Source organism: Oreochromis aureus, linkage group 11 (assembly GCF_013358895.1).
Source record: "Oreochromis aureus strain Israel breed Guangdong linkage group 11, ZZ_aureus, whole genome shotgun sequence".
Classification (NCBI taxonomy): domain Eukaryota; kingdom Metazoa; phylum Chordata; class Actinopteri; order Cichliformes; family Cichlidae; genus Oreochromis; species Oreochromis aureus.
The window spans coordinates 4,530,393-4,674,571 of record NC_052952.1 but is presented as its reverse complement, the minus strand read 5'-3'; the positions used below and the strand labels follow the sequence as shown (position 1 = coordinate 4,674,571).

The 144,179-nt window shown below is 40.8% G+C and overlaps 5 protein-coding genes and 1 long non-coding RNA gene across 7 annotated transcripts in view; 3 read left to right on the top strand and 3 right to left on the bottom strand.

Moving 5' to 3' along the window:
• LOC116312141 (dolichyl-diphosphooligosaccharide--protein glycosyltransferase subunit STT3B-like) overlaps positions 1-33,736 on the bottom strand; it is a 76,824-nt gene extending 43,088 nt beyond the window's left edge. The window contains exon 1 of the mRNA XM_031729500.2: positions 32,954-33,736. Coding sequence (XP_031585360.1) covers positions 32,954-33,234 — 281 coding nt within the window. The 5' untranslated portion in view covers positions 33,235-33,736. The remainder of the gene's footprint in view (positions 1-32,953) is intronic.
• A 2,390-nt stretch (positions 33,737-36,126) lies between these two features.
• On the top strand, positions 36,127-55,105 carry LOC116312135 (acidic amino acid decarboxylase GADL1-like). Its single transcript, XM_039619829.1, has 15 exons — positions 36,127-36,248; positions 46,945-47,135; positions 47,227-47,353; positions 48,443-48,533; positions 48,643-48,752; positions 49,382-49,497; positions 49,846-49,925; positions 50,877-50,931; positions 51,026-51,142; positions 51,237-51,301; positions 51,407-51,488; positions 53,304-53,503; positions 54,290-54,341; positions 54,464-54,553; positions 54,662-55,105. Exons 1-15 carry the CDS (start codon positions 36,230-36,232, stop codon positions 54,833-54,835), a joined length of 1,569 nt encoding a protein of 522 aa, XP_039475763.1. The 5' UTR covers positions 36,127-36,229; the 3' UTR covers positions 54,836-55,105.
• A 2,322-nt stretch (positions 55,106-57,427) lies between these two features.
• On the bottom strand, positions 57,428-66,461 carry LOC116312140 (acidic amino acid decarboxylase GADL1-like). Of its 2 annotated transcripts, XM_031729498.2 has the most exons (15): positions 66,327-66,461; positions 64,711-64,889; positions 63,240-63,366; positions 62,423-62,513; positions 62,195-62,304; positions 61,962-62,077; positions 61,470-61,549; positions 61,281-61,335; positions 61,071-61,187; positions 60,916-60,980; positions 60,483-60,564; positions 60,035-60,234; positions 59,729-59,780; positions 57,985-58,074; positions 57,428-57,785 (listed from the first exon to the last, which is right to left on the bottom strand). In XM_031729498.2, exons 1-15 carry the CDS (start codon positions 66,343-66,345, stop codon positions 57,612-57,614), a joined length of 1,557 nt encoding a protein of 518 aa, XP_031585358.1. In that variant the 5' UTR covers positions 66,346-66,461; the 3' UTR covers positions 57,428-57,611. The 2 variants fall into 2 exon arrangements, with proteins under 2 accessions (XP_031585358.1, XP_031585359.1); XM_031729499.2 differs by lacking the exons at positions 63,240-63,366; positions 64,711-64,889; positions 66,327-66,461 and having other exon boundaries at positions 62,396-62,513.
• An 11,244-nt stretch (positions 66,462-77,705) lies between these two features.
• On the top strand, positions 77,706-80,511 carry LOC116312134 (potassium voltage-gated channel subfamily G member 2-like). The gene is made up of 2 exons (XM_031729491.1): positions 77,706-78,434; positions 79,633-80,511. The coding sequence occupies exons 1-2, from the start codon at positions 77,706-77,708 to the stop codon at positions 80,509-80,511; spliced, it is 1,608 nt and encodes a 535-aa protein (XP_031585351.1).
• A 5,130-nt stretch (positions 80,512-85,641) lies between these two features.
• Positions 85,642-129,961, bottom strand: tgfbr2b (transforming growth factor beta receptor 2b). The gene is made up of 10 exons (XM_031729497.2): positions 129,677-129,961; positions 118,825-118,966; positions 118,514-118,704; positions 102,933-103,249; positions 102,608-102,856; positions 102,401-102,514; positions 98,039-98,176; positions 95,761-95,902; positions 88,286-88,413; positions 85,642-86,740 (listed from the first exon to the last, which is right to left on the bottom strand). Exons 1-10 carry the CDS (start codon positions 129,759-129,761, stop codon positions 86,480-86,482), a joined length of 1,767 nt encoding a protein of 588 aa, XP_031585357.1. The 5' UTR covers positions 129,762-129,961; the 3' UTR covers positions 85,642-86,479.
• Positions 120,630-129,263, top strand: LOC120442698. The gene is made up of 3 exons (XR_005614875.1): positions 120,630-120,866; positions 127,223-127,349; positions 127,728-129,263. It is a non-coding gene; the product is annotated as an uncharacterized LOC120442698 (long non-coding RNA).
• Positions 129,962-144,179: the final 14,218 nt, after the last annotated feature.

Below are 144,179 nucleotides of genomic sequence, written 5' to 3'. Positions count from 1 at the left end.
TTCGCAATACATATCGTTATCGTTTTATCACCCAGCTCTAGTCCCCAGTATACCTTTTTTGCTTTCTTCTGACCACTACTCATGCTAGGGCCTTCATTTGGGTTGGAATTTTCTCCAGTACCCAGGTCAGACTGACTACTTTTTCTTTTCAAATATTTATCTAGTGATTTCATTCTCCACTTTTTCCAGAAAAGATATTTTAAAAGATTCAATATATTTTTCCTTGAAAACTTGTTAATAATAAAGCCAACCTCAAAACTCTTTAGACTAACAGGGAGACAGTGATGTGTAACAGTAAATGCACTGGATTTGACATAAAAAGCTTTAAAGCCCACAACAGCAGGTGATTTGCTAAACTAACAATGACTAAATTAATAAACTGTTGCAGTCACTGCTCACACAACACGTGCAGGAATGCAAAAGAACCACCAACAGCAGCTTCAGCAGTGAATGAAAACTGAGTAACACCCATCACCAGGTTATCTGCACAGAGCTTCATATCAACCCAAAATATTGACACTTTTCCAAGAGCAAGTCTGGACTCCTGCAAGTTAACTAGTAGAACGTGGACTCAGCAGGAGCCCAAAGCTCAGGTTGTGAGGATTCTCCCTGAAAGGGAGAGGCAGCCACAGTTTCAAAACACTGCTGGAGGCTCAGGTCAGAAGGGCAGCGGGAGAAACCATATCAAGCTCCGTACCATGCTGATGGGTACTCAGCACATGCACTGACATGAGTGGGCAGAGGGTCAGAGGCCCCTGCAGTAAAATAGGAAGTATAAGAGTGCATTCTCTCCACCTATCAAGCCCGTGCTCGTGTTTGTGTATGAGGTCAGACTTCTGTGAATGGTTGATGAGATGGGAGCAGCCAACATGAAAGAAATGGAGCTCTGTTCACTTGCCTCTCCATCTGTTCATAAACTGCAAACAATCCTTTAAATCAGTCTCATCATCGACAAACTCCACTGGCCCCATTTTAAGTAAAACCTAATTTCACAGTCCATGAAGACAAGACACGAGTGTGTGTGGGTGTGTGTGCTGGGGGTTTCTTATTCTCTTTTTAAACTGTTGCATTGTTCTGAGTCTTGGTGGAGATGTGATCTACCAGGGGAGTGGGAGAGGAGGGGACGGAGGGAGAAGATGAGAAGGAACAGGAAACAGGAAGATGGGACATTAGTTCAAATGAATGTAGAGAGGAGCAGGAGGAGTGCGGAGGAAAGATCCGAGCCAGGCAAGAGGCTACCATTTTCAAATTTTAAATATGCTCTGAATGAACAATTGATAATTCATTCATTATTGATTAATGTGGCAATTATTTTTTCATTTATTTTTGTGATGAAAATAACAAAAAGAGGCCATCAGGATTTCCCACAGCTCAGCATTATAATGAATATAAATTAGTGACCAAAAATGCTGGTAATTAGTTTTCTATTAGCCAAGTCATTCATCAGCACGTTTAAGCCTTAAGAGAGTTAGCATCGTGCAACTTCTCTCATGTGCAGCAGTATTCCAGCCCCTGGAAAAACAGACTTTGAGGCGTTACACTGGCAGGCAGGGATTTATGGTCCCACATGTGCCTGTCCACATACACGATTCCAGTCAGCAGAAGTGAGAGGGGGGTTTTCACCCACCCCAAATGCACTCCAGTGGAGTCCTCCAAGATCCTGAATGATGCATGAAAAGCACAGACAGTGGGTGCAGTGGACACTTCACTTCAGCTTTTTGCATGTTAGAACTGTGCTCTCCTCCGCGGCTGGCTAACAGACCAAAAACGGCACAAGCAAGGAATGGCCCACACACCAGTTGTAGTACATACTTTGTACACTGCCTCCATCTGACAACAGACCTCACTGCAGGCAGACGGGTAGTTCCTGGAGTGGAGAGGACAGCGAACGCCACTTCTGCTCAGAATAAATACTTCACTTTTTTGTTTATAAAGACCAAAACAAACAAACAAACAAACCAACCATAATTTAAAGTGAAGTTTAAGTTGGGCTAATAAAGGTGGATTTGAGCAGAAACACACATTGTGCTTGGCTCTTTATTTCAACAGTTGTACATGGGAGGAACTAATTTTATACAATCACTGTAGTGAACCACTGGATATCCATATTGCACAGGAAGAACAGCCACCATCCTGATAAAACTGATAATTGTCCTTTATTATCTCCTTTAATGTGTTTTGTCATGACTGGCAGCAGCGCACTGGGTCCTGTGGGTTGCACCATCTGATTGGGTGTTTGGTCCGAAACAATGTTCAGGTGGGTGGTTACACCCTCAGAGTTTCTGAGTACTGGAAGGCAATCAGTGCTACCAGCTTCACCCATCACCAGCGTCAATAAACCAGTGTGTGCTGAAAGAAACACTGGAAAGCTGAAAACACACAGAGCTCTTTCTCTAACAGTCTGACCTGCAAGACACAGATGAGTGTGGATAGTACAGTATGCACTTTTGATTTTCACCTTTTCTTCTGAATGCACCTGTAATGTGGACTACAATAACTAAAAGCCCCCGCCCCCCCCAAAAAACCCCACTAGCAAGTAAGACAACTGGAGAAGAAGAAAAAAAAAAAAAAAAGGATCATTGATCACTTATTGTGTTTGGTTGGTTGAGCAGGCATGGAGTGTGGAAGTCAGAGGCTAAGAGGAAAAACAAATATGGTGGTTTGAACGCCAAGAGAGGAGAGGGACCTTGCACAAAAGCATAATCAGATCATGTCTCATCAGGTTCCTGAAAATCCTATATTATGGTAAGCGGGGGACAAGCAAGAAGACACAATGAGGATATGAGAATAACTCCACCTGAGCATTATTGGCCAATTAAAAAACAAAAAACACCACAAAAGGTCAGCACAGGTACGAATCGGAGATTACCAAAATCACCCACAAGTTTTCCCTTAATTTAAATAAATCAAGTAAATCAAATGAAACAAATTCCAAACTAAAGCAACCAGATGCTGAGCTTGTAGCGAGGATGCTGCAGACAAGAAAAGAAATCAGAGTGAAAATTACCGTAGGAAATGGTGACCCTCATTCATTGTCTAAATCACCTTCAACAGGCGTGGGGAGGCGGCAGCTGGGGCTCTTTATCATATGGCCAGAAATGAAGCCAGAATTTTACCCCTGGGCCAGCTCTAATAAAAACTTGCTTTAGTTATCAGCCAGGAAAGTACGATCATCGGTTATCTGGTAGCTCGAGCCAAATACTACAGGTTCAAGCTGAGGAGGTGCTTTAGGGCTACAGCCACACTAATGAGTTTTCATAATAATAACAACAATAGCTTATTTTCAAGGCTAACAGCAGAAATCAAGAGCCCACAGCCCACCAAATTTTTCCACCACTGGAAGTACATTAACTTATGACCGCCTGAGGCTGGGTTTATGAATCCTCCTGGTGTCAAAACAGGGATCTTTCACATGTAAGGCAAATACATTGACCCCTAAACCAGAGAAACATTGTGTATGCTGATGAAATTGCATTTATTTCAAAACTGCATATATCATGAGAATTGGCACCGTTATAGAGGCCTTGAAACAGACTTGAGACAAGAAGTTTTTGTTTTATTGTGAATCCCATACCATGGCCTCTTATTATTCTATTATGCTGCTTTTTTCTTCTCCTTTCTTCTTTTTGTTTGCGATGTTTATTTACTTATTTGTAAACAAAAAAAAATACATGTACAATGTCAAAAATTTAATATAAATATTTGGGGGTACCTGAGAATACACCGCAAACAGATCCAAACAAAAATAAAAAGAAACCCAAATTCAAGTGTTAGGGCTACAAGCTGTGCTAAGGATGGAGCATAGACACATGACTCTGTGTTATCACTCTTTACACGAACCCATTCTTGGTATATGACTACCACTGGTTTATTCATCTTTGGTAACTAACTACAGGTGTTTTACCTCATCATCACTGGTCTTTCCTTTCTAACAGCATTTTCTAAACTATGCCACCAAACCTGTGCTTCCTGCACATGTAAATGACTAAGTGAGAAGTGTTTTCAGCCATTCTTATGTTCAGATACTATCTATAATAATGAAAATATATTTGAATGCCATCTGGGAAAACCCCTCAACACTAGCAGAGAGGCAGAGCTTGTTACTGCAGGTTTAACTTTAGCTGCAACCGTTTTAATTTAAATGACTTCTGTTATTGCCACTGTGTTCATATTCTCCATTTTGTGACTGAAATCAAGCACACCTCAAAAAAAAAAAAATCTGACTCAGAAAAGCCATTTGAGTCAGTAGCCTATTTCATGGTCTAATTCTCTGCACTTGGAGTCCATTTCAGAAAGTGATGAGAAAAAAAGAAAGCTTTTTAAAAAGGACTGCGGTCACTGTTCCCTTCATCTCATCATGTAGTCTGATTCCTTACATCAATCTCTACTGATCGTCTGCGTCACAGCTGTCACTTCCTGGAGAAAATCACAGAATCTAGTTTAATGCGGATCTTCCACCTTAATCAAGAGACCTCGGTTTGCATCTGTCCAATAAACCAGAGGAGCTACACTATGAACACGCTCAGGATATCGTTTACACTTAACCAACTGTTAGCATTACGATACGCCGTCACACAAAGGTGGTTATTAGTTAGGTAGGTAAACCCAGGGTTTCCAACTTTACCCACAAGTGCGTTTACATGAAGTTTGCGTTACACTACATAACCGTCCCAAAACAAATGAGAGCATGCAGAAATATCTGGAGATTATCTAGTAGCCCTAGCTAGATTATTTACCCACATATCATCCACAAAAAAATTATTTATATATTTATAATTTTTGGAGATTCTGAAAATTAAAAATCTAAAAGCAAGAAAACAAATGTTATTTCAAACCAGGAAATTGGCTTACTTTTCACTTTTACGCTGTGTAAGGATTCAGAAAGGCTGTTTTAGGAACACTTGGATATCACTACACTAGGGCTTAAACAAGGGCATTTCCTGTAGCCAACCGGGAGAAAGCCAGAAATAAAACTGCTCATAATGATCTTGATCTTTTGATGCTCATCAGGGAAAGAAAGACTTTAGATGCCCCCTTAAAAATAGGGATGGGTATCGTTTAGGTTTTATCCGATACCGGTGCCAAACCGGTACTTTTGAAACGGTGCCGGTGCTTAAACGGTGCTCAAACCGGTGCTTAAAGAATGGAGAACACAAAAGTGGTCCAAAAACCTCTCATGTTCAGCTGTTTTTTTTTGTAAAAAGATAACAATGTTAGCCTTTTCTGCAGCTATAGGGCATATATGGTATCACTCTTGGCTGGAAGCAGTGCTTAAACAATGGAAAAAACACAAACTTTGTCCAAAAACCTCTCATGTTTAACTGTTTCCCACTTTTTCTTTGGTCATTTTAGCCTTTTTGGCCAGGGTGAAGGGAGTATCTGCCATCAAACAAGAAGACAGCCGCATGTAACTACTACGGTGTTTGCTAGGTCACTTTACATGCATTAATGTAATAATGTGGTTAGCGTACTCAACGTTAATTACAGACGAACAACATGAAGCTACTCACGCAGAGAACGGCTGCTGCTGCCATCATCATCCGTCATCATTTCTGCTACACTGACAGGGCTAGGGACCAGGACTCTACTCTTCGGGTTTTTGGGGGATGTTGCTAACTCCGGGTCCAATAACAGGCACCACACCCGCAGTAGATGTGCACGGTGTGAGGTCTCGTAGCACGCTATCAAACACGGCGCATTTCTCGGCTTTAAAAAACAAAAAAAAAAAAACGCTATGTGTCGCCAGGTGTTTCATCAGATTTGAGGTGTTACCTCCTTTGACAGTATCACAGTATCAGCTTAAAGCACTTGTTGCAGGCTGCTGAGTTTGCATCTTTTGCTGCGAAGTACAGCCAGACTTTTGATCGCTTTGCCTTGGGCATTTTTAATCTGTAGCTCTGCTCTAAAAGAACGTACGTACCTGGCCCCGCCTACTATCCTCGGAAACGTAAAATGATTGGCTAGAATTGGCTCAGGAAAAAAAGGCACCGAAATAAAGTACCGAAATGTGCGCTGCTTTTCGGTCTGGTTACTACCGTTTATGTCAGAACCGGTCCCATCATGGCACCGGACACCGGTACCCATCCCTACTTAAAAACTAAATGATCTTATTGTTTGCACACCCTGCTTCACGGAATGTTATCGTTACGATTTTCCAGAGAAATGACGGATGACTTGATCAGTAGGCAGTGACTGAATATAACATGAAGTTCCCTCACTCAGCCACTAATCTTGCTTCCTAGTCCGAGCTCAGGGTCCCGGATGAGTTTGATCACAAAACAGCTTCCTTTAACTTGGACTGAAATTGTCAGGTTTTGCCCTTTAAAAAAATAATCATAACCTAGCAGTCACAGCTCTGACATGCATAAGAAAATTAAATAAATAAAATAATCCCCAGTTCATTCATTTAGCATTTCACAGCCACTGGTTCAACCTGGTCTAAACATTCTTAGAACAGAACAAAAATTAAACAAATGCTCAACACATCTTCAACATAGGCCTCCTCTACAATACAACCTACAGCTCATGGCACAGTTACTTACAGGGTTGAAAATGGGTCATTCTTTCAGTCTCGTTAATTATTCTTTTTAATTGGTCATTTCTATTTTTTCCCTTTATCTTCATCATTTTGAATCATGTGTAAAATTGGGCTATCGTTAATGTATGATTTGGGCTGGAGGAAGATTCATCGCCAGTTCACTTTAATTAGGATGTGTGCATCTTGAACTCGTATGACACGAAAGAAAACAGCCGAGATAACTAAGGCATCGTCGGTAACACCGATGAAAACAAAGGAGGACTTCCTGTACACAGAAGAGTGGATTAGTAAAACGGTTTCGCTCTCTCAGTACTACCATTATCACTTAAATACAAACAGTCTAAAAGCTAAAATAAATAAATAAAAGCTTAATCCAGCGCTTTATAAATGTTGCAGCGTTTTCACCAGTGGATTACAGCCTGGCAGCCTGCCCAGTTTAATTTAACACCTCCCCGTGTCTAACCATCAGGAGACTGATTCTGTTTTTCAAAATTACATTTTAAGCTACAGCCATTTAGTTAGCTAACGTACCTTATTGACCAAGCTTTTTTTTATTTATCAAAAAGAAAGGACCACTTATGTTCACTGATTACAGTGAGTGTCGATCTCTCAACGCCAGGCAGAAAAATTAAGCTAAAGGTTATTCAGGGTTCTCTGCCCCTGTTTTGTCAAATAAACACAGTGGTTTCAACAAAACTGGTCTGTGAGCATATTTCATAAATCCAGTGGGAGTTTTTCATGTGAGGAAAAAGAACATTTCTATAGAACAGTTTGAGAAGGAGGCCCAATGTGTAAAGGTTTTGGACCCAGATTGCTTTGGGTGCACAGTGAAGCTGAACTAGTCTTCATTTCCAGAAAGAAAAGTATCCTAAATCCTATGAAAGAGAGGACGGCACAATGTGTGATCTGCTAAGCAGACTAACAAAGCTGTGGCTTCCTTTCCATGTCTTTATTCTCCTCAATGTGCAGTTGCTCATCTTCAAGGACTTCAGCATGTGCGGCTGACTATAACTTTAAAGAGCTGAGGAGAAAATATTTTTCATAGGAATCCGTAAGACTGGGATTAACAGCCGAGTAATACTTCTTCAAAAACAGGTGATATGACACAAAATGACACCAAGTTTAAGTTAACAGGCCCTTGAAGAAAGTAAGTTGGCGAGGGCAACACATTAGCCTCCCAGAAGAGCATTCTTTGCTGATTGATTTCACTTTGAGACCCAACAACACCCTAAAATGACCTCTCTCCTGGACAGGGAGTCTATCAAATATGTATAAAGGAAATGTGCATTTCTGGAGTTTTGGAGCAGGCTGTAGAGCCTGCTGCAGTAGCAGCGAGGAGGTGGGTGTTCAAACTGACCTGTGCAACTTGTACTGTGTTTGAAACATGAATTCAGTACATATGAACACAAATGCAAATCCACTATGGCAAAATTTCTATAATTATGATGAAAGCCGAGTTCACAGGTTAGTTGGAGCTCTTGTTTTCAGCGGTGCTGGTTGGTCAGCGTGAAGCACAAAAAGCCCAACGCCATCGTTCAGCCCATTGCAGTCCTGATGATTATTTAATGAGGAGTTGCTTTGCCTTTCCAACCAGCTGCTCAGCACTTCAGGAACAGATCGGAGGAGATGAAACAGAGCAGCGCACTCTCTTTCACTGCACGCAGGGAGCAGTTATTCACACCGTCATAAGACGATCAGCCACACCCTACAAATCAGCCAGTGCACATCTACCAGCTCACCTCAGTTTGTCTTTTCTCAGAGTCTATAAACCAGTGATTCCAGGACTCACTGCTAGCACAGGTTGGGACTTTCACACATGCACTGCAGCTCAGAAGTTTTCAGGAAATCGCCGGTCAGAGGTGCATATGGGGATGCAAATACCTGTACTTGTCAGCTCCCTGCTAAAAATTCAGATGTGCAAATAATACAGCTAATATTCTTTACGTTTACTACTGGAAAGTAAAGCAGGTAGCTCCCTCATGTGCAAAAGGATCTGATGTGGCCATTTCGTGCTTGTGAGCCGTGTACGGAAAATATCCCCTCCAGACTGTCCAAAGTTCTTATGTGGAAATAGCTTTAGCAAAGGTAATGGTCATCCCCTCAGGAGCCTGTGAAATTATTCATGAAATTATCCACTTCTGAAATGCAAGTCAGGGACTATGAAGAGACTGAGGGCATAAAGCCGAAAGTAGTACTACTGCTCATTTACAATACTATATCAGTGTAATGGTGCTTAGGGCATATGGAGTTATTCTGAGCCAGGGTTTGAACATATTCACGGGCTAGAGTCCAGCTACAACATCATGAGTTGCTTTTTAAAGCATTTCAAGCTCCTTTTTATTGCTATTAGCGCTGACTAAAGTAGCTTTATGTGATTCACAGTTCAAAATAATCTTTAAGCATTTCATACTGAACCTATGAATGAACTCAAAAGTTTCACAGAGTCTGAAACAAGACTACAAGCAAACAGCAGCTAAGAAACTATCAGGGATAAATACCATTATCCCTTGCTTGTCATATCCAGTTTTAAAACATTTATGATATCATAAAATTATGTTAATGAATACATTTTAACCTATTTTATGTTTGTCTAATTTGTCGTTCATGTATCTTGATCGATAAGGAAAAATTTATGCAATCTTTCACTCCAATAAGCCAACACTGCTTCCAGTCCAGAGGACACATTAATTACTCATTGGCTAAGCTACATACACTGATCGTCAGGGACATCAAACTCATGGAGTTTTTGGAGGGACCGATTCTGGCCCCTCTGGGCCTTATGGTTTGACACTCCTGGCATAGATGGGTACAATCACACCAGTAGTTTCCTTATCAATACCTTAAAGAAACAAGCATCTAATAATTCCAGTCTAAGCATTACGCTACCGCCAGCATAAAACTTAATCAGTCATATTCAGTGGTCCATTTGTCCTCTAGAGCACAGAGACGTCTGTGAGTATTGTCCACAGTGCCAAGTTCTGCAAAGTTCACCAGCTTTATTCACTTCATTAAAGAGTCAAAACAGAGTTCTGCTGCTGACTAAAGTCTCCAGCTGGTATAGTACATGCGACCACGGCTGGCAGGAGACAAACTGACCAGCCACTGTGAAAATTGACCTCCATTTAGCTGGTGGCTCGGTGCCATTACTCACGTAGCATGTCAGGGAAAGTTATTAAGTGTTTAGTACCCAGTGTGGATGCACAAGCTGCATGGGGAGAGGATGGCGGGGGAAGAGCTGACATTTCACGAAATTCAATTTAGGATTCCCTGGTGTAAATATGTATTGGTTTTACATACAAAGATTCAAGTCTACTGCAAGGAAATCTGGTTGTAAAGCCACTTTCTGAGCAGTCATTCCCCAACTTATACACAGCCACATTTCCCTACAAATGTCAGGCATTACCTTTACAAATCCAAGTTGGATACCAAAATCATGCTGGCTATTTTGCGACGCATAAAACGTGATGCATGTCAAGATCGTTCCTGTCAAATCTGCTCCTCTGGCAGCAAACAGGCTTTAAAGTGTTTGAAGTGTCTGCTGTGGTCTTTCATATTCTGCACTGTGTGATGAATTCATTTCCTTTCATATCAGTGCAGCCTTGGCCTGAGGCCTGCACTTTTGTGACTGCTGCGCGTCAGCCTCTCTGCAATACCGCCATAAAAATCATGAAGCGCATTAGGAACACGGAGAAGACGGTACAGCAGGTCGTCGTGTGTGCTAATGCATCCTATAAAATCAGCGGTTGCGGCTGTGCTTGTATTTGACTGCATTCGCCCAAAGGATCCAAACCAGCATGAACCTGTATGAGAAAACATATTTGAACTGATGCACAGGACGGTTGGCTAGTCTTGGTCTGTTGTGTACTATATTACTGATGCAGGGAACCCACACTGAGACCAGAAGTCTCTCAAACCAGACTCGACACTTTCATTGGTCGCTGTGTGTATCATATCATTTTCTTCCCCATCTACATTCTGCATTTCACCAATCCTCTACAGGGGTTGGCCTTCCTGTTGTTGCAGTGTATTGTTTGGTCTCATTAGATATTCTAGTCAATCCCAGGGCTGCTTCATTATGGGGAAAAACTAATCCCATGATTATGTTGCTCAATAAATAGTTTATTACCTTACATACTGAATGCACTTTATTTTTAAAAATAATTATTCACTAGAGTAGTATTTATAAGGGATTTCAGCAAGTGAGTGAGTAGTAAGTGTTTTTGACTGTAAGCCTGTCGACCTGCAGCGGTCTCTAAGGTCAGTAGGGTATTGAGGCCACTGAAACATACTGGCTTGACGTGAATGGTGAGTTTAAAGATAAAAAAAGTTCGGCACATCAGTGAAAGTCTGGTGGAAAAATCATGTGACTAATCTTTCTTTTTCTTTTTTCTTCTTTTTTTTTTATAAATAATATGCCTTTTGTTTAAGTTTGCTGAGCCCAAAGAAATCCCAGAGCATAAGCACACTGCTCACCCACTCATTCCCTTGGCCTAAATTCTGACTCTCCTACACTCTGCCTTCATTCAGACTGAGGTCAAATTCCTAATAATAAATGGCACAGAGCTGTAGCAGTGGAAGCGGCTGCTGTGTGAATACTCATTTTAATAGCAGCCGGTGATAATAATACAAGGTTGCTATGTGACAGGCTTGCCATCACAGTAATCAAAGTGCAAGCAAAGCATAACGATTCCCATTATGGATCACAATAGAACATTCAGCCCAGTGTGGCCCCACAGGTCTGACCGAGGAGAAGTGATGCAAAAACATTTAAAGTAACTGAAGCGATTGCAGTTTGTCATTGTGAGGCCTGGAACGTTGTTTCCTAAATTAGAGGTCACAGGCCTATCTATGGTGGGTGGCTGCCCACATGATGAAGGAGGCAATATGTTTCCCTGAGTCTGGTTTCTGGGGCAAGGCTGTCCTATTTGTCATTTGGCTCTCAGGCTCAAAAAGAAATTCGCAGCCAGCTCCTGACAAAGCTTCTCCCTCAACATGGGCTCGCTTTTTACAAGAGTTAAAAAGCTGCTAAATTGCTGGAGGAAAGATAGGAGCTCAGAATTTATTTTTTCTTCTAGACTACAGTCAAGTAGTGTCGCCAAAGACTGAGCTAAAGTCATTCAAATATGAATTTCCGCATTTCTTTATATGTGCTATCAGTGCAATCATGCTGTGAAGTCAGCATGCGTCAGGATGCACCTATGGGGCCATATGGGCACACATGATCCAACATGCTATGGAATTTGTTTACACGATTTCCCCTGATTAGGGCTGGGCAATTAATAGAAAATTAATAAAAACTGACAGATCCTCCAATCAACATAATCTACCTGTGGCTTTAGTAAAAGGCAACACTGAACAAAAAGATGTCAAGCAAGGAGAAACAGCTTCCAACGCCACTTACAGTTTTGGTAAAATGAGGTATCCCAGCTATAAAAGCTGAGCTTATTTACAGCACAACCCGACAGTGAGCTCAGAGGGAAAGAACTAGTCTAGACCTAGTCTAGCTTTGTAAGATACACAGTTCAAAATAATCCTCGTTTTACAATGAGCTTTGCTGCAGCCCCGCAGTTCAACTTCTGAAATGAAAAGAGCCATTTTAGCTGCCGTCTCAGGCCCCACGAGCACACTTTCGTCTGATCGGTTGCCCTTTGGTAGCCTTCTGCAAACAGAAATCCAAATCCACGTATTTGAATATGCTGATAGCATGAACATGCCCAGCAACACAGTCTGCTACAAGAGGGAAACAATTTTGTCATTAGATGGAGTTAGCATTTCATAAAGCCTGAACGTTTGGCTATCAGGTTATTACTTGTACAAATACTGATCTCATTATTGGAAACTTCTGTGTGGCATGTGCGTATGTGCGTGTGTGTGTGTGTGTGTGTGTGTGTGTGTGTGTGTGTGTGTGTGTGTGTGTGTGTGTGAGAGTGAGAGAGGAGAGGGGGGGGGGGGGGAAGCCCATAGGAGGTTCCCTTTAAAAAGATTGTGTGATATTAAGGTTTGTACAGAGCTGATCTCTGTGGGTTTAAAGGTCTGTTTATGATTGCTGGATTTCTGAACTCTGAACATCACAGCTGTGGGTGTTTTCTATCAGGACATCACTATCATGCTTCTACATCAAAGAAAACATAAGACAGGCTGTATTCAAATATCGTTGCTATGGTTACCAACAGTCCTATTGCACTTTCTGAGAACAGTGGTCAAAGTGTTGATTTGGTTATTCAAGTTTAACAGCCACCTGTCTGGCAGCCACAGACAAGCAGTCAATAACTGACTTGGACTGAAAAATCTTGCAGAGAATCTGCCACACTATACTTTCCAACTAAAACCCCTAATGGAAAAACTATGTCCCTAACACTGCTTTAAGATTACATGAGGTGAATTTGCTGCACCCATCCCGGCATATTGCAGGTCACTCTCCCATAGTCACACAGCAACATCCAATCAGCAATACAGACTGGATGCTGCACAACCTTTATATGGAAACCCTTTAATCTGTTCCCAAGAAAATATGAGCAAAATGAGAAAACCACTGCTATCTTCATCACCAAGATCCCCTATTATCACTGTGCTATTCACATCACTGCCAGGCTTACATGTAAGAACCCGTCGCTCTGCTGGGAGTCAAAGAGAAACGCCGTGACGAGAGATGGAGAGAAAGTGCGAGAGTGAAGCAGACAGCACAGGGACAGGGCTGGCTGCATTAAACAGACATGCCCAGCTAGAATATCTTTGACCTGGTGAAGGCATAGCACCACAATGAAGAAGCAAGGCTAGCTCGAGCTATTAAAGAGAGAGAGAGAAGACAGGAATGGAAGCAGGAAAAATTCTTCAGGTTTACTGTTGTCTTTTGTAGTGAATTGTAAAGCTATTTAACATGTTGCACAAGCTCCTTTGTCTTTCTTGTCAGCTATAAAACCGGGACAAAGAATTTGTAATCCTGATAAATATTTATCAGTGACAGCCACAGAGACTGTTTGTTGTCACATTAAAAGATTAATCAGCTGTGAAAAGAAGGCAACACCGTTCTGATCATTTCTAGCTTTGTTGTTACATTTAATTTGGGTAACAACATTTCTCTGATGCAAAGTTAGCACTGTAGACACTCCCTTTAATATGCCGCTCATGTGGATCTAAGATGAGGAACGATGGGGCGGAATATCAAAGAAGCACAGCAGAGGAACTCATGTGCAGTTCTCCTCTGCAGGCCTGACCGCAGCTTTTTCACCTTTCCCTGCACTGCAAGCCATTGCACCTTTCAAACTATAAGCTTTTAGGTCATGCTGTGAAAATTAGTTGTTATGAGAAAAATATGTGTGCAATGCTTTAACAATTAAATACAGAACTACAGCAAATAGGTACCATAATAGGTTTATTATTATGGAACATTACCCAACACTGAGCCATCATTAAATCAGCTGCAACACGAGTACCTAGCATCCCTAGCAGAAGTCACTGCTGCTAACTTGATCCAATCATTACATTTATGCACATTTGAATAGCTGGAATCCTGCTAGCTTTCCACATGATAACAATTATATTTGTCAACTGTAATCATCAACTGTAACTGCTGTTATTTACTGCATTGATTTATCACATTAATTATATAGTTATTGGACTTTTAAAAGGTGTTTTTTTGTAGAAAATTTCCCTGAACTTTAAATAGAATTTAAATGAAAAACAAAAGAAAAACAGGTAGACATGGAGTGGGACAGAGGATTGTCCAATAGGCAGTTGGCCCCAGAATAATAGTGTTTGACTGTCAAGCCCATCTTACAAGGGCAATCACAAGGGGCATTTCAGGTGCAACAAAAAGAGCCATGCAGAATTCACACATATTTCATCATTGGACAATGAGGATGAGTGTCCACATGGAGGTTCATGTCCCTTCCTGTTTTTCGTGACTCGTCCACGCAGAATTTACATTACAGTGGACCAATCATGCATGCGCCCTGGTAACAGTCTTCAAAAAGACTTTCAAGTAGTATAAGAGGAATGACTACTCGGCCGTCGGGTCTCCAGTTGTCTTTGTTCACAACAAAGTATAATCCAGGCTTCAGAGCCTAAGGTATGAAACATCATTGCCTGCAGGCACACACATGGACCCACCATGGACTCCACAGACATACTGTCACTCCTACTGTATTCCAAGGGCCAGATATCCTGAATGTGGCAAAATATAATAGCACACTCTCCAAACACACTCATAAGTGTGATTAGTGCGATTAGTTTCCAGGTGATTTCAAAAGTTATGTTTTCTAAATACAGGAGCAGTCAGTGAAATTCAGACATGCTGTTGTACCGTGCATTAAATATCGGCACAATTAGCAGTAAACTGCATGTAGCAAATGTTAGTGCATCAGTTTGCCCACTTTATTTAAATATTCTCCTCCCTATAGTTTGCGCTTTGAGAAAGTAAATCGCAAACACACACATGCAACAGCATTAGAGACAAAAATCTCACAGTTCCCACCTCTGAAACGCAATCTTGTCACTGTGCTCTCTTTGTAAATACAGACGGTGCTTTCTTTTGGCCAAAGCCCAGTTTGCACTGGTGGAGCATGTTAGTAAGTCCACTGTGCTGAGTCCAGCTCAAGGATGCATGTGTAGTTGGTGTGTTGTAGCCAGTGTTGGGACTAACGCGTTATTAAGTAACGCGTTACAGTAACTACGTTATTATTGTGGTAACGAGCACGGTAACTAGTTATTATGCCAAAATCAGGAACGCGTTAGTCGTTACTGGGATTTAGATAGGCTCGTTATTCATTACTTCGTGTGGTGGCTATGGCGGAGCTTCCACAGATTCAGTAACATTAGCAAGTGGTGGCGGCCAGCAGGTGGATGAGGGAAGGGGAGGCAGGAGGAGGAGAGACCCGAGGCCGCCGGTCCGAGTGTCAGGTGAACTGAACTTCAGGTAAGAAGTTATGACTGCAGTCTATCTGGGTCAGATATAAACCAAGTTTAGGTGTAGTTTATTTTCGTTATGCTGACTTTTTTGAACTGGGTACTAGCTAGCATGACAGAGTTTCTATACAGCTGGGTGGGTGCTATGATGTTACTGATGTTCAACTTTATTTTATTCATAAGGTTAATTATTAGAGTTGCCAACCATCCCGTAAAAAACGACATCGTCTCGTATTCAGAGAAAATATTACGCATTTCGTGTTGAGGTGAAAAGGAACGCGATTTGTCCCGTACTAAAGATAGAATGAAAAAGACACAAAGCTGGAGCTGCACAGCTGCCTCTTCTCTCATTCTCTCCCCCTCCCTCTCCTGTTTCTACTCATGAAACTGATCAATGATCAGCTGATCGGCTTTTCTCTCTTGCTTGTTTATCTCCCACTTTGCGCCAGATAGAAGAAAACAGCGGAGGTCGCGTTAAACAACAGCAGCACGTTTAAGCTTGATAAGCTGTTGTTAGAATTTATTTAATATTACTTTCTAGTATCAGCTGATGTTTGCTGGAGCCACAGCTGTGAAAGCTGCTGGTCATGATATCGGTTTGGATATGTGGCGAGAGGGAAACATGCAGATGAAACCTGGAGATGTCCTTACTGAATCATCAGAGCTGGACAGGTGATGGAGAAACAGGTTTACCTTTTAGGTGACATGAATGAGTTGAAGGGAAGTTATCAACTGTTTCTGACAAATAACACCAGGATCCTTTTTTTTTTAATGTAGCCGATAGCTGGTAACTGTGCAGGGGCGGCTCTAGCAAAGTTTTGCCAGGGGGGCCAGGTAGGGCGTTAACAGGGAAAGGGGGGCGCAAAGAAATACTTTTCTTTCTTATTCTCATTTAAAATATCTAGCTTTTAAAAAAATAATTATCTGAATCTTACAACAAACGATTGATAGATTGATACATATATACCATCAAAACAGTGTACATCACTGTCACAGTAGCGTTTGTTTTCATTCAAAGGCTTTATGATTTTTCCTATAATGGCGGGACGGTCTCTAGTCAAAATGCCCGGGCCGATTTTTTTGTCCCAGTCCAGCCCTGTATGCAGCTCATCTGCAGTCTGGTGTTACCTACATCTTCCTATTCAGAAGGCAGAATTTTCAATTTCTGAGTACAATCGAAAGCACCACGACTGCAGTTTTCGTGTTGGATGTAAAAAGCGCACATGACGCTGTGATGTAGGCTAGAATCATGGCGGGGGTCAACGACGGTCCAGGCGTGGGATTTCTCTCGTGGAAATATGCACATTATCTTTTCCTTTCTATTGGTAGGTGGCACAGTGCACTTGTGGCAAGTAAGCAAGCTAGAAGACTGGTACTCTTGCTGGGTATCCGTTACAGAAGCAACACATTAACAAGAGAATTCTGAGTAAAACCAAAGTTACTTTCCCTAGTAACTAGTTACTTTGAAAGTAACGAGTAACTTGAAGTAACTGAGTTACTTTTGATAGAAGTAACTAGTAATGTAACTAAGTTACTAATTTAAAGTAACTTACCCAACCACTGGTTGTAGCAGGCACAGACTGAGGTGCAGAGGAAGATGTTCACTAGCCAATACTGAAATTTACAGTCGGACCCAAGCAGAGACTCCCAGAAACAGAAACTACAGCACCAGCTGAACCAACCAGTGCCTCGGAAGGGTGAAACAGCCTCCAAGACAAAGGCAGCTGCAGGCACAGGTTAATAACACTGGCTCACCTGTGGAAACCTTTTACAAATGTAGCCCTTTCTAAACAGATCTCATTGTCCAAAGGGTTTGTTTCTGTCACCTTTGCTGAAGCTGCACAAAACAGTGAATGAGTCTGAGCTTGTTCGGAGGGCTGAAAGCTTGTTGTAAAGAAAAGCGGTGTATTTCATTTATAACACAGAACAAGTTTTATCCCGATTATCCTGTTTTAATAATCCTTGGAAGGCAAAAATTGGCACTGAATTACAATTCAATTAATCACCCAGCTCTAGCGTTACTTATTACTTTATGCAAGTGTGAAACTAGAGGAAGTTAAGTATCTCTCAGACAGCATGCCATTTAATTCAAAGCGTCACTAAATCAGAAGCTGACAGCAGGTCTAAATAAGTGGGGTTCCACTGCTGAACCTTTGACAAAAGCCACTATGTCATACTGCCTGCACTGCAAAAGGCTTACTCGTACAACACACACACACACACACACACACACACACACACACACACACACACACACACACACACACACACACACACACACACACACACACACACACACACACACACACACACACACACACACACACACACACACACACACACACACACACACACACACTCTTTCTCCCCTGCAGACAGAACTGCAGTCTTACAGTGGAACGTGTTTATCCGAGTCAGTGGATTTTTCTTTTCATGCTCTGAATCTAATGGATAGGACTCTTTGTGTGTAATTTACACAAAATATCAAATACAAAGAAAACCATTTTAGTTTAATCCATTATAATCCAACAGCCTACAGAAAGACAGGGCTCCTGTCTTAGTTTGTTTTGCCTACACACTGTAAAGATAAGAGAAATCCTAAAGTCATCAACAGTATGCATGACTGGAATGAGCTCTTAATGACCATATTGGAAAATAAAAACACATACAGCAGCTGCATTAAAAAGAAGAGCTGGCGATCGAGATTCAGATAAAGTTTACAACCTTAAATTACTGATAGAGAGGTAAAAGTTTAACTAGGAGTTTGCATCATGCTAGTCTCCACAGATGCAATGTGCCAGATAGCAGACCCTCAGCTAGATGTGAAACACAGACACACGTTTCTCTCGTGATGGGGCGTTGGCTCTTTGGCAGGATACAGACAGACTGTGTCGAGCACGTCGGTCTGCCTTCAAGTTATTCATGGGATTAAAATTAATTAGCAACAGCTGATATGAGCTGCCGCCAGCCACGTTCATCATTTTAACGAGGGAAAGTGTCGGACAGCGCCGCTGGGAAAGAAGAAAGCTGCTCGCTTACTAGTGACAAAGCAAATCCTCTTTTTGCTGAGAGTCAAGATGCCAAATTCTATTTTTTCACATTTCATCTGCACTCACACGTAGACTAAAGAGTTTCAGTGTAATGCCAACTGTGCTAAAGGACAGCGAGTTACAACATTTTTAGGCCTGAAGTGCACAAAACAAACAAAAGCTCAGGCAAAGATTTGATTTTATCAGAAACTACCAAACTCAGGACGTGTCAACTGTGATGTACTAATGATGAACGCTCAACTGATCCATGTCATATTCAAACATCGAGTATAGACAGAGCAGGGACTCCTTCAGAGGCACAGAGGAAGAAATCATCAGGAGGAAAGGCCTCCAGCCAGACTGCATCTATTTACTCATCAAATGAAGCATGGCAAATCTCACTACTTATGCACACAAGATCCAACAGCAGTCATTTGGTCCCCAACAGATAGCGAAAGGGCTCAGATGGTTACAGATGACTTTCCTCAATGTAATGGGACAATCTGCAAGCGCAGCACATTCACTCCAAACTGATGCTGCTGGAAATACTTGGAGCTAAATCAGTCAGACGTAGAGTGTGATTCAGTGGCTGCCTGTGTGGAGCCGGCACTGAGCTCGTCAGCTTCTCTTCACTGATTGAACAAGAGGCAGAAGAAAGATGATACACGAGAGGATGTTTGAGCAAACGGGAAAGGATGACTGGCTAAGAGAGAGACAAGGAGACAGCTGCATGTCAGAAAGAGTGATGCTTCTTATATCCTTTAAAAAAAATTAAATAAACCTGGTTTAAAGGTATCCCAAGTGAGACATCTGACTAAACAAAGGAGGAAGCAGCTGCTGAGTTAAGAGCTAATGCCAAAAGGATTCTGACTGGCTGACATGGTGGCAATTGGCCTGTGACTCACTGGCTGTACCAGCTCCTAATAATAAATGGGCACACAGACACTAAAGAAAGTTTTATCCAAAGGTTTCCAGATGGAAACTAACCAGAAATGTGTTCAGTTCAGAAAATGTCTGCACATCACTACTGTAAGTTTCCTAAAATTGAAAGTTTGCACCTGAAAGGGGCAACCACTGATAAATATTCCCAAAACTGCAAATTTTCTTAATATGTACTAATAAACTTGTGTCACCACGCATATTGCTGACACAAATGAGTAAAAACACTCTTTTTGTAGGAGCTGTAGTTTACCCACTGCAGGGAAATGGAAATTTAAAAGCAAACATGGGTCTACGGGGTATAAACCTTTACACAACATTAGCGTCACGACACCAGTAAATGCTGCAGGAAAAGGTTTGCAATATTGGAGCTCACCCCAGGTGTCATTTTTTTTCTTGTATGTTGCAGGGCTGATTGGATGTGGGTGGGTGTGTGTGCCTATGGCCTGCGGCAGATCGGGTCTTTACAGAGATCCAAGAAGCAGGAGCCAGCTTTCTACATGAAGACATCGCACTCATCAAAAGCAGCAAGAAACGCAATCATTTCGTTTTTGGCGGTATCGGTGATGTGTGGGAAAGTCCAGCTTCAAAACTGGTTCTGTTAAACAGACCCCTGAAGGTGAAACAATGCTGTGTTCATTTAACTCTTTAGAAAAGCTTCTTCAGTATCTCTGACAAACATTTAAGCAATGAGCAATCACAGCAAAGAAACAATATAAAATGTCAGATTGAATATTTTTCAGTGTCCTCTATTCTGATGGCATGTGGTGCTGTTCTCTGTGTGCACTACCTCTTTAAGGATCCTTAACCTTTACTGTGCTTTGATGTTTTGGTAGATATAAAAGTAATTCAGAACACAGTGTGGAGGAAGCTTAAACGCTGATTCAGTCCGACATGAGCCGCTTCTAGAAAGTTATAAAATGACCATCATGATGACCTGCTGACCTTGACCTTTTGAATATAAACTATTATCACTTCCTCTTTAATACACTCAAGTGAAATCACGTCATGCTTGGTGCAGGAATAGTATGGACAAAATCTTTGGGTTTTTTGGGGGGGGTTAGGTCAAAGTGACCTTTCTAATCGGTTGAGCATCAAGTTCAGGTTTACATTTATGCAGGACAAAATGAAATATCCTGAAGACATAACCAAGATATCACATCCCAAACAAAGTTCTCCCACACTGCCTGTAGACCTGTCACAGAGTTGCATGCACTCAAAGCAAAGACACAACACATGTGAGGGTGGTGGAAGTGGGTGATATCACAGAGGGATGGTAGCATGCTAGAGAGTTTAGCAGCAAACAACTAAAATGTTTAACACTTAAATGAAATCTGGTTTAGAATAAAAATGTACTCATTAAGGCAGAACGCTTGTTTCAGAGCACCCACAGGTAGCAGCAACACACTGAACAGTTTCTCCTTCAACACAAATCCCTCCAAAACACCGCAAAGGGCAAGTGAAAATTAAGCATCTGCCACTCATTTTAATAATTTACAAAGATCTGTGCATCTAGTCAGTTTCCATAATATGATTTCAAAAGACTGCATATACTAGTGTGTTACCAGTGTGGAGGCACACAGCCAGATACAGCAGTTTAAAGGATCGCATTCACAGCAAAAATCTTACTCAAAATAAACAGCACGGCCCTTCACTTTAATTCATAGCAATTATTAAAAACCAAACAGAAGAAAGCAGTTTGTAACAGTGGGTGTCATTTCTAATTACATATGTTTCTCCAGTATCCATCACATTCTGGTGAACTGACAGATCACACACTCTCAACTTCATATTCTCTTCTTCACCACAAGACAGTAGTGCCAATATGGAGACATCAAAACAAATTTACCAGAACGAAATGCAACCATGTGCTGCCTCAGACAGAATCAGAGAAACGTCAAATCAAGGACGTTCTCTGTAGAATGGCTCTCTGATGAACAAATACTGCTTACTCACATCCATAAACCATCCACATGGAAAACTGCATGAATCCTACAGATTCAATCATTAAACTTTCAATATTAATAATAGTAATAGCAGCAGCTAACTCCAACTAATTATCTGTATGCTTCACTATATGGAACAATCTGAAATGTGGGGTAATGATGTAAGATTGGTCTGACAAATCACATACGCAGTACACAGCCATCTGCGGCGGTGACCTGTTTTGAATAAAAGGGCAGCTAAAACAGGCTTCTTTAAAGTTTAGTGAGAAATTCAAAGCAACCTAGTGTGACAGTCTGTGAACCCACAAGACTGCTGCTGGACTGCTGTTACTGTGCAGTGTGTGGGAGCATGGAGGTGTACTAAGCAATCAGGATGGCACTGTTACAGAGACCATAATACATCGTGTGACATCAGCTGTGCTGGTTGACAGTGACCAAGAGGCAAAATAAATAAATAAATCAGTGTGACTGCATCAGCTATGAGCCAAATTACTCCCTTACACACACTTTCACAATCAGTGCACACCTATCAGACATTTACAGTTATTATTTAGGACTGCTAAAGTTTGAAGCCTCACAAGGAAAAATTTAAAATGCCAAAATGAAAGCACATCAAAGACCAACATAACCAATGTGGGTCAAACGTTCTGAACCCTTCCCATAATCGAACTCAAGAAGCCTGCATCACAACTCTAATTAGCAATGCAGACTTTGTGCACTCTTTCAAGTGTCGAGGATAAAGCTGATAACACTGACTACATGATGAGTGCCATTTTTTTCTGCAGGCTTTAGAAAGCTGCCTTCAAGCTATAGAGCACAGCTGTTTTCACAGCCTGAGAAGGATGTCTTCATTAATGAACTTGTGTTTTCCACACAGTGAGATTCTGGTGTTGGTGCACACAAAAAGAGGCTCACCCACACATTCTGAAAATAATACCATCTACAAAAACAAGTGAACCCACTGTGACAAATGAGTGACAGACAAAGGTTCCACTCCAGGGACAGTGGAGTTGGGAGTCCATCCCAGCACTGGAAGTCACGAGAACAATGGACTGATTCTGATTCTTATATAGCGCTTTTCTACTCTCCCAGAGTAATAAAAGCGCTCTATACAACATGTCACATTGACCCATTCACACACGCACTTTCTTCTATACTTAGTGCTTCTAGCTACATTCAGACACATTCATACTCCGATGGATGCATCGGAGAGCAACCTGGGGTTAGTATCTTGCCCAAAGATACTTGGCATGCAGACTGGAGGAGCCAGGGATCGAACCAACTGGTGGCCCCAACTGACAGCAACTAGTCAGCGGTGCAGTGGGATAATATAAGTAGAGTCCATATGTCTGTACATATAGAAAGTCAGTGAAGGAGCCCTCCATGGGAGAGGATCAAAGGATCCATGGCTGTTTTGTGTGGAAAATGGATAGTGTGCAACACCACCACTCAGAAGACAGGACCACTTTCTCGAACAAGCACGTCAGTTACACCAGGAGGGAACCTTTTTATAAACACTGAAGCTTCACAGGCACTGTCACACACACGCCATCATTCTGAATCAGTTTTAATATACAACCTAAAACAAACACTCATTTGGCCTCTTTCTGCATTCCACAAGTCACATGACTTTGTGTCCTGCAGTGACCCCTTCACTTTAAAATCCAGGACCTTTAATACACAGCGTGGCAAACAGTTTGTCTGTGCCATTACCTGTTCTACTTTTCAAGCTCATGAGGCTTGCAAGCACTATGACAATAGTTCACAGAGTGGCAAATACTGCCTGACTCTGTCAGATGCCAGCATGAACAGACCAATCCACCTCCACACACACAGAGAGACAGACAGGTCCCGGAGAGACAAAGAGAAGCCAATTAGCTGCTGACGAGGGAAAACACAGCCAAGCAGGAGGAGAGCATGGAGCTCAAAGAGGTGAGGCCTGCGGGGTGAATGAAAACAAGTTAACTGACATTCAGCAGTGTGTGTGTTTGTCACAGAGATATAGAGCTGGAGGTCAAACAACGACAGCTCCATCCACAGTGGAGGCAGAGCGAATCTAACTCTGTTAGAGCATGGGGGAGGCATCCTGGGGAAGATGTCAACTTTAAAAAAAAGAAGTGGAAATGGAAGTCACAGGGCTTCACCTGTCTGATAGAAATACAAGTGCACCATTTGTAGGGTCTCCGGCTTTGTTCGTTACCTTTACACAGGCTGTTTTGTTTGTAGAGCAATGTCTGTCTGACAATGAAAGATGTGTCACAGTAACAAAAGCAAAAGAGGTGGAATTAGAAATCATTATCGATCAGTCTCTCAAGTTTTCACTGGACTGAATCCCACCTGCCATAGGCCAAGAGGCGGGGTGCACCCTGGACAGGTCAACAGTTAGTCACAGGTCTAACATAGAGAAACAATCACTCACACTCACATTTGCATTAATGGAGAATTTAGAACACCAGTTAACCTAACCCCACTGACTGCATGACTTTGGACTGTGGGAGGATGCCAGAGAACCCAGAGAGATAGTGGATTGAAACCCATGACCTTCTTGCTGTTGGGCAACAGTGCTAACCACTGTGCTGTCTCACAATATCATCTTGCTAAATAAAATATTTCAACAAAGCAAAAGAGAACTCTTCCAGGTTTCCTGTCTTTGTCCTTGTGGCAGCAGGGCTAAATCAGTCTGTTAGAAAAAGACGAGACGCTTCCTGTCTAGTTTATTTACGGTTTATTCAGAGAACTAATCCTTCAAATGTGTTCAGTGTTGTTCTTTTTTTAAAATATATCAATTGGGCCCATATCTGATGAGTGCTTCTTTAGTGTTGGGCTGTTTAAGAATGGACCACAGGGTCAGAACTGGTTAGGTTAGCACACTTTAAGCTGTAGGCAGATCTGAGCTCCAGCTCACAAAACCAAACCATGGTGACATTACACAAACGTGAAACACCAGAACGACAACAAGCAGTCCAAAAAAAAAAAAAAAAACAACAACAAAAAAAAAACAATAAACATTGTGATGGGGACATGTGCCAAAAACATGAGGGTTTATTGCGCAGCCGTTTCATCACTGCTGTCACTCTGCTTACACAGAACTGGTATTATGGGACAAAGAAATCTAGCTCTCGGGTGCATATTATATCCCCCACTGAAGTGCCACAGCACATCACAGTGCTACTTGTAAATGTTCGCATGCCCCCATACACAGACACACACACAAATTTCACAGAGAAGAAAAAGTAGCGCACACGATCATAGATCAAAAAGCACTGGTGGAACAGAAGCTGTCATCCTACGGTGTTAATACATCGGTTTCACAGCTCCAGCAGCAGCCAGAACTCACTGCAGTCACTCCAATGTTCACACACAGATACTCGGCCTGATAATCTGTGCTACCAGCATCAACTTCCTCTGACTGTAATCTCCCAGTAAAACACTCTGTCAACTTTAATGCATTTTCACACTAACTGCTCTTTCACATTAACGGCTCCATGTAACGGCCTAAAAATCAGGGGCCAGCAACAAAAGCAGGGCTCGCAAAATCGCTAGCCCGACGTCCCGGGGCTAGCGAATTTTCCAGTCGGGCTACCAAAATCTATCTCAGCCCTGCCCGTCGGGCTATCGTAGGAAGGAAAAATATATGTCAATGCTTTTGCATTCTTTCGGAAATGTAGCTGGGTAATTATGTCATTGGCATCGGTGAGCCACTGTCATTATGTGACATATTGAAATCGCGTTTGAATTTGCGCTTGTTTTTTGCTTTCACTTTGCGATCGCGCGAACTGTGTATAGAGAGCGGCAGTACTGATTGGTGAGTGACGATTAATTGCGCACCAATTCCTTTGACGTCTTATCACTCATTAGCTTACTATTCAAACCTGACAAGTGAAATCTCCCACAGCAAGCTTAAACATGTGAGAGGTTGATTGCGCAGAGAGTCGCTGACCGTTATGTGAGTGCGTGTGCAAAAGCAGCAGGATATATATTTTAGTTCTGCTGAGCCAAATAAGACAGGTCAGGGTGAAGAAGTGACAGCCAAAGAAAAGCCTACCACAAAACGGAAAAGTTATGACAAATCAGACTGAGGGAAAAAGAAAGTGCAGCTTTATGGTTTCATGGACAAAAGAATTTCTGTGGCTGGAATATGACAAGCTAAATAACCAGGGGTGCACATAAGTGGTCCGCAGGTGCGCATTCGCTGTCAAAATAAGAGACGCGCACCAGATAAGAAGTTGCAACGCGCGCCTCCAGATTTTCTGGAGGAGGACAGACATTTGTTTAAAACTCTTAAAGATGTCGAAGAAGCAAACTCCTTTAAGCAATTACTTTGGTGTTCCTCCACCTCCAAAGAAATGTCAGAAGGAGTCCGAACCACAAAAGAAGCGCGTATTCTCGGAAAAGTGGTTGCAGGAGGTGAGCTGGCTTCAAAGAAATGATGAACGCACAGAGATGTGGTGCAGAATATGCCGTGAAAATCCCTCTCTAGCGGACAAAAACAGTGCCTTTTATATGTACGCAAACGCACGTTGCAACTTCTTATCTGGTGCGCGTCTTATTTTGACAGCAAATGCGCACCTGCGGACCACTTATGTGCACCCCTGTAAATAACAATGTTCTGCCGGGTGTGTTGTTGGTTTTCCCTCGATTTCTGAGTCGACAAGCGCCTTTGTTACTGGGACCAGTAATTTTAAGAAAGACCCCCATTAGAACCCATGAGAAATGCAAGAAATGCATTATTGCTCAGTCTGCAATATCTTTCCCAGAACAAACACCAATTGCAAAGAACATACTAAAAATAAACCTGAAAAATCTGTTTAGAATAGCGTACTATGTTGCAAAGAGTGAACTACCATTGCAAAGACTGCTAAATTTTGCCAAACTTCAAAAAAAATGGCCTAGATCTTGGTTCCACTTATCTCTTACCCGTGACTTCAGTGGAAATTTCAAATTCAGGATCTGACAGACTGAGTCATGTTCTACACAGTTCTTACAAGTTCACAGAAATTTCTGTTCAATTAGAACCAAGTATTTGAGTTGATGATTGTAATTTTTATACAATGTTGTAATTTGTGTTTCAACAATTTTTTGATTAATGTTTTGTTTCCGTTACAATATTATACATTAAAGTATAATATTGTAACGGAAACAAAACAGGAAACAAAACATCAATCAAAAAATTGCTCTCTTTTTTATTCGGGCTACTTAAATTTATTTTGAGCTACCACAAACTGAAGAGTCCCTGCCCGAAGGGCTACCAGGGATTTTGAAATTTTGCGAGCCCTGAAAAGCATTCCCTGTCATCTTATTAAATAAATAAATGTACATTTGTAAAGTGGGGGTGGCCATAAAGTCAAGTTCACACTAGTGCTCAACCTTTTCCCACCTCCCCTTTGAACGATAGCTTAAAATGACTCATCCCCACTCTGACTGTTGCGTAATGAAACAGCAGAATTAGTATTATGTAAGCTGAATAAAGGAAATCTTTCATGTGTACGCACCGGTCAGAATTTCCTGGTGGAAAACAAATTACTGGGACATCAAAAGGTCCAAAATGTTATTAATGACACTCCTCCGTTGTTCGTCCCCTCCTGATGCCGTTTGCCAGCTCATCTGTGCGCTGTGATGGAGCTGTGACACTGCAGCTGAATCAGGGCACAGTGGCAGCTGGTTTTATCATGCACACTGAAAGCTGGTGATGTTGAAAGAAATTCTGATGTCTTGAATAGACTAGAGTCTCCTTGAGTTCAATTTATTAGCACAAAAGTGCTAACAAAGAACCACTGACAAGTCACTGTTCCCGGTCATCTTGCTACGCTGTTCCACAGCAGCACCCAGTCCTTGCCCTGAGACCTCTAGTCGTGGGCGATACCTTACAGTGAGGAAAACTACTCCGTCACAGTCAATATTTACAACAGAAATAATAAGGTGTGAAGAGGGTATAGACACCGACACTGTAATGTTGATTAAACATACGCTAACCAACAGAAAAGGGCCAGCATGAGGGAGGAAAAAACAAGCAGCCAACAGGTCTGCGCTTTGACAGAACCACATAATATCTTTACATGAGCTATGGGTTATATGCGGGTTTGATCCACAGTCAGTATGTTACAGCAGAGGGGTCACTTATTATTATTAGACAGATGCAGGATGGAGAAAAGAGCAGAGCTGCTTGGGACCAAAGCAGGAGCTGTATCAGCTTGGAAAAGACTCATTTAGCTTCATTTCTGGTCATGCTCCTGAGCAGGTGTGCCACAGGCAGCTCCTCCACACACAGCGAAAGGGAACCAGGTGAAGCAAAGATAATGTGTCACTCAAGGTTAACAGGTGTTTTACCTGGAGACAGAAGAAAACCCCAAATGGAGTTTGTAGAAATAGTCATCTTTGTTTAAAAACAGCAGCAACACAAAGTGACGCTAACCGAGAGTCCTGCCTGGACTCTATAACCTTGTGCCAAATATTTCATTTTTGTTAAAGCTGAAAAGGGGATGTTTTTGTTCCCTTTCTTCTATATATACTTATATTTTATGTACTTTATTTATCCCACAGGTGAAATTCAAAGCATCAGCCATCCTTACCTATACAAACTTTGTGAAACTAACAGAATCACACAAAAAATTGAAAGGTGATGAGATGAAATACTGACTCAGCTTTTTGCCCATGATGGATAATCTACTGGGGTTTATCTACCGGGAAAGGGTCAAGTGATCAGGGAATCAAGTAAGAAGTAGTAATAAGTGATGACACCAGATCAGGAAGCAGATGTGTCTTGCTCATCGCTCCTTAGTGTCAGTGTTTCTACAGATACAGACTAAAATGCAATCCAAGAAGATTCAAATTAAAACTGGCTCAGCATTATTTCCAAACGTCTCTTTTAGAGCTTCTGGATAATACTGGGTGTGTGAACATGAAGGGATTTTTGTCGTGTTGTTTTGAATATATACATTTATTTAAAACATATGAAAATAAAGAGAGAACACAGACTCTTTGCATGGCTCCTCTCAGAGTACTCTGGCTTCCTCCTTCAGTCCAAAGACATGCGTTTTAGCTTAACTGATAATTCCAAACTGTCTGTAGGTGTGAATGTGAACGGTTGTGTGGCTCTTTGCGTCAGCTCTGTCGCAGACCGATGACCTGTCCAGGATCAGCAGCATTACTGGATCCTTTCTAACATGCTATAACAGAAAGAGCAGCTCCTGCTTCCTGAGCAGTGTCTGTGATGACATGGAGTGCTGCTCCATCCTCATTAATGGCATTAAATATGCATTCCCACAATAGATTACCTTTAACAAAGTTGTTGGGGGTTTTTTGTTGTTTTTTTTTTAAATTGCACTTATTGTTGCCCTGTGGTGAATCAGGTCATTATAGTGAACTCGAATTCAAAGTACAGCAGCAAACCTATCCCTGACACATTCTGACAGCCATGACTGTGGCTAAATTGATATTTCCTTCATAATGTTGTTTTTCATTACTGCTGTTCCAGTTTCCATCAAAATAGGATTTTAATATTCCATTTCCATCAGCATCATTTCCGTGCAATGCTAAACACTGAGAATGAGAATGACTGGAAGTAGTAGCGTGATGCCTGTAATGAGCTCAACTCTGTGGTAGGCATCATATTACTCTGGTAATGCAGCAACAGGCACAGCCCCAGCATCTACAGCTCATCATTATCAGCTTCATAAAAGGTCATATATATTGCATGGCAGTTTCACAGTATTGATTTACATTCAACAATGTGTGTCAGACCCAAGTGAAAAAACAAAACAAACACACAAAACAAATTAAATCGCAGGTGATAATTTTGAAATCAGTTCAGCAGTAAATAAAATATGACACTGGGTGTGTGGATTAAAGTCCACACTGCACAAGGTCGCTGTCCCCTCGAGGTCCGGTGTGTGAGCCAGGTAGCCTGTCCGGGCCTTCATCTCGCTGCCTGTTACCATCAGCCAGTAGGAAAGAACATTTGCTCCCCTGCCCAAAGAAAGCACTAGCGCTTGGCAGAGTCAGTGCCACTAAGGAATCAGGTGTCAGTTGGATCAACTCAGTCTGGCAACACAGCTGACCAGAGGCACAAACTGTCATGACCTTAGTGACCGAACTGAATGCACCACTAAAGGCGCCTCACAGGAGACCACGGGGCTGCTCTCGTGAATCATCAGCCAAAGCCCAGACATAGCTTTGCAGTGCTTTGCTGACTGGGACACAATTTTTGTTTTACACAGTGACTTTACTGTCACCAAAACTTGGGAAATGAAAACAGGAAAAGGAAATAAACAACTGTAACTTGAGGCATTTGACCTGAGTGGCAGTGGGGATGAAATAATTTCGCAGAAATGAGTGAGAAAAGCAGCCAGTGTCAATGAAGCTAACTGGGCTAAGTGCAGAATCTGCATTCCGATTCAGTTTCAATGAGGCACTTTTCATTTCCCCTCCTCTGCCTGCCCTGTTTTCCATTCTAAACCTTCAAAAGCGCCTCTCCCCGTCAGGAACGTGCAGAAGAGGGGTTAGATCTTTTAAGACAGGCATACAGCAGCGCCACAGCCTGGGTCTAATACCTGTTCATTACACAACATAAAACCTCTTGCTCCCATTCACAAAGCGTCTGGTAATGTGGCCCCAACGATAGCCCACTCTGCAGTTTCCCTGTTATCTAGGACAAAAATACATTGACTAACATTAACCACCACCTCCTCCTGCCAGTCGAAGCCACTGAGGTGAAATCCCGCTGTCAATTAGCTTCCAACATGAAAGTATCTTTTTCCTCAAACTGCACATCCCAGCATTTAAAAGATCTGTGCAAAAGGTGCAACTTCCCTTGGGTGAGAAGTGAAAAACAGCACAAGTTTGGGACAAGTTTGGGTATAATCATATTCACTGTTCTCAACATGTAGCTTCAACTTGAAAAGCAGATCTTCAGACAAATATATCTGGACTTCAAGTACCAGAGAACCACAAGGCCCTGATGAATGAAAACTAAAGCAAAACACTTCTCGAAATCGACTGTGATGCAGTCGGTGAGATCATTTCTCCAGCGATGACTCTCACTCCTGTTGGTCTTGAACTAAAACATCCACTTGTAATTTTAGTTATGCGTCACATCCTGTCAGTATGCACACACAGGCTCTCCCACTAAGAGCACATAATGTTTTTTGTAAGTTACTTACAGCATTTGTGTTTGTTACTTACAGCCGATTTCACCTTCTGTCAGTTAAAATGCCAAAAAAAAACAAAAAACAAAAAAAACAACCATCTGAAACAGTCACAGTTTTCATTTTATTCTGGGATTATCCACTTCAAGGGTTAGGAAACAAGATTATACATTTGAATAGACATGCTTCAGTGCTTTCAGTACTGAACAATTTCAGTATTCAGTTTCACTACGAACTACAGTCAGTCAAAAATACGATGAGGTTAAACACTGACCCTCAGTTACCCAAAGAGAGGCATTGAAATAGCCATGACAACGACAACATTTCAAAAAATAAAACTGGATGACTTTGATAGGACGACCTATGAATGGTTTTGATGCCTGCACCAATATCAGATCGTCGCCACAGGAGAACCGGACACCAAGTGACACCAATTCCCTTAAATTGCCCACAAGCTTTAATACAGAGAGATGGCGCTTTAGGAAAAAGGATGACTGGTGGATCAGACACGCTCTCCTTGCCAGACCTTGCTGCTGTGAGGGAGGTCCAACTCACAAGCAAACAACTTTTAGTGCATCAGACAAATACATAAGTACTAATGAAGCTGGTTTTTCTTCTTTCTGATGCTGCACTGTGCATAATAACGCAGTCCAAACTCAAAGCAGAACTAACCACATACGGGCTAGCTACCTAATGTCAGCCACAACTCCCTTTGCTGTCAAATCTAATAGCTCGATCTAGAACTTCTGAGGGGAACGGACTATTAGCCAGCCACATCAAAGGGATGCATCAGAGAGAGGGGGCGCGAGGGAGGGAGGTGGAGAACAAACAGGGTCACAGAAGATTGATACCCCTCCATTCTTGTTTCAAAGATAAGCTCATGAATGGCAAACAACCTTGCAGTGAGGTCGCGGGGCTGTACAAGACAGACGTGTCATCAGACAACAATCGCACACTGCTGTAAATCCCAGCAGTGTGCTGGATTTACACGCTCCTGTTCTCCTGAATGCTGGGCAACCTCAAGGTTTTTTCTATCACACAACGTGCACATACAGAGAGGATTCAAACTTTCGCTCTGTTACTTCCTTTATTCAATCACACACCAGGGATTCCCCTTCAGTGCATGAGGTGAGGCAGATTTTGCCACCTGCCTGTTTTATTGTAATCACTATTCACAATTTAAAAAAACTAACAAAAAAACCAAAACACAGGTGCATGCACACCCCCTCAGCCATCCAAACATGTAGTTTACTTAAGGCTGCTGGTCTAATAGCAAAGGGAGAGTGATAGAACAATAAAGCAGTGCATGAATAAATTTCACTCCATGTCACGCCATGTTACACTTTCAGACAGTGACACACAAGAAACTGAGGGATTCTCACCCAGCCAAAGCTTTCAAGCCTCCTCTTTTATTCAGCAGACAGACATGGAGCTGGCAGTTTAATCCACGCTCCTGGTCTCAGAATAATCATTAAATGCTTTCAGTGATGCAACGCGGGCTTGGACCAGGCAATCATCCCTCAGAGTACAAATAAAATACATTTGACAAAAAAAAAAAAAACTCTCTGGTACAGCAAAGTCTTAACTGTGGACTCGGTATCCCAGCTGTCAGCTGCACTAAATGTCTCAGAGTGTAAGGAAGCCCTTTTCGCACCACAGCAGCTTGTACCCCGACCCCACCTGAAAATGAAACTTTAGAAAAGGTACTGGTATGGAAAACCAAAGGTGCCCTACAGAGGGAGGGAGTTTCAGAAGGAGAAACAATGGTTTTCACTGAAAATCGCAACAATATTTTTTAGAAAGAAAGAAAATTGGGTACACTTTGCTCACTGGAACCCTTTTACTGTAATATGCATGAGGCACATTCTTGGCACACCAACTATATTAGCCTCCATAACCTGTGCCGGTGCTTATCAGCGGGTAAACAGGACAAATCTGTGTCAGAAGGACCAGAGCCACTTCGCCCCATTCATGGCCGCTTCTTTCCGGGTTCACCCCACGTCAGATGAAGCTGTCACTATTGTCCTCGGTCACTCCTCTGACCCCCCCTCTCCCCACAGCCTGCTCCGATTTTGCACTTTTACTATGAACTACAATATCAAAGCAAACGTCACATGACACTAAAAGCCTGACCAAAGTCATTCAGGCTCACCTTATTCCCCCCCCCCCAAACAGCAGGACAGTGAGGGGGGGGAAGCCGTATAATTTTAAAGCACTGCGTCGGCACAATGGAGCTCTGTCCAAGATGACCGTCTAATAACTAAGCACAATAAGAAGCTGCTTTTTATAAACTGTGCAGGGCGTCATTTTATCATTTTTATTTTATTTTCATGAAGGATCGTTACGAAATCTGTCACAGTTAACCTGCAATGTTCTCACAGAAACTTCTTGACAGAACAGTCTAATCTCGGCGAACCGCCTAAACCAGCCAGGGCTGCGGAGAAACTAACTTACCAGGGGTCAAACTCGTGGATGATGCTCTCGAAACGAATGACAGCGAAGAGCCTGGAGCTGAACCCAGCCAGCCAAGCCAGGAAAAGGATGGTGAACGACAGCAGGGACTGCCACCCGGCCGGCTGCGACAGGCCGCCGGACAGCCCGCCTCCTCCTCCCGCTCCGGCACTGTTGCCTCTCTCCGCCACCGCCGTGCTGCTGCGGCCGTTCCCAGAGTACGCCACCCCGGAGTTCAGCGAGGATTTGTGTTTGTTTTCGGAAACCGGGTGATGCTCCGCCATATTCTACGTCAGTCCCGTCGTGCCAAGCAAGCGAAGCGAGCTATCTGGTCTCGCACAGGAAAGAACCCCCCCTTTCTTCCTTTTCTCTGCCACGCTCCACTTCCAAACCCACTCGCACCACCTTCCCTGCGGTCCCCGGACCCCCCAAAGTACCGGCTGTATCTCCAAACTTTCTAACCTTACTTCCCACCGACCGCGAAATCAGTTCAATAATCCCAGGGAGTTACATAGCAGCGCGGTTTTGCAGCACACTGGAAATGACACACACACGCGGCTCGAGCAGTTCTTCCTTCCTTCCTTGGAGCTGGATGAAAGGGGGCGGGAGCAGCGCGTGGAACAGGAAGCGCTGTCAGCCTCTCACAACGAGACAGGTACAGCTGAGGAGGACGCGGTTCTAAAAGAAACCCAATCCACAACCAAGCGCATTTGACAGACGGCCAAAACGACCAATGACAAAAGAGCAACCTGACCGGTGAAGACGCTCCAGCGTGAGAAGTGAAGTGAAAGATGGTATTGGAGGGGGGGGGGGTGACAGACAGCGGGAAAAGCCTATGGCACGCGTCAGGCTTTCTCTGGAGCCAATGAAATAAATGACTCTCACGAAAAACAGTGAAGAAACTGACAGAACAAGGACCAATGTGCCACAAGAAGGGCTCTGTGCCAACTTTCTGTGTGGCACAAGCCGGCCTACTCATTCACACCGGAAGTAATGAGTTGTTTCTAATGAAGACATCAAGATGAAAGACAGTTGTGTCAGATCAACGAGTACATGCCGCCGTGAACAACCCGACTTTCTCTGCTACCCCTATGTGATAAGATCTCAGTTGCAAATACTGGGTATATTAATGTTTAAGTGAAGTGACAGAGACCTCCTATCGCCATAAGCTTATGATTTGACTCCAGAAAGAGAATAAAAGCAATTTTAAATTTCAAAACATTTTAAAAATAACCAACATGAATATAAAAGTAATTAAAAATTTTACACATTCAAAGAATAATGTTGTCCTTTTAATTAAACAAAGTCAGCATGTGTCCATTCCTGATGGAGTGGCTGCTCAAGAACAAAACAGTAAATTATCAAAAACAGAAGATCAGCATATGCCTGCTGTAGATCTAAAGAACACTTGGAGCCGGTTCATACTATGTGACACCGATAAATGGGGTGACTTTAGCAAACCTTAGGTTATGGAGAAAAACGTGTGTGTAGGGCAGAGGTGTCGAACTCCAGTCCTTGAGGGCCGGTGTCCTGAAACTTTTACATGTGTCCCTGCTGCAACACACCTGAATAAAATTAGTAGATCATTAGCAAGACTTCATCACATGCTCAGGTGTCAACCCCTAACCTTACTCAAGTAAATTTAAATAAATGTAAGTTTTTGGAAAAATATAATTCTAAAAGTACTTTGATTGCACCATGTTCATTCATTAATGAGCTGCTGTAACATGAATCAAATGGCTGAATTGCCACCTCAGCATGCAGTCAAGTTCTATAGTCTTGCTAATGACCTATAGGGTCATAAGCTACCTATGGGGTGGGGTGTATGTTCGGAGGTTAATTAACATCCACTTAGATGAAACTAGGAGACTCACAATAGGCCCATTGAATGCAAAAAGCATATGCATGTGTGTCAAGAGCATGTGTTTTCATAAACTACCTTGGATATTAGTCAAGAGCATGTTTTTCATAAAAAATACATTTGGATCTGGATGAGGGGAAAAATGAATGAGACTGGTGTGGGGTGGGGGAATTGCTCATAAATAAAAAAAATTTTTAAATGAATAAAAATCAAGGTTAGTGTTTAAAATCAACACTTTGACAGTTTTAGGGTGATACTGAGAAAGTTTAAAACCATACTGTATGGGACTGAACTTCTTTCTCCACATTTATTTGTGGATTCTATTTGCCTTTATTTTGTTTATTCAAATTCTGTTGCCCAAAAATCCAAGAGAGAGATTAAAAATATTTCCTCCTTGTTATAAGCATACAGGACTGTGACTGACTGTGCTTTTCTGTGTTTATAATTCCAATGGTTTTGAAATACAGCCCAAAACCATAACAGAACCTCCACCATGTTTCACAGATGGCTGTAGACACTCACTCACTGTCTCTTCTCCATACATATCAACATTGATTTGAACCAAAAGTATTACATTTGGATTCATCACTCCATCAGATCTGTTGCCACTGTTTTTCAGTCCAGTTCTTGTGTTATTTGGTGCATCTCAGCCTTTTCTCTTTGTTTCCCAGCCATTGAAGAATGGCTTCACGACAGCCATTCTTCATTCATGTTACAAATGAATGAATATGAGTAACCAGTCACAGTGGTATTATATTATTCTACAGGAGAGGCTCAATACTCAGTTCTGTTCACATTTCTCCTCCAGTCTTGTCTCTGCTCTGAAACAAGCCATGTGTCTTGGTGGAGCAGTGAGCCAACAGATCTACAATAGCTGTTTCTCTACCAGGAAACATCTTCACGTGCCTATAAAACAAAGCTGGATCCCTGCAGCAGTTTGGGGAATCTGAGACCATTAAATGTGAGTCTTGGATACAAGTTGACAGATAGAGAGATTGTTTTAAAACCAATCCTCACAAAAAGAAAAGCAGAGCAATACTCCTTTGATGAAAGAGCAGTGCTGCTTTGAGAAGACTTCGAGCTTGATAATTTATTTACTGAGACAAAGGGAATCTTCCTGAACAAAAAGGCATGTTCGGACCCTGTAATGAGTTTCACCTTCACATTTAACAGAGTCAGCCTTCTCAAGAAGAATTACGGAAGAGAGAATAAAGCCTTAACCCTGAGAGCAGCATGTCTCCCTGTGACAGTCTAGCCATTGTTTCAAGGTTCCTCCACAAATTAACCCTGAGCGGATCTGAACATTTGTGTTTTATTGTATCTTTTATATTCGGGTATCTGAAATGTAAATTAGTGATAATTCTGTTAGTTTTTTTTATAATGTAGGGACTTTATTTCATTTGGAGTGCTGTGAAAGGATGGTACAACATATGAGGGGTGAGCGTTCATTTCAGTTTTATTTAAACTCATCTTGCTTTAATACAGCTGATCAAGAAGTGTTTGTGTTGAACAGTTATCAACATATTTGCTCAGTCGGGTTCTCAACAGCGTTGCTTTTCTCACAAGAGACATTTCCTGTAGATTTTCTGATCCCTGGCTGCTGAGGCTGTCAATTGGACCATGAAACATCTCCCCTCTTGGTTGAGAGATACTGGCTAGATATGGTTGGGCTAATCTCAGTGCATGGCTGGGGCTCCAGAACCACTACTGGACTTGAAGAAAGCATTTGGATGTCCTTGGGACAAACACCGTGCTTTGGGCTGTTACGAGTCATTCGTCCTCTGCACAACTGCAATGGGAGCTTGGTCTGCATTGATGGCAATAACTCGGACTCATTCCTGTAGATGCTGGACTTCAGGACTGCCCTTTGTCACTGATTGCGTTCATAATTTTTGTGGGCAGAATTTCCAGATGAAGCCAGTATAGGTGGAAGGCCTCCACCTGAGAGCAGAATTGATCTTTTATAATAAAGTCTCTCACAGAAATGACTTCCCTTTTTTTTAATCAGTTTCACATGCAAATAGCGCGCATGCAAATAAGCTGTAGAAGAGACGAGCTAAAAATGTTAATATTGACTTGTACCTTCTATGAGCTCATTCTACTGCACAGGATTTGTGAGATTAAAATTGTGCTTTGGAGAATTTAAAATGGAGACGTCTGCAGAATTCAATACAATGCATTAACATGAGTGAAATGTACAGGAGAAATGTAATAGAAGAAGAAGTTCTAGCCCAGCGACTGTAAAGGCCGTGTGGACTGAGAGTGCAACCCATTGTGTCTTCAATGTGTATAATGCCCTCCATAATGTTTGGGACAAAGACACAAGCTTTGTAGTTTGGCCTCTGTACACCACCACAGTGGACTGTAAATCAAACAATCAATATGCGAGTGCAGACTTGCAGCTTTAATTCAAGGGCTTGACAAAAATGTTTTGCATGCAATGGTTTAAGAATTACAGCCACTTTTCTACACCGTCTCTCATTTCCAGAGGTTTAAAATTACTGAGAGACTGGCAATTTCATGGCCAGATGAGGACTGCTCTCTTGATGTTTAATGACAAATGAAGTGGACATTCTATCTAACATTGATTTAAAGTGTTACATTTATATTTGATAACTTTTCACTGTAATTAGATTGGAATTTTAAAGGTGAAACCTATCAGAACGAAAACTGTAGAAGTGGCCAAATTCACAATGTGGTACATTCTTTAAAAGAATGAATGCACCGACCAGCAGAACCAAAAGGCCCAAAAGACAAAAGAAGACAATTAATGTGGATGTTGTATGAACTTCATACCATCTAACATAGTCAAGAACACTGTTGAGGAAGCAGGTATATCACTGTGAAAGTCTAGAATCAAGAGATGCCTTTCTCAATGTTAATACAGATGGTTTATAACAAGGTGCAAACCCCTGGTTACACTCAAGCCTAGGAGTTAGACTATGCCAGAAAAAAGAGCTGCACAGGTGCATAAAAAAGTCTTTGAACCAAGATTAACCTGTGCCAGAGTGATGGGAAGAGAACGATATGGAGAAGGAGAGACACAAGTCATGATCCAAAGCATGCACAAAATCTGTCTAACCTGGTGGAGGTAGTGTTATGGCATGGGCACCTGTGTCTGCCAGTGGAACCAGGTCACTGGTGTTTATTGATGATGTGGCTGCTGATAGAATTAGCAGGAGGAATTGTGAAGCATTAGCCAAATGCTGCAAAACTGATCAGACTGGGCTTTACCAGTATATACCAATTTATATTAGTCTTTACCACTGATGCTGAACTTCTTAAAATTGAGGACCGCAATTCTTCATGCTACATTTTTGTAAAACCTCTTGAATTAAAGCTGGAAGTCTGCACTTTGATCGCATATTGAGTGTTTGATTAATAGTTCATTATGGTGGTGAACAGGGGGCAAGACTACAAAACTCGTGTCTTTGTCAGAGAATTCATGGATGGGTAGCTTTGCTTAAATCCTCCAGTTTCGAGAGAATGGGACTCATGAAGTGACATAATTTAGCAGGAAGTGCAAAGTCAATTCTAATGAGTCAGGATTGATTCCTGTGAAACTGGGTGGATTAATAATGCTTCTGATAAGAATCTTTTGATTGCTTTGTTAGATGCAGTGTGGTGTTAATGTGAGAACATTTGTTCAACTTTTTGACAGACAAAGGTTTTACTGCTCTGTCAAAACACTGTAAGAAACCATAAGATTTGAGATAGCATGTGACAATCAGCATATTCCTGTAAACACCAATGCACAATCTGTCACACGAACATGTGTCCATTCCTGATGGAGTGGCTGCTCAAGAACAAAACAGTAAATTATCAAAAACAGAAGATCAGCATATGCCTGCTGTAGATCTAAAGAACACTTGGAGCTGGTTCATACTATGTGACACCGATAAATGGGGTGACTTTAGCAAACCTTAGGTTATGGAGAAAAACGTGTGTGTAGGGCAGAGGTGTCGAACTCCAGTCCTTGAGGGCCGGTGTCCTGAAACTTTTACATGTGTCCCTGCTGCAACACACCTGAATAAAATTAGTAGATCATTAGCAAGACTTCATCACATGCTCAGGTGTCAACCCCTAACCTTACTCAAGTAAATTTAAATAAATGTAAGTTTTTGGAAAAATATAATTCTAAAAGTACTTTGATTGCACCATGTTCATTCATTAATGAGCTGCTGTAACATGAATCAAATGGCTGAATTGCCACCTCAGCATGCAGTCAAGTTCTATGGTCTTGCTAATGACCTATAGGGTCATAAGCTACCTATGGGGTAGGGTGTATGTTCGGAGGTTAATTAACATCCACTTAGATGAAGCTGGGAGACTCACAATAGGCCCATTGAATTAAAGCATGTGCATGTGTGTCAAGAGCATGTTTTTCATAAACTACCTTGGATATTAGTCTCAAAAATACATTTGGATCTGGATGAGGGGGAAAAATGAATGAGACTGGTGTGGGGTGGGGGAATTGCTCATAAATAAAAATTTTTTTAAATGAATAAAAATCAAGGTTAGTGTTTAAAATCAACACTTTGACAGTTTTAGGGTGATACTGAGAAAGTTTAAAACCATACTGTATGGGACTGAACTTCTTTCTCCACATTTATTTGTGGATTCTATTTGCCTTTATTTTGTTTATTCAAATTCTGTTGCCCAAAAATCCAAGAGAGAGATTAAAAATATTTCCTCCTTGTTTTAAGCATACAGGACTGTGACTGACTGTGCTTTTCTGTGTTTATAATTCCAATGGTTTTGAAATACAGCCCAAAACCATAACAGAACCTCCACCATGTTTCACAGATGGCTGTAGACACTCACTCACTGTCTCTTCTCCATACATATCAACATTGATTTGAACCAAAAGTATTACATTTGGATTCATCACTCCATCAGATCTGTTGCCACTGTTTTTCAGTCCAGTTCTTGTGTTATTTGGTGCATCTCAGCCTTTTCTCTTTGTTTCCCAGCTATTGAAGAATGGCTTCACGACAGCCATTCTTCATTCATGTTACAAATGAATGAATATGAGTAACCAGTCACAGTGGTATTATATTATTCTACAGGAGAGGCTCAATACTCAGTTCTGTTCACATTTCTCCTCCAGTCTTGTCTCTGCTCTGAAACAAGCCATGTGTCTTGGTGGAGCAGTGAGCCAACAGATCTACAATAGCTGTTTCTCTACCAGGAAACATCTTCACGTGCCTATAAAACAAAGCTGGATCCCTGCAGCAAAACTCGTGTCTTTGTCTGAAACATTATGGAACTTTTTGTGATTGGGAATATAATGCATGTGAAAAAATACCAAAGATACATCAGTTTCATAAACTGATGTAAGTTTCATAAACTTATAGGCAAGAGTTGGCCTTTACCCTCAGCATTTGTTCATGAAATTGTGTCTTGCTTCCACTATCTCCAAGTTTTGCATTTCACTATAACCATAATATAGCCAGGTCCTAAAATATTATCTAACCTATTAGAGCTTGCAGGAACACTTTGAATAGTCTCTCATATGAAACGAGTGATCACATGCTTAAATGAGCATGCCATTATTCATTGTACTAATCCCACATTACATGTTTTAACAGCTATTAGGGTAATTAATGAAGTGATTGAGAGTGACCTTTACAACTAATGAGCCAGATTCATTCATTTGCCTCATTTGGGCGCTGTGCAGTTGCACTCAGCAGAATCTGTGAAAATCTTACTATCGAAACACAGGAAGCAGTTTGTGGTGAGCTGCTTTCCTCCTTTCTAGTTCAGTTTCAGGCACTAAAGATGTACACTTAAGTGAAGGTGTGATCAGGCTTTTATGGTTTCAGTTGCATGATATCACAAACTATTGACAAACTGGCAGAAACTCAACTCAGAATAAAAACAGGATTCTACATGAATATAAAGCAGAGGAAATACTGTTTGGCTATGGTGATGTCCTGTTTCTTATTAAGCTGGGATGCAAGATTAATTATAGTGAACATGAATCATTAACTAAATTATTCACCATGCAAAATGGTATTATTTTGTTTTCTTTGAAACATGACACGAACAGGTGGTTTAAAAAACAAAGTTAATTTTTATTAATGATTTATCCTAATTTTTTTATTTTGTGTGTAGATAAGTCACGTGAACTCAGTAAACTTTACTGAAGCAAGAGCTCTACTAAATTTGAATCGTACTTTATACCCTGCTCAAAAAAATGAATAGAAAACTTTCTAATCAGAGTTCAGCATCAGGTCAGTTAAACCTGTGGGATATTGATGGGGTCAGTGAAGTAGCAAAAGGGGCTCTTAATCAGTTTTAGCTGCTTTGGTGTTAATTAAATTAACAACAGGTCCACTAGAGGAGCAACAACGAGACAAGCCCCAAAATAGCAATGCTTTTTGCATTTGGCTATGGTCAGTGTCACTACTGGCAGCATGAGGTGATACCTGGATTCTACAGAGCTCACACAGGCAGTCCAATTCCTGAATAAATAAGTGCCATTGCCAACGACAGAAGTCATTATGAATTGACTTTATAAATGAAAGTTAGGAGAACTTGTTTAAAGTATTTACATTATCTGTTAAGAGAAAATGAGCTTAGTTTATTTAGATTTGCTGCTGTGGGCTCATTGGGCTCATTGTTGTGTTATATGACCCAGTTCTGGGCAAGGTTTAGCTGCCAGACAGATGGCCTCACATTTGACTTTGATATACAGAGGAGCTTATGACAGTGGGTGCACAGGTCACGTGACTGCAAAACAAGCCAAAATCAGCACTCCACTAGCTGCGGAAGTGCTGATAACATTAAAAGAGAAATTAAGTATAACCAGAACTATACTCCTCAGTATGGGGCAAAAGATAATTCAATATGATGAGGAAACATAAATCAAGAAAAATACACTACCTGTTACACTAGCACTAGGGGGTGGGGATAGGGGGTATTGATATGCTTTACAGGGTTAATACAGTGAAGCTATATAGTGCAGTACCAAATTTAGCCACTTGATGGGAATCTAAGTCTGATTTGTGCCTTTAGGATTCTCCAGACAAGATCATTCCTGAAAAACTTTCATGGTAAGAGTAAAGCTGTACCATAAAACAGCAATTAAAAAATAGACAGGTACAAAAAGAGCTTTAAGAATAAAATCTCATTCAGATCTTTTTTAGCGTTCAGATCTAAATGTTAAAACAGAAGAACTGTAAGACCAAGTGCAGATTAAAAATTTGATTTAAAAGGAGAACTCTGTTTATTTAGCATCTGGCTATATTGGTGATTTGTTGGTGACCTCGTGCTTATTAAAAGATGCTGCTACAAAATTTAGATGCTGTTTCCTCCAAAATGTTATCACATCTATATTTAAATTAAGATCAGGAAACAACGGAAAAAACAAAAAACAATCCGTACCAATCAGGTGATCAGAGAGGCTGATTGCTACAGTGAGAGTCAGCAGCTTAGCCATAAAAGCAGTGGTGAGGCAAGGAAGGTTTTGTGATTTAGAGAATATTATTATAAGATTTTGTATGTGTGTAGGCTGGTGTGTTATTTGTATTGTATTTGTGGATCATTTATGGACAGTAGGAATATTATATCCCTTAAACTTTTCTACCAACACTGTCCACCACTAATCTAATATAAGCAGCATATTTGTTTTGTAGAGTAAAATTATCCAGCTGATTGTCCTGGCTATCTCACTTTAGATCAGAATATTCTTGCTGGTATTAGCATATAGTAGTTGTACACTTAGCAAACATTAGGAGTTAGACTAAACCATGTTTACCTGCTTGTGCTGCAGCAGGGTTTAAACTGTAACCACTAACTTTATACAGATGATGCATAAACTTTTTTTTGACTTTGTCATGTTTGGACAATTATTGGCCTACAGGAAGAGCATTAGTCTTTGGTTCTAGACTACCAATAGTTTGCTATTTTGTTTGTTTTGGTTTGTTTTTTGAAAGACCCAGGTTCTCAATGTTCTGTGCATGAACACACATGTGGTGATGCAGTGCCTGGTCACGTTTTTGAGGAATTACCATTAAGAAGCAATCATAAAAAACAAATAAATAAACAAAAACTAATCTATGTCATGGAAGGAATGCAGTCTAAATATACATTTTCTTTCTATGAGCAGGACAGGAGAACACAAAGAAAGATGTAAGCTACCAGAGAGGTGAAGAAAATGGGTATTTCAGACTGACAAAGACTTCACACAGTTCAAATGTGTCACTCTCCTGAACAGACCCACTGACACAGCCTAACTGTCTCCAACTGTGGTGTGGAGCCAGTGCAGGTGAGGTGCCGACAAGTAGGTGGGTGAAAAATAGGCTGCAAAACCAGTGACAGACAGTGTTTCCTGATGCTATTGCGACTACTTTTGTTCAGTTACATTTAACTTGGATCCTTTTTTAAAAAAACTGTTTGTTATAATTTCATACTGTGAAATTTCATTTCACTCCCAAGAGCCTAAAATTGTTGCTGTAATCTGGCAAAAATCTATCAGCATATCAAGATCCTAACAACACCTCTGTTCACTGCTGTCTTGCCTGTCAGCATCCAGATAAGTAAGAAGTCATTTAAAATCATATTAACGTGCATCATAGCAGAATTGTTGATTCTCACTGTAGCAGTCAGCCTCTCTGATCATCTGATTGGTGCTTTTTTTCTTTGTTGTTTCCCTGATCTTAATTTCAATCTAGATGTGACCACATTTTGGAGGAAGCAGCATCTAAATTTTGCAACAACTTTCATTATTTCATAAGCTTTTAACAAACCACCATTTTAGCCACATTCTAAATAAACAGAGTTTTAGAAACTAGCAGATGTCTTTCTTTAAGTCAAGTTTCTAATCTACAGTTCTTCTGTTTCCACATTTCAATCTGGATGCTAAAAAAGAGAAATTTCCATATGATATGACGTTTTTATGGAAAATGTGTGTTTGTGTATGAGTGTCATTTTTTAAAGTAAGGTAATGGTCAGATACTCTGCTAGACCTCAATCTAAGATGTGTAAATGTGGAAGCCTCCTTTCTGTCCACCACATGATGCCTGGGCACTGTACAGTGATGGTCCCACCCACTCACAGCAGCTGGAAAAAATGCAAATGTTGCTTATGCAATAAAAAGACACTGAAAAAAGAGAATTCATGGATGGGTAGCTTTGCTTAAATCCTCCAGTTTCGAGAGAATGGGACTCATGAAGTGACATAATTTAGCAGGAAGTGCAAAGTCAATTCTAATGAGTCAGGATTGATTCCTGTGAAACTGGGTGGATTAATAATGCTTCTGATAAGAATCTTTTGATTGCTTTGTTAGATGCAGTGTGGTGTTAATGTGAGAACGTTTGTTCAACTTTTTGACAGACAAAGGTTTTACTGCTCTGTCAAAACACTGTAAGAAACCATAAGATTTGAGATAGCATGTGACAATCAGCATATTCCTGTAAACACCAATGCACAATCTGTCACACGATTTATGGTTAAGAAGTGAATTACAGACATGGTTTAAACAAATGATTTGCATTTTAGTTACACTTTCATTACATAACGCTGTCTTTTGTGTGGACATTTGAAGGAATTGCTTTTAATTGTCCTGGATTCTGCACAGTGGATTTTTCCACAACATGACAATCTCCATATACATTCTGTTCTTCGAGAGGTGAGTCATGTAACCCGAGGCTGCTGAAAAGACAATTACAAAACAGAAATTTGACTCCAGTGCACAAACTGTACAAACTGACTCAGCTCAAGTCACAATATTACCTCAACACCCCAACCAGTGTAATCATCTGATAGAGCTAACTGGTGAACAATAAAAAAAAAGAAGTAAAAATAAACTAAAAATGGCCCAGTGCAGTAGAGTAAATCCTTTGATTACATATATGACCTACATTGTGCTTAAATAGGCTAAATGCATGTCAAAAATCTATCTCCTATCTCCTATCTCAGTCATCCAGTTGAGCTTGAAAAGAAGAAAGAGGCTTCTCCAGTTCTAGAATAGCTGGAATAGAGTCCCTGCTTTATACTCTGCTTTATCAACGTGGACTTAAAAAGCAGTGGGTACTAGAGCACTTTTAGAAACCGTGGCCGACCCCAGTGGATCCTGGTCAGGTGCTCCGACAGGATAATGCCCCTAACCTCGGGACTGTGGAGCATTATTAACAAAAATAAAAGCATAAAAAGTGAAAATGGCTGGAAAATTTTAAGGACACCTTCTGCGGATGTTGCAGGTTTCGCAATCTTCCTCGAGCACTTGGAGAAAACGAATTAGTGGAATTTTCCTCTCTGAACACAAACCTGTGGAGTCTTAATGGAAACTTACGGGAAGAAATCATCAGACATGGCACAACCTATGGGCGCAGTGTTGTTTAGAGACATGCGTCAGTAGGTGGCAGTGAACGATATAAATACGAGACACGATGCAGTAATTACACAGCATCACAGTACACCTGTATGAGAGCAACATGGAAGGACACCGCAAAGGTAAGACTTTAGGAAGTCATTCTTTATTTAGATGGAGAGCTTAATTTCCCAACCAGGAAGAGTGTTAAATCACCAAACACTCTAATAATAATAATGATCATGATGATAATAACAATGCTTGCAGTATTATTAACTGAACTATTGGTTCCCTACAGTGTTGAACTGTGCGACTGTGATTTTGTACAGAAATTTCATACTGTATAAAACTCATAGCAGGGTTAATGGGGTGTGGTGGCTTTGTGTTGGTGGTGAGAATCCAGCTATTTGGTTCAAATAGGTGTGCAAAAGGCAATCATGCTTAACTAATGTCTTCCTTAATGAAATTTCATGTCAAGCATCATGTTGCTACAGGCAGCTTCTGAAATGTGCTCCGTAGTGTTGGACTCTTTGAGTACTCTGAGGCCAGCTATTACAGTTGTGGGTCTTTGTTGGCATTACAGATTGTAAAAAGTAGTATCAAAATACAAGTAAAAAAGCCAGTGCTTGATGTCTCTGCTTTCTGTCTCTGATAGTTAACCCTTTAACGCCTGAACTATGAAATAAGTGCCAGGAAATTTACTTTTTTTGATACTGAACTATTTATTCTGACAAATGAGAGAAAAAAAGGAAATATATGAGTTTTTATTTGTATCATATTCACTATAGCCAATATAGTTAAGAGATATTATGCCAATTACTAATCTCACTTTAAAGTGCGATAATGTTCTGATCAGTTTTGGCTTTTAGTTTCGTCTTTGTCGTGTTCTAGAGAGGCTGCTTTGCTTTGTCTCCTACTGGTGTCAGGGAAACAGTGTTGTTGGGAAACAGCGCTTTTGGGAGACTGTTTAGGGTGTGTTTGAAAGCAGTTGGTCAGTCTCAGCACCAGCTGACGTAGGTGACTGTTTTCTGGGACCCTTTTTGGGCTTTGGAGGACTGGGGTGTGGTTTAAGAACTGGATTTAAAACTTGACTAAAAATGTGAACACTTAACTCTGGTTGACCGGCAATTGTTGGTGTTTTTGTGTGTTTATGTAAAGTCTATCGGCAGCGTTTCTGCTTGGTGTTTACCCCAACAGTCATAGCTGTGATGACTGGGTGGACCCCATACTTCACTACCCTGCAGAGCAATGAGCACTGAACTCTAACTGGAATTTAGAAATGTAAAAATAAAAGTGTTCTGTTAACTGGATTTAGAGCTTTTATAATCTTTCCTTTAGTGTATTCACCATGTTGATGTTATAGTTATACTACTATGGTTATACCAAGGTGTCATATTGTTTTGATGTGGGTTGATACCTGGCTGCTCTTTTCTGTGTTTGAAAGATAAAACACTTTTACCCGAATTTCTCTCAGTACTATAACTAAGTCGGTGTTGAAGGTGAAGTGCAGAAGTGAAATCAGCTTTAAGAGAGAAATAATCTTACAGGAAAGTGGATTACAGAAGAAAGTCTGTGTCAACTGAACGAGGAAGTGTTCCATACTAAGAATCAAAAAATGGGAAATTGGAAGAAAAAGATGAATTGCTGAATTGTTACCAAACAATCTTTTACTTCAGCCAGCATTGAGCAAAGCTTCTTTACACGGAAGGCTGTCATGTTTGTACATAATTTGCATCGGCTGAGCTTTTCAAAATGTATCTAATTTTTGATAAAGCCATTGATGTCAGAACTCAGATTATTTCATTTGTCTTTATTCAGAAGAGAAAACCAGTGACGTCCAAAGCCTGGCAGATCCAGGTCATCCGGTGAAATGTTCTCCAGTCATCATTGACAATGTTCCTCTGAATGGACCCACTCTGAATGTACTCGTGTCAGAGAACTTCATTCACCAGTCCATGTCCATCATTGTGGAAGATGCAATAAAAAAGGCCACAGATGTCAGAGAAAAGGTAAACAATGAATGTATGGATATGTAACTATACGACAACAAATTCTGCTCTGTTTGACTTTGACAGTGACATGTTTGTTCCTGCTGATCAGGTTTGTGAGTGGCGCTCTCCTGAGCAGCTGAAAGAGCTGCTGGACCTCGAGCTGAGAGATGGGGCAGAGTCAGAGTCTGAGATCCTGCAGCGCTTCAAAGATGCCATCAGATACAGCGTCAAGACCAGTGAGTGTTTGAAATGTAATGAACTGAGATCCGAACACGAAGACAACACTTTAGGAAAGTGGCTTCCTGAGCTATTATGGTGTCTCTGTAGCAGTGATGTGGAGGGACATTTAATGAACCCAGGCTACCAGATGTAGATACCAAATACCCTGCAGACAATCATCAGAATTATGGGTAGATCAGGAGACAATGGCCCCTGGGCATAAACGGGCACAAACAACACGTTCTCACTCCCAAAGCGTAATATTTGATGCTAGGTGACAAATCGTCAACATATTACGCCTCCGGGCACCCAACAAGTCCCTAAGTGACAAGATCGGAAAAATGAGGAAACGTGAGAACCGTTTGAAATCAATCTACACATGTTCGTTCATTTTACTTAAATCGCTTTGGAAAACACTTTTCCACATCATTAAAGTGCTGGTTAAGGTTAGGGAGAAGGTTATGGTTATGGTTAGGGATAAGGATAGAGTTAGGGCTGGAATACATGGCTGGTAGGTGTATTACTGGGGGACCATAATTCTACTGGATTTCATCCATAACCCGGCGCGTAGCATAAGAACACGGAAGGTCACCTTTCGCCTTCCTCAGGAACGCCGCGGGACGTGACAAATCGTCAGGATGTTACGCCTCGTTTAGTGATCCCTCATGTCTCCTTAATGTAATTTAGCCCCTCTTTAATTGTTGACACCTATTTTCTTTCTTTTATATTTCTGACATCAGTCTGCTGGAGTTTTTAATGTCTCTCTGTTGCTGTTTTCTATTGGCTGAGGTTTTGTATTTCACAGGATTTCTTTGTAGTTTCTTTGCTTGTCTTTGTTGTAATACAGCTTTTTGTTTAGTCTCTTTACAACCCCTTTTTAGTAATTTTGTTATTTTTTTGACTCCCTTTGTTTCTCTTTATATTGTAATTCCATTTTTGAGTCCGTTGGATCTCGACTTAAAAAAGATGCAGTTGTGTTGAACTCTTGAAGATGTCAATTCTGGATGAAGAAATGACACTTTGATGCATTTTTACTTACTTCAGGATGTTTGATTAGCCCTCATCTGATTCTTACCTGGCCTGATTCAACTTTTAATATTTTTTAGCTCATCCTCGTTTCTTCAACCAGCTGTATGCTGGGATGGATCCCTACTCTATGGTGGCAAGCTTCATTATTGAGGCCCTCAAGCCCAGTCTGTGAGTTACAGCACTTATTTACAGCAAAATACTTTGTAGAGAAATCCTGCAGAATCATTCACTATTCAGTACTGTTGTAATATTTGGTAAATGTTTGGTTTTTAATCAGGTACACATACGAGGTGGCTCCAGTCTTCACGCTGGTGGAGGAGGCTGTGTTGAAGAAGATGATGGAGCTGATTGGCTGGAAGGATGGCGGAGATGGAATCTTCAATGCAGGTACAATCGCTGACAGATAATAGCAGCAGGTGTACCAGAGTTGGAGAAAGAAGAAAATAGTACAACGTCAACATATCAAGTCATGAAACTGATAAAAAAAAAATGAGACTGTGACATCCCCTCTTCTTTTAATGACACCTTGCACATTTTTTAGAAGATGGCCAGTTATTGTAGTGATGAAAACCAAATGCTTATACTATACTGGCTGATATAGGAATTTAGCTGCTCAACAGCTTAAAACCTGCTTTGACATATTTTTATGTGATAATGCATCCAGTGAGAGGTGACAGGTTGGTTTCTTGCAGAAAAGCCAGTTTTGCACGTTCTTGTAATGAGTCATTCAGTTGTGTTATCTTACGATTCTTTGAGAAATAAGGATAATCTTGGTGGTAGTATATGTCTCTCTGATTACACTACCTCAAAAATTGTTAAGGTTGCCCATGCCGTGCACACAAAAGCTTCCACACTGTCACAGATTCTGTGTTTTTAACTGTGTGTGCCACATTTCAGTAAAATAGTCTTCAGTTTGTGCATCATTGCACTTTGTCACAACCTTTTTGGACACACAGTTGAATGTCAATATCTATTTCTTTAAAAAATAAACATCTCCTATCTTGCTTTCCTTCCAGGAGGTTCAATGTCCAACATGTACGCTGTGAACTTAGCCAGGTACCGTTGCTGCCCTGACATAAAGGAGAACGGCCTCTCTGCTGCTCCACACTTGGTCATGTTCACGTCACAGGAGGTACGTTTTCTAAAATGTCATCACAGAAAAATTATTTCTCTGATTTTTTTTTTGGGCCACATTTTCTTACTTCCTAAAAGAAAATTCTTAATATAACTTTTCTCAGAAGAAGCTCTTCTCTGTCTTTTGTCTAACCCTCTTAATAAGCAGAACATTATTTTCTGGCCTCTTTAACACAAACGGCATGAATGTTTTACTTGCTTGATTAAGCAGACAAATCTTGTATCTCTTGAGGGGATGCTCGCCTTGTAAATATACCAGATTCTTTGAACAGCGGGTCACGTGGTGAAATTAGATCTGCTTTGTACGATCGTAATTGTTGCGTAATTCTTCCTTTATCTCTTTCAGTGTCATTACTCCATTTCCAAAGCAGCAGCTTTGCTGGGGATTGGCACAAAGAATGTTTATGCGATACCATCTGATGAGAGGTAAAGAGCCACTCGCACACTCCTGTCTGTTTACACCTACAGAGGGACCTGACATTGCACGGTCCAGAGTTGGTGTGGGAATACCTCATTGTGTTTCAGTGAAAATGACACTTCCTGTGTTAGTCAGAACATAATCTGCTGGAGTAAAAATGAATTAGGCTATGTTCACACTGCAGGTCTTAATGCTCAATTCCGATTTTTTGATCAAATCCGATTTTTTTGTCTGCTTGTTCACACTACAAATAAAATGTGTCAGCAAACGCGCTCTAGTGTGAACCCTCAAAGCGGCCCGCATGCGCAAAAGGAGACGTCACACACAACGCGCTCTGTTTAGACCCAGACCAAACAGTATTGTTTGACTGATGGCCCTTAATATAAAGACTTGTTTCGGACTTTATGTTTCCCAATTTTGCTTTAAGTTATAAGGTTATTTTGTTATTTACATATGGCCTAATAATTACCCTTATTGCTGTTTTAGAGAGGAGCGGTGCTTCAAAGGATAGTTGCAGATTTCTGTCAGAATCTGCAGATTATACAGTACAAATAAAATGTTCACGTTTCTCCAATGTTGTCTTCCCAACAGTTTCACTAACATCTACACGGGATGGCCAGGAAGCGTTCACGATGGTCTTCTCGGGCGCTTCTCTGGCGCTGATAATTGGCGTCTGTCTTGTGTCAGTGACGTAAAAAAAAAGGATTTAATGCGACATGACCATTCAAACAGCAGTCGCTTTGTAAAACATCAGATAGGTATCGGATTCAGTACCACATACGAATGTGACCCAGATCAGATTTGAAAATATCGGATTTGTGCTGTTCACAATGTCATACCATGATCGGATATGGGTCACATAGGGTCAGAAAAGTCGGATTTGATGCGCTTTCGCCTGCAGTGTGAATGTAGCCTTAGTGACGCTGACTGAATGATGAGTTGCTGTGTGTGTTTTTCAGAGGGAAGATGATTCCTTCTGCTCTGGAGGAGCAAATATTATCTGCCAAAAGTGAGGTGAGCGAGCAGTCGCTGGCTGTTGTGATGGGCTTTTATTAAAGTTACAGGATTATTGAACAAAATGTTCCTGTGTGTGTGTGGGTGTGTTCAGGGTGCAGTTCCCTTCATGGTAAACGCCACTGCCGGAACCACAGTGCTCGGAGCATTTGATCCCATCGACGAAATTGCCGACATCTGTGAGAAGCACAACCTGTGGCTGCATGTGGATGTGAGCCCTATGATTAATTAATCGATTTATTTATTTCCTGTAACCATGTCTGACAATCAGCTCTTCTTATTATAATATTCTCTTTTTTCCTCAGGCATGTTGGGGAGGAGCAGCTCTCGTGTCCAGCAAGCATAAACACCTGTTAAAGGGCATCCACAGGTAAACAGGGAGCTGTATGGATGAAAGCATCGTTGCTTCTTATTAAAGTGAAATGCTGATCGTTTCCCGTTGTAAACTCTCCTCCTGCTTTGTGCTTTTGATCAGAGCCGACTCTGTTGCCTGGAACCCTCATAAGATGCTGATGGCATGTCTGCAGTGCTCGGCTTTCATGGTCAGAGACAAAACGGTAAGCATATATAATCCTCATCAACAGACTCCTCATCTGTGGTCCAGAAAACTGCACATGTGACTGTGACTTCTTACATTTTTGGCCTTTTTGCAGCTTCACATATTTAGGATAAATCTTTGACAGGAAAAAAGTTATAAATTATAACAAGCTTGACACTACTTGTGTGTTACCTACACAAGTTATAAAGAAAACTTTAATTAAAGTTATAGTCAAACACAAAAGGTCAGCTGAATGTTAGGTTTGGCTCCCACTCACTTCTCTCAAGGCCTGAAAGACAGACTCAGGGCTGTTGGGTAATTCTGCAAACTCATCCAGTGAGGTTCATCTGTTGGCTCTTGTGCTCTTTCTGTTAACAGAAATTCAAACTAGAAATGTAGAGTTTATCCATTCTAGACAATAACTGTGCAGCTCTGTCATGATGTCCGGACCCATCAGTGAGTCAGTGCAGTTACTAATACTGTGCTACACGAGTACATGCATACTTTGGTTCTTTTTGTTGTTTTTTTCCTGCATGCAGTATGACACTGCAGGGAGTCAGTAGTACATATTGCATGATTCAGAGGTAGCAAAAGTAGACATAATCTTCACCTAAATAGAAATACAGATAATTGTGTTACATCAGCTTTTTACTTTGTTAAAGTTGATTTACTGATTCAGGCTCTGAAATATACTCAAAGCATAAAATTGAATATGAGCTGTTCTACAAGCTATTTTTGTTTAAAGCTAATTGAACCTCTACGGGCCAAAATAATAGAATAATACAAATAATATAAATACAAGGGAATATGTTATATAGAACACAAGCAAAGAAAATTAAAGGGAAGAGAAAAAAATAGCTTTATTTGCTGTTTCTTAGTTTGTAGATGGCTGACTGAACAGAAAAGCGAATGTAGCGTGGAGACAACAAGATGAGTTGTAGTGGTACAGGGGAAAGAACCACTTAAAAATAAGTCACAATCATTTCTATTGTGTACAATGCACACGTAAAACAATTTAAGCTCGTAAACCAAAACAACAACAAACTATTTTTACATAACCCATACACCCTATATACATACATATATGTTGGTTGTTTTTTTTTAAACTGAGTAATGTTTGGACATTGTGGAATTATATCTATGTGACAAATACCTTAATGAATACTTTAATACGTTAATCTATATATGTGAGGATAAAGGTGAGGTCTGTTTTATGTCAGTCCATCAGTGGTTGTTGAAATTCTGTAGACTTTAGTGTAACTCGGCAAACATGACTGGAATATGAATGTACGTCAGAGAAATATGACCAGCCACGTGCGCTTAATTAACAAGTTGAGGCTAGGACAGATCACCAGTCTAACTGTCTATATAAACAGTGGAGCATTAGACAGCTATGTGCTTCAGCGCGGTCATTCAGCAGAGCTCTGAGCCTGGGGTGGACCTGCCAGTACAGTCCACTGCAGACCAGTTCTCTTGTAGTTCTATACATAACATATACATTTATACATAATTCTAAATGCTCACATAAAGGCCTAGTTGCATTATGCTGTCAACATGTGCAGGCTTACACTTTTTCCACACTGATTAAGAATCACTGAGGGAAAACTCAGTAAAAGGAAACTTTAAACAGTAAAAGGAAACATTCAGTATGCAGTCCTAAATACCCATCATTATTTAGCCTTGTGCAGACTACAAGTCTTGGTTTCCTTTTTTTTTTCTTGTGCTGACATAAATAAAAAAAAAGTTCTCCGACTGATATACCAGGGTCTCTTACCTCCTGTTAAAATATAAAATGTACTCTATATAACTCATCTGTATCCTTGTGCTTCCTCAGAGTCTCCTGCAGCGCTGCCACTCTGCACGGGCCTCTTATCTCTTCCAGCAGGACAAGTTCTACGATGTCAGCTACGACACGGGGGACAAGTCAGTGCAGTGCAGCAGGAAACCAGACGCTTTCAAAATCTGGCTCATGTGGAAGGCTTTGGGAAGCAGAGAGCTGGAGCAGAGGGTGGACAGAGCTCTTGCCATGGCAAGGTCAGTCTGAGGAACCATGGGCTGCAGATAAAAATCACAGTGACTGCATAGCAATATTTACTAAATCAGCTGGTCACAGAAATATGCACCAAAAATTTATGTAGTGGTCTTTTACGCTACAGAAGTATCGCTCGTTCATGTAATACAGGCTTTGCAGGATAAATGACAAAAGAACAGACCCAGCAGTGCTTCATGCATAGAGACTGAGGAAGAGCCTGCAGTGAACTTTGTGCTCTAACTTTAACTGACAATATGAAACGATGTGCACCAGTGTGGTGACCAAGCTGGTGCACAGTGCACTCTAGTGGCCATTTTTGTTAATGACCTCAGTAATAAGCAAAAATGTGGAATGGCATTATTATCATTTATATGTTTAATTTCAATAAAATAAAAATAATAAAAATGCAAACTATACAGTAACATTTTAATAAATTAATTAATAATTAATGAAAAATATTACTGTTTTTAAAATTATTGGCACACTATGTAATCCCTAGGCTATATAGTACATTCTCAATGCATTTTATAGATTTAGTTGCTTTAATAATTAAAAAATATGTAGTTAATTATCGATATGAATGACTAATGATTGAATTAAAAAAACCCAGTTACATTAATATTAACCTCAATTCTGAAAATATTGTGATAAATGCAAAGGCTTTCCCTATGACAGCAGGGACAGGCTCCACCCCTAAGACTAAGTATTATTGTGGCTTGTATGTTTAGTGGTGGAAATGACGATATAAATCTGTGCTGCAATCTGAAGCTAAATCTTCTTCATCGCAGGTATCTGGCACAAGAGATCAAGCAAAGAGAAGGATTCCGTTTGTTGATGGAAGTAAGTTCATTTACACTAAACCACTAAATTTCACGTCATTATGAACTGAAAAGAAGCATTTCATTCATGTTTTTATTTATTTATAGAAGTGCATACATCTCAAGTTTGTATTTTCTCTACAGCCTGAATATGCAAATATTTGCTTCTGGTACATTCCACCCAGCTTGCGAAACCTTCCAGATGGCCCTGAGCTCTGGGGAAAGCTCCACAAAGTAAGTTGTTAACCACCTGAAAGTGATATTCTAAAATGTGACGGTGACCAAATCCTCCGCAGTGTGTTTTGTGCCAGTCACTGCAGTGTTCCCTCCCTCCTCCTGCAGGTGGCACCTGTGATCAAAGAGCGCATGATGAAGAAGGGCAGCATGATGGTAGGCTACCAGCCCCACGGAGAAAAGGCCAACTTCTTCAGGATGATCATCATCAGTCCTCAGGTCAGCAGGCAGGACATGGACTTTGTCCTGGATGAGATCCATAATCTGGGAAAGGACTTGTGATGACTCTCTAGCTTTGCACATCAGAGGCAGGCTTGTTGAGAACAGGGCCAGTTTTACCACCACCATTATGCAGCCCCCTCCACCTTTCAGTTTTCACTTCCTTTTGTTGTTTACAAAAATGTATTTAATCTATTTAAATGTAAGTAAGGCAGAGAAGTGATGTAATGACAGGGGCAGAGATGTATGTTTGTTTACCCGCTACCTGATTTCCTCTTGATTTATTTTTGTTATAGTTTTTATATCTCATAGTGAAATGCTGTTTGTCTTAGATTTTTATTAAAGTCCTAAAAGTGATTTCACTCATCAACTTGTGAATGACTCGTTAATCCGCTAGCTTACACTGAGAGTGCTCACACAATCCATCAAAGATGTGTTAATGTTTTACCAGAACACAGCTGGTCAGCAGAGGCCCCACACGATCACTGTGGCTTAACAGCCACAGCATGCATTCATGTTTATCTCACTAAGTGAGCTTATCTTTGTAGATGCTAGTGACCTGAAATCCTTTGTTACTCTGCAGAAGCTCATAATGGAAGCATCAGCTGGCAGCAGGGTGTTTAAGTCAACATCAGTGAAATACCCCAGCGAACTTGAAATAAAATATCTTAGCTGATGGCTTCTTTTCACAAATATATGAATCTTTATGCAGAGCCCAGAATGAAAGAAAGAGACTCTCTCTCGCTATATATATATATATATATATATATATATATATATATATATATATATATATATATATATATATATATATATAGGAGGATGATATTTTGTCCCACTGTATACTTCAGTGTATATTGTGGGTTTACAATAAAACTCAACTTGACAAAGGTGGTGTTCAGACCAGGAACCTTCTTGCTGTGAGATGACCTTGTTAACCACTGCGCTAACAAATTTTGCCCAATCAAGCCTAAATTTCCGAAAAAAATGTAGAATCTATAAATTTATGACATGCTGGTGGCGGTGTGTGAAAAAATATCCAGAATCAAAGGCAACCAAAGCCACAAAAACCACAGACAATAGGATAATTATCAAAAGAAAAATTCAGTCTCTGTGGTAATGTGCCACTAACAACTGGTCAAGTATCACATCCATGCCTTTTCCAGACTCTTACAGTAAATGCATCACACACAGTGATGCAACCAGATTCTTACTCTGGATGGCATTACCTTGGCCTCCAGTAACACTGCGAAGAACCTTGGAGTCATTTCTGACCAGGACATGTCCTTCAATGCACATATTAAACAAATATGTAAGACTGCGTTCTTCCATTTGCGTAATATCTCTAAAATTAGAAATATCCTGTCTCAGAGTGACGCTGAAAAACTAGTTCATGCATTTATTACTTCCAGGCTGGACTACTGTAATTCATTATTATCAGGATGTCCTAAAAACTCCCTGAAAAGCCTTCAGTTGATCCAAAATACTGCAGCAAGAGTCCTGACAGGGACTAGAAAGAGAGCAGATTTCTCCTGTTTTGGCTTCCCTTCATTGGCTTCCTGTTAAATCCAGAATTGAATTCAAAATCCTGCTCCTCACATACAAGATCTTAAATAATCAGGCCCCATCTTATCTTAATGACCTTGTAGTACCATATCACCCTATTAGAGCACTTCGCTCTCGCACTGCAGGCTTACTTGCTGTTCCTAGAGTATTTAAAAGTTGAATGGGAGGGAGAGCCTTCAGTTTTCAGGCCCCTCTTCTGTGGAACCAGCTTCCAGTTTGGATTCGGGAGACAGACACTATCTCTACTTTCAAGATTTAAACAAAATTTTCCTTTTTGCTAAAGCATATAGTGAGGGTTGGATCAGGTGACCCTGAATCCTCCCTTAGTTATGCTGCAATAGGTGCGGGCTGCCAGGGGATTCCCATGATGCATTGAATATTTCTTCTTCAGTCACTGTTCTCACTCACTAAGTGTTAACAGACCTCTCTGCATTGAATCATGCTTGTTATTAATCTCTGTCTCTCTTCCACAGCATGTCTTTATCCTGTTTTCCTTCTCTCACCCCAACCGGTCACAGCAGATGACCCCGCCCCTCCCTGAGCCTGGTTCTGACGGAGGTTTCTTCCTGTTAAAAGGGAGTTTTTCCTTCCCACTGTCGCCAAAGTGCTTCCTCATAGGGGGTCATATGATTGTTGTTTTATTGTATTATTGTAGGGTCTACCTTACAATATAAAGCACCTTGAGGCGACTGTTGTTGTGATTTGATGCTGTCTAAATAAAATTGAACTGAATTAAAATCACATAAACTTTTCACCTTCTAAGAAATATCTGTTTTTCCTCATTTGATCCTACTAGATATTTGTGTGAATAATTGCAACATAAGTTGATCTTGTTTTATGACCAAAGCTGTGCTTTGTGGGTTTACAGTGACTCTGATGTTTCATGCTAAATTTGAAGAAATTTCCCTTAGTGTATCTTTGGCACCATGTCATGTTCACAAGAATGGGAAGGAAAACCTGAAGACAGGTTTGGCTGTTACTGGCCTGCATAACAAGGCATAACATTAATTATTCAGGGAGATAAAACACATGGGCATTATTGAAAGACAAATATATATTTAGACAAAACAAAACAAACCACAAATGATATACAGCGTGTGAAATTCTGACATTTATTTTAGTTGTCTGGTTGTTATTTACAGATTAAATATTTACAGATAATCAGACATCTTTGTAAGTTATTAAGTTACATCACTCTCTGATAGTGCTGTGAGAATTCCCTGACATATCCATCTGTGCCAGAGGAAGGCTCTTTGCATACACTGATCATTAATCACAAGTCCTTTCCCAGGTTGTGGATCTCATCCAGGACAAAGTCCAGGTCCTGCCTGCTGACCTGGGGACTGATCACAACCATCCTGAAGAAGTTGGCTTTTTCTCCAAGGGGCTGGTAGCCCACCATCATGCTGCCCTTCTTCATCATTCGCTGTTTCACCACTGGGGCCACCTAGAGGTGCAGGGTAGAAACTGCAGTGACTTTTTACTCCATACTTATGTCCAAAAGCCTGCAGCAGTCTGTAAGAGGGTCACACTTTTCCTGTTTATCACAACAGAATTCATGCATTTACCAAACTAAAACTAATTAATCTCTTCATGTCAGCATTAGAATACATTAAAATAACCCTCTGCAGTGATGAACTCCTTACAGTGTGGAGCTTCTTCCAGAGCTCAGGACTCTCAGGAAGGTTCCTCATGCTTGGGGGAAGGTACCAGAAGCAAACGTTTGCATATTCAGGCTGCAGAGAAAAACAGTTCAAACTAGAAAGTGCATTTTCTGAAGAAACTGCAGTGTGAATGCTTGAATCTGAATGTATGCACTGAAATGAATTAATTGCTGAATATTAAGCCAAAAATGTTGAATGAGCTGGAAAATACAGAGTTTTTAACCTGAAAACAAAAGTGCAGTACTTTTGAAACCTGATGTTCACACAGAAGAAGCTGGAAAATAGCTGAAAATGTTTTAAATGTAAATTAGAAAAACCTAAGTAATGAGAAAAGAAAATTAGAGTCAGAAAATATCTGAATGAATATCAAAAGTTCATATTCTTTGAATCACTGAATGACTAGAATGTGATCCCTCCACTTGGATCCACACAGTTTAAAAAGTTTAAATCTCTGAGCTTTGAAAGACACTGTGCTGTAAAGAGAACAACGATGGCTTCGTTTTGAGGGTAAAATGATTGCTGTAGACCAAACACTGTGGACACAGCAGCAGTTGAAAGAGAAGTGTTTAAGATGATTCTTGGCACAGTGAGAGACAGAGCTCGTTAGGCAGGCAGGTGTGAGCCTGGTTGCTATAGTGACTGCACCCAATGGCTCCATACACACGCACAGACATGCACCTCACTTTTGCTGCTTAAAATGAACAGAAAAGTCAGGTCGAAACAAATCGCTCCCAAATGAAAAGTACAGGTCCTATTGACGAAATTCTTTCACAGTGAGCGGCAGCAATGTCCAGTCTACCTAATTCTCAGTTTTCATGCCTGTGGAGTTTATTATATGGACGTGGTGACAGTGGAAAGACACCATGCTCTTCTGATTTTCAAACGAACCTTCTGAGCCATTTTAACATTAGAGTCTATGGAGGAGTTGGAGGGAGGAGGCTCTGCATTGGTGACATTTATGAAAGAACCATAACACCTAGGACAATAGTAAACACATTGGATGAAAGAGGTCAGCGATGGCTACGTTTTGAGGGTAAAATCATACCTGTAGAGCAAACGCCGCAGACACAGCAGCAGTTTTAAAAAAGATTTTAAGATTAATTTTTTTGCTCCTCTCACTCTAGCAGTTGAGCTGTCTCACTCTAGCCCCAACATTCCGTCCCATACACACCCATTATAAACTCTGAAACGGGTGAAAAAACATCATGAAACTTAAACTGGAACTAAAGAAAAAGTATAATAGATATTGAAAAGATAAATACAAGTTGAATAGTTGAATGTCTTGTCTTCGTTTTAAAGTTTGAATGGTGGCTCCACGTCAACGTATGTGGAAGTAGATACAGTTTAAAGAGGAGTAAGTTGAAGGAGAATTTGAAGGGTGTCCCCATTGAAATACATGGGAAATTTTTGTTGAAAAAAGTTGAATAATTTTAAAAATATAAATGTTATAAATGAGAAAAATAGAAGCAGTCATGTCCAAAAGAAGAGGAATCTAACAGTGTTTGAATGGTTTTTCTAAGTTGAACGGTTTTGAAGGAGATAGAGTACAAAAAACGTACGGAATAGATAAAATAGAATAAAGATTAGAAGAACAATACTGTGAATGCTTTTACAAGCATTCACACTAATAATACTGCCTTAAAGATGAAAATAAAGCGAGTGAAATGGCTCAAGGTTAGCTTTAGGTGTTTAGTTTCAAATCATGCATGAATATGCAAGGACGTACTTCCAGCACAAGACGGAATCCTTCTCTTTTCTTGATCTCCTCTGCAAGATACCTAAAAACACATCACGTCAGGTTTCAGTGTTCAGTTTAAAAAAGAGACAGAAACCAAAATGTCTTCTTGATTCATCAGAAATGTTAATATTACAATGAAACGTGGTTGCACTGCTTAACCTGACTTCTAGATTAAGGAAACTGGGAAAAAATGTACTTGTTATCAGCAGTCATGTCTGTGAGATAGTAAACGTAAAAGTTAAATATAACTTTACTGTGAAGGACGACTGATAATTTCTATTTGCCCACACTGACCTTGCCATGGCGAGGGCTCTGTCCACCCTCTGCTCCAGCTCTCTGCTTCCCAAAGCCTTCCACATGAGCCAGAACTTGAAGGCGTCCGGCTTCCTGCTGCACTGCACTGACTTGTCCCCCGTGTCGTAGCTGACATCGTAGAACTTGTCCTGCTGGAAGAGATAGGAGGCCCGAGCAGAGTGGCAGTGCTGCAGGAGACTCTGAGGGAGCACAGTGAGAAAGACTTAACATGAAAAAAGAAATTTAATCTTTCGTGATTATACTGAAATGATAACACAGGATAGAGGATGTGAAGGGCATCTGTCCCAGCTGAAGACCTGACTCACATTCTGTTGATGTGGCACATCATTGTGGATCATTGTGACATTGCTGTCACTCTTGCTGGTTTTACTGATGGTATTTGTTTTTTCATTCAGCAAATATGACTTATCAATCTTATCAGACTCACCGTTTTGTCTCTGACCAGGAAAGCAGAGCACTGCAGAGAGGCCATCAGCATCTTGTGAGGGTTCCAAGCAACAGAGTCAACTCTTCATCAAACAAATGAAAGATGACAGAGCGAGGTTACATTCCACCTTACCTAGGCTGCAGTTCTGCAAGTTTACGTTCATCTTTGAAGCTTAAATTTACCAGTAACAGAAAAGTTGGTTTGTAGATAAATAGTAAGTCTTGATCTTTTAATAAAGAATGAAAATCACAAGATAAAATTATAGGGACTAAAATAGAAATCTGCACAATTAAACATTAATTTTTGCTTACTTGTAGAAATTAAAATGTGGTTCTACAAGAGGGTTCCATACAGAGAGTTGCAGTTGTGTGTCATGCTGTAAAAAAACAGCTACTACATTGTTTGTTTAGGGAGATTTGTACGTAGTGTTTACCTGTGGATGCCCTTTAACAAGTGTTTATGCTTCTTAGACATGATAGCTGCTCCTCCCCAACATGCCTGAGCACAGACAGACAGAAGAGGAAAGTACTGATGAGCAACGCTGAGCGACAGGAGGGATTAAATGACTCGATTAAATAACGAGCTCACATCCACATGTAGCCACAAGTTGTGCTTCTCACAGATGTCGGCAATTTCGTCGATGGGATCGAACGCTCCGAGCACCGTGGTTCCTGCTGTGGCGTTTACCATGAAGGGAACTGCACCCTGAGTACAAAGAATGAGATATTATCTTTTGGCTCATTTACCATTTCAAGACTCTTTGTATCAAAGCTCAGAAAAATAAGATGGTTGACTAACCTCACTTTTTGCCAACATTATTTTCTCCTCGAGGGCTGAGGGAATCATCCTTCCTCTGAAAAAGACACAAAATTCCGATCGAAGACATGAGACAACCTGAATTCAGTCACTACGACTCCGTCTCTCTGCGTCCATAGATGATCAGGAGTTTTAAAGAAAAAAGGGAAGTGTGTGAAACCAACAGTGCACCTCTCATCAGTTGGGACAGTATAAACATTCTTCGTGCCGATCCCCATTAAAGCTGCTCCTTTGGAAATGGAATAATGACACTGAAAGATATTAAGCAAGAGTTTGTCAGTAAATATGCATGCCTGTACTGGTTGGCTCTGTTGCTCTGGCTGGCTTCCACAACCACAGCAAATACTTCCAGATCACTCATGGGTCTTAATTTAATGTCTCACAATGAATCCCTCTTTAATCTTTAATCAAGCAAGTAAACCATTTGCTTCAGTTATTATTTGTGTGAAACAGGCAACACTTTGCAAAAGAGAAAGAAAAACTCCCTTTTAACAGGAAGAAACCACAGAAACAACCAGGTTCAGGGAGGGGTGGCCATCTATGTGAACGGTTGGGTATATTTTCACTTTTTTGTAGTGAATGCAGGCAGTGACATCTTTCCAGGAAAACCAGCTAATAACTCCAAATCACTCTAGGCTTACCCTAATTCTTATCCACACTTACCTCCTGGGACGTTAATATGACCAGTCGAGGAGCAGAAAACATGCCAACCTCTTTAAAATCTGGGCAGTAGCGGTACCTGGCCAAGTTCACAGCATACATGTTGGACAATGAGCCACCTGAAAGGAAATTATCCCAAGATGACTTTACTTGTTAAAATAAAGATCTTTCTTAATTTCAAACATCCCATTTATTGATGTCCAGTTGGACACACAAGTACAACTGGACTTGGATACCTGGGTTAAAGATTCCATCACCTCCTTCTTCCCAGCCAATCACCTTGATCATCTTCCTGAGCACAGCATCCTCCATCAAGGTAAACACTGGAGCCACCTCATATGTGTACCTGACAGATATCACATACGTGTGTGATTTAATGTGTAGTATAATTCCTGAGAGAACAGTGGACAGCATAAATATTTCCATGTGTGACTTACAGGTTTACAGTAAGTTGTATGACTCACAGATTGGTTTTGACTGCTTCAGCAATGAAGCTTGCCACCATAGAGTAGGGCTCCATCCCTGCGTACAGCTGATTGAAGAAACGGGGATGACCTACAGAGATGGGACAGAAATACAGTGCAAAGCTAGGATCATATGCTAACTATTAGTTTGACTTTCCTTTTAATTTGATAACATTTGTGCTGAATCATACACCTCATACTGGTGCAATGCAAATTTGCGTCACTGTCACTCAGTATGCAAGCAAATCGATGAACAATTATGTATCTGGCTGCCAGGAGACTTACTTAGAGGCTCTTCCGATCTTGAAATTTGGGAAGTCAGTCAAATTCGTCAGATCTTAACACTTTCTCCTCTTAAATTTTAAATCCAAGAGCATTGCATATAGACAGCTTACATCAAATCTGTCTGTAGAGCCCAGATATTCCTTTTGTCTAAAGTTACTGACTGATTGTGTTTTTTCATGTCCTGTAAACTGGGGCATTGAACAGATTGCTAGAGCTTGATTGTGCACTAATGCTTATTATCACTCAATCAGACATATACTGCATGGCATATGGCTTGTGGGAAACAGAAGAAGCACCCAATGTGAAGCTGTCATAATTAGAAATCCGTATGACAAATTGTAAAGGCAAGAAAATGTTTAGTTTAAATTTATGTTCAGTTTAAGTTTACAATAAGAGTTTTAGTTTGTTTCATTTTGGTTTGGGCACATCATGTTAGTTGTTTTTCCTCCAAAGCAGGTGCTTAAAAATGCACATAACATAAATACACACCGTTATATACTGTAGGCAGTCGCTGAAAGTTATGAACACTCACTGGTCTTGACACTATATCTGATGGCATCTCTGCATCTCTGCAAGATCTCAGATTCCGCCTCTCCTCCGTCTCTCAGCTCGAGGTCCAGCAGCTTCTTCAGCTGCTCGGGGGAGTGCCACTCACAAACCTGGAAAACAGGCACAGAGGTGTCATTGTCAAGGTCAACCAATAACAATACTTGAAGCATATTTTACACTATCCACCACCTAAAGAGACAAAACTAAAAAAAGGCAAGTTAAAATAGTTAGCAAATTAAATATAAATTAAATATAAATATATATATAAATATAATTTGATTACTTTAGACAGAAACAAATAATATAATTATAACTTTAAGATTCAGTTCCATTGTTACTGTGTTTTTAAATGCTGCTGATTTTTAAATGCAACCACTAACCAGTGCTTTTCCTTATTGTTGGTCATTTACATACTGTTACAATGATGGATGTTTATATTAAATATAACTACAGTGTCAGCTCACAGCTTTGTTCTGTATGACAGGTCGATGTCTTTAATATGTGAGAACACCAACCTGCTGCTCAAATGATTTGTTAGGGAGGGGCAGCCAATCACAGGTAAGTTGGTCTATAATATAAGTGGTTTAACAGGTAAACAAAAACAAGCTAAAACAGCTCAAACTTAAGGGCTGTGCCAAAGCACAGTGTAAGATAAAATAATCAAGGTAACGCTTTATAATCCCCTGTAATTAAATGGAATTTGAATGAATATTATTTGAAATTAAAATGTAATTATACTTTCATACAAATTCAAAAATACTTAAATGTAGGTACACTATAATAAACATGTCATGTTTCTACACGAAACAAAGAATATTTAAACTGTAAGTAAATGTATGTAGTCTTTAAATAGTCATAAGTAATTTTAGGTGGTGCATGTGTAATTTTAAGTCTTGCATAACTTCAGGCGTGTTACAGCAAGTGTAACAAAATATTATAATTATTTTAAGTACTGCCCAGCTAATTTCTTGGTAAATTTTTGGAAAAACATCATGCATTAAAAGTACGCTGCACTTTCCTGTAAACTCCTTTTGAAATTCAAATGTTTGCTGTGAGGCAACAGTGCTAATCACCACGCCACCATGCTGCCATCCATCCATGTAAATTTAGAATAGAATAGAATAGAATAATCCTTTAATTGTCCCACAAGGGGAAATTTGGTTGTAACAGCAGCCAAAAAGACACATATACAAACAAACAGTACACAGGACACAGAACAGAAACATACACAATTTTTCTTACATATTTTACTTTTACTATTTTACTTACACTATAACTGTTTCCTGTAAAAAACAAACTTGTTATCTCCTTATTCTAGAGTGCCAACTTTTAAATATTTATAGGTAAATATAATTGCACTGTACTTTCAAAGAAAACATGTTGGAATTCCATTTTTTAAATCCATTTTAAATACCCTGGATTTCAAATAATAAATAAATACAACAATGCGTTACCTTCTCTTGGACATTCGTGGCCTTCTTCACTGCCTCGTCCACAATGATTTCCATCGCTTGTCTGATGAAGGACTCTGCTACTTGTTCATCTGCAGTGGAGCTGTTCACATCAAAGCTGCCAGCTGGAGAACATTTTTCAGGTTCTGCCACAAGGGCCTGGCTTTCACAGGACTTCACCCCTTACAAGAAAAAAGAAAAAAAGAAAAAAAGGGCCTTACTCTGTCTCATAAGTACAACATTTTTTTGTCCCCTTGTTGCATAAAATAAAAGAAAGGAACAACACATGTCACTTCATTACCTAGTCCTGCTTCTAGTTTCTTAATTTTCCCACTGATTTCAACGATTCCTCGATTCACTTCAAATTCTTTTTGAGGCATTAAGATCATGAATGAAAGAAACACGCTGTGATGGCAGCTTTATACATCTGTGATTTTGCACAAATGTTACTTCCAGTTTAATGCTGCAGAATTATCACCAAAATAAGTCTAAATAAGCTTTTCATTTGCATCTGGAGTCATTTATATTTGGCAGGTTCCCTCTGCTCTGCCCTTCTGAATGCACATGTGGGGAACCAAAAATGCAGAGAGAGCACAGAAAACATGAAAAGAAGGAACAGTGGAGGGAGGTGGGTTTGCAAAGCAGCATGTCGAGGCAGCAGCGACTCCGTGCAGGTTGGAGCAACATAAATAGCACACACCATATCTAATTTGCCAATAGGATGCACAGAACGTATCAGCTGAGTCATCAGATGATGTGGGCTGGCACTGAGATGAGCTGATAGGCTGATTGCAGCCCTCCCTGACTCTGCGGACTGTTTGAACTAACCCTGTGCTCAAGCGTCACCTGCCACTTAACTGTACTCTATGTTACTTTTTCCCTGTGTAAGTGTAACTTTAAGATCTCACTGTCTGCTATGCCCTCTCATGTCTTGTCATATCTTTCTTACACTTTTCTGGCGTGATTGTCCAAGTTGTCACCTGACCTCTGAGCTGACTGACCTCTGGCCTTGTCAGTTATGGCAACAGTCCAAATTGTATGACGAAATGAACTTAGTCACCTTCAAAACAAACTGCTGCTTATCTTTCGAACTTCATTCCAATAATTCAATTAAAGACAAATGTTACTTTTCGTTTTGAAAAGAACCATTTCAAATTCAGTTTTTTTCTTTTTAGCGTTGTCTCAAGGCTGGGCTATTTCCAGCAGATACAGAGCAGTGCAGAGAGATAACATATAGAACATTTAAAGGTCTTTAAAGCGATAAGTTTAGATGTGTGGAAGGCTTTCTGAGGAACTGAGTTAAAGAATTCAAAATCTTTTTTTACTTTTTAAAATATTTTTCCTTCCCTCTGATGAGGTTATCAAGCTCAAAACATCATTTTTAGTTGTTATTCTTGCAGGAATACGGATTGATTTATACTGTGCATGAATAAAATATAAAGAATAAAAATAAAAAATGACTTTAAACATATCAGAGCATTATTTATGAAAGAATATCATTCATTGCGCCTAAAAAGATGCAGCATGTGGTACTTTGTGCTAAGTGAAGTGCATATAACATAAGTGTTATAAGTGATCTTTTGCAAACTAAACTAAAAGTTCCACTGAAAAAGTCTTACCATTAATGTGCCTCTCCATATTTGATGCAATTTCCCAGCTGTGATGCTGCCTTATTTTGTGCCTCTACTTTATTGCACATTACCACTAAGCCGTCCTATTTATACACAGAAGGACGGACTCTCCTGATGTCATGGAATTTCCCAGATCTGGGTTTGGATGCACAGCAATCAGTAACATCTGCACCACTACACAAAGTTACCAGCTAATACCACTGATAGTTATGCTGACTTGTGTTTTTACTGTACCTTACTGTACTTTGATTGGAGGTTAAAAAAGAAACCCTGCACAATGCAGCTGTACAGTTATGGCCGTGAAACACAGAAATAGACGTGCAAAAGTGCATCAAAGAGAAGTGCAATTGATCTCAAGGTTGTGCAACAAACGTTTAGGTAGCTGCATGAAGCTGTGCACCACCAAACTGCTGGACTGAACATTGTCCTTTTACCCCTGTTGTGGAAAATTACTGAAACTGCCCTTACTGTGGAAAATTACAGAATCTCTCAATTCTGGTCACGTGGTATATTTTATCGATAGCTAAAAGAAAAAAAAATATAGTATAGGGAGTATCCAGGTAATGTCTTACAACCACCTCATCACATACTGATGGTGCACAAGGTGCCACATTTTGACTCTCTGGCTTTTACTTTAATTTTTCCACTCACAGGAAGGTCCACGAGAGTTCCTTACATTTCCTTGAGTATTTGAATAAAGAACCAGCTGCACACAAAAAATACACCACTAGCGTCATCACTGTTACTGGACATGTAACCATGGAAGAAACACTGCACGGGTAAACCTGAGGACATAATTAAATGCATGAGCTTCAGCAATTAGCAACAGCAAAAGAAGCAAAATGAAGTGCACAAAAAGTCCCAGACAAGACATGAGAAGGAGTATTTTTTGTGTGTGTTGGAAAAGGACTCCAAGTGGTAAATCTTTAACTAAAAATATAATGAAAACAGATTTCTGGCCAAGGTGGCGTGTGCATTACAAGGGTGCTCAGAAGTGGCAGAAACAGTGATGATTATAACTAGGATGATAATGACAGTTACAGAATGCATTTGCTTCAGCTGGGTTGACAAATGAAGCCAAAAACTGCACTTCCTCAAGCTGCCACTTGAGGATTGCTCCAATGAGTCAGTCCCTGTGGACTTGCACGATGGCCAACTTTACAGCATTAAACAGCACGTTTACAGCATGGTAACGTATCCCGTATGGATAACCTCTCCTTCATAGAAACTGTATGGTGGGTGAAAAGAAATCATCACAGAGTTATACTGATAAGGCTTTCAGTTAAGGGTGCGGCTCCTTTGATTGACAGGCGTTCCAGCACAGGCAGTTGTAATCTATAGTGTTTCACTCCTTCTAAATCAAGTCACTGATGTGGACGTCTCCACCATGTTTGTGGCGTTGGCGCCTTTTGGATCATTTTTAATGGGAGCTTTGGTGAGCAGCATTCTAGTATTTTATTAGTCTGTTACTTAGCATTATATCCTGCTGGGCATACATGGAGTTGGATCCATGCATAGCAAAAGTCCAGCAGCAGTTTTTTCCCTTAACCTCTCACCTTTATCAGACAGCTGATTCGAAAAAAAAAATCATTAAAGAATGATAAAGTTCATACAGTTTGTAACCCTTACCCAGTATTGAACCTACATGCAACGTGGAGCACTGGAGCAATAAAGCCCTGCAGCTTTAGTACAGCACTGTAACAGGTTTATGCTGCTGCAGACCCACAACCATCCTGAATCCTCTGCTACTGATTTATTTCCTTCCTAGAGAGAAGGAGGGGCTTCTGAGAAACTGGAGCCTTCATCTTAGAGATAAGATAAGAAACAAGTGGCATCAATATCCCTTAAAGGAATCCAGAGACAAGGTTTTGAATTGATTTATCATTAACTGCTAATTATAGTCCTGGGAGCCCATGCAAAAAATGTAAAATGCATTTTAGTTTTTTTTTTCCAAACACATTGATCCTGTTAAAAAGCGTCCACAGTTGTTTTGCTACTTTGTTGACTGCAGTCTCATCTATTTTTCAGCTTTTTTTGTTTTGCACTGGTCTTCGTCTTCATTATGCATATCCTCTTGTGGTTTCACATGTTATGATTCCTCTGAACATTTTAGTGAAAAAGCAAGGAAAAACAGATGAAAACTTTGCACTATTTACTTTAAGGTCCTTGTGACCTTCTTTTTTGTAGTTATACATCTCTTCACAGTTGATTGTCTGTCTTGGAAATTTTCTTTTTGGGCCTTTTTGGATGTTTTCCATCATCTTTTTCTCTTTCTGTGTCTCCTTGCACCCCTTTGCGCTTCTTCTTCATATCTTTATTAAAGTTGCTTCACATTTGTTTCTGTTTTCTTTGTATCAAAAGTGTCTTATGGGTATCTTGTATGTATGCACATTATGTTTATTGCTACTTTCTGTTATTACTTGCACATCATGAAGGTGTTAATGCTTCCTTGCTTTTACTTAGAATTATGACTGCAGCTTATATGTGTAATGATATAATTTTATAATTTTTATCTACATTTTTTATGGTACATAAGAATTGAAAAGGTAACTAAATCTGTTACTGTCATTCACTGACAGCCAACAAGCCAGTAAGCAATAAATCAGTAACAGCACCTCCACAAGATTTAAGGCAGAGTCATAAAAAGAAACCAACTCATGATTCTTCCTCGTGGGAAGTGTGTTGTTTCTCCAACAGATCACCCCCCCAAAATTGACAGTGCATTTCTTTTAAGGAAGGTTTTGCTGCACAAAAAAGAAATTATTAGCTAAAGACAGAAGAACACTTAACCTCATGTAAATACAATATGAGTAGACAAGCCTGTGCCATTGCAGCTAGACAGGTAATGGGGCCAGCTCACCGAGACAGACTCATGAACTAGCCACTGTGAAACCACTCTGTAGACTACCACTTTTACACAGACCCAAGTAAGCTAGGGGCTAACAGCATCCAACACAAAGTTCATATTTAAACGTTGCCATTTTTTTGTCTAGAAGCTAGTGTTAATAATTATTTTAGTTGTTTAGTTCAGCTTACTCCTACAGGATTATCCTGTCAGCTCCCTCTGCTGTGCAGTGGGATAAATAGGAATTTGAACTTGTCTCCTTTAATTGACTCTGGTGGAATGCATTTTAAGGTTTTAGTGTTTGATCACTGCCATGTTGGTATTTAGAGCCACAGGTGACAAGCTTTGAGTAAGAGGGTGGAGCGCTAGGTTTCAATGGCAATCTTGGATAACGAGGTGTATCCACAGATCTGGGTGCATCACAAAAGCACAGCTACTTGATAATTATGCTAAGAAATAGACAGATAAAAGGGTAGAATTTTATTCACTTAACCTGGAGCACAAATCTCTTGAAAAGTTGCTATTTTTTATTAAACCTTTCTGTCTGTTACATAATCCATTTGAAAATGTGCTGAAATGCACCATCATCATAAGTGTCACAAAATAATATAGTTAAAGCCTAAAAGACAACTGCTGGCTACAGCTGGCATCCACCTGTCAATCAGTGTGGTTATGTTCCTAAAATTAAGCCATGATGAAGCTTAAATAAGTGATTAAATTTCACCCACTGTACATTTGTTTAAAGAGGAAAATGGCTATTTCTGTATGAGGCTGCAAATACTCTTGGTTCTGCTTAGTTCTGTTGGACATTTAAAGTTTTGGAATCCATGAACATGTCCTCTTTCAGCCTCAAGTGGATTCTAGAAGTAATGCATTTCTGAAGCAGAGGATGCAGCTTGGATAAACTGTAGCTGCAGGTTTGACTGTTGCAGTGGGATGAAACTTTCTCTGAAATTGTCGCTTGTGGATCAGCAAGATTTCAATCCATTACGGTGTAGAGTGTTACCAATGGTGTTCTTACTGATTGTGGCCCCAGATACCTTCATGTTAATAACAAGCTCCTCCTATTTTGAGCTGATCCACCACCTTTCTTGTGACTATTTGCACCTCATAGCTGTAGCGATAGGTCAGGTTGGTGGGTTGGTGGTTCGATCCCTGTCTGCTTCAGTCTGTTTTCCAAACATCCTTGGGCAAGATACTAACCCTAAGTTGCTCTCCAGTGGATCAATTGAAATATGAATGTATGTGATAGAAAGCTGTTTGAGTGCTCCAGAAGTGTAGTAAAGTGCTATATGAGAATCAGTGCTTTCATCATTTATCCATGAGGCAAGACCTTACATGGAGTTCTAGACAGAGGGCGACTGATACTTCTTCCATTTCTAAATAACTGCCTCAACAGTTGTTACCTTCTCGACGGTCAGCTTCTTGCTGACTGTCTTGTAGCTCATTTCAGCCTCGTGTAGTCTGCAGTCTTGTCCCTGACATACCACCTTAGGACACAGCCAATCTGCTTGATCCCCTTAGCCAGAAATCTGGCTAAGGGATCAAATACTCCATTCATAACTTTAGTTTTTTTGTGGAATTTTGGTTTATCTCCCTCCATTAAAGTTAATCCACCATAAAAATCCGAGAGTGTTCATTTCTTTGTAACTAAGCAGACTTACAAATTCAACAGTGGATCAAATACTTATTTCTCCAACTGTATGTATCTGTAAATGATGAGTTCTGTTGTGCATACTCATGCCATACACAGATGTATACAGCATGAACTCGAACTGCACAATCTGACTACAGTTGGTATAATGATGACACTTAATGCATGTTTGGCTCTTTATTCTTTTTATATCCTCTTGATATATCTCATTAATCCCACTTCCTGTAGATGAGTCAGCATTTCGACATTTAAGCCCAAAGCTTAGAGATGCAGTGTGACAGAAGTTAATGGATGATGTTTGGATCAGACTCAAAGAGTCCTGATTATGTTCAGACTGATTACAGGGTCATGCATTAGTCACCCAAAGGGTGGACCACTGAGAGGAGAGAGAGAGGGAGGAAAAGATAAACAGATGGATCATCTGGGATGGCTTTGTTCATTCTGGGTTTGAGCTTCTCTTACACTTGAGACGTGTAAGAATTAATGACAGATTTCCCTGCTGGAACTGGACATTGTTGTTTCAGAGTCAGGAGCAATATTTGGAATATTTAGAGGCATTTTGAGTGGATTGGTATCACGCAACACGGATTTAAGGTGAGTTACGTATCCTTTCATGACTAAAGTGGCGGATTTACCAGAAAACAAATTGTGCTTTTGCTAAGAGATGTTGGTTAAGCAAATTGTAGTCATGTGAGAAAACCCCCCCAAATGTTTCAAAGATATTTAAGTAGTGAAAATAATTGCAAGCACAGAGCCAAAGAGAGGTCAATAGTGGCCATGCTACACATTCTTAGAACTGGTTATGCCCAGTAAAAGCTATTTTCTATCAGATTTTCTAAAAAATAATTTATTTACTGCCATTTAAACAACAAAACCACCTATTTGAATGACTGTTATCGTATGAGCTATAACAAAAACTGTCCACATAATGAAATTTGAAATTAGTGCACTGTAAAAAAAAAAAATTGTAATATAAAAGTATTTTACAGTTTTGTACTGTTTTTCTAGAATATCATTAAATTTAAATAAATAGACTGTGATTCTACATTTCAAATGTAAAATAACGTAAAATCACTGTAAATGTAATAAAACATAATTTTCTTGTTTTTTAAATATATTTGTCAGTACATGTGCATATTTAGAGATTGTTAAAATACATTCACAAATGTATCATAATTTCACAAATATTTGTCCGTTATTTGAAAGATTGAACTGTTAAATTCAAATGTAATGCTATGGAAAAATATAGAAAATGATTCTTATAAACTTTTTTTTACATCAAATAATGTTATTTAGGGCGATCGTGGCTCAAGAGTTGGCAGTTCAGATAATCAGAAGGTTGCCGGTTCGAGCCCCGGCTCGGACAGTCTTGGTCGTTGTGTCCTTGGGCAAGACACTTCACCTACTGGTGATGGCCAGAGGGTGATGGTGTGATATGGCAGCCTCGCTTCTGTCAGTCTATCCCAGGGCAGCTGTGGCTACAACTGTAGCTTGCCTCCACCGGTGTGTGAATGTGAGAGTGAATGAATAGTGGAATTGTAAAGTGCTTTGAGGGTCTCGAAAAGCGCTATATAAATGCAATCCATTATTATTTAAACCAACTGTTAACTGTATATTTCTGTACATTTAAGTATTATTATTCATATTGCCGCATTCATCGACCTTGTTTATAGGTAATTTCATTGTTTAATCACATTAAAATGTTCCTAATTTGATGTTTAAAAGCACTTGAAAAAGGCAAAATCCCATGTAAAATTAGGGCAACAAACTGTATTGTCATTACTGAAAATAACCTTATTTTTATGAGAAAGTTATTTTCTGTTATTTTCTGTTATTATTTTGGCGCTCCAGCTGCCGGAATATTACTGTTTTTTTAGGATTTTTTTTTTTTACAGTGTGTATGATCCTTGTAGTAGATTTCTATATGGGAGTCACACCTTCTTGGACTGTTTTCAAGATGTAAAGTTTAAGTGAGTAATGGTCTCAGTCCGGCCACTCCTATGAAAAAAACAAAAACAAATGTCTGACTTTGCTACTGAATGTCTGTCACCATTATTGTGTGTCTGATGTAAGAATGAATGATTACCAGCTACATCAAAAATATCAAACTCAAACTCAAAAAGAGAAAAGAAAATAACAGAAATAAAAATATTTCAAATCAGGATGCATTTATGTTTGGCCAAGATCAAAACAATGAGCTAAAACTGTGACTGTGAAATGGTGACCACAGTTGGGTTAAAGTGTGGTTTAGTGATTCACAAAAAGGAAGGAAAATAGATGAATCAATATCACTTCCTATTGCAAAATGGGAAGCGGATTTATCAGTTAACTTAGACCAAAACTTCTGGTCTCAGATTTGCTCAAAAACCTTTCATCTAATTAGAAACCCCAGTCTTCATTTAATTCAATACAAAATACTACATAGAGTGCACTATACAGGTCATCGGATGTTCAAGATGGGCTTTACATCTACCAACAACTGCTCACACTGCCAAACCAATTCACCGGACAATTATATCCACGCTCTTTGGTTCTGTCCACCAGTTCAGAACGAGATATGTGAAGACTTATCAAAGTGTCTGAAATGTAACATTCCAACCGCCTTTAGTGTGTTTGTTGGGCAGCTTAGATAATGTCACTACGGAAAGAATATAGCCCATATGGTTTTCACTGCACTATGCATAGCCAAGAAAACAGTCCTCATGAACTGGAAAAATAAAAATAATCTTAATTTTAACCAATATAGAAATTATCTATTAGATTACATTAGTCTTGATACAGCCTCTGCCACCACATCAGATCAATTTCTCTGGGCTCCTTTGATCAGCTCCATCACCTAGTGGGGGTGGGGGTCATAGTTTGGTCCCGCCTTCACTGTTGTGATAGGTGTGGGGTAGGGACAGGCTTAGGGCATCGGGGGTTCCCAGGAGCATCTTCCTTGGGGGCTCAACCCGGGGTAGCGGTCATGGCCAATTAAGGGCTCTGTTGGCTCTTGGGTGACGGTTTCCTCGTGGCTGCGTGCAGCAGGGCTAGGGAGGGTCTGTGCTGACGGACGTGGGTTACTGACCTGGTAGCCTGGCTGCCCCTGGGTGGGTCCGGGATGGGCGTGAGGTTCTGGGGCGTTCCGTCTCTGGGCTGGGGCCCTGGCCGGGCCTCAGGGGCCTGGGTCCTGGTTGGTGTGTTGCGGGGTTGTGGGCGGGTGGGTGTATGGGGCCCGGTCCTGGCGAGGGTGCCGCGGTGCATCGAGCCACCTGGGGGCTCTTCAACTGGTGGGGAGGTTGTCACATCTTGCAGGAGCTTTCCTCTCTTGGGAACTCTCTCTGCAGGAGGGGAGATACAGGAGAGGTGGAGGAAGATCTCAGCCTGGGCGTCTATTGTCTTGTGTAATCTGGAAGATGAGTGGATGAGGGGTGGGTGTAGTTTTCTCTGTGGTGGGGTCGGGTGGACTGTCCCGGGCTCTGTAGGCGGCGCTGCTGCACTGGGCCCCGGTCCGGATGGGCCTGGGCCCCCCCTTTCCCTGGCGGGTTGCAGAGTATGGGGTGCCTACTGGGGTCAGCGGGAGCTGGCCCCAGGAGGGGTCACTGCCCCTCCCTTCCTTCCCTCCCCATCTCCAGCTGCCTCCCTCTTCTCGCTCCACCACAGTCACCCACACATGCAGGGCCTTGGGGTAGGGGTGTGTCACCAGGGTGCAGGGAGGCATCCCCCCTCTGTCCCCTTCTGGCTGCCTCTGCCTCAATTTTATCCCACAACTTAGACATTCACATTACTCACACTCTCATTACACACATATAGGATCTTGGGGTGGGCACGCCACACAGAACCCAAATTACCATCAGGGTGTACACCTCACCCCTGGCGTCGTTGCCCACCTCTCAATTTTAAATACGCGTAGACATTGAGGGCTAGCAGGAGGGGCTATGCGCTACCTGCTGCTCTGGCAGGTAGCTCCATGCCCTCCTGGGTTTTAAATGCACCTTAGAACACACATACATTTTTTACATATGAGCGGGTGGAGGAGGTTTGGAGTCTTCACACACCCCGTTCTCTGCGGCCTGCTGGACCGGGGGCTAGGAGGAGGAGTTGGCCGTCCGACTGGGGTCTGGAATGGGGCCTCCCTGCTGCTGCGGAGTCGGGCGGTCTGCTTCTCCCCACTGCAGGAAAAGGTAACACCACCTGGGTCTGGGTGCAGTTTCCCCTCCAGGGGCAAGGGTACCCAGACCCGGTTCTTTACGCTTGGGAGAGTGATTGTGTGTACAGCGTCTCTTTATGTCTGTCTCCGCGTTGGTTGAGTGTGGAATAATTGCCTATGAGAGCATGAGGGTGGGAATGGATGTTTGTATCTGTGTGTGCCTGTATGGCAGGTTGGGTATCAGACGCCACCTCTCTGGGGACATCAGGCCCTCCAAGGTTTGAGGCCTATCTCCCCCACCACTTCCCCTGCCGGTGGTGGGCGCCTCAGACATCGGTGCGTTGGTGGTTCTCTGTGTCCGGGGTGGGCGCCCAGGTACACACCGCTCACTCCTTGGTGGCTGCTTATCGGGGCCTGGAGCCTGGGGCTCGCTCGGGCCACTCGGAGGCGGGTGCCCTCGGCCTCTCGGCCCAGGGGCTCGGTCACTCAGGCACAGCTGGCTGCCGGCGGAGCTCACGGGCACGTCACTGCAACCCCCTGGCTTCTGCTCGCGGCTGCTGAGTGACCCCTCATCTGGGACTCTCCTCAGCTCCTGGGATAATAACGCAGCTGCCCCTTTGTTGGTCTTCCTTGGTCTCTTGTGTTCTGGGGGCCTCTGGATGTCTAGAGTTTGATCTCCTCCATACCTGCGTCATGCCCTGGAGGACGGGGCAGTGGCCCCCACACCCTCTAGCAGATCATTACATGAAGGAATAAAAAAAAAAAACAATCAAACAAACAAACAAAAAAAAAAAAAAAGTCCATGCTCACAGGTGTACACACAGGTAATCACACAAAATAACTTACCTCAAAGCACACTGTGCGCGCTGTCGATCTTACGTGCTGCACAATAATGTCTAACATTTAGTATTTACTGTCATATTCCCATAGATCATTGTGATGTTGTTTATTTCTCGTTTTGTTTGCTTGCTTTCTCTTTCTTTCTCAACAGGTGATCAGATGATCGATATATGTATTTTTTTGTCTGCTTATTCTGTTGGTTTTGGTTTGTTGCCCTTTCCCCGTCCCTCTTCCCGCTGTTTTCTTTCCCTCTTTCTTTCTCCCTTTCTTTCCCCAGTTAAGTCTGTCCCGTATTCAGCAAGTGAAAATAAAATAAACAATAAAGGTGAATCAAATGGACCATTACGGCAAGGCTGGGATGGTCAATTTTAAATAAAGCATCTTTCTTCGCCTTTAGACAACAATTCTGATGGCAAAAGAACCAAGCGGGACAGGTTAAAAAAAACAAACAAACAAATAAAAAAACAAACAAACAAAAAAAACAAAAAGGAAGGAAAGCAAAGCTTATATTTATAGCACTTTTCACAGATATAAAAGCCTTGTGCAACAATTTATACCCAAAGATAACCATGTAAAAACAGAATTAAAAAAAAACAACCCCTGAACAAAAAAAGAGCAGATTAACCTGATTAACCTGAAAAGGTTTGGACTGTTTTCCCAACAACTGTACAGATTCAGTTAAATGGAGCTAAACTGTTCCAAAGCCTTGGAGCCACAGACTGAAAAGCTTCCCTGTCTCCCCTGGTCTTCAGTCTTATGAGGGACAGCTAACAGATTTTGAGCTTGTGAGCGAAGACAGCAAACAGCATTGTGTTAACAAGAGGTTGAGTCATATAATCTGGAGCTTGTCTTAAATAAATCTAAAATAAACTGGGAGTCAATAAGAAGAATAAAATGTGAGCTTGCCTGCTAGAGTCTGTTAAGAGTCTGACTGTAGCATTTTGCATTGCTTGGAGACATGGCTGAGATTTATCTGCTATAATAGGTGCAATAACAAAAAAGCATTAATATTTCAGAGGAGTAGAGTATAGATCACAATTTAAAAGAAACAGAAACGTGAAACCTCACCGGTTCGGGATAAACAGTCAACTAGGGTGGATAGGCTATGCAGCTGGTGAGGCTTAAAAGGCACATACAGTTGAATGTCATCATCACAGAAATGCTAAAAAACGCCAGAAAAATATTAAATGATACCTGCTAAAGGAAGCATGTAAAATGAGAATAACAGTGGACCCAGGGTTGAACCTTGTGGAGGTTAAACAAGCAGACTAAGAGAAGATTTACACACAAACAAAATATCCTTGAGCAGGGTTGGGGGAACTCCAGGTCTCAAAGGCCGGTGTCCTACAGGTTTTAGATGTGTCCTTGATCCATCACAGCTGATTTAAATGGCTAAATTACCTCCTCAACATGTCTTGAAGTTCTCCAGGGGCCTGGTAATGAACTAGTCATTTGATTTAGGTGTGTTGACCCAGAGTGACATCTAAAACCTGCAGGACACTGGCCCTCGAGGCCTGAAGTTCCCAACACCTGATCTAGAAGAAAAGGAGGACAATGAATCTACTGATTATTCAAAGATACAAGCCGAAATCTCGAATAGTAATCAATAGTATCAAAGACAGGTATGAGTGCAGAACAATTTCCTACATCAGGTGCCATTAGAAGATCATTGTAGACCTCTAAAAGAGCAGTTTCAGTGGATTCCAGTTTTTTAAAACCAGATTCAAAAGAGTCAGAAAAAAGGGGATTTGCATTGGAGTGTATGATGTGTAATATACATCAAATATAACAGGGTAGGCCACTCATCTATCACCATGTATTAATTTTTTAATCTAATCGACCTTTCAGGCTTTACCATAACTACAGTCCAGCTCTTCAGCCAAATACCCACGCACCACCATGGCTATCATCGGTGCTGGCTTTGATGACCATTCCTTTAGCAGTGATGAGAGTTACAACCACCTCTTCATAGACACAGAGAACACTGTAGTCAAAGGCTTGTACTTCCAGCGGGGTCAGCTGCTCCCTGGATGTGATGCCTCTTGGTTTGTGGATCCTTCCTTGCGGGCCCTCATCAATGTGGGGGGTATCCGGTATGCTTTTCCCTGGAGTACTTTGGAAGATTTCCCCCAGAGTCGCCTGAGTCACCTGCGCTCCTGCATCACCCTGAGAGAGATAGCAGAGTTTTGTGATGACTACGACTCCTTGCGGCATGAATTCTTCTTCGATCGAGACCCTTTAGCCTTTCAGGTGATCTTCAACTTCCTGGGCCGTGGGAAGCTCCGCGTGCTGCAGGATGTCTGCAATATAGCTCTGCATACTGAGCTGCTGTACTGGGGGATCGATGTAGGACAGATGGCGCCCTGCTGCTACCACCGCATGATGTGCTCTGTGGATGAGGTGGTGCAGCACCAGCGCAAGGAGGAAGAGTGGAGGGAGAGGAGAAGAGCGATGAGAGCGAATGCAGAGCAGGGAAGCCTCTTCCACAAGCTGGGTGAAGCAGTGGAGAACCCTCACTCTGGTTTTGCGGGCAAAGTGTTTGCTTTCATGTCTGTTATGATGGTTGTGGTCACTGTAGTCAGCCTGTGCATCAGCACCATGCCAGACCAGCAGCAGCAAGAATCTATGGTATGTACCAACCAAATCAATGGTGTGCACAACCTGGCTCAAACACATTCTGTTTTTAGTTATGACTAAAAAAAATGATATGTTTGAATGTGTTTGAGGCAAATGAACCCTCTGGGTGCATGAAAAATATAAGCAATGAAATTAAACCTCAATCTTCTACTTTGAAATATAACTGTTATAAAATACAATAATATTAGTATTTAAATCAATGGAATTGGAAATATTTGTATTGGATATCCAAATCAGATCAGAATCCAGATCAGAACAGATGGTGCTCAGGAACATCGAGACAAGTTTTTTTTACTATTTAAAGGGAAAATTATTTTAAGGGAAAATGTCTTAATGTGGAGGCAGCTGTGGCTCAGGACATAGTGTGGATTGTCTACAAATTGGGATGTTGGTGGTTCACTCTGTCTTCCCCAGCCAGCATGTCAAAGTATCCGAGAGCAAGAAACTGAACCTATCGCCCCAGTGCATCCATCAGACCGTGATGGTGCTTATGATTGGGTGAATGAGGCTTAGAGTAAAAAGTACTGTGATTGGTCAGTCAGAGTAGAAAAGTGCTATTTAACCACCAGTCAATTTAATGTGACTTTAAAATTTGGAACAACCATTAGAGAGATGGTAAATAAATTCAATTAGACCTCTTTGATCAGTCAGGGTTAGGGGCTTAATGTACTTACTGTACTTTCGTTATGTTTCTAAGTTGAACCATGTGTGGAACTTTAGATTTGCTCCTAAGAATTAGATTCTGTAGTTTCTTACAGTATTTATAAGATTTTTGTTTTATCCTTGTTTAGTTGCTCATGTATTTATTTGTTGCTAGAAGGTAGTCAAAAAATGAGTTGATAGCTGCAATCTGCCACATGCATGGCACCACAAAATTGCTCGGCCCACAGTTGGAACCAGTGACATCAGCAATTTTGTGGCAATTTTTTTTTACAGATGGAAATTACCTTGACCAACACTATGTAATAGTTAGCTGTCAAACCTGTCAAAATGAGGTCTGGTTTTCAAAGGGAAAACTGGCTACATATTAGCACAACTATCATCATAACCTTGGTGGAAGAAAGGTACTAAACTAGTGTTTTGCACCGATGTTGGTTATCAGTTTTCAAGATAATTATTAAATTGTGTACTTTAACATTTAGATCAATTAAACTTACCCATGGTCTTTTGTCTTTTGTTACTCTTGCAGGGTGAATGCTCTCAAAAGTGCCAAAACATGTTCTTGGTAGAGTCGGTTTGCGTGGCTTGGTTCACCTTGGAGTTTCTGGTGCGATTTTTCCATGCACAGAGCAAGCTGGAGTTCATTCAGGGACCACTCAACATCACTGATGTAGCTGCCATCTTGCCCTACTATATTTCCCTGTTTCTGGAGTTTAAGGACGAAACAGCGCATAATATTGTTGCTGGTGCAGGGAAGAGCACTCTAGATAAACTGGGTCTAATCCTGCGTGTGATGAGGGCCCTACGTATTATGTATGTGATGAAGCTGGCCCGTCACTCTATGGGTCTGCAGACTCTGGGGCTGACCATGCAGAGGAGCGTGACTGACTTTGGCCTGCTGCTGCTCTTCATCTGCGTCGCCGTGGCCCTCTTTTCTCCACTGGTCCACCTTGCTGAAAGTGAGCTGGCTCCAAATGCTGCTAGAACCCCCCAGCTAAAGTTCAGCAGCATCCCAGCATCATACTGGTGGTCTATCATCTCCGTGACCACCGTTGGGTATGGAGACATGGTGCCACACAGCATCCCCGGCCAAGTGGGGGCGCTTATCATCATCTTAGCAGGGATCCTCATCCTGTCTTTCCCTTCCACATCTATCTTCCACACCTTTAATCGCACTTACAATGAGCTTAAAGAGGAGCACAAGAGGCTGTGGAAGGAAGAGAGGAGTGCTGAGCTTGCCACTGAGGCTGAAGAAAGCATGAAAGAAAGAGAAACATGGCCTGATAATTGGCCTGAAACAGATTTTCTGCCTGGTCTAGATGATCATTATTACCTCTTCATGAAAGACATTCAGGTGGTGAATAAGAACTCAAGCCATCAACCACTTTTTGCTCCTGCTACATTTTGATTATATGAAAATACATTCCTGCTTGGAAACGACTTGGTGTACTCTCAGAAACGTTGTAGGAGGTAGAAAATATGAATATGGAAATTATTTTTGTGATGATTGTGATGGCAAACTGGAAACTGCACTTAGAACAGAAACAGCTGCATTATACTGATAACAAAACTTCCGCTCTCAGGAAGCATCTGCACAGACAGATGCGAACACAAAGCTAGCCAAGAACCGAAACTAATGTTAAGGCAGTGATGAGCAGTCAGGGTTGTAGCAATGTAGCCTTTATTTTTTCCTCTTCAAGTTCCTACAGTAGTGTTCATATGTAAATGGTACAGAAAAATTATATGTGTCCTAAGTAGGACAAAGATTTGTGTTGGTGTGTGGGACTGTAGTCTAAGGTTTATATTATCAGTGTGTAATACATTACTTTTTGAGTAATCATCCCAACATTGTTCACCTACCTTTGTTATGGCCCCATGTCTGCTTAGTTTTGCAAATGTAGTGTATAATTGATTTATGAGTTTATGAGTACTGTGAACATTTGCTTTAATATACCTTACCTAAACTTATTTATATGTGCTGCGAAACATGTCATGGTCCAGGGAAGTGTTATGCTCCTGCACCTTAGCCTTGCCCGTCTTGGGTGCAGTCTGCCCTGCCTCACCTGCAAGCCACTGGCAGCAGTCAGTGGTCCTGCATTTAAGGCCAGTGTGGACGTCCACTCATTGCCAGATTGTCTACTCTTGGTGATAAATCTACTTCCATGTATGAGTTCAATTTTGATTTTTCCAAATGTTAACATACTGCCTCCCTGTGCTACAGTCTCCATGCCTAAGGACGCATTTTCCTACATTTCAACAACTCCTCAGATTACTGTCCCTCTGGCCATTCCTGCAACATCGATGGCTGCTGAAACACTCACCTGCTCACTTGCTCTCAGAGCTTCCCCGTCTCACTCACCTGCCTGCATCTCTACTCCAGCAAACACCTGCCGAAGGAATTCCTTTCCTGGATGCTTCTCTGTTTGGACACCTCAACCTCTGGACCCTCCCCTTCCCCCTCCAAACTCCACATCTCTCCTGAACAAAGTGAAGTGCACACTTGTCATTTCCACTCTCACTTCTTTCAGTGTCTTTGTGAAACTTAATTTACATCTCCCTCTGTTTCAGTAAACATCTCACCAGTGGCTCTAGTCCCTCTCCTGCCGCTGTGATTAAGGCTTTGGAAGAAAAGATTCAATAAACCTCGCATTCCTGTGAAACTTCCCATCTGTTCAGTCTGTGTTTGGGTGTGCCTTTTTACTTTGGCCTTTTGGCCTTCTGACAAAACAATCCACAAATCATTAGTTACTTGGTCAAAAAGGTGATAGCCATACATTTGATAGTGGAAAGTAGAGGCAGACACCTCCTTTAACAATAGTTACTGACAAAATGCTGATGCAGCACTTTTTGTTAGCACTGTATTAATGCTTTAATGCTATTAACCAGAAACCACTTTTTGTCCAACAGAGGGCAGACATGTTCACTAAACAAGCCGTGAAGAAAACTAAAGCATCTCAAGGAAGAAAGGACTTGCTCTGCTGCAGACTGCAGTACAATAATAACATAGTAATTGTTTCAGTGATTATATCCTGAGGGAAGAAATAAATCTGTAATGTGGATGTGCCCACATTAGTTTATAATTTTAATATAAGGTGGACTCTTGAAGCTGTTATCACTAAAGTCTGTGCCACGCAGGTGCATCACGCCTGGAAATGATCTGAAGGCGACTGATCCGGTCTGGTGATTTGAGCACAACAGGAAGGCATAGTTGGGCTTCTGGGAAACGCACAAAACCCTGGATTACTACAGAAGCCTGTAAAAGAATGGAAAAGAATTAATTCTGGATGCAGAATGTTTGCCTCTGATGAGAGACGGGGATGCCAAGAGTTCACCAACAAAGAGTGGCATGAGGTTTAAGATGGAAAGAACAGGAGTGAGCCAGGGAGAAAGAGGGGAGACAGAGCGGGAGGAGAGAATGAAGGCCAGTTGGATTTAAAAGTTTGGCCAACCTTGAACAAATAAAACTGTACCTCTGTTTTTTTTTCTTTCTCTCAGAAAAGTTTGGCCATGCTTTTACTTACAAAGTGTCAGAGCTTCATTACATTAGTAGCCATTCATTGACTTTTTCAAAGGACTCTTTATCATTGGGAATGGTTCTGGAGGAGCGGGCTAGTCATAGTACTTCCAGGTCAACATTTGCACCGACTGAAATATCAGTAAGAAATTTCATTAAAAAAATCATGATCATAAAATTTCAGATCAAACTGCATGTCTGCAACGTGGAAAAGCATGGCAACCTAACCTGACTGCAGAGGAGCTGCAGGAAGGTGTTACTGACACTTGAATAGTTCAGTGAGCTCCAATGAGCAGCAATTTTGCACAAACAGAAGCCTTCTCATCACCAAAAGTGGTCACAAGGACCCCCTTTTTTAATTAGAAAGGCCTAAAATCTGGTAGGTTTTCAAAAGGTAAAGAGACCTGTAAGACAGATTAATTTCCTTTTTTATGCAAATTATAATTTTAAAATATTTTATTTTTCCAGGTGCACCCGAATGCTTATAGGCATGTACATGTGTGTTTCTTTGTACACTTGTCGCTTCAGTATGATTCTGTTTATGTAGCAATATATTAGGGGCAAAAAGAAAACTGTAAATGACTTCATTTGGGGGGATTTAGAAGATTTAAATGTAAGGTTGGGGTGAAGTTTGGGCTAGGTCCTTTGGAGGGACAGAAACATGTATGCACGTGTGTTTATATGACTACTTGTGATGTGGTACCCTCTGTTCTCTGGTTCATGGGAATCGCAAGCCTGTTATTACTTTTTTTCCTGATATAAAATCACCAGAGGAATGTCTGCACCACACTCACACACTTTGTGTCTGACATCCCACTAAAACCATTTCCACACTGACCCCAAAAGCCTCTTGCACTAAAAAGAGCTTGTCTGCTCAACTGACCCTCAACTCCAGGCTGCTTGGAAGCTGCCGACTGCTCTCAGTCACTGTAACTGTGTATTTAAAAGTAAAGGAGGGCTTGTACTACAAAAAACAAAGTTCCAGTAACAGCAACAGCAGCTGTGCTCCAAATCAGAGTATGCTATTTAAAATAATCACAAAATAGATCTTGAGCTACAGCTCTGAGGCTTGAATTCAAGTCAAATGTAAAAAAAAAAAAGAGAACCTGAACCATTACTTACTCTAACCAATGTTTTATAATAAAAATGGATCAAATGAGTAGTTTAAATGTAAATGAAAGGAAAGAGAAATGATCACACAGCTCTTTAGTTTGAATTAACTCTGCAGAACTTGATAGCATCTTTCAGTTTATTCATTTTGTGTTCTGGCAAGTACATTTTGCTGTTTTTCCATCCAAAATTCTTTGATTCTTTCACCTGTTTTCAGAGAAAGCCTCTAATAAGCAAACATACAGACATAGTTAGATTCTACTAGATGGATCTAGTGAAGCATTTAGAAGTTAAAGAGTCAAATAAGAGGTGGTGAAGATCAAAACTAGAGCTAAAAGTGGATTAACACTGGGCCTACTCTGCATTTCTGTGTGAAAACTGCTTTTCTCTCAGCTCCTGACAAGGTGTCTTTTGGGTGTTAGTTCCACCAATAGTGGACATTTTGAATTTTACCCTACAATAATACAGTACATACAGAGAAAAACCCAACAATCATATGACCCCCTATGAGCAAGCACTTTGTTGACAGTGGGAAGGAAAAACTCGCTTTTAACAGGAAGAAACCTCCGGCAGAACCAGGCTCAGGGAGGGGCGGGGCCATCTGCTGCGACCGGTTGGGGTGAGAGAAGGAAGACAGGATAAAAGACATGCTGTGGAAGAGAGACAGAGATTAATAACAGATATGATTCAGTGCAGAGAGGTCTGTTAACATATAGTGAGTGAAGAAGAAATACTCAATGCATCATGGGAATCCCCCAGCAGCCTACACCTATTGCAGCAAATGTTTGCTTTGTATCAAATGAGAAGTGAGCAGTCCTTGCCTTTCAAAACAGCCTCCCTTTTTCCTCTCCTGTCCTGTAGTGTCCATCTCTGAGTCCAGTTCATCTACCATTCTTTTCTCTCTCTACCTGTTCATTAGCTAGCAGATACATTGTGTAACAGACTGCACAGTAACAGCTTGTGTATTCAGTTATGTTTCTCAAGTTAGTAAAATGTTCCAGACCGTTTCAGCCCCACGTGGAATAAATGATGCATAAATTACATATTTTTTTTCTCTTTAATCTCTACATTTTTTAAGTGCAGATTGGCACATCATAAAATAAAATGTGTGGAGTAAAAATAAAAAGTTGTTACCTGAAAATTCTAATAGTAATGAAGTATTTGTACTTTGTTACGTTTATGTCTACATGCTGGTGAAAGCATGGTATTGCATTAAGTGTCTGCAACCCAAACAGGTTTCCCCCGTCTAAATCTAGAGCCCATACCAGTGTTAATCCATTTGTTTATACTGATCCACGAGCAGTGGATTAGATTTCTTTATATTATATGAAAGAGAATCCTTGTATTGTTAATCGCAGAAATATAGATGGAATGATTATTAACGCTTTGCAGCCTTTGTAGTTAGCAACTAAAGAGCAGATATTTCCTCAGTTGTGGAGGACAAAATCAAGCTGAAAGTGAAACAAACAGATAAGTAGCTCTGTATCTAAATAGGTCAGCTGATAACTAATGTAGTTACTGCAACTTCGTGAGGTGGGGATCACTCTGCTGCCTCTAACTGGTCAAACATGAATAAATGCAGCTTTCACTTTTAAATCATTAAATCCTAAACCACTAAAATTACATTTATTGTACTTCTGACCCCAAAAAATTAAATATAAATTTACATATATGAGTTATAGTTTTTTGCTACATTTTTGTGTTAGTTTATTGCTTACAGGTTTTGATCTTAAGCAAACAAAAACATATAAGGCTGTTATGGCTAGAGAAATGACACTGATGATGTAGAAGTCTCATAAACTAATGATACAGTTGGAGTTAGAGGTGATGTTAGATGTGAGCAAAACAGTCATAAAAAGGAAACATGACACAGTTTTAATTAACTGCTTTGAAAAAAAATCAGTGTGAACAGAATCAGCATACAGATATATTTAATTCTTAAAAGATTTACAATATCTTACATATGGTACATATTCTATTGAAAGGCGGGATAAAAGATCTTTGGCACACTCAGTTTCCTGGTGATACAGACAGAAAACATACACAGTTGTAAAAAATACATCTTTATATAGTCTTTTGATCTCTGCATAAGCCCTGTAGAAGGAAGACTTTCCCTTTTAGCTTTGATTTATCATCTATATTACAGTTTATGTCTTTGTGTACAACGTGCTTGCTTATCTGGCAAACAAAGTTAAGGCATAGCTTGGTAGAAAGAAAAAGAGAACACACACATACATTCACACACGCACAGACACGTATTCCTTTAATTTCCTGCTGGTGAGGATGGAATCTGTAGCATCATTAGTGTTAAGGCGCTGCTGACAGTTTGGCTCAAAGTCGAACACACAAAGGCACTTTCAGGCAAAAGGCACGTTAGAGTACATAAAAACATCTGTAATAACTATTTGGTGGTAAAGTGCACACTGAATATCTTTGGTATAGGATGTATTGCCCTGTTTGTTTCTCATGGGAGACCTTGAAGAGAAGCCTGTCAGACTTGCCACGCTCAGCGTATCTCGAGAAGCTTCCAGTTAACTTTTTTGGCTCTGTAGCTATCAGCTGATTATGGCGAGGTTTTATATCTTAGATGTGGCGAAGACCAAAAGCATCCAAAAGTTGATCTTTGCTGGGCTACAATGATGGATGACGCTGCGACTCATACTCGGCCTGGCTCAAAGTCCTACAAGAGCTGAGCTCCAGGACACTATTCAGAGTTCAGTCCTCAGTCCCATCCCAGGAAGTGGCATTTTTCTCACATCTTGTCGCTAATGGAGCAGTCCACAGCTATGATGTTTTGTATTTCTGTAATTTTCACCTCCTCCTCTGGGATCTCCACCTCTATTGGGATCTTCAGTTCCTCTACAATCTTCTCCGCCGAGGAGCTCCGGCTGGACAGCTTGCCCATCTCGTCTTCCAGCTCAGAGATGCGTTCGGCAATGCAGTGTGCGGTGAGGCGGGCCTCGGGATCGTGGTCCCAGCATTCCTTAATGGTGGCGCACATCACTGCCATGCCCTGTAGAGGGAGGCAGAGAGCATGTGTTATCCGATAGAAACCTTTTAAAAGAGAGAGAGTGCTAGAAGAATTCTGCAAAAGCAAAGATGAGTGCAGAAGTAAAACTTCAGGCGAACTAAAGCTTCTTGTTTTGAAACAAACTCAGTCTTAAACTCAGACTCAATCACATTTGACTGATGATTCTATATATGTAGTTTTTATATGCAGTGACCACTGAAATTAAAATGAGATAATCCCAAGAGATTCACTGAATGCTGAGACTTGGTTAGTTTAGTTTAAAATTTCTCACACATGAAATCAAACAAGTTATAGTGGTTCTGAGAGTTAATAAATGAATAACGCTTATAAATGTACAAGCACTGAAGTTAAAAAGAAAATTAAAAGCAACACTTTCATTATTTAGAAGCAGTGAACTCAGTCGGTTTTAGATTTTGCAAATGCATAAGGCAGCTTTCACATTAAACCAAAGTTTAGCTAATTGCCATTTTACAGGCAGCAGAGTAAAGTTGGAGGCACCTCTACTGGGACTGTTATTAAAACTGAACCTGTCTCCGTATTTTGAAGGTGGCTGACTGTAGCACAGACAGTAAAGAGGCTGCCTGGAACCGCCGTGACTAAAAAGGTTGTAGTATTTATTGTACTTCAACTTTAATCCATCACATTTGTTAGAAAGCGATGCTCTTTTTTTCTTGTCTTCCTTCTCTCACCCCAAACGGTCACAGCAGATGGCTGCCCCTCCCTGAGCCTGAGGTTTCTTCCTGTTAAAAGGGAGTTTTTCTTTCCAACTGTCATCTAAGTGTTTGCTCATAGGGGGTCATATGATTGTTGGTTATGTATGTATTATTGTAGGGTCTACCTTATAATATAAAGATCCTTGTGGCAACTCTTATTGTGATTTGGCGCTGAACTGAATCTTCCACTCATGTGATAGGTATTTATCTATCTGTCAGCATTAACATGTCTCTCTGTCTCTGCTGTCTTCACACAAACAAGCAAAGCAATTAATGATTAGGATTTACCAAAAAGATGGATTGAATATAGGGAAAGTGTGGAATTCAAAACTGTTTAAAGAGCAAAGAGACGAGCCACAGCCTACGCTGAGAAATGTTTTCAAGTGTCAAAGGTTGGCTTTTACTCTTTTACTGCAAAAATCAGTTTTTTAAACTTGTTTTCACTCCATTATTCTGATTAGTTATGAATCCTTCATACAGGTGAAATAACTAAACTAAACCAAAGAAAAAGAACAATAAGTATAGAAAAATAAATAAAATAAAACAAGTACAATGTACAAAAGGTGATACATTATTCTATAAATTAGTTAAACATACAATTACATTTAAAATGTACACTGTGAGTATATAAAATTATACTATAACGTGTACAAAAAATCCTGACAATAGATACATATTTACTAATGTAAAATATGAAACTTATTTGAGTATTCATACTCTGATTATGTTATTTAATTTTCATGGTAACTTATGTTCTACACTGTAGAAAGCTGCATCTAAAATTTTGACTAGTACTGCAGTCTAACGCTCTCACCTGGTGCCTGAGCCAGCTGTCGGGGATCTCAGGCCTCCCTCTGTCTCTCAGCACATTGTCCTTCATGCTCTCCACACAGGGGTGCTCTCGCACTTTAGAGCCATACGCCGGCTCGTAATCCTTTACCTCTGCAAAACACAAGCACAATTCACAGATCAGACATGGACTGCAGACCCTACACCTAGCTGCAAGTGAACCACATCCTTCTTTACATGTACTTACTGGTATGTGTATGTACTAGTATTTGTCATTTTCAAAATCTTGAAAGGTGCGTATGATGACATGTGAAAATTTTAAGATAAAGAAGAAAAGGAAAGAGAGGGAGAGAGAGACTGAGTGTGACAGGTGGCTGAGTTAACGTGATTAGAAAGTGTAAAAGCATCCTGGTATGAGGTCATTACACCCCAAAACCACTGAGCTTGAATTTCCACCCGAGCTGTGAGCCTTGTGCACTGGCACCAATAATGCTGACAGTGGGAAAAAATTGCTTTTATGAAGCCTTGGCAGGAGGAAAAATGCCCACTTTGGCACTTGGATGACGGTCATGTCTAAAAACAAACAAATGAGCTTCCGCTATCAAGCCATTAGTTGCAGCCTCAGAGCAAAGAACACCAAAATAACAATCTGTTTTTTTTTTTACTCTTTTATGTTAAAAAAATAGCTGGGGTGCAGGGGGTGGGAGGGCATCATGTTGAAACCATGAAAAATGAAAAACAAGGCTCTGGGACTGGGTCCAGACCTCATGAAACCGAACTCACAACAGCTGCAGTCTGCCTCCAGCCCTGAAAGGAAGGCTCCCAGGATCTCACAGTTGCTGTGTAATGAGATACTAATCACTGCAAAATCATTTCTGTTTGCCCATCTGACACCGGAAATGATGCACAAATAATTAGCAAATAATCTATCCCTGGATGTCAGTGTTCTTATGGTTAATAACAAAGTGTTCTTCCCAACATGTTAAACACTGGATATTATTCTCTAATAAACTGTCATTTGTGCTACATTTTGCTGCAGTTACACTTTTCTCTTTTCTGCTGCCTCCAAACTAAAGGTATTTGTAAGTCCATTTGATTCTAAAGGGAACTAAATCCTGACCTGAGTCACACAGGTCTGTCCATTACCTGGGTGGTTCTCTGGGTGTTTAAGTCGGTTGAGGCTGACCACATTTTAGATCAGGTCTAAATATCCTTAACTCTATTTGGGTTAAGCACTCGGTTTCCCTTTAAATTTGGTCTCTCGTTTTCCAAAATATTAGTCATGTTTGGTTAAGTTTCACGATTTTGGTTTGCAATTCTTAAAGGCCTGCTGCTCAACGTTCGTTCGTGAACTTTCAACAGCTTTACAATCATTTAGCTGGCACCTCTGCAGCTTCAGATCATGTCACATTGTCTGCAGCAGCACTTTAAGAACTTGGACGTTTTTCTAAACTTAAAGTGTATTTACCACCTGTGACCAAATATATAGTCACTGGTATGTCACTACCTATACTCAATACCCTTTATGAGATACAAAAGTCATTTCTCAATATTTACCATCTACATGCATTTTTCTATATTTTCACTACCTAAACATTTTTGGTACAGTATAAATTATGCTATACTATAATTTGCTATTACCGTTAAAACTACAGCTACAAATTTTACTCCCTTGTTTGTTTAAAATGACACTAGAAATGATGGGAGATTACACTGGAAGTCAAGGGTTGCATTATGAAGCACTACCAGAGCAAGCTAGGCTAATTAGCTAATGCTAACACAGCTGTCATTTAAGCTAGCCAGTATTGTTTTTCTGCATGTATCTTTAATAAAGGACTTATTATCTGAATAAGTTCTAAGTGATGCGTGTCAATCCCCCATTTTAAACTTATTTATGTAAAGTGAGAGAGCAGAAACACGAATTCAGATAGACCAGAGTTGAGGAAAGCGGCACTTGTAGCTGTTCAAAATCCCATTTAATCTCTAAGCACTTAGCAGATGTCTACATAGCTATGTATATTTCCATATCAACTAGATGCTTTGATGTAGTGGTTAGCAGAATGATGCGGTGAAATATATGAAAAGTGATGCAGTTTCATATAACCACGTGCACCCCTGCTGCTTATCCTCAAATACAGGAAGTTAGGAGGTTGGGGTAAAATCCGCAGACAGGAAACTGGAGGGCTAGGATTGGGACTATGTGCAGAAAAGCTGACTCTACAGACCCACACTTCCTGTTTTGACATGTGGAAGTTCCCTCAGTTTTAGTATTTTAAAACAGGACCCAGCCGGGCCTGGCCCATTCCCTGCAGGGCTATTTATGCCAGGCCTGGTATTGTCCTCAGCTTTCTGCTGTTTAGATCTCCTGCTGCGGAGCTGGTATAAATACCACACATTTTCCTGGACTGCATACAGCTGAAGCACAGAGTTGAAAACAGAAATAAAAAGAGGTGGAGTACCTTCTAAACATCAAGACATCACAGAGTGGAAAAGGCCCTATTTCATGCTCCATTACTGATTTGGCTCTTGTACACTTGTCCTTTTTCTGTGAATGATACACGGGGACTACACGTGCGGTCTACATGAGGTGGGGCCTGTTTTCCTTCTCTGGACCTTTGAAAAGCTATGAGAAGAATTTCATCTGTGTTTTGAGAGGAGATTTCAAAAGAGACTGCAACCAGAGCTTCAGTCTCACTTTCCTCTCGCTGTCTGGGGCCCGCAGTTAAAATCCCGGTATATTCAATCTAAGTGCTGGAAAGTGGTTTACGACAGTTTCCTTTTCAGATTATTTGTCTGAAACCTTTGTGGCCTGAAGGTTAGCAGAAACCCTGTGGCTGGCTACGCTGTCTGGGATCTGCTATCTTCAGACAAACATCTCCATGTTTGGTGTTTGAGAGATTTCAGACTCTCGAGAGAAGTATAACATGAAACTGATCCCACACTGATGCAAAACAAACTACATCGCAAGAACTGAACCTGCATAAACTCTAATGAACCACATTGTCATCGAAACAAAATCTCCTCTCCACAGAAACAAAGAATCCGCCCATCTCTAGAGAAAGTTGTGGGCTGAATTCCTGTGGCAGGTTTGTGGCTAACACTTGGGGGTGCTGTGAAGTTTAATGTCAGTGCTGTTAGTAGTGCATTGATTGGGGATGGGGGGGTTAAAAGTTGAAATAGCAGGTTCCCTCCAAATGAATACCTGAAACTTACAAGAAAGAAGCAGTCAGTCCTATCTTCATGTCTGCTCTCATTTGATTGGTTTGTTTGGAATTACTGTATTCTTCAGCTCTATGTCTGTTTAGTCTTATTTGACTTGTCTTGTACTGTTATTGCTCTTTATCTGCGTTAGTATCTGACCGGAGGTGAGACATTTAGTTATCTTGAAATGTTTACACTCAGCTGCCAGTTTATGCAAGATACACTTAGCTAAAAATAACTAAAAGCTATTTAGAGAATTTAGAGAAAAAGAAAAGAAAAAACCCACCAACAGAGATGTTATAGTAATATAAAATATTATATTGCACAGCTATGACATCAAAATTATGTGGCGCATGGACCTGGGTCCTCTGGGGGTGTCCTGTGGGAGTGGGATGTTTAAGTCCTGTTGGTTGTAGTTAGGGACTTTAGTGGGTCAAGCTCTTTCTCTTGCACCTGGTGCATTTATTGTTCACCCAACCATCCATTTTCTACTGATTATACATCACTTTAAACTGAGATTCCAAAGCAAGGATGCTTCATTGAATTAAACACCTGTTGCTTTAACTCTTCTCTCCTTGTGTCTCTCTCTCCCTCTCCTCACTTTGCATCTCTGATGAGAGGGAGTAAGGCATGAGAAGAGGATGAGAGGAAAGGAGGATGTGCAAACTGAGAAATGAGAAAAGGGGTATACTTAAGAGTTCCACCTCCTGTGGAAAATGTCCTGCTAGGGAACATGGAGTGCCATTACCGCATCGAGTACCCCTGTTGTTGCCAGAGGTACAGCAACAATTAGAGGGGTGTTAAATGTTAAAGTCAGCAGCATACATGTATCCAAGGTTTCCCAGTAGAAAATTGCATTGTAATAAAATGGTAAATATTCTTCACCTTACGTGTAATAATTTTTAAATTAGTCACAAACTAAGTCCTACACACTCAGTGTCGAGAAATTCTTTAATCTAAACATCATCAGGGTAGGATTGTTCTAAGGGCCAACCACGTTACTTTTAGCTAAACGGATCGAATAATCTGGCAACTGAGATTACAATAACCCCAAACTAACTACAAGAGAGTGGTATCAGTCTTGTCTAAGGTAAAAAGTGAGCGTATTTCCAAAAAGTTGATCATTTACCTCCTATGTTCTTTAGCTTTTTAATCAACCCCTCACCAGCTGTTACTAATGGCAGTGTCCCTGCGTGGACCACAAGGCTTTTGCTTGGCATGGTGCAAACTTTTCTCCCTGCTCCATTTACTCTGCATAACCCTCAGCTCAGACAGAACATGCGGGCCCTGCCGCGCCCTGCAGGCTAATTCAGGATAAGTAAATAAAATGCTCAGAGACCCACGGAGAATGTACTATAAGTGACCACAACAACAATGCCAGAGCAGGGTAGTATTTCGATCCACCATTCTGTCCCCTGTTGTTGCAGTGGACACAGGAAATACACACACACACACACACACACACACACACACACACACACACACACACACACACACACACACACACACCCAGATTGAGACATGGAAACAGGATGAGATGAGGGCATCTGTCTAAGACCTCCATTTCTGTTACACTGTCTCCAGGTGACTCTCTTACTCTGAAGAAACACACACACTGTGTAGACAGAGGAAATAAACACACACACACACACCCCCACACACACACACACCCACACACACACTGGAATGTGTCTGTCTCATTCTAAATATCTCAAGCTGTCTAGAAAAGCCCAAGAAGCAGAGGGAACAACATAAACCACAGAGACTCCCTCTCTACTCTCAGGAGACTGGAAATAACACACAAAACAAATTTGTGTGAGCTGTAGTTCATTAAGAGGTCCTCTCCGAGATTTAAACGCTACAGTACAATCTAATTTTGCAAGGTGAGAATTACTGATAGAAAGATTTTTGATCAAAGCGACCTTAATACAGGACTCACACGCCCTCATGTACATAAGAGTGAGATGATTCCTTTCCAGCACTGAAACAAAACTGGTGGTATCAAAACTCACTTTCCCAATTGTGTGCATGTTTAGCTACTGTAAGGTAGTAGTGTGTTGTTGCCCTCCAGATTGTTCCTTGCCCTCAGTTCTCGAGATCTTCCACTGACATTTGATTTGGTCGCTTAAGAATTGCCTTTCTGTCTTTTACTGATGACTTGGTACTATTCATTATCCAGCATGCAGCCAAATGTGAAATGGCTCAGTTGTGTGTCACCGGTTCCCTGTTTAGGCCATGAATATCGGATTGCTTGGACTGCAGTTCATTGCTTGGTGGATTAGGAGTTTCTATTTCTAATTTTTTCAACTGGCAGAAAAAGCAAGACAAGACCAGAGCAAGTTTCAAGGATCATGGTTTCTCACGCGGCCTACGCCTACATTCAAAGGTAGGAGCCAGAAACAAACTGAGGAGAGGAGGAGAAGTTGTTGCCTTAAGTATGTTGTTGTGAACGAGTGAAAATTGACTTAATACAGCCTTTTTTTAAAAACAACTTTTATAATGTTATACAATCTAAATTGGCTTTGTGTTAAGAGGAACAGATGAAATCACAGTGTGACCATTGCCAAGCCACAGCTGGAGTGACAGCTGGCATCTGTTTGAACAAATTCTGTGATAGTATGAATTCCTTTGATTTTTATTGAAACTTTACAAGTTTAGGTTTAGTTGGTCAAACTGAAAAAAAGCCCTTTGTTAAAACAAAGCAGAGAGGTGACTGGTTGGTGAGCATTGTGGGGTGTTGCTTAAAGTATTGGTATAGCCTTGAAAAGAGCCTCAGGAAGTGTGATGGATTAAAATTAGTAGTAGAGTTTAGTTGTGAATCACATAACTAAGCCTACTAGTAACCCTGACCGTTAACCCTATGAAACAGAGTGGCTTTGCAGGCCACTTTGAGTCCTACCTGTGTTTGTGCAGTTAATCAAATTCAAGGAATTTTACGCTGATAATGGAAAAATATAGCAGCTTAGTAGCTTAAAAGAGTAACATTAAAAACAGGCCAGTTTCAATTGTACTTTGACGTAATTGCGTTCCATATGTGGAAATAACTACTTTTCCTTTCAGACTTGTAAAAACAATATTCCACTTGTTCCTTCCTGTAATATTCTGTTGTTGTTGATGATGAAAGCAAACCAAATGACACGCTGCTAAATTCTCTGTTTTTTGCTGCTCTTTTGGATTTGAAATCCATAGACAGACTCAAGAAGTGAACATTTTGTATATAAATCCATAGTAACCCTGCTACTAAAGTTCACCAAAGTCAAGCAGATAAGTTGAAAGGTGATACACAAAAGCCGTTACGTTTATTTTAGATGACAAAATAGTCAAATTTAAAACACACAGCCGCTTCTATCTGAGGATGAACAATGTCCACTTGTATTCAAACCACACAGACACACACAGACACACACGCACACACACACACATGCACACACACGCACACACACGCACACACAGCTGAAGCAGGTACAGTAACCACTCCAGCTCTCTCCCCCTGATTTCCTGCCCAAAGAAGGGCAACAGCACAGTTCAGATTGTCTCCCTCACACATCAGACATTCCTGAAATTCCTGCTCCTGAAGCTGAAGGTTGAGGTGCAGTGCAACAGATGAGACCATCAGCCTCCCTGCTACCCCCATCACAAACAAAAACATAACAGGAAACAGTTGTTCTGTAACTACTGTCTACACTATGTAGGTCTTACGCACACACACACACACACACACACACACACACACACACACACACACACACACACACACACACACACACACACACACACACACACACACACACACACACAGTAGCAGTTTCGAGCAGCTTTACACACATTTGCCTTCAAACATATTGTATGAAGCCAGCTGGTTAAAGTGACTTTTTCTTTTAGTAATTTTGACGTATAGGAAATAGCAAAATACTTCCAGGTGTTTCATGACTGAAGGGAGATGACTAGAAGGAAAGGGAGGTAGAAGATAAGCAGCCATTTTTATCACATTGCATTACACACGGCACAAGCTTAGTTAGACCTCACACACACCTTCATTATGTGACATGTTAACATCATTCTGCCCAACTGCTTCTCCTGCTGAGCTTGATCTGACAGGCCAAAACTCACAGAGCATGCTGTCACTGTAGAGTCATCTCAGTGGCTGAGACACTTCACCTGAGCAGATTTGTTTTATTCTGAGAGTGAGTGTGCGCTTATGTGTTACATTACATCATACTTCCCACAGCTTGAACCGGATAATTACTGAACACGTTTGTGTGTTTACATGTGTGTGTAGTGTGCACTGTGTGCACTGACCTCCAATAGCTTCACACCTTGACGTCATCTCCCACAGGACCAGAGCCATGGAGTAAATGTCAGTCTGCTTGAAAGACTCGATGTTCTCCAGATTTAGTCGGGCCTCCAGCACCTCTGGTGCCATATAGCGCGCAGTGCCCACCTGCCGAACAGAGGCAGCAAACAGGGGTTAACACACACACAGGCACACCCAAGCATTAAACAGATTATCACCTTATCACTACACTCTCTCTCAAAGCCTTATTAATGGTGCTGGTGCAATAAATCAAAGCACTGGCTCAGTGGCAGAAGACCTGACTCACTCCTCGCTTCATTCAGAAACAGATAATAAAGAAATGACATTTGACATTATAAAGCAGAGAGATTGTAGTCTGCGGTGGTCGTTTCCTTTTCTAACCATTCAACTGTTTGATGTATGCTGCTAAATTAAATAAAGTAGCTACTGCAATGTTTGCTCCAGACAACTTTCAATTTTGCTGTTATACTGCAGTGTTTCTGTATACTCCAGATGCATTTTTTCACAGCCAGATGTGGAACAATATATATCTTTTGCAAGTCTGCAGAGTCCAACATTTAATACCCAAGTCAACCTCCAAGTCAAGATCAACAAGTTGTCAAACTTAAGTTTTAACTAAAAGCAGATATTACATTTCTAAAAGCAAGACCAGAACAACAGCTACTCTCAAGTCAAGTCTCAGTTGAAGACAAAACTCAATGTCAAGGTCACGTCCAAAATAAAGATCAAAGTCAAAGTCAAAAACACAAATTCCTGTCAGAAAAATCTGTTCAAGTTAAAACCAAACAAGATTCAAATCCAATGTTGAATTAATTAAGTCTTATTTCAAGTCTCAAAAAAGGGTTGTTTTCAGCAAAAGTGAAAAAAAAAAACTATTGTACTATTTACCTCTGTTAATTTTAATAATCATATTATCTAACCAAATTGCTCAAAAATGTGGGTGAATTAAAAAGAATTTGTTTCAATCGGCTAATCTCTTTTGATTTTGTAAAGTGAAGTTTGGGGATATCACAGGCTGTAATGGAAATGTATAAGCTGAAAGTGAAAGTGGAATAGCTTTGTGCCTTTTAAAAAGTGACTTTTTTGCATCAATCAAAGTCAATTAGTATAACTGTTTTGCATTCCATCTACTTGCCCACCAGTAAATGGTGGCTTGTCCTGTTCCACAGTAACCCAACCAGTAATCCAAATGGTTTTGAGTTTTATTGTTAGATGTGCAAACAGGTCAAACAAGCTAGCTGACTGCATTTGCAAATTCATGCTTGGAATGCTAATGCAAGACTTGTGTCCTTTCCTTCACAGGTACTCTTTGCAGTTCAACAGCTTTGTAGTGCATTTGCATGAATTAGTATCATTTGTATTTCCATAGATATATACCTTTTATTATTGCCTACCATAAGCATTTTCCAAATCTGTCTTTTCACTACTGCTTTAATAACCATAAAAGATCTGAGAATTACATAACATTCAATTTCCCATGTCCTGTATATGCAAAAATACTGCTGACATAATGCCTGGTTTTGCAAGTGGTTGCATGTGTTGCATTTTTATGCAAAGAAAAGTTCGACCACACGCACACACATGATTGAAAAGAATTTACACCGAAACCTAAGCTCAGGATGATATCTGACAGAGACGCACACACACACAGTCACGGAAGTTATAATTACAACCTACTAGCTGGGAATTTCCAACTTCTAATTGTGAGTGGAACCAGTAGTGACATTGAACAATCATACTTTGGCCTACGCATGAGCTGAGGTTAAAAAAAAAGAAAAAAACAAAGAGGAAGAAAAGATTGAACAGCCTGGATTTTGTTGTGGTTCCAGTCACTGCACTTAAATATTTCTTTTCAGATAGAAAGGTTGTCAGTGCTCTTGTAACTTTTAAATTTCTTATTCATAAAACATGAAGCATGACCACTGCCTTGCTGACAGACTGAACTAGGAGAGAGTTGCCTTGAGGAGTTCGCATGTCACAACAAAGCCTCTTCCTTCATCACTTGATTACCGATCAGTCTGTCAGTTTTCTTTTGTCAGCAACAAAGACAATCAAACACACTCTCAGGAGAAGGAAGAGGAAGGCAAAACAAACACAACCCGCTTATACCTCATCATATCAGCCATATCTCATTAGACATGGTGAGATATGACAGCTGCAAATCTATTACCGCAGGTATTTGCAGGTTATGCTTTTGATATCTGTTTGTGGTTGTGTTTAAGGACCATTTGTTAAAAAGAGGAACCCATAATGATATCTAACCTGTCCACTGTTGGCAAGGTCATCCACTGACAGGCTGCTGTCCAGACAGAGTCCCAGGCCAAAGTCACAAACACAGCACGTCCCGTCGTTCTTCACCAAGATGTTGGAGCTCTTTAGGTCTCGATGGACTATCGGCACCTAGGAGAACAACAGATACTTGATTGTCCAAATGATTAAAAATAATAAGCATGAAAGCAGAGATCAAAATGGTAAAGAGATTACACAACGTATGTAGCCTGAGTTACAGGAATGTTGATCCGTTGACTTTTCCTCGAGTGAAAGAGTGAAAGAGTGGTTGTCAAACAGCTAACAGATCATCTGCAGAGGAATGGCTTATTTGAAGAGTTTCAGTCAGGTTTCAGAGCTCATCACAGCACAGAAACAGCTTTAGTGAAGATTACAAATGATCTTCTTATGGCCTCTGACAGTGGACTCATCTCTGTGCTTGTCCTGCTAGACCTCAGTGCTGCGTTCAATACTGTTGACCATAATATCCTATTAGAGCGATTAGAACATGCTGTAGGTATTACAGGTACTGTACTGCAGTGGTTTGTATCATATCTATCTAATAGACTCCAATTTGTACATGTAAATGGAGAGTCCTCTTTGCACACTAACGTAAATTATGGTGTTCCACAGGGTTCGGTGCTAGGACCAATTCTGTTTACATTATACATGCTTCCCCTAGGCAGCATCATTAGAAGACATAGCATAAATTTTCACTACTATGCAGATGACACGCAGCTCTATCTATCCATGAAGCCAGGTAACACACACCAATTAGTTAAACTGCAGGAATGTCTTAAAGACATAAAGACCTGGATGGCCGCTAACTTTCTGCTTCTTCCATCCATCCATCTTCATCCGCTTTATCCGAGGCCGGGTCGCGGGGGCAGCAGCCTAAGCAGAGAAGCCCAGACCTCCCTCTCCCCAGCCACCTCCTCCAGCTTATCCGGGGAACACCTGCGTTCCCAGGCCAGCCGAGAGATATAATCTCTCCAGCGTGTCCTGGGTCTGCCCCGGGGCCTCCTCCCGGTGGGACATGCCCGGAACACCTCACCCAGGAGGCGCCCAGGAGGCATCCTGGGCGCCTTTCTGCTTCTTAATTCAGATAAAACTGAGGTTATTGTACTCGACCCTGAAAATCTTAGAAATATGGTATCTAACCAGATTCTTACTCTGGATGGCATTACCTTGGCCTCCAGTAACACTGTGAGGAACCTTGGAGTCATTTTTGACCAGGATATATCCTGTAAGACTGCTTTCTTCCATTTGCGCAACATCTCTAAAGTTAGAAATATCCTGTTTCAGAGTGATGCTGAAAAACTAGTTCATGCATTTATTACTTCCAGGCTGGACTACTGTAATTCATTATTATCAGGATGTCCTAAAAACTCGCTGAAAAGCCTTCAGCTAATCCAAAATACTGCAGCAAGAATACTGACAGGGACTAGAAAGAGAGAGCATATTTCTCCTGTTTTGGCTTCCCTTCATTGGCTTCCTGTTAAATCCAGAATTGAATTCAAAATCCAGCAGATAAGGGAAGGTGCACCGTGGTCCTAAACACAACGGATTACCACACAAAGATCACTACTCTCCTCAGTGACAACAATACCTATGAAGCCTTAAAGCGAGACCCCACAAGCAGCTACAAAAAGAAAGTTATAGCTTGCCTTCAAGACCTTGAAAGGGACAAAGTCATTGACCGCCTCACATATCACCGCCTTTACCCAGGGGATGCCATACCCTGCATTTATGGACTTCCTAAGATCCACAAGGAAGGTGTCCCACTCAGACCCATTGTCAGTACCATAAACTCAGCCACTTACAACATCTCTAAACACCTTGCAACCGTCCTAGGACCTCTTGTGGGGAACACCCCACATCACATCAAGAACTCCAACGACTTCACAGACAAGGTCCAGAAACTTACCCTGGACCCAGATGAAACCATGGTGTCCTTTGATGTAGTCTCACTCTTCACTTGCATACCCACTATGGAGGCAGTGGAGACTGTCACAAAACGACTACAAGAAGACAGCTCCTTGGAAGACAGGACCAACTTCACACCCGATCAGATTTGCACACTGTTAGACCTCTGCCTTACCACTACATATTTCAAATACAACGAGGGTTTCTACAGACAAAAACATGGCTGCGCCATGGGCTCCCCCGTGTCACCTATTGTAGCCAACCTTTACATGGAGGAAGTGGAAAGAAAGGCTCTTGGCTCTTTTAAAGGGAGAGTACCCAGCCACTGGTACAGATATGTAGACGACACCTGGGTCAAAATCAAAAGACAAGAAGTGGAATCCTTCACTGCGCACATTAACGCTGTGGATAAAAACATCAAGTCAAAGGAATTTGCAAAGAAAAGCGTCTGGACTTCTTTGAGTTGCTTGAAGACGTTTCACCTCTCATCCGAGAAGCTTCTTCAGTTCTAAGGTCAAATGGCCGAGAGTCCCAGAACTCTTTCTGGGAATGCCCAGACCTCTACATCGGAGAAACCAAACAGCCACTTCACAAGCGCATGGCACAACATAGAAGAGCCACCTCCACGGGACAAGACTCAGCTGTTCATCTGCATCTAAAGGATAAAGGTCACTCTTTCAAGGATGCCAACGTTCACATTTTGGACAGAGAGGACAGATGGTTTGAAAGAGGAGTGAAAGAAGCCATTTACGTCCACTGTGAGCGACCATCTTTGAACAGAGGCGGTGGTTTACGACACCAACTGTCTGCCATCTATAATCCAGTTTTGAGATCCCTTCCCAGACACGTTAACGCCCACTCACATCCTGGGCCATCTGACCTCAGGAAATCACATGATAGGGTGGGGCCAGGTTTCACAATGAGCTCACCCGAAACTCTGGCTGATTAGGACCCACACCCGCTTTCACACTTTGGCTCATGTGATTAGAGGATCACCAGGGGGTCCTTTGTCCCCCTTTGGGGGGGAAACTCCCACTAGGTTTAAATCTGGGACTCTCCACCACTGATCCTTAGAACTGAAGAAGCTTCTCGGATGAGAGGTGAAACGTCTTCAAGCAACTCAAGAAGTCCAGACGCTTTTCTTTCCAAGCTCCTTAGTCTGCTCCTCACATACAAGGTCTTAAATAATCAGGCCTCATCTTATCTTAATGACCTTGTAGTACCATATCACCCTATTAGAGCACTTCGCTCTCGCACTGCAGGGTTACTTGTTGTTCCTAGAGTATTTAAAAGGTGAATGGGAGGGAGAGCCTTCAGTTTTCAGGCCCCTCTTCTGTGGAACCAGCTTCCAGTTTGGATTCGGGAGACAGACACTATCGCTACTTTCAAGATTAGGCTTAAAACTTTCCTTTTGCTAAAGCATATAGTTAGGGCTGGACCAGGTGACCCTGAATCCTCCCTTAGTTATGCTGCAATAGCTCGGGGATTCCCATGATGCATTGAGTTTTTCCTTTCCAGTCACCTTTCTCACTCAGTATGTTAATAGACCCTCTGCATCGAATCATATTTGTTATTAATCTCTGTCTCTCTTCCACAGCATGTCTTTATCCTGTTTTCCTTCTCTCTCCCCAACAGGTCGCAGCAGATGGCCGCCCCTCCCTGAGCCTGGTTCTGCCGGAGGTTTCTTCCTGTTAAAAGGGAGTTTTTCCTTCCCACTGTCGCCAAAGTGCTTGCTCATAGGGGGTCATATGATTGTTGGGATTTTCTCTGTATCTATGAAGCGCCTTGAGGTGACTTCTGTTGTGATTTGGCGCTATATAAATAAAATCGAATTGAATTGTCACCAGATGTTAAGCATTACTGAAGCTGCTTTTCTATCTCTCTTTGGACAAATATTACTGTGTTGATTTTGTGATGGTGTTTATGTAACTGATCCAGTTTCCACAGAGTGTGTCAGAGTGTCCTGTGTCTTTTAGAAAACCTTAATCTAGCTGTGATTTGATGCTGAGAAAGTCCCTCTTGGCTTTACACTTAACATTTTTACTTAATTCTAAGAGTGGTACAGGCCTAGGCTGCTGTGGGGACCTCCCTTCACCTCACCCCCTGCATGTTATTCACTGTTATTTGCTCCCTCATGTACTTTGTGTTTTTTCTGTTTGTTTAAAGGGAGTTCTTACTTGTTGGAGATTATGAGTTTGTTTAGGTTTTTTTTGTACAGTGTATGATCTGTACTTTCTACACTGCATAGTTAATATCTGCTAAAAACTTGATGGACAGCAGCATTCTTAACAGGTGAAGAATGGATGAAGTTTTTTTTATTGGAACAAGGCTCGAATTAGTGTCATCTGAATGCCTCTAACGTGGCTAGTGGCATTCACATGGATGGATTGTGGTCCTACTGCAGAATATGACTTTTTTGTGATCTCTAACCTTAGGGCGTCCACAGGGGAGGCGATCACTGTGGAGATGTGCGACACCTCGTGCCAGAGAGCTGCTCAACACCTGCAGCTCCTGCCAGCTGATCACGTGATGCGTCAGGTACTCCTAGAAGACAGAGATGCGACCGTGTGTTAGCATTTTGAGAAGTTACAAACTAAAGTAATCCTGCTTTCATATTCCGGACAGTTTTGTGCTCACCTGTAGGTTTCCTCTGGGGTGGAAGGCCGTGATAAGCCAGTACTGTTTCTCCACCTTCCGCTCCTCAGCTGTCAGGAAGTGGAGGATATTCTCATGTCTGAGGTCTGTGTTGGAGAAAATGTCCTTCTCGTTCTTCCAGGATGCATACTCTTCATAGGGGAAGATCTTTACAGCTACTGTTTCAAACTGATTCCACGTAGTCTGCTTCAATTTAGCCTTGTATACCTGAGCAAAGCGACCCTTTCCCACCTGGGACACAAGCAAAAGTTAAGATTAGAGTTTGAAGCAGCACAGCTCCACAAATGTATCAAATATGTTTGCATACCAGCAGATCCAGCTCTATAGGCAGCGGCTCTGTGTTGTGGTTCAGGCTGTTGGCATGAGTTGAGCTGCTGTCTGACTTATCATCATCTGTCATGATGGCGCAGGCGTCACTGCAGTCCAGCCCACCGGCTATCGGCTTGCGCTTAAAGTTAAAGCTGCTCTCCCATTGGCGGTTGGGACGCCTCTGCCGATGGATTCTGCACCAGTAGAACATTCCAAAAAACGCGATCACCATCACCAGCAGGGGCAGCATGCTCACCAGAACTACAGACATCAAAGAGTCGTTGGACTCCAGTGGATCTGGAGTTGGATCCACAGCTGGGGAGAGAAGATGAAAAACATGAAAAAAAGTGTGAGCATGAGATGCGTAAGCTCATGAGTCCCAACTGAGAAAGAAGATGCACAACGATAATATAAGGTTGTGTGACATCAGAAATGGAAATGTATCGAGATAGTAGCAGAACGCAAAAATTCCCCATGTAAGAGCTAAACTGCTTGTGGGTGGACTTTGAACTGAATCATGAAAGTCAGCTATGAGGATACGTTAAGAATATTGTTAAAAAATGACTCATGATCATTTGCTCTCAAGCTATTAAAACAAAAAAAAAAATTCTCCCTGCTGCACAAAACGCCTTCAGGTTTGCTCAGAGTTTTCCTTAGCTATCTGAAGCTAAGGTGGGAAGATGTAGATATTTTTGAAACCGCCAACGTGAGACAGAGCGTAATAGTCTTCTCGGGACTGTCGTGAAGCTATTAATGCCAAGTCAGTTTTTCACTAGACTGTTTTATGACACAGATGTGATGCTAGTTCATATTGTTGATTTGGTGAGATGCATTAACGACCTATACTGATCAGTGGATTCTGGAAAGTAACATTTGCATTTGAACAGCTCGTACTTTTTTGTGTTAGTTTCACACAACTTTTTTGGCACTTATTACTAATTAGTAGATCTTTCTTTAAAGTGAAGCTGCAGTCGACCTTTACTGAAAAGGACACGCAGGCTATTTTCTGTGCTCTGTGCGACGGATGCAACAGCAGCACACGTCAGTTTTCTCCCACTGCCTTTAGAGTAACAGTCCAACACACTGAGGCCACCACAGGGAAATCATTCTTAAACCCTGCGCTATAAAAACGTCATTGTGTTCCCCACTCCACAGACAACTTTCAATCTTTTACTGTCCATCATAACAATAAGTGCAAGTTTGAACCTTTCGGTTTCTGACCTCTTCAGGGATCTAACTGTGCAGTCAGAAGGTTCACAGTTTGAGCAGGCTTTATAGCTTTGTGAGCTATAGCATTAACTCCATCCACTGACTCTGACTGCCAGCTGGGACAGAATGGCAGCCAAGCCTTGGAGCTCCAGCAGCAGTGAGAGAACAGTCAAAAGCTTGTCTGTCTTGGGTTGGCCTGGCCTGGACTGATCTGCTCTAGCTGGGCACCTTTTCAAAGAGTGTCTCACTCATAGTCCCAAGGGAACATTACCCTCCTGAGCGAAGCTGCCACATTGGCGAGCTGAAGGAGGTCAGGCCAAGGACTGACCATTGAAGAAAATGCTCCACCCTGCATCTACTTTGCAGTAAGATTTTCCATTTACTGTACATGTATTAGTGAGCGCTACGGAGGCTCAAAGTATATAAAGCAAACATCATCATATAGAGCAAAAATAAAACCTTGGAACAATATGTCAAGCTACAAAGCTGTTGTTCTAGTGAAAATAAAAAACTTTCATCAGATTGTTTTGCACTGGTTACTTTACTTTATTTAAAAATTTGATATTCTGTGAATTCTTCTGTATATCATAGACTGTTGTGAAGTCTGCTCAGTGTTTTGTCCAACAACCAAGATTTCTAAGAGACTGCATGTCCATCCAAGCAAAAACTTTATTGCCCTTTTAGGCTCTACTGGGGACCATCATTTACACACTGAACATGCTGTTGTGTTCAGGAATACTTGAAACTGGGTAATAAACTTATCAGGAAAGTATGTACTGAGGTCATAGAACAAGGGAGCTGAAACTTCTGTTAAACCAGACACTGACTGACTACCCCTACTGGCCATGAATAAGAATGGTTCCACATCTGGAAAACAGAGAACTGTTGTCCATTTAAATACAGTTAAATGCACTGGCTTTTTTAGCAAGCTACCTAGCTACACCTATTATTTATTACAATCCTAATTCCAAAAAAGTTGGGATGCTGTATACATGTAAATAAAAAGAGAATGCAATTATTTGAAATCATTGATTCACATATCAAATGTTCAAAATGAGAAAATTAACCATTTTTTAGTAATGTCTCAAAATAACTAGGAATTGCCTATGTTGACCACTTTATAACATCTCGTCTTGTTTAAACAGTTACGGCAGATGGCTGCCCCCCTATGTTTTTCCGTCCCACTGTCGCCAAGTTGTCTGATTCTTGGGGTTTTATCTGTATTACTGTAGGATATTTACCTTACAATATAAAGTGCCCTGAAGTGACTGGCATTGTGATTTTGTGCCATGTAAATAGAAATGTATTGAATTCAACTAGTTGCTGGGCTTTTGGGACACCTGCTTAACAGTCCTGGGTCTTCTTTGCCATTTTAACGAAAAGAAGCACAGCATTTAGTGATTGCTATGGGTTCTAGACTTTAGGCTCCAAACATTTTCCATCCAAGTTTCTTTAAATTTATGTTATGATTGTTGAATCTCTAAAAATGCTAGCCTGCTGTAATTCTTAAAGAGTTTATGTAATTCTTTTGTAATTAACTGAATTAAAGCCAAGTCTGCCCTTCAATCACACATTGATAGTTTGACCTAAGAGCCACTGTGGTGGTGCACAAAGGCAAAACTATAAAACACTTGTCTTTGTCCCAAGCATTGAAGAGGGAACTTGCCGAAGAAGACAAAGACAATAATGATAATGCTACAAAAAACCAAGCGTGCCATCTGTGAACCTGTAGTTAGTGTTAACAAGCTCACTTTGTTAGCGACAGATGACAGACTTAGGACTGGCTACAGCTGTCTGCTGGAATGTCTGGTTCTCTGTGTGTTTGGTTTCAGTTTAACTAGACAGACACTGATCTGATAGCCTACACTTCTGTATTTTGTCAGCTTTAGACCTGCATAAACACACATATTATTTGTGATGTTGGCCAGCAAAAACTAAACCATTACATTAGATAAAAATGTAAGATTGTATTTGTCATTTCAACGCTCGGTCTGATCTTTGTTGCTTGCGAACTGCTGGGCCCACATCACAGATTGTCATTAACTGTCCGATTTAAACTGTCTGATGTGCTTTCTCTTCAGCAATGTAAAAGAGGAACGAGTATTGTGTTCATTTTTGTGGTTGTGAGTGTGTAGGTGTGTATTTGTGTATGTGGGCATACAGCACTAAATCTTTTTAAGATCACTTCGGGCAAAACCACAGATGCAGTGAATCAAAAATATCCAACACGAGCTCATGCAGTGTTTTTTTTTAGAGTTGAGACAACTTCAAAAGACCAGTAGTAAAGTGGGTTGCAAAATAAGCCAGCCAGCCAGTCAGACATGGCATTTCTACTCAAATTCCTAGTGTCTGTACATGTGTGTATGCTTTAAGGGTTTTAAGACTGCTTAGAGGTTTTTGGAGTTTTAAGTTTATTTCCTTGTTGTCTTGCAGCCATCTTTGAACTGTGTAAGGGTGTGTGTTTCAGGTAGAAACAGCCAATCACACAGTGCCAAGACAAACTGGCAATAAGAATCATGTTGCCTTTTCCAATCAGGATGCCAAAGTGTTCTCAGGCGGTGCTTAAAGAGGTTTGACACATAATTTGGGCAAATGCAGGCAGCCCTGCCTCCGGCCTGTAATTACTCACATCATCAGTGGGTATGCGTGTGTCAGGAAGTGAATTCTGGGATTACTGAACCCTGCCATCTCTGAATCACAGTTTTAATGCTTTGACCAATTGCTAATTACTTACTTTCTTACTACACTTAGTGAAGTTACGAGCTGGATTTTAAAGAGGAACCATTTTCACTGGAAAAAGACAGAGCCAGACATGATTTCATGTTTGAAACAGGTGATGGGTGGATAGATGGCAGCCATTATAAACAGAGTGTAAGCAGAAGCACACTTCCAACAGGGCCTCCACTGTGCCAGATTGTCTATTGCGGCAGCAAAACACTTTAAATATCAGTATTCATCCTGATTTGCTTGAACATTTCCATTCACAGACGCTGATTTTGGTAATTATCTGGTCATGTCATGGAAAGCTGAAGGTTCAGATTTAAAAGTAAATGTGGTGCAGTGGTGTAAATTCTCCTCACCGCTCTCTGAAGGAAAGCTCCCAGCTTTGCCTGTTTCTATGGCATTTGCCGAACCAAACATAACACAGGTATGGAGCCTATAACAGCTAACAGGTGAGGGATGATGTAATGTTTAACAAGTGATAGCTTTATGATGTCTAGACAAGGGAGTTTTGGCTGGAAACTGATAAGAGAGTGCTCCAGCAGGTTTATGATTGATACTGTAGCACCAGTGTTGGGGAGTAACTGAATACATGTACCGGTGTGACGTATTTAAAATACAAAATATGAGTAACCGTATTCAATTACAGTTAACGATTAAATAGGTGATAATCAGAATACACTCAAAAAATGGTTGTTACATGTACAAGATTCAAACTTGTAATTTGAACTAAATAATTTCATGTTTCTATGGTGAACGTAATTAAATCATGTAGCATCTGCATGAAATTCAGCAACTTAATTTGTTCTTGTTGAGATGACATGATACAATCTAGTAAGAGTGGTTCGTTGCCTGGACTCACGACATTCACAAGATGACATTAGATGTCAAACTGCAGGAAAATCGCTGGAGTTTTAAGAGGCAGACAACTACACCCACACCACGTGTATGCTATCGCTATTTACTGTGGTTTAACTGTCAAGGACAAAAACGTGCAGAAAATTCTGCATCAACCCTTGTAATCATAGCTTTCCTAGTTTTGCTAAGCATGCATTGAGAGCTTGGTGGCGTGATGGTTAGTACTGTTGCCTCATAGCAAGAAAGGCCTGGGTTCAAATCCACAATCTGGCTGGTTTGCAGTGTGTAATTGGAGTTAGGTTAATTGGTGATTCTAAATTACCCATGAATGTAAGTGCAAATGCTTGTTTGTCTCTATGAAATCATCAACCCCCATATTGGTTCATTAAGCAAGACTAGCAGTAATTGCCTTGATTATCAAAGTACAGGGTGGGCCATTTATATGGATACACCGTAATAACATGGGAATGGTTGGTGATATTAAAGTCCTGTTTGTGGCACATTAGTATATGTGAGGGGGCAAACTCCTCAAGATGGGTGGTGGCCATTTAGTCGGCCATCTTGGATACAACTTTTGTTTTTTCAATAGGAAGAGGGCCATGTGACACATCAAACTTATTGGTAATGTCACAAGAAAAACAATGGTGTGCTTGGTTTCAACACAACTTTATTTATTCATGAGTTATTTACAAGTTTCTGACCACATATAAAATGTGTTCACTGTGTTGGATTGTCAATGCAACCCTTTTCTCCCACTCTTCACACACTGATAGCAACACCGCAGGAGAAATGCCAGCACAGGCCAGCACACGCATCCAGTATCCGTAGTTTCGTATCTTCACACCATAGACAATTGCCTTCAGATGACCCCAAAGATAAAAGTCTAAGGGGGTCAGATCGGGAGACCTTGGGGGCCATTCAACTGGCCCACGACGACCAATCCACTTTCCAGGAAACTCTTCATCTAGGAATGCTCGGACCAGGCACCCATAATGTGGTGGTGCACCATCTTGCTGGAAAAACTCAGGGAATGTGCCAGCTTCAGTGCATAAAGAGGGAAACACGTCATCATGTAGCAATTTCAAACATCCAGTGGCCTTGAGGTTTCCATTGATGAAGAATGGACCCACTATCGTTGTACCCCATATACCACACCAAACCATCACTTTTGTTGTTCCAACAGTCTTGGAGGGATCCATCCAATGTGGGTTAGTGTCAGACCAATAGCGGTGGTTTTGTTTGTTAACTTCACCATTCACATAAAAGTTTGCCTCATCACTGAACAAAATCTTCTGCGTGAACTGAGGGTCCTGTTCCAATTTTTGTTTTGCCCATTCTGCAAATTCTGTGCGCCGATCTGGGTCATCCTCGTTGAGATGCTGCAGTAGCTGGAGTTTGTAAGGGTGCCATTTGTGAGTAGCTAATATCTGCCGAAGGGATGTTCGACTAATGCTACTCTCCAGTGACATGCGGCGAGTGTTACGCTGTGGGCTCTTGCTGAATGAAGCTAGGACAGCCACTGATGTTTCTTCATTAGTAACAGTCAAAGGAGTTTGCGAAGAAAAGCGTCTGGACTTCTTTAAGTTGCTTGAAGATGTTTCACCTCTCATCCGAGAAGCTTCTTCAGTTCTAAAGACAAAACTCCAAAACACAGACTTAACAACGTGGTGTATGCTGTACAGTGCAGCGAGGAATGCCCAGACCTCTACATTGGAGAGACCAAACAGCCACTTCACAAGCGCATGGCACAACATAGAAGAGCCACCTCCACAGGACAAGACTCAGCAGTCCATCTGCATCTTAAGGATTAAGGTCACTCTTTCGAGGATGCCAATGTTCACATTTTGGACAGAGAGGACAGATGGTTTGAAAGAGGAGTGAAAGAGGCCATCTATGTCCACTGTGAGCGACCATCTTTGAACAGAGGCGGTGGTTTACGACACCAACTGTCTGCCATCTATAATCCAGTTTTGAGTTCCCTCCCCAGACGCCTTAATGCCCACTCACATCCTGGGCCATCTGACCTCAGGAATTCACATAACAAGGTGGGGCCAGGTTTCACAATGAGCTCACCCGAAACCCTGGCTGATTAGGTCCCACACCCGCCACACCTTGGCTCATGTGATTAGAGGATCACCAGGGGTCCTTTGTCCCTCTTTGGGGATACTCCCACTGGGTTTAAATCTGGGACTCTCGGCCATTTGACCTTAGAACTGAAGAAGCTTCTCGGATGAGAGGTGAAACGTCTTCAAGCAACTTAAAGAAGTCCAGATGCTTTTCTTCACAAACTCCTTTGACTACGATGACCTGGATGACTGAGAACCTTCACAGACGTTCATTAGTGACAGTTTTCTTGCGTCCACATTTTGGCAAATCCAACACTGAACCAGTTTCACGAAACTTAGCAAGCAGTTTGCTAACTGTAGCATGGGAGATGGGTGGTCTCGTAGGGTGTCTTGCATTGAAATCTGCTGCAATGACCCGGTTACTGCGTTCACCAGATATCAACACAATTTCGATCCGCTCCTCAAGTGTTAACCTCTTCGACATGTCAATGGCTGTGAACAAAGAGAAACTTGTAAATAACTCATGAAAGAATAAAGTTACGTTGAAACCAAGCACACCATTGTTTTTCTTGTGACATTACCAATAAGTTTGATGTGTCACATGGCCCTCTTCCTACTGAAAAAACAAAAGTTGCATCCAAGATGGCCGACTTCTAAATGGCCACCATGGTCACCACCCATCTTGAGGAGTTTGCCCCCTCACATATACTAATGTGCCGCAAACAGGACTTTAATATCACCAACCATTCCCATTTTATTACGGTGTATCCATATAAATGGCCCACCCTGTAGTTGTTCAGACAACAAGATTTCATTGTGTTTTCCTAAAGTTTTTAACTTGTGTAGAATGAATTAAAACAAATTTCATTCTACATACTTAAATCAATCACTTCAAGTCAATGCAAGTATACTACGTTCATCCAACGTAATCTGATTACATTAAACCACCAAATGCCAAATGTGTTGGTTTGACATGGTCAAAAATGGGTTATTGTACTTGGTTAAATCACGTGGAAAAAGGTGCCATGATTAAATTGTGTTCATCCAACAACAGATTTTTTTGAGTGTACAGTTGCTTCGTTGAAATTAATGGATTACATGGCGGCTTTTTCCTCTTTAATATGTTAGGCTATCCCCTCTCTAATATTGGTAATTCCACGCATTGCCGGAAACCAGAACAAAACACGAAATAAGAGGCTCTAATGTACGCGTCCTGTTAATGTTGGTGGCATCAGCTACACAGTGGACCCGGAGCCAACACAACAGAGCCAGCAGTGCACGGGAAGGAATACATTTCTTACTTGGAAATTCTTACACTACTACCCATTTAAAGAAGTAAGGGATGGACAAAATCTGACCGTGCAATGCAAACCAAGCTGCTCTCAGCATCAAAAGACTCCACCTCCAACCGAAAGAAACATAAGGAAGTAAGTTCTTTTTTAAAATCTAACATTAGCCGACTGCAGCTACCTTGTTTTAGGTGTGGTAGTTACCTGGCACCCACTTAGCTGTTGACCATTTTTGCATCTTTTAATTCCAGGACTAGGTTTACAACGCTCAGCATTGCTGTTTTGCTCTACCTCTTAAGGCAGGATTAAACAGAGTTTGTCTGGGTCAGCATTAAGCCTAAGTATCTGTGTTATGTCATTATATCATACAAAAACCTATATTCATTATTGTTTGGTGGAGTGCTTTGTAGCATAAAGTTTTTTGTTATTATGAAACAGTTGATGCTATTATGTGAATAATGAGTATATTAAAATGTTGTTTTACTCAAAAGGTAAGACGTTAGCTACAAATCCTTATGAAATGCTTATTAACAAAGTTTTATTCTGTCTTATTTATAGAAAAAGAAAATATCTTCAATATCCTGAAATGATACAATGAATATCTATTAGTCAAATATTTATAACACATTATAATATAGTTGAAAGCAGATAAAGGCCAAAAGAGAATAACATTTCCAGCTGTATGCCGTATTTATCTGATTAAAAATACTCAATATTACAATACACTTGCATTGTGTTATCAGGTACTTACTAAATGTTAATATATTGAATATTGACCTGGCTGGAAACATGACTCATGCCCATTTTACGTCTTCTGGTAAACTTGATCACCATGGTAACCATTGCATAGTGATAATTTGTCTTTTGATATGGACATCTGCTTCCTCAACAGAATAAAAAAAAAACCCCCCAAAAAGAAGTAACTGTAGCTTTGGGGTTAGAGTCACATGTTCATTTAATACATAAATATTCATGTCAGAATATTTGATTTGAGACTTAAACTGCTGTTGGAGTCTGAATCCTCCCAAATGTATAAAAATAACCTGGCTTTATCCAGGCTGGTATCATATTATGTGTGTGTGTGTCTGTGGCCATGCTTCACCAGCCGCAGACAGGCTGGTAACACCAACTAAAACTGAGTATCATACTTAGTATTTACTTGTTATGGTAACAGCAGGCTCCAAAGCTCAGACTACATCATAAACATGGTTTATATCTCTTTAGCTCCAACATCCCCTTACTCCAACTTGCTCTGTTTCCATCTCATCTTCCCATCTCAGTGTCTGTTCTGGCTACCATTCTTTTAGTCTCACACTGTCCTTCCCATTTCCTTCTTTTTATGCGTCTAAGAGTTGGCCTGCTTGAGTCATTTCTCTATAAAGCACTCTGCTGTGTAACTGAATGACTGATGTACCCGCTGATGACAAGCCAAGATTCCATAGTTAAGGAGGAAGGATTTAAAAAAGCACATCTTGGAAAAAAGGTCAATTTTATATGTCGTCTTCTCTTTCCTTTTTTTTCAAGCTGGATAAAGAAGCCATTGTAATTATCACTATTTTTTCCATTTCCCACTTTTATCTATTGTTATTCTTTGTCATCAAAATAGAGACCTCACTGGCACCAAAAATCCCCTCTCCATGTCATGAGGAAATAGCGTTTATCATGAGCGATGCCAGAATAAAGGAAGAGATTACTTGGAAGAGACCAGGCGACATCTGTGCAAAAATATACCGTAAGTAACAAAATCAATTGATTGTAGCTTCACAAGAACACAGCTGTGAATACAGCATAAAAAATAGCACGTTATTATGGCAAGACAGTATTTACTATCCTCCCCTCTCACTCAAAAGAATCCACAAGCGTCAAAACACATGTGCAGCTGATACTGACTGGAAGGCGGTGTTAGTCTGTGTGAATCATTTTTACAAGCTCCTAATTAAAAGCAACTGTCGTATCAGATAAAGAAGTTCAGCCTTCTCAGGGTGCAAGGGATCATCTCTGACCACTTTTTATGCTCTTGGCACAGTGACTGGGAAAACGCAGGGAGTCAAAATGAGGATTCAAAAGTGAGATTTGGTAAGATTTGCAATAGCTTTGGGCCAATTCCTGAAACAACTGATGTGTGTGTGTTTTTTTTTTGTTTTTTGTTTTTTTTTACCAGGCTACAACAGGTCAATAAAATGCACCAGACATAATTTAATGGTTGTGCAAAGAATCAGTGAGGCTATTGTTTTCTGGAAGCCAGCCTTTAAAATACACTTATTAATAACCAATTAAACTGAGTGGGTTTGAATAGACTTTCTTTCTGGGCTTTGTTGAAAACAGCCAGACTTACTTGATGGTAAAGTGTGATCAGTCAAGCTAAAACCGCTGTTGCTGTAACACTGAATCTGAGGAGACACTGTCATTTAAATCTGTTTGAAAAATTGTGGCATCTACGCCACACTTAAAAGTTAAAAATGGTGCAATGTGGCTGATTTATTTTTTTAAAAAAATGAGTGGTTGAAATTATTACAGAAATGTCAATGCGAAGAATAAAAAAATTGTAAAACGCTTTAAGATTTACCAAAGAGGACAGTTACCTACTATGTGTCTTTTTTCCCAAGTGCTATTGAATCATAGAAATCAAAGAGGATGGTGGTGTGGCGGTTAGCACTACTGCTTTACAGGAAGAAGATCCTGGATTCAAATCTACCGTCCAGCCAGGGCTTTTGTGTGTGTCGTTTGCGTGGTCTCCTCACATATATATATAAAACTCCTACACTTTTTTTTATAGATGCCATGTCAGCATGTTATATTTATATTTATATTATATTTATATTCTATATTTTGGGCTGGATCAGGTGACCCTGAATCCTCCCTTAGTTATGCTGCAATAGGTGTAGGCTGCTGGGAGATTTCGGTGATGCATTGAGTATTTCTTTTTGGGTCACCTTTCTCACTCAGTATGTGTTAATAGACCTCTCTGCTAAATCACACTTGTTATTAATCACTGTCTCTCTTCCACAGCATGTCTTTATCCTGTTTTCCTTCTCTCACCGCAACCGGTCGGAGCAGATGGCCGCCCTACCCTGAGCCTGGTTCTGCCGGAGGTTTCTTCCTGTTAAAAGGGAGTTTTTCCTTCCCACTGCTTGGTCATAGAGGGTCATATTATTGTTCGGTTTTTCTCTGTTGTATTATTGTAGGGTCTATCTTACAATATAAAGCACCTTGAGGCAACTGTTGTTGTGATTTGATGCTGTATAAATAAAATTGAGTTGAGTTGAATTGAATATGCCGTGTTTTGTATTTATACTTATAGCTTCCTTAAGGCACTTTATATTGAGAGGTAAAAACCCTACAATAATACAGTGTTATGGTTGCATAATGACAATAAGAAGTCTTGACTCTTAACGAAAGTGCTACATTTCTGTTTGGTTTGTTGGATACAGTGGGTGGCCAATGATACAGGACACATCAGGGGATATGTCCATTTATCTATATTAGGACTTGTGTCTGGTTTGTCTCAAGTTAGGTCCTCTGATATCTGCTCTCCTTTTAGTGTTTTGATTCAAGGATTTGAGGCGCTTTATTGTCATTCGCATCACATGTTTGCATGAGGTGGAACAAAATGACAATAAAGCTCCTTGAATCCTCACCATCAAAATATCTGCCTCTAAATGCTTCCCTTTGTCAGTGTTGGGTAGATTTTGGCATTCACATACATCTTTATGCTGTTTCAGCTGGGTGTTGAATGTGGACATAAGTTTAGTGAGAGTGCAGAGAAGTGTAAAAATATGAGCCCTAAAAAAATACAGGCATGAGGAATATAAAATTCTGCAGAATCAAGAAATTAAGTAACCTTAGGTGATAATTTTCTGTGGCTTCCTTATTATAGGCAAAACCTCTCACTATAGCTATGTGATCCATTATTATTATAAAAATAATGATTAGTGGAGCGTTAAAGCTTTATTTAGCCAGCATGAAAGATTAGCAGGGCTAATACCCCGTGGCTACATCTCTAAAGTGGACACAGCTGTGGATCTCGCTGTAAGTGGCTTTGATGAACAGCAGCTCTGATCTATTTTGTCATCTTACCACACTGTGTCAGTGACAACACAGCAGACACTTCCCCATCTGATTTACTCCTAACAGGCCTCTCGCTGAACACAACGGGCCCTGTTTGCGTTCGCTGCTGTGGGATCACAATGTTCACTCCCTCACTGTGACACTTTTAAGACATCTGAACCCACAAACACACTCACTCTCACTCGGGAGAATCCACATGTGTTGCTCTCAAGCAATAAACCAGATGCACAAATGCCGTTGCAAGCATGTCACAAGAATGTAACGCAGGGGCAGAACAATGTGAGGTATTTGGAGGGGAGTAAAACATGGCAGCGGTCCAGCAAACAAACAAGGACTTCCTGCTGCATGCATCTTCAATGGGAGGAAGGAACCACAACCCTTACCCTATGGGATCTCAGTGTGTGTGTGTATGTGTGCGAGTGTGTTTCAGAAAGATTGATTACGATTTACACAAAGTGCTGTATACATCCTTGACAGAACACTTGAACTTGCCAAAATCAGAAAGAGGAGCTGATGAATTCAGATATCAGACTTCAGACAGCTTTATAACCCACACAGACCGCACACAAGAAGAAAACATTCTCACTTACTAAACACAGCAAAATGAGGATCTCAGCATGTTTATGAAACGTGTGCAGTGAGTGAAAAATGAGAGCTCATTTTGTCCCCAGGGAATTGCTGTTTGTTGAGGAGGCCATGCACGTCATGTTTTGCTCGAGTGGAAACAAAAACCCACTAAATCGTGGCAACAAATATGTTTTTGCTGGATTTGTGAAGCTCATCATCACAGGCCCAGGTAGAAGGTGCTTAAGGTTGATGTACTGTAAGGGACGAAAACATAAATTTGCATGTTTCACTAAAATTATCTAACAATCTACATGAGAAAATTCCAGCGTAACACTTCCCAGAGTCATTCTTTTCCTATCATGAGGCAATCCACAAGGACATTTAGTAAACTTTAGTAGAAAGTCTACTTTACCTAGCTGTAGACTGTAACTAGGTTTACATTCAAATGCAGCAAACATTTTAACTTCTTTTTTTCCCTGTTTTTATCCACTTGTGTTGTTTAAAAATCAGGAAATGGTCTAACATGGTTATATAACTAACAGTATACCTGCCAAACCTCAAATGTTGAGATGAAAGTATAAAACATGGATTGATCAAAGTATCATTGGGCACAAGTTGGTCTCCAACCTTTTCATGAGAGTGTGAATGTCAGATCGAAAGCACTTAGGTACAGATGTTGTATAGCACTTTTCAAGTCTTACCTAATGAAGATGGCATGTGTAGCCTGTCTAAGCTGTGATTTTGAAAGTGACTAGATACAGACACAATGCAACAAAGGTAGACAACTGAATGTCAGGAGGCTGAGACTTGTCAAAGCTCATGAATCCAAAAGCCTCTGCATGGTATTGCTACATGTTAGGGACAAAAATGAAGTGAGAATTTAAAGGAAACAAAGTAGCAGCTCAGGCTTAGCAAATGCAGCTCGCAGGTGTTTTGATGTGTTTCAGTTTGTAACCATCCTGCCCACATTAGCTGAAGCATGTGCATAAAGCAACTTAAAGATACGGTTTAGTCAATAAGAAGAAGACTGACACAGGAGAAGAGTAAACAGCTGTACTTCATCACAGAGGTGCTCCAAGTCTACGCAGCCTTTTACCATGTGCAAGAGATGTTTCTGATTCAAGTTAAACACAGACAGGAAACCATATGTCTGAGCTCTACAGTGCGGCTGGCCCACACGACAATGCGTGCGCACACACACACACACACACACACTGAGAAAGACCCACTTTTTCCTCTCAGCACTGTGTGAGGCACACAGAACCCAGCTGTGTTTCTATGACCACACTGAGGATTCCCCAAACATCGTTACGTGTGAGTACTGCGTTTCCACTTCCTGTTTGCGGTGACGGTGGATTCTCAAATCATTCCACAAGACAGTAGCAACCGTAATGAGACCCTAAAAAAAGTAGGCCCACAACATTTTGAACTTTGCAAGCAGCTTTACTGTACATGCCAAGGTACGCACAGCAGTTTCCTTGTCAGTGGTTGGAAGCAAGCTTAGCGTAGGAGGTGAAGAAGGTGGGGGTGATAAGATGACAGAATGAACGGTTATCAATAAATGAAAGTACCAGGGATGGGTGAATGACTGAACAAATAATGTGGAGAATCAAAGAGCTACTGACACACTTGAGAAAGGAATATAGATGTGCTGTTCTAACAACCGGTCTATTTTAGAACTGGCCAAGCATGTCAGCAGGAAGGGCTGTGCACCCACTATGAAATAATCTATCTGCTAAATGCGTCTTTTTCTCTTAACTTTTCTTTTGTCACACTTAACTGCATTTGGTTAGCTGAAAGCTGGTGTGGTTAGAGTGGGTTCATTGTTTTTTCCTGTGTAGTCAAATACTGAGACCAGAATATAAAACACCGTATTTTTCAAAGAATGACGCTGCTTGTACTTTTTTGCTGTCAAAAAAAAGAAATCCAAGGGAAGGAACCAAACTTTTTTGTACAGCACTACACAACAGTTTCCAATAAATGACGAATTGACGGATGATGCTTTTATTGATGCAAATGGAATAAATGAATAAATGAATGAATCGACAGTGAACATGACATTGCCGTGAGCCAATGATGCAAGAGTGATGAGAACAGGACCAGAGGAGACGGTCAGCAGAAAATACCTGAGCCCTACTTACCGTCTCCATCCTCCATGATCCTATCACCTGTTGAGCAACCAGGTAAGTAAGGTGAAACTACACCCAGTGTAGCAATTACTGGAAACTGATATCACCATAGTGACAAATGTGAGTCAGAACAATAACAAAAAAAACACATTTGGTCCCTACAGCTGCTGAGCCTGCATGTCTCTGAGCAGTTTTTGGTGATCTTTTTGCAGGAAGAACTGTGCTCAGGGATAAGTTTAAGACTAGTTAAGAAAGGCATTGCAGGGTTGGATCATTAAGAAGTAGTATCAGACTTTAAAGCAGCAGTAATTAGGTTTTGGGCCTCAGGAAAGAGCTGAGATAGCTGTAAACACTGTCACACACAGAGTTCAGTCCCAATTCTCAACAACGACTGTTCTAGGCACATGTTGTGAAATTGATGGTGTTAGCAAACATTTACAGGAAGCTACAGTCCTTTGGAATTTTCTGATAAATGGAAGTGTAAACCACTACTTTTAACAGTTACTGGCTAGTGTTTTGCAAGAAGTAGATGTGAGCACTGAAGCTGGAGTTTGTGAAACCAAGGCAATAAGCTGAAACATTCTAAACTGGGGAACTCCAGGAATTATTCTCCTTGGCTTCAGGAAAATCTAATTACAGCTTTAAGCGTCTTCAAATTTTTTAGGTACTTACTTTGGGAGAATATTAGCTCTTCGTTGCACTCTGCTCCTTTACAGGAGCAGAAATGAGCCAACCCCGTTGTTGTGTTCTTTTCCTTCATCACACAGGTGGTGCTGTTGTAGTCATCCAGAGTAATGCCGTACAACGGCTCTGCTGGGTTGTGGCAGAGTGTTTCGATGGACAAGTTTGTTTCGTTCCTTCTCCTTAAACACACATTGAGGTATAATGTTTAACAGTGTATACCTTAAGAAGTATCAGGATACCATCCAGTTAGTTAATCACATCTCAGAGATGATGATTGCTTACTTCTCTTGTATACCTACCAGATAGAAACACAGACCTCAGTTGGTTTTTCACATATGGATGAGATGCTGCAGTCGGTCTTGCAGATACCTGTGCCATTGCAGGAGGTAGGCTCCACATCACAGAACTTACAAAGTTCATGTAGTTGAAAAACATCAAGACCTGCAGATAACACACACAACAATACGCATTAGTTTCATGTTTCATCAAGTGCTGCTGTCACATACAGCAAGTCACAATTTCTTTGCCTCTACAGGAAACACAAGCACTATCACAAATTTGATATATATGTTATAACAAAATCACATTGCGGGCTTTATGTTCAGAGCATTCACATTGTGGTCACTGCAGGAGCAAGTTCCTGGAATTGTACTCTTTCTGTAGCTCATTGATCTACACGTAATCTCCAAACATTACCAAAGTTCTGCCTAAAAACCTAAAGCTTCAGCCAAACCTTTTTGAAAAATTGATTCACAAAAAAATGTTTGATGTGTTTACAGCACAGTGTAAGGACAATAATGATATACTGAAACAAAATGCACCACATAACCACGCTACAAATGAACCAAAACTAAACAAGAGCTCATGATTAACAAATGAGAAAAGTAGGTATAGAGTAAGACTGCAGTATAAAAAGTCAAGACAAAACAAATTAATATTTTAGTAACAAGAGAGTGCAAACCTCTGCCAAAGCAGCTCATTGTCTGAGCAGTATTGAAAAGTACTTTAAGAAGTTTGCAGTTCAGTAAAAACAAGCGCAAAGTGCGGGCTTTTGTTATTTGACCTATTGAAAGCAATTTTGATAAACCTAATATGTGCATATTATACATGTGCAGTTTATCCTGTTTTCCAGAAAATTAATATTTATTCATTAACATTGTACACGTATTCTAATTAGAGTAATAGGTTATAACCTGTTACTCTAATTTATACAGCAAGGTCTTAGATAAGGTGGTTTTGAGAATTCCCCTTATATGCCTGTATGTTGTAACTACAAACAATGGCAGTAAGACACATAGTTTTAAATAGCTCTTTCTAGGATTATTATCACTTTGACCAGATAAATCTATTGACCTTAAAGTAGAGGTCAAAGTTCAAACGTGACACGATATTTAAATCTTTATACAGTACTTTTTATTTATATGTTCACAATACACATGACACCTGTAAGAATAGTTTCTAAGTCTTTTTGTCAGTTTTTTACAAATAACTCATTAAGTCAACCTTGAAGACCTTGGTGGAAAAGTTTACTGTGTTGTTAACATGAGCCCACACTACAGCCCTACAAAGTTTTACGAGAATTCATTCAAAACTTTTTAAGCTACCGTGTTCTTACTAACACCTACACATACATGCAAGCAAATGCTACAAAAAAATGGAGGTAAAGAATAATACAGAGTATATACACTGAATGTGGCATGGTCGAAATAGGGTAGTTCTGAAGGCAAAGGGGGACCTGTGTGTTCTTAATAAAGCTGAGTGTATGCATTCCCTAGGTTAGCAGGTCTGAGTGTAAAGGAAAAACAATATACATAAATGGCACATGGAAGATGTGCTCAGAATCTCTGATACAATCTAAATCAGGGGTGGGGGAACTCCAGGCCTCAAGGGCCGATGTCCTGCAGGTTTTAGATATCACCCTGGGTCAACACACCTGAATCAAATGATTAGTTCATTAACAGGCGTCTGGAGAACTTCAACACATGTTGAGGAGGTAATTTAGCCATTTAAATCAGCTGTGTTGGATCAAGGACACATCGAAAACCCCCACCCCTGATCTAAATAAATAACTACAGCTGAAAATTTGGAAGTATCATGAGTACTGAAACATAACTTGGTAATATTGTTCTTTAGTAGTATTTGACTGGTAATTTTTCGTCTCAGGCATAAAAAAAAAAAGAATAGTTCACATTAGGAAAATGTTAGCAAGCTATTTCTTATTATCATTTTTCCTGCTACTTAAACTATCCACTCCTCTTTTATGTTTATAATGGTCTCTGAACTGCTAATCTCGTGGGTTCATCAATGATAATGGAGCTTTTCACATATCACACTGAGGTTGGTGAGTAAACACCTTTACACACTGAATGTTTGTGAAAAAACAACATGTATTTCCAAATTTTTTGAGCATGAACTTTGTATGTAATATATATACACACTGGTGACTGACCTGGAGCAGTAGCGGTGGACGTGTTTATTTACATTTGTCCTGTGAAACTAGTTCTACATGAAGAATAGGTGAGTCTGAAAAACATTTGTAACGCATTAAATAATTGCACAGATTTTATGCGTCTGGTATGTAAGGTCTTTATTTTATTTTATTTTTTAAAGTTCAGTTACACAAACAGTAGGGCGGAGCAACATCATCGGCCTGACCTAAATGAGGTTTGAACCATGAAAAACTGTCAACATAGACAGCCACTAGCAGGGAAACATCTCCTTCTCACAGCCACACTATGTACCTGGATCAGCCACCACAAATGAGCTAAATGAGTCCTACAGAAACCAGGAAGCTATACAGAAACAGGTCAAAACCACACTTAAGCACCAACACAGACAACCACAACTAAATCAAAAGTCAGCCTTTATCAAGCGACAGCATTTCCTTTCCTCTAGATGCTTCAGATACGTAACCATAAACTTGCATGTGAGCATTTTTGTTGCTAGGTACATGTGACACTGTACACTATACAGACTATGCAAAAGAAAGGTACTCAAAAGTAATAAATCAAAGTCTTTTTTTAAAATTATAATCCATGAATGAAAAACAGTTTGTACTTTTACGTTGTAAACGATGTAGTTTTATAGGAGGTTAGAGACAAAAGAACCAATTTGTGACTTGTAAAGTAAAAACTGTGCAAGAAGTGACTCACAAGGTTTTCAAAGAATCTGACGCATGATGTAGCGACATTAGAAACAGGGCCACAGACTTAGAAGTGGTAATGACGTCACGTGATGTCGTTTGTCATTTAATAGATGTGTTTTTCATGTTTACAAAGTTTGAGCTGAGATCAGTTTTCATGTTCTGTCTTGACAAACGTCCACAGCAGCCTCTTCTGTCTTCATTTCTACTTCACAAAAAAGAACAATCAGCTTTCAGATATTGTTTGATCTAATCTCTGGATGATTGTTATCTGAGAAGTATTGCATGCAGTACAGTGGCTCGTGTAATCAGCACAGTCTGCCGTTCTCTTTTGCGTGGCTCGACCCGCCTACGCCTCTCTGATCTTTCCCTGCTTCGTGACATGAACAGACCTGTCTGCTCCAAGCTGCCGACTGCTGGCCTAGGAGAAAATGTAAAAAACAAGCTAAGCCACGATGTCATATGACAGTTCCTGAGACGACATAGGGCTTTTTAGGCTTTATGGCTGTATTTTGAAATCTGGGAAGGGCAGGAAGAGTTCTCTGTGTGGCTTTGTGTTCAAATAATCTTTAGATTCTGGGTGGGACAGAAGCTCTGCGTATAGTGTGCAGGTGTTGTGGTACACATGGATGGTTTTAATGTTGTGGAAACCCTTCCTCTGCTGGGAGGTCTGCTCCTAAGGCTGTCATGGTTCAGCTTCACTGAACAGAACTTTGAACTTTTAATCTTTTCCTACACCTCAGGTTAAAACCAAGATTTGGGGCTGAAAAATGAAGTCATGGGCAGAAGTACCAAAAACTGCAGTGGAGTAGCCGCTTGAATCTGGCTCGTAATAAATACCCAGCTGTAGCACATTAAAAAGTATATTTAATGCCTAGGACTGAAAACTTGCTAACCTCCTGGTAACTTAGCACTCGGCTCTCTCATCCAATCACTTCTGGCTTCTGTAAAAGCAACATGGAGGCTTGAAAAACTGTATCACTGAGGCTTCAAAATGCAAGTCCAGGATTTAGGGTCAGAGTGGCTATGCCAATCTTTTATGTACAGTCTGTGTTTGCAGTCCTGATAATGCTTGATCTGCAGCAGTTCTTCTACTAGCTACGCTACCTCAGCACAGTAATAACTGAAAAAGAGAACGAAAAGAGTCCCTGAGTTTTATTATTTATTTTCTAAAATTCACAAAAACCCAAGTTACTGCAGTCTGGACCGGTTCGGTCCCCTCTTTTTTTGTCCCGACAAGAGAAAGCCCCAACAATCATATGGCCTCCTATGAGCAAGTGCTTTGGCAACAGTGAGAAGGAAAAACTCCTATGAGAGTGACGCTGAAAAACTAGTTCATGCATTTATTACTTCTAGGCTAGGCTACTGTAATTCATTATTATCAGGATGTCCTAAAAACTCCCTAAAAGCCTGCAGTTGATCCAAAATGCTGCAGCAAGAGTACTGACAGGGTCATTGTTCCTGTATTGGCTTCCCTTCATTGGCTCCCTGTTAAATCCAGAATTGAATTCAAAATCCTGCTCCTCACATACAAGGTCTTAAATAATCAGGCCTCATCTTATCTTGATGACCTTATAGTACCATATCACCCCATTAGAGCACTTCACTCTTAGACTGCGGGCTTACTTGCTGAGTATTTAATTAGAGATAAATTATCTGAATTTCAGGAGCTGGACCGCACCTCAAACATTCCCCTTCTGGTTCTTATCTATATATGACACCTGTTCTCGTTTTCATGCCCCACCGTCTTGAGGTTGTGAGCCTAGTGGAAAGTAGAATGGAAGGCAGAGTCTTCATCTTTCAGGTGCTCAGCTTGAGTTTTTCTTCTTCAGTCACCTTTGTCACTCACTGTGTCTTTAAACACCTCTCTGCATTTAATTATTTGTTATTATTAATCTCTGGCTCTCTTCCACAGCATTTCTTTGTTCTGTCTTCATCCATTCACCTCCAACCAGTCACGGCAGATGGCTGCACCTCCCTAAGCCTGATTCAGCTGGAGGTTTCTTCCTGTTAAAAGGGAGTTTTTCTTTCCCACTGTTGCCAAAGAGCTTGCTTATATGATTGTTGGGGTTTTTTCTGTTTTCTTTCTATTATTGTAGGGTCTACCTTACAATATAAAGGCACTTGAGGCAACTGTTGTTGTGATTTGGTGCTGTATAAATACAATTGAAAACGTAATTGTCACGGCGAGTGAGATGAGCCGTGTGGGAAATAAAGGAGGATCCAAACACAGGCACTCGTAAAGGTGTGAGGGTGATTTATTGAATACGAAGCAAAGATAGGCAAACGGCAAAACGGAGAACTAAACTATACTGGGACAACTAAACTACTGAGCATGAACAAGAACACGAACCTGGACATGAAAGAAGGAAGACGATAATGATGACGGCAGGGGACACACGGATGAAACATGGTGGATACACAGACGGACCAGCAACTACAATGACTAAAGACGTGACTTAAATACACACAGAGAAACACAGGGAGATTACACACAGGTGGTGGACACAGCTGGGAGTAATTAATGAGATGAGACAAGAGGTAAAACTGAACACACTCACATGAGACGCAGACCTTCACAATAAAACAGGAAACGAGAACACTACACCAAGACGCAGACCTGACACTGAGAGACAGACAGAGAATGACACAAGGAACCTGAACTAAACTAAACATGAGATACAACCGAGAACAAATCCTTAAACACAAATAAACAGAAACATGAAACTCTAATAATAAACATCATAATCATCATCATAATTAACACAACAAGAGAACAAGAAAACAATCCCTGATGCAAAATTAAACCAAAATATAATAAACTCAAAATACTGGGTCCAACGGACCCAGAACCGTGACAGTAATTGAATTACTGGTGGAAGTGGGTCGCTCTCCAGCAGGTCAAAGATGTAAAATATATCTCAATAGCAGGTTTCAGGGAGGAAGAGGTTGAAAATCTGACCACCAGATGAGGTAGTCAGTCTTCTGAACTCAGTGCAGTGCAGTCTGCTTACCGAGGACCAGACTAAAGGCAGATGGATGCTACAACTTTGACATCATGTGTATTTGTCCAATTACTTCTGAGTCAATCATTCACAATCACTGACTCAGAAGTGCAAATGAAGCAGTTTATGCCGGTCATGAGATTCCACTTCAGCTCTCTACCTGAGCTAATGATCCGCACTGCTGTAAAGAATTCCTAGATTACTTCCTTTACTTACTTTTCAGATAAACAGATCTTTAAAAGACTCCTTCACAGAGTGAGTAAAGAAAGATGATGACTGATATGATAGATAGCCAATTCCATCTGATGAAAGGGGCCCCCAGCTGCAAACAACAACAGCCCTCACAGGCCTGAAATCTCAGGTACAGACAAAACAACTGCAGTCTGCGCTATCATCAGATCAACTCTGCAAAGTCAAAGTGTAAAACCCGACCAGACCAGAGTAGGGATTTGGCTTCCAGGTGCACAGATGCTTGCTACCTTCCCTATACAGTAACCAACTGCAAGGCCTCAGCTCGCAGTGTGTGTTCACATGGGTGGGTGACACTCGATCATAGTCTGCACAGACTGGGTTATTCATTTAACAGGAAGCGCAGTTAATATATTTTCAAGGCACATTCCATCACACTGAGCCTAGTTTGGAGTAGGACAGAGAGCGTGAAATAGCAGAGCGCTCACACCCACACATAACCTCAGAGACAAATAAAAGTGGGTGATTTAGTGCAGCAAAGTGCCACCGAGACTACATCAATGCGAATAAGTAATACAGCTGAAGTTACATGCTGAGCACAAATATTTTACGATGGTGATGGATCTTTATTGTACTCTTGTGCAATACTGATTACACATCAAGAGCTCATTAACACTGACTGTGGGTCTATTTTTGCACTGTGTATAACAGAATCATTAACAAAGATTAGGAAAGAAAAATCACTTTAAATTCTGAATTTATGTTACCAGCATTTCTGATCTTCGATGGGTGGTGTTGGCTGCCTTAGAGCTTTAACTTTGAAGTTTCAGCAGATTGTGCTGGTGCAGCAAGTTAAAGGGTAACTGTGCATGAAAGTCTGCATTGTGATTTGGGTCATTGTTCCAGCTGCTAAAGCTCTTCTAAAGCGTCTTTTTTTATTACTGCTGCACTCTTTCCCTGCTGCGAGTCCTTGTGCAAGGATTATAGTATGAAAACACAAGTGACCTCAGTGCGTCTCGAGAAAGTGGAGGGGAAAAGTGTGGGCTGTCATTAACTATGCTCTTGATGGCTTCTGAAGGAGCGATAATCGAAATGTAATATCTCTCTGTGCTGCAGGAGGGAAATCATGCTACTGTGACTGACTTCCATCTGGCAGTCAGACCTATGAATAACCACAATAAATACCTACTCGTTAGTGGCAGAGAAAATGAAGACTGAGAAATATCTACTATCCAGATGAGAAAGGAGCACACTTAAGTACACATTTTTAAATAAGAGTGTTATAAAAATCTGGATGCTTAACAGTTTTTCTAACAGCAACTGTACTTAATGATTTAAAAGGGCATAAATGATATGGTGTTTAAAATCCATCTCAATCAGCCAACACAGTGCAGCCACTAACTGACCTGAGCAACTTCAGTGGCCTAATGGCAGGGACTGTGGCGTACTACAGCCCCTGAGACAAGCTAACCATCAATTGGTGGCAATAGGCTCCACCTATTATCTTAGACCGCTTTTCCAAAAATGCACTGTCGCTCTCAGTGTCTGCGCTGGTGCTAGTGAGGAGCCACTTCATCACTGTTCACTTTTGGCAAACAATTTGACATGTTAAATAGTGTTATGTTGCAGAAGAAAATTTTAGCACCAAGAATCAATGAACTTCATCTGTAAATTGTTAGGAATTGTTAGACTGAGTCGGTGGTTATTAACTTCTGTTAATAATTGCTATTTGTGTGATAATGTTCGTGTAAGGTTTCGTCCAGACTGGCATATACATACAGGATATGTCTTCTTGTGAGTCTTGGCAGGAATACTAACAAGTCATAAAAAAATTTAAACGTATTTGTACACTGGTGTGATGGATGTAAATCATTTTAACTACTTTATAGTACTGATATATTTTTTTCTTTGTTTAGACCAGGAACACCCAGCATCCCATAACATCCAGTGGTCTCTAACATTATCTGGACAACAGTAAATCTGTGTATTCCTCTCTGACTCTCTTGCACAGAGTAACTTTTGTCTTATTTCTTTCTCCCATCACTCCCAATTCCAATAGATGGCTTCCTCTTCTGCTGGACATTTGCTCATGTTAAAAGGGAGTTTTTCCTTCCCACTGTCGCCAAGTCCTTGTTCATACGGGATGGTCTGATTGTTGGGGGTTTTCTCCATATCATTCTAGGGTCTTTACCCTTGATGTGACTGTTGATGCAATTCGGCACTATAGAAATAAAACTGAATTAATCTGAATTGAATATATACAGAAACAGAAATGCTAACTTAAAGGATATAGAGCACATTATCACATCAGCTAAACTGTTTCCTCCCTGCTTCTCTTCCTCTTTCCCCATTTTTCCAAAGCATTGAGGACGTTAGCTAAGTGTGGATGGGAGGACAGGCAGGAAACCTGACTGCAGTTCATCACCGTTATACAGGAAGGACTGCTGGAAAAAGGGAAAAATCTGCAAACCAGGCAAACATTTGATAGGTTTGTATCACTTCAAGGCTCTGAATTAATTTGTTCCAAATTAAATGCATTCTTCCTGTAAGTAGAAGTGAAAGATTTCTGTGCTCAAACACTCACTCATGAATGTTTCATGTGTAAAAAAATTGTAAAATAATTAATAAAAACAACATTTTAAGGCATTTAGTATAATGACATTAGAACTATGCTTTCAGGTATGACAGCATTGCTTGGCCTAATGAGCTCACATTCCAATGTGAAGCTACAGCTCTTTCAGATGTAATCCTATAAAAAAAAACCCTGAAAGAGATTTTACTGCTGACACTTTTCTGGAGCAACACAGGAAATAAAAATGTGAAATAATCTGAATGGAAACAAGAACGCTTCTTCTTTTCCCTGCAGCGCTGTCACTGAAATGTGCAAAGACAACTGGCAGAAGGCAGCTTGGGGCCACATAACTGCCACAGCAGGCGGCTGGGCTCTCCCCCTTTGCTCCTGAAAGTTATCCTCCCACCTCTTTTAATCCACCCTCACTCCACTTTGGCCCTAATCCTCTCATTCCTCCCTGTTTTTATCTTCCTCCTGTTTAACTCCCTCTCGGCCTCCCCTCTTCCTCCATCCCTCCTTTGTCTCTAAGAACCCGAACGCTCCAGTGAAGCATATTGAAAATGAAGACTTGACACATATGGTTAAAAGGAATCCAAGGAACACAACTCAGGGAGCTTAAAGTTATATTTTCCATGCTTAAAAGTAGTACTGTGCACAAGAAATAGGAAATGCACAGCGACATCTGCCTCAACACGATGAAGATTCCCTGGAAATGAAGGAAAACGAAACCTTCTTGTGAAATCCTGCTGAGTGGATTGTTATTGACATCAGTCGGAAGCAAAAAAAGAAGGAGAAGATAAAAAACAGTCCAGCTCTGCTGTTTGGATAACCAAAAATGTCAAGCTGGTCCAGTAGTGGAAGAGCAGCGAGGAGCTTCCTGCAGCCCAAGGAGCTCTGGAGGAATAGCATGGAATAAGTGTGTGTGTGAGCTCGTGTCTTCATGTGGGTACAAGTTTGTATGTCTTCTTACTCTTGTGTGCATGTGTGTCTATTTGTGACACGTAATGCAGCAGGACCACACAGTCCTTGTGGTATGCGGGATTTCCAGGTTCAAAATAGGCTCCTGCTGTGGGAGGAGGGCAGGAACAAACAGGAGAGAGGGGGAGAAGGGAAGGAGAAGTGTAATGAGGACAACAAAATACACGACTCCAGTTTTCATCTTCTTGTCAACATTGTTACAGTTGAGTCAACCGCTTGTCAACAAGGGGAAGTTTCTGTGGTTTACTGACATGACAGCTGTCATGGTGTCACAGATGGAAAGTGGCCAGATCTATTTAATTGGCGTGTTGGGAGGGAAAGAAGCACTACTGCATTGCAAACAGCTTAAGAGAAAAGTCAAACTCCTAATGGATGAAAATATTTCTTCACTCTGATCAAAGTGAGGAACCGGAGGCCTAAACAGTGATCAAACCTCTTTTGAACTGTATTTCAAATATTGTATGAACGAAATCCAGGACTTCCCACCTGATGCAATGGTCCATAAAAACACTTAAAAAACTCCAGTAAGAAACTGAAACAACCCGTGTGTCTTTTCATCTGTCAAACAATTTCGCTTGTTACTTTGAGGAAGGTCTCACATATGGGAACACATCAGGAGATGCACACATTTCTTTGCCCTTTAGCACTAACAGGTCTCCAGCTGACAGATTCCATAATGCTATTATAACTATTTAGTGCGTTTTACGATAAACGTTAAACCTTTTCAGGCTGTATGCAAGTCTAAAATTGGTGGAGTGACCCTTTAAAGTCAAAGCCTTGACGTTGTGGACGCGCAAGAGGCAGAAATGTGATTCTGTACAACCCAGCTTACTTTTGCACCATTATTTTTACACACACACACACACACACACACACACACACACACACACACACACACACACACACCTTGTATCATTGTTTCGAATCCTGTTTAAAATAATCGTTCGGTCTGCTGAAACCTGTGATCCTCAGCAGTGAAAGGTTATCTGACAGCGAGAGGGAAAGTTTTCTGAGGCGCTCTGTGTACGCTTCAGGCTGCACGGGCAGCAGAGCTGAGAAGCGTCTCAGCCCGCTCTGAGTCACCTGTTACGCCTCGCTGTTCTCAGCGGAGAGCCACGCGTAACGCGCCGGAGAGAAAACTTTCCCCCGGCCCCCTTCAGTTCCAGAACTCTGAGTTCGCGTTAAATACGTTATAGAGTGACATCAGAGCGCGTGACAGCGAACAAGCAGAGAGTTTGTTAAAGTTCGGTGATTGTGTAACTCACCGGCAGCCCCGGGCTCCAGAAGCACAGATATGAGAAAGGCTGATAAAACTCCGCGGAAAGTTAGAGAGCAGCGCCGTGCCTTCATGATTCTGTGTCCCCCTGCCCGAGATTCTCAGTCACATGAACCGCGGAGTACAAGAGAGTCCAGGGAGTTGGCTTTGTGCGTCCGCTACGCTGTGCGCTCCACTCCGCTCAGCAGCTGGAGAGTCACTGCTGAACCATCCACACACACACACACACACACACACACACACACACACACTCTCTCACACCGTTTATAAGTAAGCACACTCACTTTGCTCTGACAGGAAACCGGAGGAGGCAGGAGGGGCTCTCTCTCTCTCTCTCCTTCTCTCTCTCTCTCTCTCTCTCTCTCTCTCTCTGTGTGTGCGCGCGCGCGCGTGTAACCGCCTACCCAAATACTGGAAATCGGAACAGTAAACAAGTCATTATATATTTAAATAGTGTGTGAGCTGTTAAACTTCGCCAGGAAATTTTCTGGAATTATACAGAACTGCCGCCGATTTCCAGAAACACTTCAAGATTGCAGGACATAGTAAATTACATATTTTACATTCACAAATAAAAAACTTTTCTTCTTTCTTACAACATACAAAAAATACGGACATCTCTTTTTGGATCCCTATTTTGTAAGGGACACCATCTATATTATATGAGCATATGATAATATTTAAATTAGTCACCCTTTATGCCACCTTATGATAAGACTAAAGAAACATATTTCCTTAATTTTAACTCTTTACAGTAGACAAGGTGCAAATACAATGGCTTAGTGATACCCCTCAGCCTCCAAGTAGATCCACCTATGGTGTCAATTTGAAAAACCTAGGTAACTTCCCTCTGGCGCTTTGCATTCACAAGATTTTCAGAAAACTTGAGCTCTGACCTTGAGGTCACTGAGATTCAAACTCATTCACAAATTTTTAGAAGATGCACCTATGGTACAAATTTGAAAATCATACATCACCTCGTTCTCTAGTTATTATGTTCACAAAGTTGGGTATCCATGCTGCCCGCCCACCCAGCGGTTGACAGCAATACCCCATCAAACTCTTATGGGTGACTGGTGAAAATGGAAATTACTGACATAAACTACTACATCCATCCCCTCCCCCCCACGTATCCAGTTCTGGATCATGGGAGAGATGAAAGCTACGCTGGATATGCTGCCAGTCTGTCGGGCTGAAAGACAGACAGTAATTCGCTCTCACACCTTGAGCACCTGCCCCTTTCCTCTTGGGTGCCCCAAGTGCCCTTTCTTGAGGCATTTGTTTTTTTTTAAACGTCCGTGTGCGTGTGGAGTCCTGCCTGTGCCCTTCAACTGAAACATTTAACTATGAATCACAATTTTGCTAAATAAAAGAATTTGGCTTGCATCAGTCGCATGATGACCATTAACCATTGCTCGAGCTTGACGGCAGTTTTTTGCGCCTGGGCGGTGCGGAGCTGCAGTAGAAACACACAAATTAACGCAAAGCGATGCAACAATGCTGTGTGTGCAACAGCCTGACAAACATTACCTGTCATTTTATTAACTGTAGTGCTGGTCACTAGCCGCTAGCTAACTGGGTAATGGTGTCAGGGGTCTGTAGATCTCCCCATCGTTTTGGGGAACATATTTCATTTTAAAGTAAGTTACAGGGCTTTTCCTGCCTTTCTTGATGGCTTATATTTTACTAAAACCTATCTAATATCCACATAGTTACGGATTTGTATAATTACATACAAAAAATACACACACTGTATTTTAAAAGAAAATACATTAAGAAACAGATTATAGTAATTTATATTTCAAAAATAACAAAAATGCTGATTTAACAGCAGCAAAATTGTTATAGCTCGACAGTTTAAATATTTACTTGTCTTTCTTTCTTACACAGAGTGGATAGTCAAACAAATCGAATCATCATGAATACATTATTTTATATTTATTGCTTAATTTCTTTAGTCTTTTTTATTATAGCACTAGGAATAAATAATGAAGGAAGGATTCTGGATCAGCACCATGATGCTGACCTCTATGCACAGAGGTCAGGAGAGAGGCACAACAGTGACTATCACCTGTAACAAATGGTGGAGGCTGTGTCATCACACAGAGTAAAACAGAAACTCCTTTAAGAAGTACCACCATGTTCATCGGGAGAGGTCAACACTGCACCAGGAAAGTACATCAGCTATCACATTATCCACACCTCTCTTATGTATGCTGTCTAGATTGTATTCTTGCAGATAGAGTGGTCTTTTTTTAGGTAGAAAGTTGTGTTTTGTTTGTTGTTTTGGCTTCAGAGACTCTAATGATTCCCTGTGTTTTATTTTTGTCCTAATTGGTTGGCTTGCCTTAATCGTAAAATAAATAGCGTTTTACTGACGTTAACTATGCGGTGGTTAATAGTTGTTGTTTTTTTACTTTGTGTTGCACCCCATCCCAGATTACACTTTTGCATTTCAGATAGTGGTGTTGGAAATCTTGGAATTATAAATACAGAATAGTATTTCTTATCAGTGTCTGATTTTGATCATCTGGAAATAATCTGATTAGCATTTTTTTTGCAAGGGATTCAGTAAGAAATTATATAATATACATAACCATTCTGTTTCCTCTGAAGTAAAAAGCGTACCTTACCTTAGATATTTCCTGTCGGCTGAGGTTTTTCACTTCAGTCAGCATTTCAGTGCATTTTTTATGCAGCTATTAAAAGGGACAGCATTGACACTGTTGTGCACTGACTGTTATAAAAAGACTAAACCGATTGTAAGACCCACAGTAGGTAGTAGGTAATAGTTACTAAACAGAGACTTCTTGTAATCTCTGTTGCAGATGTTTATGTTGTCCATTCTCATCAGGGCTTGAATGTGTATGCATGTATACTTAAATGAAACCTATGCATAAGTTCAATAAAAAATAACTTTTTGGAGTCTCTATCCTCTGCTATAGAGCTTCAACAGAGTCTAGTCATCAAATAGTGTATCACTCAAACTCTGTATTTCATGTCATCACATAAATCATGTTCTTTTACTTCAAATGATCTCACCTTTTTGAAATAAGTGAGGCTACATTTCCAGTAAAGGATGAGATTCTTTTTTTTTGGTAGGTTTACACTTTGCCTTTAGACCCTTCACTCTAGCCTGTGGAGGAGGTGGTAACACCGTGCGTGGTTTCAGAGCACCAGGTTCTGAAACCATTGCTGAGAGCTAAAACAACTTGTTTCAGAAAGTGGATGAACTGAGCAGCTGCAACAAGGCCGAGTAAAATACAAACAAGGAGTATTTGGTACTGTGAGTCATGCAGATCTGCACACACTTCACAATAATACTTTCAGTTAAGTAACCAAAACTGACTGACTATGAAACTTTAAAATGAATGTATTCATATGGCAATACCAGAACACTGAGCTGTCTGTGCCTGTGTGTGTGTGTGTGTGTGTGTGTGTGTGTGTGTGTGTGTGTGTGTGTGTGTGTGTGTGTGTGTGTGTGTGTGTGTGTGTGTGTGTGTGTGTGTGTGAGACTGACGAGCTTGCTGACAGACGTGTGGCACTGTTTGCAGCACAAACACTGAGCCCAGTGACGGAGAGGTAATGAAGCTGAGCCCATCTGTCTGCTCAATTGATGCTGCAAGTCTGAACATGCTGCTCTCTACCAACATTGGAACCGAGCCTTAGAGTCTCCAGAGTCTCACAGCCCCCCTCTCGACCCCTCTTCTCTACCAGTGCTCCAGAGTCTTGCTCCTAAAGCCACAGGTCAGGGCACAGCGAGTCTTTGGTTTTGAGATCCCACGAGACAGCAATAGTAGAATAGGTTTTATAGGCAGAAGGTACAAATACAGTAAGTTTCCCTTAATGTCTAAAAATAGATTTTTTATCTCTTTTTTTTTAGTTAGTGGGAATTTTCTGGGTTTTTTAACCAGAATCCTATTTTGGTATGAGAAATCTGGCCAGCAGTCTGTTCCCTTATATTGCAGTTTATTACACTATACTATTGTTTCATGTGATTCAGACATTGGTATTTACTCCTAATACAAACCTGCAGTTGTTTGTGTTTTACACAATCCTTAGTAAAACGTTAAGGAAAGATTTTATATGACCTTTGGACTCAATTTTTCTTTATGACCTCATTCCAAAAAATTAAATATTTTTCATAGTTTAAATAATCATAGAAAGGCTTGATGCAGACCCAAACAATATTAAGCAAACTTTCTGGATTTTGGGGGGCAATCTTTTGATTTATACTAACTCTGTATATGTTCAAGACAAATATCAATTAATATGTCCGACTTATCATTCTAAAGAATCTACAACAAACACTGAGAAGCGCATGTGCAAGTACATGTTTGTCCTGATCAGAGTCCCAACAGGCCACTGACAGCCACACCGGACATCCCATTCCAGTATGCATAAACTGGTAAAGGTCCATGGTGGTGAATTTTGTTGACCATTAATTGCTGGCAAGTAGGTGGGCATTATTATGTCACTTTAAATTAATTCACTTCAGCTTCACAACGTTTACCTCAAGGTGCTTTACATTGTAAGGTAAAGACTCTATAACATTAGAAAGAGACCATCACTTTCCAGACTTTTAAATGGAAAATCTAGAATAACAATAGTCTAGACTAGAAGTAATAAATGCATGAACTAGCTTTTTAGCTCTGAGACAGGATGTTTTCTAATTTAGAGAGAAGAGATTCTGCACAAATGAATGAAGATGGTAAATGGTAAATGGCCTGTATTTATATAGCGCTTTTTTCTAGTCCCTAAGGACCCCAAAGCGCTTTACATATCCAGTCATCCACCCATTCGCACACACATTCACACACTGGTGATGGCAAGCTACGTTGTAGCCACAGCCACCCTGGGGCGCACTGACAGAGGCGAGGCTGCCGGACACTGGCGCCACCGGGCCCTCTGACCACCACCATTAGGCAACGGGTGAAGTGTCTTGCCCAAGGACACAACGACCGAGACTGTCCGAGACTGTCCGAGCCGGGGCTCGAACCTGCAACCTTCCGATTACAAGGCGAACTCCCAACTCTTGAGCCACGATCGTCCTACATATTTGTTTAACCTCTACACTGAAGGACATATCCTGGTCAAAAACAACACCAAAATTCCTCTGTGTTTACTGGAGGCTAAGGTATTGATATCTAAAGTAAATATCTGTTTAGACACACAATTCTTAAAATTTTTGGGACCAAGTGCAATAACCTCAGTTTTGTCTGAATTTAGAAACAGGGCATTAGAGATCATCCAGGCCTTTATGTTTTTGGGGCAAGCTTTTGATTTATACTAACTCTGTATCCTCCTGAGAACCAGACTATTCATTTATGTCCTGCGTAATGGACATTTGTTCTTATTTTAGCTACCCTAAATCCTGATGTGCTAAATGGAGGACATCCTGAGGTTTCCATTGATATCTCATGTGTTTGGGTGGCCTCTTTTATCTCCAAAGAGGCAGGAAATCACAAAAAAGTTCAATGGGAAGATTCTTTTTTCCTCGGTTCTCAGCAAGGTATGTATTCAATTAATATACCTGACTTTTCATTCTGATATCTGTAGTAAAATCAGTGGTTGGTGCTATCCAGTCCTTCACTGGGATCTAGCAGAACAAGAACAGAAATGAGCCCACTGTCAGAGCCATAAGAAGATCATTTGTAACTTTTAGTACTGTGCACTCTAAATCCTGACAGAAATACTTCAAATGAACCATTCCTCTGCAAATTATTAGTTAACTGTTTTACAACTGCTCTTTCAAGATTTTTCAGATAAAAGGAAGATTAGAAATTGATCTATAATTAGCTAAGACCACTTGAACAAGTTTTTTTTTAAGTAATGGTTGAATTACTGCTACCAAGTCCATGGTATGTAGCTAGATTAATCATATTTAAAATTGAAGCATTACCTAATAGTGAATCTTCTTTGAGCCGTGTTGTAGAAAAGGGCAGATTGATGGTTTAGAGGAAAACCTTATTGAAGTTAACTCAGAAAGATTGAAAGAATAAAAGAGTTTAATGGCACATCTGTGGGATAGGGATAAGACTATCAATGAGATAATTGACATCTGTGGGAGTAGCATGAAGTTAGCTGTTCTGCATTGTGTTGGCACAAGGCATTGAAGAATCACTTTCTTAAACTTGGTTGCAGCACTTCCAGAATTACATCTTGTTCTCACACGGCCCGGAGGCCACCACGAGAGAAAGACCCAAATCCAGATGCCAATGTGCAAATAGCGATCAGATTTTAAACAAGGAATACCACACAATTTTGCGTGGGAAATCACTGGGGTGACGTTTGGCTAATCACAGTTTTTACAAGGCAGCGTGGGGAACACTGAGGCTACAGGTGAACACAGGGGCAGAGAGTCACTGAGGCTGTGCATCTGCACTACAGTGGGGTTAGCAGTGGTGATGGAAGAGTGGCAGAATACAGGAATTTATTAAGAAAGAAAACTGAAGATGCTGAAATTAGATATAAAAGATATACAAATAAGTTGATGAATACACTAAGATCTGGTAAGAAGGAATACTATAAGAAGCAATTAGATAATAATAGAAATAATATTAAAAGCATATGGGAAATACTGAACAGTGTTATAAAACGCGGGGCTAAACTAAACAACTATCAACTAAACAACTAAGTATTTCATTAATAATGACCATGAAGAGTAGAATTTATAACTGCTGGACCAAATTTAGCAGGAACAATCACTGATCCTGGGAAAGCAGAGGAAAAACTAGATACCTCAATAGGCAGAAATCGTTATTTAGTGTTCCTCACAGCTGTTGATGAAAATAGAAGTTTTTGAAATTTTTAAACAAAAAATAAATGTAAAAGTAAGAAATCATTGGATTGTAAAGATGTTGATATGATAGTGGTTAATAAAATCATTCAGGCTATTTAAAACCATTTACATACATCTATAATCCGTATCATTTCAAAATGTTCTATTTCCAGACAAAATGGAAATAGCAAAGGCTGTACCTTGATACAAATCTGGCAACAAACACCATTTCACAAACTACAGGCCTGCTTCTTTGCTACCTCAGTTCTCAAAAATTCTTGAAAAGAACCGACTGGAAAAATGTATAGATCAACATAAACTACTCACCGAGAGTCAGTACGGGTTCATATCAAGCAGATCAACATCATTGGCACTACTAGATTCAATAGAATATATCACAAATTCCATAGACAAACATATCACGGGAAAACATAGCCGCCCCAGAGATACAGCCACCGCTTACTCGGATCATGACACTAGTATAATATCTAAAATTAGTAATATCAAGTATAATATCTAAAATTCCGTTATCAGTCAGAAAGTCTGAAAACAAGGAAAAATGTATTTCCATGGAAACTCTATCTGTAGATAAGCCAAACCTGTCCTCTGAGATCACAGGAGTGCATTCAGGCGAAGGGGTTGTTTGTAGTAAATTGATTCCCAGGAACTACAGTGATGTATAGGATGAGTCAGTATGTGTAGGTGTCGGTGTGTTTAATCTCTTCAGTATTAATTCCAACTGTCATGTACAACAGGCCCAAAAAGCTCAATACCAAGCTGTACGTGCTACTAAATGACAACACATTAAAACCTTATGTGGTTTCCAACAGAACAGATTCATCATGTTTTCCCGGTTTTCTGGACCGGGGAATTTTTGCAACAATGGAAACTTGGGACAGATGGGACAAAGTTTTTGGAGAGCTATTAAAAGAATATTTTGATTCATGTGGTATCTGTTTTGTTTCTTTTGCCCCAGGAGACTTATAAGCAGATACGCTATGTTTAAGGACCTGGCACTGAGACAAAATCTAGCCCTGTAGTTCATTTGGATCCAGATCTGAATGCTAATTTTGCTTTACTCAGTACAATTACACAAAAGCAATCAAAATGTTGAACTCCACACAGTCCAGTATGTACTGTACTGTTTTCTGAAGATCTACAACCGGAAGGTCGCCGGTTCGATCCCCGGCCTTTCTGTCCTGGTCATTGTGTCCTTGGGCAAGACACTTTACCCTACCGCCTACTGGTGTTGGCCAGAGGGGCCGATGGCGCGATATGGCAGCCTCGCCTCTGTCAGTCTGCCCCAGGGCAGCTGTGGCTACAACCGTAGCTTGCCTCCACCAGTGTATGAATGTGAGCGTGAATGAATAATGGCATTGTAAAGCGCTTTGGGTGCCTTGAAAAGCGCTATATAAATCCAATCCATGATTACATATTTGTATGAGTTGACTGGCATAATTACACTATTAATGAAAATATCAGAAACACAGTCTTCCCATGTATTTGTAATACAGCCATGTTTTAACACTTTCCCTGTTCGAGTTCATGTTTTGATAATATCAAGAAACTGGTATGTACCTATGAGCAGGCAAGCACTTTTCAACTTTCACCTTTGGCCATGCTTCGAACTGGATTGACTCATGGTGGTACATCTGGTAAGAAGAGTAGAAACCACATCCCAGTAGTCAAGGTGAAAACAGACAACCTCTTATCACAGCAAAGCGTGCAATACACATGCTGGTCCATCGTGTCCATTTGACGCTTTGCCTCTCCAAAGCGTGCATGCAGGACATGTATGCAGAAGTAGTGGTAAGTCAGAGTAATCTGCAGTAACAGCAGAGGGAGATTAAGGACTCAATTTAATTACTTGGTAGCAGTAATTAAATTGTCTCTGACTCTGGAATTGAATTCATGTATTTTTTGCTCACTACCAACCAATTCAGAATTGTTGGTCACAGCTACTCTCTATCAGACTGTTGTGCAACCATAAGTGCATGCTTGCCAAGCAAGCTTTCAGAACAATTATGAGCACACTTTTTTATTTATACTAAATGTCAACATTGATTTAGATCCTTGTAACCCAATCCAGCCATTCTTTGCTCACATATGAATGTGTTCGAAATGCTTTCATGGTGACATTATGAGAAAAGGCCTTTTTCTTAAATGTGGATTAGGTGAAGTCGACTGGCAAAGGGATTTCCCAGTGAAGGCAGAAGGAATGGAAAATACATCGTGTATGCATATTTCAGCTTATCTGACAGATTCGGGCTGAATAAATGAATTACATATTTATATTTTTAGGATCTGGTTTGTTTCTGTTTTGTTTTATACTACATGTTCTGTTGTAGTGTAGAACTTGCAGGAAGTATTCACCCCCTACCTCTCTGCCTGTGTGGGAGTTTGATTTCTTACCACAGTGAGGGTGTGCAGTGTGTACTTTCACAGGAGGGACCGTGAACATTAAAACGTTCTTTCCTGGTTAATTAAAATTTGTCTTCCTGTGTTTTCCAGACCTTTGTATATTTGGGAGAGTTTTTCCTTAAATTAGTCAAATCTCTAAGGATAGGGAGTGTTACTTGCACTACAAATTGCACTACATTTTTGCAAGTTATATAAAATATATAATATTTTACTTGATTTGAAATGTACTTAAATCCAGGATTTCCAGGCTTTCACAACCAGCTGCTGCCACTTTGAGGCCTCCAATCATGTAAATAGGTGCAAGTGTGACATTTTAACGCTGAGCTTTCTTCCAAGCAGTGTCAAATTTCATTGACACAAGACTTGAAAATACTCCTAACATTTGGTTTTGAATGAAGGAGAAAAAAAATATTATTGCTTTTCTAGGTTGGTTCTAGTTTGGATTATCAAGAATTTGAAACTTGACCATTTGTTAAACAGCTTTTGTGGATGTCATTCTATTTCAGCAGCACATCATAAAGACCTATAAAGGTCAAGTAAGATTAATTCTAGTAGCTGAAAGCAGGTTGTGCATTATTTATATAGGTCCAAGTTTGGACAAGTGGACCCAGAGTAGGCAAAAGCCAAGTATGCTCACCCATAAGATAGCGTTCTCAAGCTTGTCTGTAATGCATCATCAGGGCTTTTTTACCCCAAGTGGCACAGCTGCAGCCTAGAGTCACTCCCCAGCAGAGACACCACCAGCAAGACTATACCCCAACTTACCATTTAACTTTGCTATTCAGCCAAGCACATCATTCACTCTGTTGTCACGTATGGGAGCAAACACAAATCTACATGTACTCCAAGGATCTGAGCAAATGAACACCCAATGAATTTATTGTATAGATTATGATGTGACTGGAATAACAAGAAAATAATTATCTTTACAAAGGAGGTTGTATCTTTGGTAGCATTTGCATCATTTTTTCATTCTAAATACAATAGCTTGAAAAGTTTAGAATGAATTCTCATAAAAAGGGGTCATGTTAACAATCCATTAAAATCTGGCTTACATCCATGAAGGTCTTCAAGGTCGAAAACTTACACAAAGCCTTGTAACTTAGAAACTGATTCTTACAAGTGTGGTGTGTCTTGTCAACTTGTTGAAAGGACAGTATAACAAAATATGTTACATTTGACCTTTGACCTCACCTTCAAGGTCAACAGATTGATCTGAAGGGGAAAATATGTTAAAATCTGTTTCTTACTGCCATTATTTGTATTGACAGCTATGACAGTTGACAGTTGAATACTATGTTATTTTGGACCTCTGACCTCTTTTTCAAGGTAAAATGTTTGTAGCAAGCATGTACTTGCATTTTTTTCTGCAGTGTTGTCACGCCACAAGCATATGATCTGTTTCCACTCTCTTACCAGACACTTGCACAAAATCTAAAAAGGTTTTTGTTCTCTCTGGTTGAGATCTAGTGATCTTAAACAGGGCAGGTTTCTCTCGGAAGACATGTTTGGTTCACTGTGTTTACCCATCCTCTGCTGACAAATGATGTACCTGGGCCGAAGGCTGGCGGCATCTGTTGTTCAGCTGAAGCCAAAACAGCTTTTCTAACAGACTTTAGTGACAGTTTTTTGTTTTCCTGTAGGTGGTGTTTGTGGTTTGCTTTGCACAAAAAAAGTGATCAGATGATCAGACAACCTAACATGCATGTCTTTGGACTGTGGGAGGAAGCTCAGGTATCTGGAGGCACAAACAGAAAGTTTGGACCCTCTTTACTTGTATATGGTAATATAGTAAGCAGCTGTGGTTGTCAAATGTCAAATTCCACTGTTTATCTGCACTTGCTTCATGGAATACCAGTTAGCCTTGGAACACCATTTGCAAACCAGTGATATGACACGATACCATATAATAGATACCTATAGTGATTAACTTGTTTTCAGAGAAGCCAAAAGAGTTTGTAGAGTTGAGTAACATTTCAAAGAAAAACCCGCCCACAGGAAACTGCAGCCTATGTATTCATGTTGCCTAAAATGTATGAGAGCTGCTGCAAAGTGTTTTTTTAATCTTATACTAAATGTGAGGTGTGATGTTGGTGCCTTCAAATTGATTTGTAAAGTCCCTGTTTGCTACTCATTATGCTACAACCATCACACTTGCACTCACTGACAGTTTCACAGCTACAATCCAATACACGCACACATTTGTTGCTCATAACAGAAGCGACTGCAAATGAGTCAGATCCACCAGCCCCCTCTTTGTGTTAGTCTCTATCAACACACTTGCATTCCTTGAGGTCGTTATCATTTGTCACCTAGGCAACCTACTCAACAAGTAGTGCCTTACTGACCCCTGGTTTTGAATAATGTCCTGTATGTGCTAGCTGTGGCTGTAATCCCTCAGAGCATTGGCGCTCAGTGTTTCACTGCTCGCTCAAAAGGCAGCACACACTTACAATAATTCATAGCATTAACACTACTTTAACTAAAGCTATCAAAGAACACAGATGACCTTTGTTCACAGTAGCATGATGCAGAAATGTGTTTGTGTGTATGTGCATGTGAGCTCCAGGAAGTCCAGCAGACTCCAGTTTGGAATGTTGAGAACAGCTGTGGACATGATCGAAAGAATTTACACAGAAACCTAAGCTCATGATGGTATCTGACACACACACACACACACACACACACAGACAGACCGACTGAAAACAACTGTTTAAATATTTAAAAGGAGCAACCATCTGTTTATTTGTTGCTTATCTACGTCTAACATGAAGCAGAAAATTATCTGTCTGAAAACTGATGTTTCACCCTGTGCCCTAAAGAGGGAAGAATTATGGACCCAAATACAGACACAGACACTGAGAACCATATCTAAAGGAAGCAGATGAATCATCTTAACATCAGTGTTGGGACTAACGCGTTATTAAGTAGCGCGTTACAGTAACTACGTTATTATTGTGGTAACGAGCACGGTAACTAGTTATTATGCCAAAACCAGGAACAGCGTTACCGTTACTGGGATTTAGATAGGCTCGTTACTCGTTACCGCGTGTGGTGGATATCGCGAGCTTCCACAGATTCAATAACATTAGCAAGTGGTGGAAGCCAGCAGGTGGATGAAAAAAGGGAGGCAGAGGAGAGACCCGAAGCGGCCGCCGGTCCCGCGTGTCAGGTGAACTGAACGTCAGGTAAGAAGTTATGACCTGCAGTCTATCTGGGTCAGATATAAACCAAGTTTAGGTGGAGTTTATTTTCGGTATGCTGACATTTTTAGGTACTGCGTGCTAGCTAGCATGACGGAGTTTCTATACAGCTGTGTGGGTGCTATGTTACTGATGTTGAACTTTATTTTGTTCATCGTTAATTATTAGAGTTGCCAACCGTCCCCTAAAAACAGAATCGTCTGGTATTCAGAGAAAATATTACAGCGTTTATGTACTGAGGTGAAAAGGAACACAGTTTGTCCCGGACTTCAGCTACAATGAAAAAGACACAAAGCTGAAGCTGCACAGCTGCCTCTTCTTCTCTCATTCTCTCCTCTTCTGTTTCTACAATCACGAAACTGATCAATGATCAGCTGATCGGCTTTTCTCTCTTGTTTATTTATTGCTCACTGCGCCAGAAAGAGGAAACCAGCGGATGTCGCGTTAAACAACAGCAGCACGTTTAAGCTTGATCAGCTGTTGTTAGAATTTATTTAATATTAATTTCTAGTATCAGCTGATGTTTGCTGGAGCCACAGCTGTAAAGCTGCTGGTCATGATATCGGTTTGGATATGTGTGAGAGGGAAACATGCAGATGAAACCAGGAGATGTCCTTACTGAATCATCAGAGCTGAACAGGTGATGGAGAAACAGGTTTACCTTTTAGGTGACATGAATGAGTTGAAGGGAAGTTATGAACTGTTTCTGAGAGACAAATAACACCAGGATCCTTTTCTCACGTAGCTGACAGCTGGTAACTGTGCAGGGGCGGGTCTAGCAAAGTGTTGCCAGGGGGCCAGGTAGGGCATTAACAGGGAAAGGGGGAACAAGGAAATACTTTTTTATTATTCTCATTTAAAATGTCTCGCTTTTAAAAAATAATTATCTGAGTCTTACAACAAACGATTGATAGATTGATACATATATACCATCAGAACAGTGTACATCACTGTCACAACAGTGTTTATTTTCATTCAAAGGCTTTATGGTCAAAGGAGTTGGCAAAGAAAAGCGTCTGGACTTCTTTGTTGAAGACGTTTCACCTCTCATGATGCAGCTTCTTCAGTTCTAAGGTCAAATGGCCGAGAGTCCCAGATTTAAACCCAGGGAGTATCCCCCAAAGAGGGACAAAGGACCCCTGGTGATCCTCTAATCACATGCGCCAAGGTGTGAACAGCTGTGGGACCTAATCAGCCAGGGTTTCGGGTGAGCATTGTAGATCCTTTGACTACGATGACCTGGATGACTGAGAACCTTCACAGACATATTCAAAGGCTTTATGATTTTTCCTATACATGGCACGGTCTCAGTCAAAATGCCACGATTGTTTTGTCCCAGTCCAGCCCTGTATGCAGCTGAAAACAGTCTGGTGTTACCTACATCTTCCTATTCAGAAGGCAGAATTTCCAAGTACAAGTTCTGAGTACAATCAAAAGCACCACGACTGCAGTTTTTTGTGTTGGATGTAAAAAGCAGGCTAGAATCGCGGCGGTCAGCGACGGTCCAGGCGTGGGATTCTCTCGTGGAAATGTGCACATTATTTTTCCTTTCTGTTGGTAGGTGGCACAGTGCACTTGTGGCAAGTAAGCAAGCTAGAAGACTGGCAATCTTGCTGGGTATCCAGTTACAGAAGCAACACATTAACAAGAGAATTCTGGTAAAACCAAAGTTACTTTCCCTAGTAACTAGTTACTCTGAAAGTAACGAGTAACTTGAAGTAACTGAGTTACTTTTTAAAGGAAGCAGTAATGTAACTAAGTTACTAATCTTACCCAACACTGCTTAACATGGGGAGTTGGGAACACAAGAGGACTCCACGAAGGTCTAGGTTGGTTATCAAACTCATTTTACATGATGATCCAAATATATATTTATATATATGTGAAATCTATGCACCCCTTCACATTTTTGAAAGTTTCCAGTGGGCCAGATTTTAATCTTTGTTGCTCTAATTCTGGTGCTCGGTCCTTATATTTGACAAACCTTATATTTATGGACGTAAATAAGTTTTGCAAATGATTACTTTGCTGCTTTTTGCTCATTTTGTGTTTTGTGTGTGTAGCTGACCATTTTCAGATGAATCGTT

Excerpts from the sequence above, each read along its gene's own strand:
- LOC116312135 (XM_039619829.1), top strand. Across the intron at positions 51,143-51,236 it reads ACCTGTGGCTGCATGTGGAT|GCATGTTGGGGAGGAGCAGC; the intron begins GTGAGCCCTATG and ends TTTTTTCCTCAG. Across the intron at positions 51,489-53,303 it reads TCATGGTCAGAGACAAAACG|AGTCTCCTGCAGCGCTGCCA; the intron begins GTAAGCATATAT and ends GTGCTTCCTCAG.
- LOC116312140 (XM_031729498.2), bottom strand. Across the intron at positions 59,781-60,034 it reads AGAGCCCTCGCCATGGCAAG|GTATCTTGCAGAGGAGATCA; the intron begins GTCAGTGTGGGC and ends ATGTGTTTTTAG. Across the intron at positions 58,075-59,728 it reads GATTCCGTCTTGTGCTGGAA|CCTGAATATGCAAACGTTTG; the intron begins GTACGTCCTTGC and ends TTTTCTCTGCAG.
- LOC116312134 (XM_031729491.1), top strand. The coding sequence starts at position 77,706 with ATGGCTATCATCGGTGCTGGCTTTGATGACCATTCCTTTAGCAGTGAT. Across the intron at positions 78,435-79,632 it reads AGCAGCAGCAAGAATCTATG|GGTGAATGCTCTCAAAAGTG; the intron begins GTATGTACCAAC and ends TTACTCTTGCAG.
- tgfbr2b (XM_031729497.2), bottom strand. The coding sequence starts at position 129,761 with ATGAAGGCACGGCGCTGCTCTCTAACTTTCCGCGGAGTTTTATCAGCC. Across the intron at positions 118,705-118,824 it reads GAGGTCTGTGTTTCTATCTG|GAGAAGGAACGAAACAAACT; the intron begins GTAGGTATACAA and ends TGTGTGTTTAAG. Across the intron at positions 86,741-88,285 it reads ACAGCTGGCTCAGGCACCAG|GGCATGGCAGTGATGTGCGC; the intron begins GTGAGAGCGTTA and ends CTCCCTCTACAG.